Raw genomic sequence first — 144179 nt, 5'->3', positions numbered from 1 at the left:
CATTTTCATATTATTCTGTAATCATTCTTTGTATTTCTGTGGTGTGCATCATGATTTTTCCTTTCTTATTTCTGATTCTATTTATGTGTGTAGACTCTCTTTTTTTCATGATAAGTCTGGCTCTTGCTTTCATTGATTCTTCCTATTGTTTTATTCTCCATTTTATCAGAACCTGCGTTTTGACAAAATCCCAGGTGATTCAAGTGCACATAAAAGTTTGAAAATCTCTGCTCTAAGGAGTGTCAGTTTGTGCAAAGTTTTTTCTGGAAGCAGGGAGGGACCACATGGTTGACCACTCCTTGCCAAAAATGAGGCAGGTCACTCTGAATATCACTCAGGCCCAGTTGACCTTCCCAGGAGCCACAGCACCTTATCCCTGGCACATAAGCTCCGCTGCTTGGCCGTACCCATCCTCCCCACTGAAATCACTGAGCCCATGTCAGAAATAGCAATCTTTCCTCCCAGCCCACCGTGGGCAACCACTATAGTACTTTTAGAAATGCTGGCATCCAGTGTGTTTCTGTGGGCCGTCTTAAGAGCATAGTTAGAAGATGGGTGAGGACCTTACTAAATCCACTCTGATAGTAGTCCTACCTCCTTGGGTGTATGCTTCTTTTAAACATATCTAAGAATTTCTGGCATCTTCATTTAAATTCGTGCAAGATACCTACATTTCAGTCAACTGAACAAGCAAACAGAATCACCCCCAGAGATTTAAGAACCCAAAATCTTGAATAAGTATACCCATATTGATAATTTCCACTACAAAGTAATCTCAGAGGAACTGTGATGCTGAGGTCCCAGAACTTTTTTAAAAAGAGTTCTAGTCAATCCACTCACCAAAGTCCTACTTGATTCATTTAACTAAAAAAGAAAAAAATCCAGAAATGGTAACCAAAAACCAAAAATAAACAAGCCACCAAAACATCTTGGCCAGATTAGACTGACTCTTGCATGATATATTGGGGCTTGAGACACCCTTGTGGAGTCATAGCTCTCAGCATCCACAGGGGCCGTGCAGAGATACAAAGTGAGGGGAGCAGCCCCTTTGAAGGCAACACCTCCACAAGAGCAGGGTGTTCATCTTCTCTTTGGCCATCATCAAAAGGGGCCTCTGGTCATTAGGAAGGTGGCTATCCCATCATTGGATCTTGGGTCTAAGCACTGTGAATGCCTCGCTGCTGAGAATGCCCCTGTGTACCAGACTGGGGTGGGGGTGGAGCTTAAAAAGCTTTCACTTGATATAAATTTTCAGATCAAGTGTGTTCCACTGCACAGGAAATGCATTCTTAAAGTTATTTGTGCTCATCATCCTAATCCCTGAACTACATATTTGGAATACACATACTTGGGAATCTCCACATTGTCTCCCTGGCCTGTGAAGTGAGGGCTATTGCAGTAGGAGGATCTAAGTGGGAGCCTATGGAATTACCCCTCCCAGCTAAAATAATCAAAGACGATATATCATCCAAGGGAAAATTTCAAAGAAGATTACCACTTTAAGGATGCAGGAGTTAGGATTCCCATCATACCACCTTCGGACTCACCTGTGACCTGTGTAGAAGTCAGGTATAGGTCTTGCAGAACAATAGTGGACCTTTATAAAATCAACCAAATGTGGACTCTGATAACAGATGCTATTCCAGATACATACTGTTTGCTGGAGCAGATCAATATAACCGCTAGAACCTGGTGTATAGCTATTGAACCAGAAAACATTTCTTCCTTTATCATAAGCAGTAAATAAAAAAAACATTTTAATTTCACCTGTCAGGGATGGCAATACATTTTCACCACATTCCTCAAGACTGCATCAGTCCTATGCCTCTGTGTCATATGGAGTCTGCAGAACATTTCACCACCAAACCACTGCCTTGATTATGTAATGCTGATAAGACTCATGAGCAGGAAATAGCAGGTACCTAGATAAGTTGATATGATATGTGTGTGTCAGAGATAAGCTCCATAAAAATATTAGTGTGTTAGTTTAGCCAGGTTCTGCTGTACGGCAGAGCAGTCTGGGGCATGATGGGGTACCTATTGAAATTAAATACAGTTCTGTGCCTTGCACCCCTACCATTAATAAAGAGGTGCAAAATTTGGTAAGTATCTTTGTATTATGGAGTTAACTTATTCCAAACCGGTTGTGCTGATCCAAGTCAATTACTGGGTAACCACAGTGTAGCCAGTTTTCTGGCTGCAGTCTTCTCCAGCTGGTTCAGGCCACAGTACAACGCAGCTTTGTCACTTGGGGCTTAGGACACAGATAGTGCCTGAAGTGTCTGTGACGGAGCGCAGTGCTGTATGGAGCCTATAGGAAGCTATGGCAGAGAAAGCAGCTCAGGTCCCCAGGGTTTGGAATAAATCCATGTCTGTACCTTTAAGGAATGGCACTTGGCTTGCTGCTTGTACCTTTTAGAGTCTGACTGCCCATTATGAACTTGGTATTTTGACCTACCAATCCACCAGCAATTTACGTCCAAAAGTACTCCATCATCAGTAAGAGTGAAATATCCAAACTGAACCCGAGGAACTCCTTAAAATATAAGCAATTTGCATTCATCAATGGCTTCTACTCCTATGGCATCTAGTCCTACAATGTCATTACCTCTCTTTCAACCTTCACCTATGGCCTCGTGTTCTGTTCCGTAAGGACAGATGGCTGATGAAGAAAATATTCAATATTACTCTGCAGATAGTTCTGCATGATACCTGAATTCCAGTCAGAGGAGGGCCAGTATAGCATTCTATGCCCATTAGAGATGGCCCTGAAGCACAGTGGGGAAGAGAAGTTGTCTCAAGGGCAGAAATTTGAGTGCTACTTCTAATTGTCCATTCTATCTACAAGGTAAGGTGGTTGGATGTATGTATGGATCTATACTGATTTGCAAGCAGTGTCTGAATATTTAGCTAGATGGTCAAGGACATGAAAAGCTCAAAACAAGAGGAATACTGACAAGAATGTTTGGGAAAAGTGCTTGTGGATGGACCTTTCAGAAGGGTGGCAGAGCATGGAGACTTTTGTGTGTCATGTGATATTCACCAAAAGGCTCCTGAGAGCAGAGGTAGATAGTACAGCCAGTCTGTGGATGACCTTCAGCCTGTTTCTGCAGTCACCTGTTCCTGGGAGGACCGACTGGTCACCTGGCAACAGGTTGATAACACTGGGTCCCTCTCATCCCTCTGCTCACAAGAACAGATACTTTGAAGGTATGGATTTGCTTTTCCAGCCTTTCTCTACTTTCTCCAAAGACACTATCAATGAGCTTATTAAATTGTTTCATCTAATATTCCACTCAACAATGCTTCATTTTGCACCAAGAGAAGAGTTTATGGCTTTGCCTGTAGTGCTCACTGGCCTAACAATGTTTCTCATCACCCAGAAGCAGCCAGTTTTAAAAATGTAGAAAGACTCACAACACCAGCTGAGAGGCAGCACTGTGAGGTTGTGCTGTTGCCCCAAGGGAGGTAGGATGTGCCTTGACTCACAGACAAGTGGAGCTAGGATACAGGAAGTAGGGCAGCAAATCTCGCTATTACTCTTAAGACCATTTTCAACAGAGTCATATAGAACCACCAGCCCTCAGACCCCTAACATTAAGGATTCTATCACCCCGTAAAGAATCCCAACAAACTGAGGCTCTGATTGAGGGCAAAAGAAACATAGGATGAGTAGGAGAGGAAAGGGATTTGTACACACCAGCTGTGGCCTTCTGGCCCATTATGAAGATTAATATTGTAATGACTACTCATATATTTTATTCCTTTCTCTGTTAGGCATGTACTTACACATACCAACTTCCCTTTTCCCCTCACCTTTTCTCTGCTGTTTTATATAGAGTGTATTATTTGTTGTTAACTGTACATTTTGATGTTCAGTTTTCAGGGAATCAAAATTGGATTAGGGCTGAACTGGAGGAGGAGAGAGTATCAACAGACACTGAGGACACCAGGAGAGGAGTTGGGTGTCCTCTTGTGAGAAAAGGATGAGCATGTTTGAACATGGGTAATTCATTTTGTCAGGGAAGCATGTCACTGTCGTTGGCGAGAAGTTCACCACAGAAGGGCTGATGCATGTGGATGTTGAGTGCCCAGGGATGGGCTGCAGTGGGCACCAGGGACCGGCTCTCTGCACATCCATTCTGGCCCCCTGGTGGTGTGCCACCCCATCCTGAAAAGGCCAGAAAGGTAAAAGTTGCATTTTCTGGACTGTAGTGCCACTGGGACCTGTTGATCTGATGCCCTCCGGCCAGATTTCAATTGGAAACTGGGAATAATAGAGAGGCAGGCATGAATCATCATTTGGGACATGGATCTTGGTCGAGGCCATTACTGATGACCTGTGTGGGCAGCTCCCTTTAGTTCGCATGGTGCTGCAGGGCCAGCACTCTGCTCCTGTTTCCAGTGGCAAAGCTGCCCCTCACAGCAGAAGCTATAAATGTGAGTCTGGAGGCCAAGTGCTGTTGGGACGTCACATCGAGCCCTAACAACTGTGTGAACATCGAAGTCCTGGTATCAAATCCCTTTCTGCGTAGGCTAGCTAGAGCAGCTTTCATTCTTTGCCATGAGCCTTGGCTGATATTGTGGGAGGGATCAATGTTTACAGTAGAAGCTCCAGAAACATAAGCACTGATTTCATTCATTTAGGCCCTACGGGCCTTTTATGGGCACTTACAATATGAAATAAAAATAACATACCAATCATGTTAAACTCCTCTGTAAAGGGCAATTTTCAAAAAACTTTGGAAGATACATTGGTCTAGCAAGTCACTATGACCCTTCGCATCTGAAAGTAATTGTATGTTAGGGCTCAGAATACACATTGTATTTGCATTTAACAATGTGAAATCACTACAAATATAAATGTGCCCTGTGGCTGAGAGGCAGCACGTCCGGTGGATTGGGTACTGGGCAGCCTGTGTTTGAACAGTGGGCCTACTGCTAGCTGACCATGAGACATTAAGCACTCACTTACCCTCCATGGGCTCTATTTTCTTCTCCAAATTGATGATAATTATAATGCCTTCATCACAGTGTTGTTGTGAAGCTGAGCCTCATTCACGTATATAAAATACTTGGAACAGTGTCTATGGCTTAGTAAACATTCCACAAGTTTGCTGTTCTTTTTTATTTTTAGATAAATCATGGCGATAGAGGTAGTCGTGGGCAGTTGGCACGTGTGTCAGCTGGGAGAACAAAGTCCCTTCCCGCTTGTTTGTCACCTTCCTCTCCTGTGAGAATGGTGACCACTAGCAGCTTATGCTGGGAAGCTGTGCTCTGACAGGGTCTCTGAGACTGGCCCGGGCGGCTGTGCAGGATGCTCTGCGCAGCTGCTGTGGTTCTGGCAGGTCTCAGGCTGCTGCTCCCCTATGGCGGGTGTGAGCTGGAAGGGGAACATATGGGAAGCTGTTTATCACCGTGAGGGGCCTCAGAGCTGCGCTGCTGCCCAGAGGGTTTGGGCACCTGGAGATCCCCAGGATTCCCAGCTGCTGGGCTGAGTGTGCTGGGATGCTTCCATCCAGCTGTGATGCTCCTGTCCCTTTAAGACTTTCAAAGGGCACTCGCTTTTCTTTTGTCCCAGTGGCTTCAGCTGTGGGTACCCGCTCGCAGGTTTTGCTGTTCTGTTTCCCTAGTATCCAGCACACCATGCACTGTGTGTCTGCACTCCCAGTGCGGATGGCTAGGGCTCGGTGTTTAGCAGTCCTGGGCTCCCTCTCCCTCCCCGCTCTGACTCCTCTCCTCCTGATGGGGAGCTGGGGTCAGGGGTGTGCTTGTATCTTACCCCTTTCATGAGGCGCTGGGTTCTCACAGGTGTAGATGTAGCCTGGCTGTTGTTCTGTATCTTCTGGTCTCTCTTTTAGGAATAGTTGTATTTGTTGTATTTTCAAAAATATACATGGTTTGGGGAGGATATTTCTGCTTCCCTACTCACACCACCATCTTGGCTCCTCCCCCAGATGACAGTCTGTTGAAAGGACACCGGTGACAAATGGAAAAATTTGAGCAGCAAAATAACTAATAACAGTACTGGATTATTATCCATAAATTAAAATAGATCTCCATGAATCCAAACTGATACAAATAAATAATGAGAAGCTTTTCTTAACAGAAGAATTTCAAATAATAAATAAAGAAGAAATGAAGAAAATACAAAATTGCTACTGGAACACCACAGTAATCATTACTGTAGACAAGTCTACAAATGGATGCTAAACTTCATGGGGAAAAGTTTCAGGGAAAACAGCATACTTACCTTGTCTCAAAGTATCTTCCCCAATATTTGTATTAATTTCATTAGGGAAAATAGTTACTTTAGAGTAGAGAAATCTATCATGCACAAACTTAATCAATAAAATAATACCAATAATGATCACCAACAATAGGACATATTGACACCATGTAACCCCTAATATGATACCCTGAGAAGGGCATTTCACTTCTATGATATTCTTGCCAAAAGTGAAATTCAATCTAGTCATGAGAAAACACTTGAAAACCCAAATGAAAGAAATTCTACAAAATAACTGACAAGTATTCTTCAAAAGTATCAAGGTCATGAAAGACAAAGGAAGACTAAAAGACATTCAGAGATTGAAAGATACTAAGGAGACATGTCCACTCAATAAAGGGTTGGATCTTGGAATGAATCTTAAAACTGAAAAAGAGCATTAGTGGAAAGAGTAGTGAAGTACAAATAAAGTCTATGAGTCAGTAAATAGTATTATATCAATGTTAATATAATAGTTTTGACAAACATACCATCATATACAAGATGATAACATTTGGAGAAGCTATGAAAAGCTGATATGAGATTTCTCTGTACTATTTTCCTTTTTTTTTATAAATCCAAAATTATTTCAAGATAAAAAGGGTTTTTAAAGCAAATGTTAAATTATCATTTAAAAATGGGAAAAATATATGAATTCTGATAAGCATTTGAAATAATGCTCAACATTTTTAGTCATAGTCATAATGCAAATTGATACTATAGTGAAATTCCACTACAAACCCAATAGAATGGTTAAAATCCAAAACCCTAACAATACTAAGTGTTGTCAAGGATGTGGATTAAATGGAATTCTTATACATTATTGGTGGGAATGTAAAACAGCACAGCCACTTTTGGAAAGGAAGTGTGGCAATTTCCTGAAAAGTTAAATATATACTTCACATACAACTCAACAATCCCATTCCTAGATATTTACCCAAAAGAAATAAAACCATGTTCACACAAAAACTGGCACATGAATATCATACCATTATTTTTAATAGCCCAAACCTGGAAATAACCCAAATGTTTGTCAGTTGGAAATGGATAAACAAAATGTAATATATCCATGCAACAGAGAATATTAGTCAATAAAAAGAAATGAATGATACATGCTACATCATAAATGAACTTTAGAAACATTACACTCAATGAAAGAAACCACACGTAAGAACACACATAGAAATAATCCCATTATATGAAATGTCCATAAAAGGCATATCTATAGAGATACAAAGCTGATGAGTGGTTGCCAGGGAATCACACTGGCTCTACCATCAATATATTGTCTACATTCTGCCATTTCTCACCTTCTCCACTGTCACTTTTTGGGCCCAAGTGCCCATCATCTCCCAAATGAATTTCCACAATAGCCTCCTGATGGAGCTTCTGCTTCCAGATTATTCCCCCATCATCCACTCTCAATGGTGCTAAAATCCAAGTCAGATTGTCCCACTATTCTCTTAGAATTCCCCAGTGGCTCCCTATTTCACTCAGAGAGAAGTCAAAGGCTTTAAGTGGCCCACCTCTCTGCTCCCCTCTCTTACCAATCTCCTGTTGCTCATGATGCTCCACTTGCTCTGGCCTCCCTGTGAGCTTTTCCCTCAACCACAGCAGACACATTCAAATACTAGGATCTTTGCTCCAGCACTTTGTTCCACCTACCACCTGGACTGCTCTTCCTGGACTCCCGTCTTCTCAGTGAGGCCTTAGCCTGACCTCTCTGTTTAATACTACAGACTGCTTCCCCCATTCCAGAACTCCTGACTCAAATCACCTATCCTCCTCTTTCTTTGTTCCCTAACACTTACCACCTTCCAACATACAAGAAAATTTACCCTTTATGTTTATTGTTTATTATCTTAACTCCCCTGTGAGAATGTAATCCACATGAGGGCAGAACTCTTAGTCTACTTTGTTCACTGATGTTTCACAAACACGCAAAACAGTGGTTGGCACTTAGTAAGAACTCAATAAATATTTGTTGGATGTATGAATGGATGAATGAATAGTGAATTTGAGACCAGTAACTGGAATGCAGTTGTGTTACATTTCCAGTTAAAAGCCATTTATGTTGATAGTCATGTGAGATGATTGAGATCCTTTGAGCAGAGGACTAGGACTCTAGAATTCTAGCCCCAAAACAACTGCATTCACTCAGAGCCCCGTCTAGCTCATGAAGTACCTTTGTGTGAATTAGAAAGGATGTCCCTTCCTCCTAGCAGCTGCAGCCCCGCACCAGAGTTAGGGCTTGGCAAATGACATGTGACCTGAGTTTTGTCCCACTCACACCCTTGCAGTACATGATCTGCTCAGCTGTCCATGGCAGTCCTGCATCCACATGGACTTCCAGAATCAGTGTGTACCTGTAGATCTTCACTTCCCACATCCCACACCCCACAACACCCCACACCAGCCAGACCATCCTATAAACAGTTGCTGCCCCTTGTGAACAGCTCCTGTGAGCTCACCCTCACCTTCTCCTGAGTCTACCCACTCAGAATTGCCTGGGCACTGCAGCAAATTCCTTGCCCCAGATTTGATTCTTCTCACTGTTCACCTCTTTGATTTCCAGATCCTTGCCTGGGACACTGTCTCTGGACCCCATATTCTCTATGACTCACAATAGTGACCCATCTTTCCTCTCCCAGCCAAATCTTTGCTTCCCCAAAATAATCTAAGGTCAGTACTAAATTCTTCCCAATCTAGACTGCACTAAGTACCCAACCACCCTCTTTCCCTGTGGTCCCCAAGCTGTGCTTCAGAACCCTCAGAGCTGCTGCCCTGAGCTGTACAGAGCTGGAAGGAGGAGGAAGGCAGACCCAGGGTGAGGGCAGTGGGCTCCTCAGTCCTGCTTCAATGAATGCACTTCTATGGACTGTATTTATGACTTTCGAGTATGATTTCTGCCTGGAAAAAAGTTTTATGCTTAAACAACATAAGATATGGACAATCTATGTCTTTAAGATGGATAACATCATTTTAACTTGGAAAAAGCTTTAAGGCACGCTCATCTCCCTCTTAAAAGCATTTTAATAGGGCACCTACAGAATGCCTGGCTTTTAGTAATGGAACTACTTGGTGAGTGAAAAGCTGCAATATGCATGACTTGGTGACTTCCTTTCTAGTATTAAAAAACCAGATTAAAGTTAAGGTAAAAGTACCATAGAAAATCACTCTTAATTTTATATGTTTGATCCGTAGCTATTCTTTCTGAAACTATATGGCAGGGCATAGAATATTCTTTTTTTTTTTAATTTTCTTTTGTGCTTGGCTCTTCATTATTTTTCTTTTTTTTATTGAAGGGTAGTTGACACACAGTATTACATTAGTTTCAGGTGTACAACACAGTGATTCAACATTTATATACATGATAATTCTAGGTACCAGCTATCACCATACCAAGTTGTTACAATATTTTGACTATATTCCTTATGCTATACATTACATCCCGGTTACTTATTTATTTTACAATTGGAAGTGCATGTATATATATATATATATATATTTTTTGTGTGTGTGTGTGAGGGCATTTCTCATATTTATTGATCAAATGGTTGTTGACAACAATAAAACTCTGTATAGGGGGGGTCAATGCTCAATGCACAATCATTAATCCACCCCAAGCCTAATTTTCGTCAGTCTCCAATCTTTTGAAGCTTAACGAACAAGTTCTTACATGGAGTACAACTTCTTACCTAGTGAATAAGTTACATGGTGAACATTACAGGGGCAGTCATCACAGAAGCTTTTGGTTTTGCTCATGCATTATGAACTATAAACAGTTCAAATATGAATACTCATTTGATTTTTATACTTGATTTATATGTGGATACCACATTTCTCTATTATTATTATTTTTAATAAAATGCTGAAGTGGTAGGTAGATATAAGATAAAGGTAGAAAACATAGTTTAGTGTTGTAAGAGAGCAAATGTAGATGATCAGGTGTGTGCCTGTAGACTATGTGTTAATCCAAGCTAGACCAGGGCAATAAAACATCCACATATGCAGAAGATTTCTCTCAGAACAGGGGGGGTGAGGTTCTAAGCCTCACCTCTGTTGATCCCCAATTTCTCCCCTGATGGCCCCCCTGCAACTGTGCCTGTCTTAGGTTGTTCCTCCCTTGAGGAATCTTACCCGTCCCTGGCTAACCAGTCATCTTCCGGGGCCATACAGGGAAATGTAAAGTTGGTAAGTGAGAGAGAAGCCTTGTTGTTTGAAAAGGTTGGCTTTTTACTTCTTTGCATATTTATGCCCTGTGGCTTCTATGCCCAGCATTTGTCTTGAGGTATCTTTACCACTTGGAAGAATTATGATACTCGATAAATTTGATACGAGGCACGAATTCTATTTAAGGGTTGTAATTAGGAAGGAAGAAGAAAAGCTGTAGAAGTAGCAGGTGGAAGAAAACATGGGAAGATTGATTATTTCTTTGAAATATCTTCTTGTAGAGTAACTTCAGCATGTATAGTTTTTAAACTACTAAGTAAATTGTGCGCACACATTAACATAATAGGAGTACAGTTACGTAACCAAAGCATACCTGTAATTACCAGCCATCTCCAGTGAAACCAAGAAAACCAGTTAGGCACCTTAGGCATTTGTGAAAACTTATCTATGATATGGTGGCTATTGTCCAACTGAATTTGAACAGTCTGAGAGAATTCAGATAAATTAAAACAACCCATTCGTGGGGAATGTTCACATCCCATATGTTCTTTTAACAGTAAATAGTCTGTAGTTGTAAGATTTTGGAGTGCTACAATTTGCACTTCTCCTAATTCTTGGTTGAGTTCCAACCGTATAGATCCAGTCCAATTTGTTGTTTTACTGTATGCACAGGCCAGCTTAGATATCTCCTTCTTCATTCCGATGGCAAGCCCAGGAATTGGTGGGATGAGTGCATCTACCCCTGTAGCAGTGCGCGCATCTTTGTTGGGGTTTATTTGATGATCATCTTCTGGCATGAGTCCTCCCGAGAGTGCTGATGTTGAAAGTTCTTTTTCATATCGTATCTTAGTTCATTTTCGGGGTAGCCCAATTAGGCTTTGATCCTCTTTATAAACAAAAACAGACCCTTCGCCTACACTTTTATATGCCCTTTATATCTTTGTGTAGAGCTCATTGGAGGTCATCACACAGGAACTGCCTTTATTTTTTTAAACATTAATCTACACTTACGTGACGAATACTTTCTTTACTAGGCTCACCCCTATACCAGGTCCCCCCTGTATACCCCTTTACAGTAACTGTCCATCAGCATAGCAAAATGTTGTAGAATCACTACTTGTCTTCTCTGTGTTGTACAGCCCTCCCCTTTCTCCCACCCCCCTATGGATGCCAATCTTATTACCCCCTTTTTCTCCCCCCCTTATCCTTCCCTACCCACCCATCCTCCCCAGTCCCTTTCCCTTTGGTACCTGTTAGTCCATTCTTGAGTTCTGTGATTCTGGTGCTATTTTGTTCCTTCAGTTTTTCCTTTGATCTTATACTCCACAGATGAGTGAGATCATTTGGTATTTCTCTTTCTCTGCTTGGCTTGTTTCACTGAGCATAATACCCTCCAGCTCTGTCCATGTTGCTGCAAATGGTAGGATTTGCCCTTTTCTTATGGCTGAGTAGTATTCCATTGTGTATATGTACCACATCTTCTTTATCCATTCATCTATCGATAGGCATTTAGGTTGCTTCCAGTTCTTGGCTATTGTAAATAGTGCTGCGATAAACATAGGGGTGCACTGGTCTTTCTCATACTTGATTGCTGCATTCTTAGGGTAAAGTCCTGGGAGTGCAATTCCTGGGTCAAATGGTATGTTTGTTTTGAGCATTTTGATGTACCTCCATACTGCTTTCCACAATGGTTGAACTAACTTACATTCCCACCAGCAGTGTAGGAGGGTTCCCCTTTCTCCACAGCCTCGCCAACATTTATTGTTGTTTGTCTTTTGGATGGCAGCCATCCTTACTGGTGTGAGGTGATACCTCATTGTAGTTTTAATTTGCATTTCTCTGATAATTAGCGATGTGGAGCATCTTTTCATGTGTCTGTTGGCCACCTGTATTTCTTTTTTTAGAACTGTCTGTTCAGTTCCTCTGCCAATTTTTTAATTGGGTTATTTGTTTTTTGTTTGTTGAGGTGTGTGAGCTCTTTATATATTCTGGACGTCAAGCCTTTATTGGATGTGTCATTTTCAAATATATTCTCCCATACTGTAGGGATACTTTTTGTTCTATTGATGGTGTCTTTTGCTGTACAGAAGCTTTTCAGCTTAATATAGTCCCACTTGTTCATTTTTGCTGTTGTTTTCCTTGCCCGGGGAGATATGTTCAAGAAGAGGTCACTCATGTTTATGTCTAAGAGGTTTGTGCCTATGTTTTCTTCCAAGAGTTTAATGGTTTCGTGACTTACATTCAGGTCTTTGATCCATTTTGAGTTTACTTTTGTATGTGGGGTTAGACAAGGGTCCACTTTCATTCTCCTACATGTAGCTGTCCAGTTTTGCCAGCAACATCTGTTGAAGAGACTGTCATTTCGCCATTGTATGTCCATGGCTCCTTTGTCAAATATTAATTGTCCATATATGTCTGGGTTAATGTCTGGATTGTCTAGTCTATTCCATTGGTCTGTGGCTCTGTTCTTGTGCCAGTACCAAATTGTCTTGATTACTATGGCTTTATAATATAGCTTGGAGTTGGGGAGTGAGATCCCCCTACTTTATTCTTCTTTCTCAGGATTGCTTTGGCTATTTGGGGTCTTTGGTGTTTCCATATGAATTTTTGAATTATTTGTTCCAGTTCATTGAAGAATGTTGCTGGTAGTTTCATAGGGATTGCATCAAATCTGTATATTGCTTTGGGCAGGATGGCCATTTTGACGATATTAATTCTTCCTAGCCACGAGCATGGGATGAGTTTCCATCTGTTAGTGTCCCCTTTAATTTCTCTTAAGAGTGACTTGTAGTTTTCAGAGTATAAGTCTTTCACTTCTTTGGTTAGGTTTATTCCTAAGTATTTTATTTTTTTTTATGCAATTGTGAATGGAGTTGTTTTCCTGATTTCTCTTTCTGTTGGTTCATTGTTAGTGTATAGGAAAGCCACAGATTTCTGTGTGTTGATTTTGTATCCTGCAACTTTGCTGTATTCCGATATCAGTTCTAGTAGTTTTGGGGTGGAGTCTTTAGGGTTTTTTATGTACGGTATCATGTCATCTGCAAATAGTGACAGTTTAACTTCTTCTTTACCAATCTGGATTCCTTGTGTTTGTTTGTTTTGTCTGATTGCCGTGGCTAGGAACTCCAGTACTATGTTGAATAACAGTATGGAGGGTGGGCATCCCTGTCTAGTTCCCGATCTCAGAGGAAAAGCTTTCAGCTTCTCTCTGTTCAATATAATGTTGGCTGTGGGTTTATCATAGATGGCCTTTATTATGTTGAGGTACTTACCCTCTATTCCCATTTTGCTGAGAGTTTTTATCATGAATGGATGTTGAACTTTGTCAAATGCTTTTTCAGCATCTATGGAGATGATCATGTGGTTTTTGTCTTTCTTTTTGTTGATGTGGTGGATGATGTTGTTGGACTTTCGAATGTTTTGCCATCTTTGCATCCCTGGGATGAATCCCACTTGGTCATGGTGTACAATCTTTTTGATGTATTTTTGAATTCTGTTTGCTAAAATTTTGTTGAGTATTTTTGCATCTATGTTCATCAGGGATATTGGTGTGTAGTTTTCTTTTTTGGTGGGGTTTTTGCCTGGTTTTTATTATTAGGGTGATGTTAGCTTCATAGAATGAGTTTTTGAGTATCCCCTCCTCTTCTATTTTTTGGAAAACTTTAAGGAGTATGGGTATTATGTCTTCACTGTATGTCTGATAAAATTCCAAGGTAAATCCATCTGGCCCAGGGGTTTTGTTCTTTGGTAGTTTTTGATTACCGCTTCAATTTCTTTGCTGGTAATTATTCTGTTTAGATTTTCTGTTTCTTTCTGGGTCAGTCTTGGAAGGTTGTATTTTTCTAGGAAGTTGTCCATTTCTCCTAGGTTTCCCAGCTTGTTAGCATGTAGGTTTTCATAGTATTCTCTAATAATTCTTTGTATTTCTGTGGGGTCCGTCGTGATTTTTCCTTTCTTGTTTCTTATACTGTTGTTTTGTGTTGACTCTCTTTTCCTCTTAATAAGTCTGGCTAGAGGCTTATCTATTTTGTTTATTTTCTCGAACAACCAGCTCTTGGTTTCATTGATTTTTGCTATTGTTTTATTCTTCTCAATTTTATTTATTTCTTCTCTGATCTTTATTATGTCCCTCCTTCTGCTGACCTTAGGTCTCATTTGTTCTTCTTTTTCCAATTTCGATATTTGTGACATTAGACCATTCATTTGGGCTTGTTCTTCCTTTTTAAAATATGCTTGGATTGCTATATACTTTCCTCTTAAGACTGCTTTTGCTGTGTCCCACGGAAGTTGGGGCCTAGTGTTGTTGTTGTCATTTGTTTCCATATATTGTTGGATCTCCATTTTGATTTGGTCATTGATCCATTGATTATTTAGGAGCATGTTGTTTAGCCTCCATGTTTGTGAGCCTTTTTGCTTTCTTTGTACAGTTTATTTCTAATTTTATGCCTTTGTGGTCTGAAAAGTTGGTTGGTAGGATTTCAATCTTTTGGAGTTTACTGAGGCTCTTTTTGTGGCCTAGTATGTGGTCTATTTTGGAGAGTGTTCCATGTGCACTTGAGAAGAATGTGTATCCTGTTGCTTTTGGATGTAGAGTTCTGTAGATGTCTATTAGGTCCATCTGTTCTAATGTGTTGTTCAGTGCCTGTGTGTCCTTACTTATTTTCTGTCTGGTGGATCTGTCCTTTGGAGTGAATGGTGTGTTGAAGTCTCCTAGAATGAATGCATTGCATTCTATTTCCTCCTTTAGTTCTGTTAGTATTTGTTTCAGGTATGTTGGTGCTCCTGTATTGGGTACATATATATTAGTAATGGTTATATCCTCTTGATGGACTGAGCCCTTTATCATTATGTAATGTCCTTCTTTGTCTTTTGTTACTTTCTTTATTTTGAAGTCTGTTTTGTCTGATACCAGAATTGCAACACCTGCTTTCTTCTCTTTGTTGTTTGCATGAAATATCTTTCTCCATCCCTTGACTTTAAGTCTGTGCATGTCTTTGGGTTTGAGGTGAGTCTCTTGTAAGCAGCATATGGATGGATCTTGCTTTTTTATCCATTCTCTTTCTCTGTGTCTTTTGATTGGTGCATTCAGTCCATTTACATTTAGGGTGATTATTGGAAGGTATGAATTTATTGCCATTGCAGGCTTTAAGTTTGTGGTTACCAAAGGTTCAGAGTTAACTTCTTTACTATCTTACTGTCTAACTTAACTCGCTTGTTGAGCTATTATAAACCCGGTCTGATGATTCTTTATTTCTCTCCCTTCTTATTCCTCCTCCTCCCTTCTTCATATGTTGGGTGCTTTGTTCTGTGCTCTTTTTAGGAGTGCTCCCATCTAGAGCAGTCCGTGTAGGATGCCCTGTAGAGGTGGTTTGTGGGAGGCAAATTCCCTCAATTTTTGTATGTCTGGGAATTGTTTAATCCCTCCTTCATATTTAAATGATATTCGTGCTGGATACAGTAGTCTTGGTTCGAGGCCCTTCTGTTTCATTGCATTAAGTATATCATGCCATTCTCTTCTGGCCTGTAGGGTTTCTGTTGAGAAGTCTGATGATAGCCTGATGGGTTTTCCTTTGTTGGTAACTTTTTTTTTCTCTCTGGCTGCCTTTAATATCTTTTCCTTGTCTTTGATCTTTGCCATTTTAATTATTAAGTGTCTTGGTGTTGCCCTCCTTGGATCCCTTGTCATGGGAGTTTTGTGTACCTCTGTAGTCTGAGAGGCCATTTCTTCCCCTAGTTTGGGGAAGTTTTCTGCAATTATTTCTTCAAAGACATTTTCTATCTCTTTTTCTGTCTCTTCTCCTTCTGCTATTCCAATGATGCATATATTATTCCTTTTCAATTGGTCACTCAGCTCTCTTAAAATTCCTTTATTCCTGGAGATCCTTTTATCTTTCTCTGCATCAGCTTCTCTGTGTTCCTGTTCTCTGTTTTCTAGTCCATTAATGGTCTCTTGCATCTCGTCCATTCTGTTTTGAAGTCCTTCCAGAGCTTTTTTTATTTCTGTATTCTCCTTCCTTATTTCTTGCATATTTCTCTGCAAGTCCATCACCATGGTTATGACTTTTGTTTGGAATTCTTTTTCAGGAAGACTGGCTAAATCTATCTCCCCAGGTTCCTTCTCAGGGGAAGATGTAGCAGCTGCCGAAGCTGTCTGGGTTAGTCTTGTCTGGATCATATTTTTTTGCCTTTTCATGTTGACAGGTGCTATTGACTGTCAGCTGGGAGGGCCAAACTTTTCACTTGCTACTGGCCTTTCTTTACTGGGATAACTGCGACCTGTAGTGGCTTATGTTGGGTTATTGCGGGTAGGCTGGGTCTTTATGTCTTGCCTGGCCGATATGGATGGATCTCCCTTACTGTGGGCGTGGTTTGCCTTAGGCTGTTTCTCTGCTTTCGCAGCGCCCGGAGGGGTAATGGACAGGGGGTGAGGGCTGTTTGGTTGTTTACCTCCGTGAGGGGTCTCAGAGCTGTTGCCCAGGGGTTAGTGCATCCGGTTTTCCCTGTAATTTCCTGCCACTGGGCTGTGACCTATGCTGTTTCCATCCACCTGTTAAATCCCTGTCCCTTTAAGACTTTCAAAACGCCTCCGCTTTTCTTTGTCACAGGGGCATCAGCTTCAGCACCCGCTCAGAGGTCTTGCTGCCCTATTTCATTAGTTAGTTAGCAGCCCTCAACGCATGCACTGTGCCTGCGTTCTGGTGCGGGTGGCTGGGGCTAGGTGTTTAGCAGTCCTGGGCTCTGTCTCCCTCCCGCTCTGCCTACTCTTCTCCCGCCGGGAACTGGGGGGAGGTGTGCTTGGGTCCTGGCTTGTATCTTACCCCTTTTACCAGGCGCTGGGTTCTTGCTGGTGTAGTTGTATTCTGTCTGTTGTCCTGTGTCTTCTGGCCTCTTTTTTAGGATTAGTTGTATTTGTTGTATTTTCAAAAATATATATGTTTTTGGGAGGAGATTCCCACTGTCCTACTCATGCCGCCATGTTGGCTCCACCCTTGTAGAATATTCTTGTAATCTAAGTATTCACTCCGTAATTTACCTGTTCTGCAAGTTCCCATCTGTGTGGGACCCACAATATAAATGATAAACATAACTTGTGCTGAGTCATATTCCTACACATCTGCTTAAATTAGCCATAGGAGCACAGGCAGACCCTCCATGAGGACAGGATGACCAGCTTGCCAGACCCTGAGGAAGTGGCAGGGTGAGAGGGCATAGAGTAGGAATTAAAAGGGCTGACTTACAGGGTCATTTTTTACTTGAAAAGTAAACAACCCAATTCAAAATGGGCAAAGGACTTGAATAGACATATCTGTAAGAAGATATAAAAATGGCCAAGTACATGAACAGATACTCAACATTGCTAATCATTAAGGAAATGCAATTTAAACCACAATGAAATACCACCTCATATGCATTAGGATGGCATTAAAAAAATAAAAATAACAAATGTTGGCAAGCATGTGGAAAAATTGGAACACTTGTACATTTTTGGTGAGAATGTAAAATGGTACAACCACTATAGAAAAAGTATTTCAGGTGCTCAAAAAATTAAAAATAGAATTATCATATGATACAGCAATTCCTATTCTGGATATATACCCAATGGAACTGAAAGCAGGGCCTTGAATAGATACTTGTATACCCGTGTTCATAGCAGCATTATTGACCATAGCCAAAATGTGGAAGCAACCTAAGTGTCCACAGAGGGATGAATGTAAAAACAAAAGTGATATGTCCATACACTGGAATATTATTTAGCCATAAAAATGAAGGAAATTCTGACATACACTACAACATGGATGAGTATTAAAGACAATTTGTTCAGTGAAATAAGTCAATTGCGAAAGACAAATACTGTATTTTTCCACTTATATGGTATGTAGAGTATGTAAATTCATAGAGACAGCAGTGGAGTGGTGGTGTCCAGGGGCTGGGGGAAGGGTATGGGGAGTTATTGTTAATGGGTACAAAGTTTCAGTTTGGGAAGGTGAAAAATTTCTGGAGATGGATGGTGGGGATGGTTGCACAACAACATGAATTATGTAGTATTGCTGATTAATACATTTAAAAATGGTTAAGATGGTAAATTTTATGTTATGCATATTTTACCACAGTAAAAAATATTGGGGGAAAAATGACCTTCTGAACTTAAAGGGGAAGGCAGCTATGGTCTGGGAGAAAAGGTAGGTGAATGCACCCTGTTTTGACCCAAGTTTCAATGAGAAGAAGATATTTTCAAACTCCGATCTCCAGTGTTACATTGTCACTGTGCACTTAATAACAACTATATTGTCAAAGACTATACAGTGGCATGGGAAAATGTTCTCAATATATCACTAGATGTTAAAAACAGCAAGTCCACTATGCATATAGTTTTACTAAAAAATTTACGTAAATGTATCAAAGAGAGAGTTACAATATAGGTCATTTTATCTTCAGCTTTCTACTTTTCTATAGTTTCCAAGTGTTCCATACTGAACATGTATTATTAATGTGATCAGAAATAAAAATACTGTATAAATATTTTTAAGTTAAATTGGAAGTCTTTAGTATCTAATTGAAGAAGACTGGGCCTAGGCTGGGTTTAAATTTTCCTTTGTCAGATGCAAAAAGGGCAAAAAACAAAAAAAAGCAACCTTTTTTTTTTTGGCTTAAGTCAGTTTTTTGTGTCAAAAACCAAAATGTAGAAGAGGATTTATAATGTTTAAGAGAATAATTTTTCAATCACTTCAAAAGCAACTATTTGAACGCAAGTCATTGATATGTTAATTTCCCATCATTTCCATCTTATTCATTAAAACCAGTCACCCTAGGTTTTCTCTAATCAATAATTGAGGGTGGAGATGGGGAGGGTTAGGAAGGATGGGAACAGCTGCCAGAGCCTGGAACTAGAGCTGCATTTTCCTTCGATGTCTGTTCTGCGTTTCAGATTCCCCTCTCCCCGGCTGTCACCCACGCATGTCCGGGCTGTAGCTCATATCCTCCGAGTTCATCTGTGTGCGTCGGTTCCTCACCCGCACTCCTGCGGGAACTCTTATCGGTCACAACAGTGGTGTGGGGTGGATGTGGGAAGTACGTTCTGGAGCACCGTATCCAACTCTAACTGAAGTGTTCATATTGCAATCCTTGAAGAGGGGAAAGCAGCACAGTGGTGCCGGCGCTGCGGCTGGTTCCCAAGGGCACGCTGCGGCTCCTGCGGTCCTCAGAGCAGACCTGGAACGCCGTAGTTCACACCATTCTTTCCTCAACTGTAAAGACAGGACCAAAAGTGCCGGCACCGATGCAGGGGACTCAGGAAGGCCCTGTTCCAAGGAGACAGAGGCCAGCACAGCCGTAGGAGAAAGCTCAGCCTTGCGCGGTCCAGAAAGAGCCATCCTTGAAGCCCACTGGGGCCTGGGGCCAGCAAAGCTGCTTCAGGGGCGTGGAGGCACTCCGGAGCGCTGTGCCGTCTCATCGCGTTCACCTCAGAAATGAGCCCCACGTGGCCATATGCAAGGCTAGAAACGTGTGAAACAGTCGGTGAGGAGAAAGAAGAGGAACAGTTATTCACAGACAAAAAGATGAGTCCTGCTGACCAGCCCAGGAAGCCTGACTGGCATTTCTTAAAGGGCAGTCGGCCTAATGCGAATGTCCTCGCAAAGACCAGCGTCCTTGGCGAGTCTGGCTGGCTCCACCTGCCCAGGGCTCCACCTTCCTGGGGAGCTTCTCGTGCTGGGCGTCCTCCTGTCAGGGCTCCACCTGCCCCAGGGGGCTCCTTCTGCCTGGGGGGTCCTCCTGCAGGGTGGGCTCCTTTTGCCTGGGGGTTCCTCCTGCAGGGATTCCTTCTGCCTGGGGGGTCCTCCTGCAGGGATTCCTTCTGCCTGGGGGTCCTCCTGCCGGGGGCTCCACCCACCTGGGCAGCACTGTGTCCCAAGTATCCCTCGGACCTCCCATGGCTCCTGGCCCAGGCGCTATCTGCAAGGCATCTAAGGCACATTTCTAGCCATCCCCTGCACTGAAGTCCTCTATGACTCCTCATATCCTTCAGAATAACAGCTATTCTCCTTTGAATGTATGTCGGGCCCTTTCCTGACCCACCCAGGCCCTCGGGGCTGGACTTCTGGCAGAGCGGCCGGCCTTGCCAGCAGCCGCCTGCCTCTGCCTGCGAGGTCCCCGCCGCCTGGGCTGCACTGGTCTCCTGTATCTGCCTGGGGTACGGCGATGCCAGTGTGAAGAACAGGTAAACATCAGCTCTTCCAGACTCTTCAGACACCTCCTCTGCCCAGGGAGGCAAAGAGGCAAACAGAGTGTGAACCCACAAACCAGAACTCTCCGAGTTTGAATGCTGGCTCCAGGACCTTCCAGCTGTGGTCTGGGGGCAGCAGCCTTGCAAAGCCTAGTCTCTCCCATGACAAATGCGGGTAGTAAAATCTGCTCCACAGAACTCTTTTGGGAATTAAATGAGGACACTGCCTTCACTCCTCCCACAAAGAGCATCTTACGTGTATTCCCAGGAGTTTACAAGGCTTTTGCCCCTGGAGAGGCCCCCAAACTCTCTTGCGAATGAACAGTAGTGAGGGAGGGAGAGATCTGTTGATAGGATTTTCCTTGGTGGGCCGGAGTTCTGGCACCGTTGTGCCGTGGGTTTAGTGTGGTGGTTCTCCATGGAGTGATGCCTTGGGGAGGTTTTAAAAATGCTGCAGCTGCCCCCACCAGCAGATACTCTGTTTATGGGGGAGAAACCTAGCGGGGCGCAGGGCCCTCTGATAGCCCTCCTACACCCAGGGTATTGCAAGTTACAGCTGGGCTGGACTGCAGACCTTTGCCAGCTCTTCTCCTCCTTCCCACCTCCTTCTCCATCCTTGTCTCCCCCGCCCTCCTGCCTCCCCCCCAGCTCACACAGACTCAGCAGGCAGTGGGAAGAGGGGTGAATGAGCTTTTGACATCAAGCATAGCAGCTCACGGTGACATGAGATCTACCCCAATTACAGGAACTGAAGAACATACATGTCAATGAAACAAGCAGATGTGTACTGCAGTCCTGGATTTTGGCAACTGTATGAGTGAATTCCTGTGAAATCAATTGACAAAAACAGTGGAGCCAGGGACACTGTCCAGGCAATGACATACCAACTATTACATGGACATAAATAGCCCACACACAGCAGCCACCAGCTCAGCCCTTTCCAGGTCCCTGAAAGGTCAGCCTGGCCCTCCCAAGCTGGAAGCATGGCAGAGGCCCCCAAAGGTGCCACTTTGAGGTTCAGCCCTGCTGGCTCAGTTTACTTCTGCCACTCACACCCCTGCCTTCTGCTGAAGTCCCAGCCAGCAATGTTCTCACTTGCTTGTACTTGGGCCGTGGGTGGGGGCCGGGGAGAGGGTGGCGCGGGGGCATTCAACTCATCTGGCCACGCCCAGGAGGAAAACCACAGAATTTGGCTGACACATTCTTCTTTTGTCAGTCGTTGGGGACAAGGTGCCAGCCATCTACTCCCAATAAACTGAGAAGGATCCTTTAAATGTGGGAGAGGAGGCAGGGCTTTGGGAAGAGTCTGGGGAGACAGCGAAGGAGCTGGCATTGCCCAGCCCTGGCAACTGGCAGTGCTGGCCACACAAAGCCATGTCCCTGCACCTCCCTCTCTCCTTTCCTCTAGGCTCAGGTTCATCCCTTCGCCCAGGCACCGGGGTAGGAAGACTGGTGCTGCTCACCCCGCCCCCTCCTGGGGAACAGCTGCCACCACGGCTCCACACGCCCCCTCTCCTCCCATCCCTCCTCCCTTGGCACTGGCAGGAGTGATTTCCCTGGCCCGTCTGCAGGGAGATATAGTTGGTACACCCAGGATTCAGCAACTTCTGGCTCTGAGTGAATAATCGCCCATCTTGAGACTCCAGGAGCCTGGATTTCTTTCCCTTTCAGTTCTGGGCTGTCCCAGACACAAGCATCGCCTTTATCTGCCTCCCAATGACACCACCGCCTGTCCTGAGGGGGTTTCTCCTATTGTTAGACTACAGCTGAGCTCTCCCTTCTCACAATGCCACCGTTGGGCAGCATCCATGGAGTCTTGAAAATAGAACAGGGAAGTCTTTTGCACCAAGAAAATGAAGATGTTGGAAAATAGGTAAGAAAAGCAGCCCCGTGGAATTAGGTAAGGCTTTGGCTAGTTTAATTATCATTGACCCAGTTTCGTTGCTCAAAGTGCAGTTCACAGAGTAAGGGAGCGTGACCTCCCATATCCAAAAGGTTTCCTACTGTTCTGCAAATGTGTCCTCTCTGCTACCAAGCCATGGACGTCTAGGTGCACATGAGTGGGTTACAAAGAGAAAGTAGCAGCTGAGTCTCCTAGTTTCTCAGGACAAGTGGTTTTTATATGTAGATATAATGGGAAAAAATCACTCCACCTTATTCTTATTAGAGAATTTAATGGGGGGAAGAAGAGGCTCAATTGGGTGGTAGATGGAGCCAATCACACATGCATTTGATTTCCATGAATCTGCTGCATGAACACGCGCCCCTGAGTGAGCAGAAGCGGGACATGAGGTATGCGTCATCTGTTTCTCAGTGGACCTCAGTTCCCATGAACAGTCCACACACACCGGTGAATCTGTGGGAAGAATGTCTGGATAATTTTAAGAGTTTGAGGCTGACTAATAAAGCCATGAAACTCATTTTGTAGGAAGTGAAAGATGATGACTGTGCCAGCATCCCCAGGAGGAGACTAATGCGTCGTCAAGGGCCCCTGAAAAACACTGACTCAGGAAAGGTTAGACGAACTGACTGTATCATCCACATAAGACCAAGGTGAGGATGGAAGGAAAGGACCAGAAAGTCAGATCCTTGAGATGCTTCCAGAAGCATTACAAGTAGTGAAACATTTGAGCAATGATTTTTTAATAAGACACCTCTGCATTATAAGAATTGTTCTGTCTCCCCAAATCTTTAGTAAAGTCTGCTACCTGTGCAAAGACCTTGGTGACTTTTTTCTATCTGAGAGCATAGGGAGTTGTGAAAATTAGTAAAAAGGCTGAATTTCCCATTGGGGTCAAGGCTTTAGAGAGCTCAGGGTGATGGATGTGGGAGTAAGTCCTAAGAGCCTCTGGTGGCTATGGGTTGCTAAGTCTCCAAAACCTTGCATAAATCTTGAGGAAGGCTTTAGACTTCCCATAATTTGTAGAATAAAAGGGCAATCTCATTTAGGTCTAGGGGTCAGGGTAACCCTAGTAACATCTGGGTTATGTATGCAATGTGAATTGAATTTGCATTGCATTTATGTTGATACTTCTGACTTTTACACAGGGATAGAGAAGAAAACATGGCTATCGACATGCTCAGCTCTGGTGTTTATCAATCTCCTCACACCACCTAAGCACCTGAGATGTGCAAGGTCTCATCCTAGATGCTCAGGGTGGTGCTTCTCTCTCTGGGGTAAAGGCCCAGCCAGCATCATCCCCAGCCCATGCAGACTGATGATTAGCCTACTGCTCAAGGCTTGCATGCACTTTGTACAACATGAGCCTCAATGCAAGACCTCAACAGAACCTCATCTGCTCTATTCCCTGTTGACCCAACAAACCCATGACTCATGCTTGGATATGGATGTCATGGCAATGGCACACTGCATGAAAACTAAGATCTTACACTCACTTGCTGTACTTACCTCATTCCAGATCCATAGGAGTTTGCCGATGGACAGAGATCTTCACTCTACTGTTTGCATGGCACTAGTCTAAGGCATACACATAAATATAAAATTACTGCTCCCATACAAATAAAACAAAATTCCTGCTTTTTTGTAAAAAAAAAAAAAAGAGCTTATGACCTTTCCATTAAAATAATACACATGGAAACATGCTCAGTATAAGAAAAGGCAACAATACAGGGCTGGTTAATTCCAAAATAGATTGGTAAATATATAAATTACAAGTTTTTAAAAAGAAGCAGTTTGGGAAAACCAGAAGATTGGGAAAGAAAGAAAGAAATCTACATTGCAGGGATAAAGGAGAACAGAGGTTTGTGAAGGGAGAAACCTTCAGTGGGGTCTTAAAGGCTGTTCAAGATGAGGAGAGCTGTAGAGAAATCAGGAACATATAAACAAGGCCTGGAGGTTTGAACTTTCCATGTGAGTTTAAGGAAGAGTAAGCAGATCCATTGGGCAGAAAAGTTGGTGCAGAAATGTAATGGGAAAGCAAGAAGCAAGGACAGGTTAGGGCCAGAATATGGAAGACATTAAATGCCATAAATAGATCTTAGTCTTCATCCTGCACATTTACAGACAACAGAAAACCAGAAAGAAATAAGGGCCGCATTTCATGATGACTCATTTAGTCCATAAATGACTCAATAAACACTGAAGGTAGAAGAGACTGTGCTGGACTCTAAGGGGCAGGCAGGATGCAGCGGAAGGAGGGACGTGAGTCCAGAGGCTGTAGCCCAAGGTTAAGGCATGATCCTCAGCCTGAACTAGGACAGTCATGAATAAGAAAAAAATGGAATAAACCCAAGGTATGAGCCCCCCAAAAAAGGGAGACATCTTTAATTACTATTTGCAACTGCAAATGAGAAGTACCTTCCTCAACACTCCACCAAATTTGCCAAATTTTCTGTCATCCTTCAGACCCAGCTCGGATGTCACCGCAAAACCTCCCACAAGAGGGATTAGTAACTTTCTTCTCTATACCCGCAGTGCCACTCTTCCCAACATAGTTTGAACTTCTCACTAACAAAATGACTGGATGAGAAGCAGATGACTCTGAAGGTTTCCAGGAAAGGTAACCTGACAAATGGAAACGTTGCTGCCATTTCTGGTCCAAGTTCTTATCAGACAGAACAGCTTCCTGGACCCATGTGTTTAGTGATCCTACTCGCCAGAACAGTAAAGCACATGCTAAATGAATGTCAGGCAATGAAAATGTATCCTTATATGCACATTTAACCTCGATTTATGTAAAAATATTTTTAATGTCCTCTATCTATTGCGACATTAGTCCATTTCCTCAGTGGAGAAATACCAGGAAAAGAGGAGTGACAAATTCAGTAGTTAAATAATGTGAATGAAGTACATTCATTCACAGACACTAGGTAAAGATGCTGTAGGTACTAAGAGTCAGAAGAGAACTAGAAGTGTAAATCATACCAAAACCATGGCCAATAAGGCGGATTTTCTTTGTAGATCATATTTTTCTATTTTCATTTGAGATAATAAATATGTAAAAGAGATAAACATGATTTGCATAAATTAAATGTTTTACTTAAATATACATAATGGCCCTAATTTTAAAGAATGCATATATGTATATATATGTGCATCTATAAACACATGTTATCATTAGTAACCATTATGTACCAGATAAGTTATCATTAGTAAATCTTAAGCTAACTCATTGGTTTTTTTAGATTAAGCATTAAATTACATTTAAGTCTTAAAGTTTTATATTAACATATAGCTGTATATTAACATAAAAAGAAATCTTTTTTTCCTGCAAAACGTAGTGATTCTCCCAGCCCTGGTGGGTGTGGAGGAGGGGTGTGCTGCAGGCTAGGGAAGCAGAGATGATGTCTCTCAGAGAGAATGGGGAGATGCCAAAATCCAAGGAGGCCAGCAGAGCTGGGAGCCCACTTTAGAAGTCAAGAATGGAATTCATATAGGTTAACCCAACCAAAGGGGACAAGGCTGGGATGAGCACAGGGGAACACTTTAGAAAGGGCCCCAAACCGAGTACCATTATGTACCAGATAAGTTATCATTAGTAAATCTTAAGCTAACTCATTGGTTTTTTTAGATTAAGCATTAAATTACATTTAAGTCTTAAAGTTTTATATTAACATATAGCTGTATATTAACATAAAAAGAAATCTTTTTTTCCTGCAAAACGTAGTGATTCTCCCAGCCCTGGTGGGTGTGGAGGAGGGGTGTGCTGCAGGCTAGGGAAGCAGAGATGATGTCTCTCAGAGAGAATGGGGAGATGCCAAAATCCAAGGAGGCCAGCAGAGCTGGGAGCCCACTTTAGAAGTCAAGAATGGAATTCATATAGGTTAACCCAACCAAAGGGGACAAGGCTGGGATGAGCACAGGGGAACACTTTAGAAAGGGCCCCAAACCGAGTAGGGCAAGTCTGGGTCCACCTTCTGGAGTTGTTAATAAGCACATGGCATGGCATGGCATAGCCAGGCATGGTATGGTACAGTGGTACATTCTGGTGTTGCACAGGTGATACAGTTTGGAGTGATAGGGTCACATGTGTGCAAGAATAGAGCCAGGTGCTTTACGTGCGTTATCTCACTAACCCCCATAACAACCTTGTGTGATAGCACTCAAGAAAGTGAGGCTCAGAGAGGTGATGTAGTTTGTCCAACATCACACAGCTAATAAATGATGAAGGCATAAAGTTGACTTCATTCTAAACCTAGGTTTACTGTTTCCATTACTTCCAAGTAAGACTTCCTGCTGGAGAATTCCAAGTGTGACTCTGAATGGAGAGAACGGACGTTGGAGATCGAGATCTAACAAGATCTGCTACCTCTCTTCCATGACCCAATTACATAGAGCACTCTCATGCCCAGTGCCAGCTCATTCACAGAATCAACCCCAGGCATGGAAAGCCCAGCCTCTGACCAGAGAATTCCATACTTTAATCTAACAAATATTCACATGCAGTATGCATTTGATCAGAGAATGGAGACAATGGATTTTAGACCATCCTCACTGAGGGCCAGGAGAGTGGGAAGTGTAAGAACCACAGCAGTGTTGTGCTATCACTATGACAGGATCAGGACCCAGCTTTGAACAATGTGGGCCCTTGTGCCCACTAGTGTACCCAGATTAATGGATTTAGGTTCTGAAAGGAATAATCCTTGATAAGGCAGTATTCTTAAGAGGGCATTGCTTATCTGCTCGGCATGGATCCTGGCAGACTCCTGGCAGAAACTGTCACTTGAGTGAAGGCTGACCAGATAGCCACCCTTAACAGTATCTGGAAATGTCCTGTTATGGATTGAATTATGTTCCCCCAAATTCATGTGTTGAAGTCCTAACCCCCAGAACCTCAGAATGTAATTGCATTTGGACACAGGGCCTTTAAAGGAGTAATTACATTAGAACAAGGTCATTGGAGTGGGTCCTAATCCAATCTAATTGGCTTTCTCATAAGAACTGGAGATGAGGACAGAGACACACACAGAGGGAAGACCTCATGAAGACACAGGGAGAAGGCAGCATCTACATGCCAAGGAGAGGGGCCTCAAGGGACCATCCCCCCTACAGCCTGATCATGGACTTCCAGCCCCCAGAGCTATGCGAAATAAATGTCTATTGTTTAAGCCGTCCAGTCTGTGGTATTCGTTACAGCAGTTATAACAAACTAATACAGGTTCTTTCACAAGAGAAATTACTACAAATGATTAAACCTATACAAGAAAGAATGAGAAAAACATTCAGTTGACTAAAGGGTTAACTGAAGCATAATTCTTCACATATGGAGGTACACTTTATAACCACTGGAGCTCTGTTGCTAATTTTTAAGTCTCCTCACTGGAGAGGACCTGGCTGGGGCAAATGCCTCTGTCTTGGTTTGGCTTGGATGCCCCAATCCTTTCCTTATGTCTGGCCCTTCTTTGATTCTGGATTTTTAATGCCCATCACAGAGACCCTTTTTCTCATTGTCTGCCATTCTTCAGAGCTCCGTTTCTAAGTGCAGAGCTTCCATCAATGCATTTCTAGACTCTGGTGAAGGCGGGTGCTGTACAGTGTTGAAATGCACAATGCTTTTCCTCTCTTTGAGACACTCGCTCCTTGGTGTTCCAAAAGCAGCTGCTCATTAGCTGGAAAATGGCTTCTTTCACTATTCCTGCTCTTTGCTTTGTCCTGTGATTTGGGGGGGTAGGGGTGGAGTATTGATATATGACCCAGGGTTTGGGAAGAAAGAAAGAAACTTGTTATTTGGACACTGTTGCCAACAAAACAACTTTCTGCCATTCCTCAGGTTTCCTTGACTCAATGCTTGTTGTTATGTGACAACATCACACCCCACCTCCTGTCCTTCCTCATCTTTGGTACCTAACTATTTTCTACCCGCTATGTGTAGGTTGTGGGAGCTTTGCCAGTCCTCATTGCTGGTTATTTCTGTATCACCACATTTGTCTGAGGGAAGAAAGAGAATTTAGTGAAAGAGGGCCAGAGGGACATGACACAGCCCAGTAACACCCAGAGTCCCTCAAGCCTCCCTGCAGAGCGTCAGCTCCTCAGCAGCCAGGGCAGCCCTACCCCAACCCGCAAAGCCTACACCTCTTTGCTCATCATTTAGGGGGAAAACTGGTTAAATAATTGGCTTAAAATTTGCAAAAAGAATAAGTTAGAAAGATAAATTTACTATAAAATAATGGAAATCAGGATGACATACATAATTACAGATAAAATCTAGGAAGTTTTAAAGGTAACAAAGCGTTATATGCTAAAGAACCACGTTAAAAGAGTGAAACGGGATGATTTCTTTCAGATACAATGTTTACTAAAAGAGCGCCCTAAAAGAGGAAAAGCCAGCCAATACAAGAGGGAGCGGTGGGAGCAACAGGGCCTGGGGCCAGAAGAACAGGTCCTGGGGCACCCTGAGTGGCTACCTGGGGTGACACAGGCCTAGGCTCAGGACCACTTCCCACAGGGCAGAAGGTGTCCACATGGTGCAGCTGCCCTGCAGGCCAGGAAGTCTGGTGAGCCCCATAGCTATGCCAGATGATTTCCCTGCAGCCCAGCTGGCATGTAAATCCAGCTCCCAGTTGGCAGCAGGCAGAGTAATTCCTCCTCAAACAGACAGGCCACCTGAAAGAAAGGGGTGGGGTGCTCAGGGCTGCTAACCAAGGAGAACAGAAGTCTGCTAATGAGGCCATTTCAAAACACACAAACCATCTTGGAGAGGGCTTAAAGGGGACTGTAATTCAAGGAACAAATCAGACTTCAGGGGGAAGGATATATAAAAATGGAGCTGGACGGGGTTCTGCTCCCAGCTCTGTCCCTTACCAGCCATGGTACTGTGGGCAGTTATTTACTGTGTGTCCTCGTGTCCCCAAAAGGAAATGAGGAGGATAAGCCATAAGAGCTCTACTGTCACTCTCAGCTCCTATGCTTCTCTTTGGGCCAAGTCCTCTCGCTTTCTCCACACTGGTTTGGGTAGGTGGACTGCTACCTTTGACTGCCCCACCCATGCACAGAACCGCCCTGCTTCCTACCCTTGGGCCAGATTCCAGCACAGAGCCAGGAGCCCAGGGTCAGACCCATCTTCTCAGAAAGGCAGGTTCACCACAAGCTGCCAGTACCAAGGAGTGAGGCCAGAAACTGGAAGCAACCGAGGTAAGATGTCTGGAAGGATGCAGCAGAAATGCCCATGCTCGCACTGTGAGGGCAAAGCAGAGCAGAACTTGGGTAGGATTCGGGAAGGAGCCGGCAGGGGCCCAAGTATGAGCAGGATGGGCCCAAGAATGGAGGCTCCAGGCAAAGCTGAGCTCTAGCACAGACAGTAACCAGGTGAGGGACAGTATGTTCTAGGTGGTTCTCTGAAGACAAAAACAGGCTGTCAGGGGCTCCTGCAGAAAGCATCAACCCCACCCTTGTGGCTGGGTGGCCACGCTCTGGCTTAGGTACACTTGGGTGTGCTTGTCCCCAAGATGCACCGCCCATGTCTCCCTTTGAGGAAGACTAGCTGCCTAGATGTGGGGATGTGTCAGCAGGGAACCCCCACCTGTCAGCTCTTTCAGGGTCTATCCCGAGACTGGATCAGGCTGGGTTCTAAGGCCCAGCTGCCTCAGCCCCGCACAGGACACTTCTGAGGGTTTTGTCACAGTCTGGCTGCTGCTTCTCCCTAATGCTGCTTCCTCCCCAGTCGCCATCTCTGAGCCTGCTTCCAGGGAACCCACTCTGCAACTCTGAATGGCTCCACTATGACCCACAGTCTCTAGCTTGGGGGCTGTATCTCCTGGGGCCTCCTCAAATAAGAGGTTTTAGATACAGTCGTACTTGAACCAGCTCATACCAGCTGGCGAGACTATGCATCTCCTTCCAGCTCCGTGTCAGTGATGGAGATTGGCATCTTGAAATCATCCATGGTGGAAATTGGCAAACACTGCAAATCAAGGCTTTCTTCCCCCCTGGAGAGCTGGTTGTTAATCACTTGCAAGCATACCACTCCTTACGGATACTGATAGGATAAGGGAATTCATAGACACCCACTTTGCTCTCTGGCATATCATGCAGACAATAGAAGTCAGGGGAAAAGAAGGAAAATTGAAGGAAATGCAGAATAAAATAGCAGATGAATTATTCCAAGAGCAGACATTCTGAAGGGAATCTTGGGCACCAAGGTTTCATGGGGGATCAAGTTGAGCTGGTTTAGCAGCACATGGAAACCCCAAACCTGGCATCTCCTATTACCTGGAAGGAGTCTGTTCAGGTTCCTGGTACCATGAATGCCACTGAGGAAGACTGCCTCTCTAATTCAGAGGACTGAAAACTTCAACACACACCTCAAAGGTAGTTCGTGGAATCACTTCCTTAGGAGCAGGCAAAGCTTCCGCCACCATTCTAAACACCCCATCTGCTGCCCTGGTCAATTGCTATGTGGCACCCCCATTCTGATAGTAAGAGGAACACTATCTCCTCCCCCTTTTCCCATCCCCAACAATATCAAGAGTCATCATGTGAGAACTTCCGCATACCTAAGAAGGTAGAGTCTCCAACTTGGCATCTCGTTTTTGAAATGTTGCTGACCTATAGTCCAAGATGAGAGCTGTGGAAGGTGCTAAATGCACTTTTTAGAAAGAAAGTAAAGTCTTCTAAAGCCTTATTGGTGGGGAATACACACTTATTTGACAAATGCGTAGTCGGTGCTCACTGCAAGACATTCTGCTGTCATATACAGTGAAGGGTAATGACACCTGCCCTATGAAGGGGTCTGTCTGGTTGGTCCAGAGGCATAGAAGACAAAAAATCTATGGGTCTTGGCAAAGAGTCAGGCTATATTTGTTGTCCTTCAAATAAGTATAGTGAGAAATTTTCCATTAGATGGGTACATTCACCTCTAAAAGAATGGCTTGTTGGGAAGTAATTCATCCATTTTCTAATAATGTTCAGATGTTGCTTGTAGTGGAAACACCATAGAAATTTATTAAGTGAATAAATGAGCCAATTTTGACTTTCAGATAACCAGAGATGATTAATTCTGCCTTAAGATATTGAAAGTAAACAAACAGTTAAAAGACAGCCAAAGGAGACCATATGTATGGGCTGAGAGCATGCACGTTGACTGAGAGAATGCACAAGTCAGGAAAAACAGGGAAGCTTGCCAGGGAACCAAATCAAAACTGGACAGGTGCTCCTGTCAGCTCAGCTGGGTCACTACAGGTGACAAATGTGGAAGTGTACTGATCCTGTTTCCAATTATGTTTCCTTAATAATGGGAAGGATAAGGGATCGAAACCTCCTTGAAAATGGCAAGATGCAAGTTCTAAACTAAGGTCTCCTGTAATGACATACTATAAAATTTTTCATAAAAACCTAAACAACAGCATCCTTACTTTTAGCTCTTCATACATCCAAGAAAGAACTCTTTAATCATTGAGTGAGGGGTAGACTTAGGAAGCCAAAAGGAAGCCATGGTGGGGAAAGCTGAGTAAGGAAGATGGTATTGTCAGTAAGGCCAAGGCTCCAAAAGTTGGCCACATTTTATTTCAGGGACTCTAACCTCTTCAGAAGAGTGTCCTCTTCCTGCGGACAAAAAGGCAGGGAAATTTTCTTGTGCTTTGAGAATTCTGCCAAGGGGCCCCACTGAAGGGGTGAATCCAGCCTCTCAGTCCTATCAGTTCTGATTTGGCTGCTCCACTTGGGTCTTGCCAAATGGTGAGTCATTCTACCCAGCAGGATGGCAGCCATCCTGATGTTTAAACCCTTATCAGAAAAACCTTTGCCCTACCCAAATTCTTCCTGAACTCCCTAATAGATGAGAAAACAAAAAAGAATCATATATCAACAAAACATTTTCTATATTCCCACTGAGAGGCAGGTCAGTTTGGAAATAAAGTGTAAGAGTGAGTGATGCAGCCTAAGAGAGACTACTGTGACTCACAGAATGCAAAACCACTCACCTCCCTCCTGGCTCAGGCCAAGGCCTCCAGGCATGACCGCCTGCTTTTCATCCGGTCCCTGCAGCCTCGTGGCACGTTGGTGGTAAAGAAGCGCCACAGTACAAAGGTTATACTGAGGAAGAAAAATTGTTCCAGTAAATCAAGTACTTCATCTCCACAGAGAAAACTGTAGAGCAGAGTCCCCGGAGTGGACACCGAGCCTTAGTGCGCTCTGAGATCCATCAGCAGGAGCCAAAGTGGAGCCTGGTGTTTGGAAGGAGGGAAGGGTACCCACAACCCTGAGTGTCCTCCATGCCAGCACTTTGACACCAGGCAACCAAGGCTGGCTCTTATTCTAAAAATTAGGGTGAAGAAGAAAAATACTTAGGTAAAATTATACATGATTAAGAAATAATACAAGGTAGAAGTTTAGAGAAGATTTTTCAAAGGGTAGAGAAAAAAAGTTTGAAAGGACTAAAACTTTTAAGTGGGGTAATTATTTTAAAAGATTGAGTGTGAAATAATGAGGTAAGATGGATGTTTAAGAGGGAAGATTAGAAGTCAGTGAGATTTAGATGTTCAAAAAAAATAAGCACTCAAAGTAAAAAATCATTGAGACCGTAAGTTTACAATGTAAAGGCAGACAGTATTGAGAATAAAAAAAGAATAAAAATAAAAAAGCTACAAAAGTAAAGATTTCTGGAAAATGTTCTTAAGCGCAATAAAAGCAAAAGGATTGCAAAATAGAAAAATGGCAGAAGGGGGAAAGGAAAATATACAAGAGGAACTATTTAGACATAAATCAAGGTAATAAAACAAGCTGGTACATTAGCAAGTTAACAAGCTAATTGGAATAAGTAGCGAGCCACAATTGTTCCCTTGATTATTTCTACCTTGATTTCCCTTTAATCTAACAGCTGTTTTTATGGTTTACAAATACATGAGTTTATCTTTTGTCATATCCACTTTTTTACTATAGATTTCTAATTTAATTGTTTGATAGAGAATATGATTGTGTTATTAATAGAGTCAATTTTTATAAGTGTTCACAGTTGTGCTTGAAGATATGTATAATTTCTCTGTTAGTTATAGGAACCCTGGACCTATTATTTAATTAAACCATTTTTTTTATTGTGCTGTTGAAAACTTTTCCATCTTTATTTCTATCAGTTTAATCTTTAAATTTCCTTATGAGTTTTCCTTGTAATTCTGTTGGTTTTGCTTTATATTGAGGGTGTATTGTTAATGACATATAAAGTTATGATTGTTACTTCTTATCGCAGAATTGTTCATTTCTTATTATGAATGTTCCTTTTTATCCCTATTAATGTATCTTGGCCCTAAAATTTGTATGCTAATTTGATTTTTCCAATTAACTTTTCCAATTTAGCTTTTTACTCTTCTGTGTCATTTCTTAAATATGTTCCTTGTGAATAGCACAAAGCTGTCTTTTTAAAGGCCTTCAGCTTCTTATATTTAATGTGCTTCTGATTCATTTGGACATATTTCTATCATCTTATTCTTGAGGTTTTGGTTTACTATGTTTTTTCCTTTATTTCTTCTTTTCTCCTTTCCTAACTTCTGTTAAATATCTAAGTTTTCTTTATTTCTTCTTATTGCCTTTGCTGATTTGGAAGGATATTTTGTGTTCTATTCTTTTAATTTTACTCTTCAATTTTTAACAATTACAATTAACCATAAAAAGAAAGTTAAATTTATTCAGTCTGTTTATTCTCCTTTCTTCTCCTGACAAGAAACTCAGCATTCTTCAATTACCCTCTGAACATCCCCTGATTGAGAATATTGTTAAGAACTTGAGTTGTGCTTCTTTTTAAACATACACACAAAAATTAGATTTTTTATTGATTTTTTTCTGTTTCTCAGGTCCTCCTTCTTCCCTCTTAGTTCACTTTTCCTCTGTTTGAAATACATCTTTGTTAGTTCTTTCAAGTAATAATCTGTAGGTGGTGAACTCACTTTATTTATTTGCTTTTCCCTCTTTCATAAGTAATAGTTTAGACAGGTAGAGAATTCTAGGTTATCAACTACTTTCCATCAGTGCTCTGAAGATATTACTCCAGTGTCTCCTGACATCTATTATTGTTAAGTAGGTGTCTGATGTAATTATTTTTTATAGGTTTTATTTTTATAGGTTTACTGTTTATTTTTCCAGATAGCCTTTACTATCTTAACCTTATTCTTGATATTCAGTGTTTCACTACAATGCATCTAGGTGTGGAATTACTGTTATTGATTCAGTACATACTTTTAATCTGAGAAGAAATGGCTTTCCCAATTCTGAAAAAGTTATCAATATGCTTTCAAGTTTTACTTTCCACCATTAGCCAATTCTTTTCTTCTCTAACTCCATTTATATAATTATTAGAACCCCATTGAGCACCCTTCTGTGACTCTTAATTTCTTTTTAATATTTTGTTTCTTTTTCCCTATAGACTACATTTGGTGATATTTCCAATTCATCAGTTTTCTTTTCTCACCTGTGTATGGTGTAGAATTTACTCCAGCTATTGAATTTTTTATAAAGTTACCATTGATATACAATCTTATGAAAGTTTCACATGAGCAACATTGTGGTTGCTGCATTCACTGATATTATCAAGTCCCTCACACACACCATTGCAGTCATTGTCCATCAGCGTACTATGATGCTAGAGTCACTACTTATCTCCTGTGCTATACTGCCTCCCTCATGACCTCCCTACATTATCTATGTTAATCATAATGTCCCTTAATCCCCTTCTCCCTCCCTCCCCACCCAATCTCCCCACTCCCTTCCCTTTGGTAACCACTGGTCCCTTCTTGGACTCTGTGAGTCTGCTGCTGTTTTGTTCATTCAGTTTTGCTTTGCTGTTATACTCCACAAATGAGTGAAATTATTTGGTACTTGTATTTCTCCACCTGGCTTATTTCACTGAGCATAATACCCTCTAGCTCCATCCATGTTGCTGCAAATGGTAGGATTTGTTTTCTTCTTATGGCTGAATAATATTCCATTGTGTATATGTACTACATTTTCTTTATCCATCACCTACTGATGAACACTTAAGTTGCTTCCATATCTTGACTTTTGTAAACAGTGTTGTGATAAACATAGGGGTGCATATGTCTTTTTGAATCTGGAATCTTGTTTTCTTTGGGTAAATTCCTCAGAGTGGAATTCCTGGGTCAAATGGTATTTCTATTTTTAGTTTTTTGAGGAACCCCCATATAGCTTTCCACAATGGTTGAACTAATTTACATTCCCACCAACAGTGTAGGAGGGTTCCCCTTTCTCTGTATCCTCTCCAGCATTTGTTGTTCCTTGTCTTTTTGATGTTGGCCATCCTAACTGCTGTGAGGTGATATCTCATTGTGGTTTTAATTTGCATTTCCCTGATGATTAGCAATGTGGAGCATCTTTTCATGTGTCTGTTGCCCACCTGAAATTTCTTCTTTGGAGAATTGTCTCTTCATATCCTCCACCCACTTTTTAATCAGGTATTTGCTTTTTGGGTGTTAAGGAATGTGAGTTCTTTATATATTTTGGATGTTAACCCCTTATCAGTTATGTCATTTATGAATATATTCTCCCATACTCTATGATGCCTTTTTGTTCTACTGATGGTATCCTTTGCTGTACAGAAGCTTTTTAGTTTGATGTAGTCCCATTTGTTCATTTTTGCTCTTGTTTCCCTTGCCCAAGGAGATGTGTTCAGGAAAAAGTTGTGCATGTGTATATGCAAGAGAGTTTGGCCTATGTTTACTCCTAAGAGTTTTATGGTTTCATGACTTACATTCAGGTCTTTGATTCATTTCAAGTTTACTTTTGTGTATGGAGTTAGACAATAATCCAGTTTCATTCTCTCACATGTAGCCATTCAATTTTGCTAACACCAGTTGTTGAAGAGGCTGTTGTTTCCCCATTGTACATCCATGGCTCCTTATCATATATTAATTGGCCTTATATGTGTGGGTACTCCAGCTATTGAGTTTTTAATTTTCATTTATTATTGTTTTCATTTCTAGGTTTTTTTATTGGTTTATTTTTTCAAATTACCTACTGATGCTTTGTTTCTACCTGATTTTCATTATGTCTTATTCATCTTTTAAATAAGTTTTCTTTCTTTGATCTCTTTGAGGATCCAAAGATGTAATGGCTCAATACCTATAACAGTCTTCTGTGGGTGAACAGGCTGGCAAGCCATCTCCCCTCCAAAAGGTCATTGAAGGACCCAGGTTCATGGAGGCTCTGACCTTTTCCACATGTGCTTTCAAGGTTACAATGAATGTCTCTACCTCAGTCAGCTTGTAAATGGAGAAAAAATTAGGAGAGTGAATGTAGGAAGTCTTTTTTTTTGGTATCATTAATCTACAATTACATGAAGAACATTATGTTTACTAGACTCCCCCCTTCACCAAGTCCCCCCCACAAACCCCATTACAGTCACTGTCCATCAGCATAGAAAGATGCTGTAAAATCACTACTTACGAGGAGGCAGAGCCAACATGGCGGCGTGAGTAGGATAGTGGGAATCTCCTCCCAAAAACATATATACTTTTGAAAATACAACAAACACAACTAGCCCTAAAAGAGAGACCAGAAGACGCAGGACAGTGGCCAGACTGCAGCTACACCAGCGAGAACCCAGCAACTGGTGAAAGGGGTAAGATACAAGCCCCGGCCTGGCGGGACCCGAGCACACCTCCCACCAGCTCCCGGTGGGAGAAAAATAGGCAGAGCGGGAGGGAGACGCAGCCCAGGACTGCCGAACACCCAGCCCCAGCCACCTGCACCAGAGCACAGACACAGTGCGTGGGCGGGAGGCCCTGGATACTGGGGGAACAGGGCAGCAAGACCTCTGAGCGGGTGCTGAAGCTGATGCCCCTGTGACAAAGAAAAGCGGGGGCTTTTTGAAAGTCTTAAAGGGACAGGGACTTAACAGCTTGACGGAAACAACCCAGGTCACAGTACAGCAGCTGGAAATTACAGGGAAAACCGGGTGCACTAACCCCCTGGGCAACAGCTCTGAGACCCCTCACGGAGGCAAACAGTCAAGCACCCCCCCCGTCATTTACCCCTCCGGGCGCTGCGAAAGCAGAGAAGCAGCCTGAGACAAACTCCACCCACAGAAAGGGAAATTCCTCCCTCCCGACCAGGCAAGACACAAAAACCCAGTCTACACGCAATTACACAACACAAGCCACTAGGGGTCGCAGTTGTCCCAGTAAAGAAAGGCCATTAGCAAGTGAAAATTTTGGCCCTCCCAGCTGACAGTCAATAGCACCTGTCAACATGAAAAGGCAAAAAAATATGATCCAGACAAGACTAACCCAGACAGCTTCGGCAGCTGCTACATCTTCCCCTGAGAAGGAACCTGGGGAGATAGATTTAACCAGTCTTCCTGAAAAAGAATTCCAAACAAAAGTCATAACCATGCTGATGGACTTGCAGAGAAATATGCAAGAACTAAGGAAGGAGAATACAGAAATAAAACAAGCTCTGGAAGGACTTCAAAACAGAATGGACAAGATTCAAGAGACCATTAATGGACTAGAAAACAGAGAACAGGAATGCAGAGAAGCTGATGCAGAGAGAGATAAAAGGATCTCCAGGAATGAAAGAATTTTAAGAGAGCTAAGTGACCAATCTAAAAGGAACAATATACGAATTATAGGTATACCAGAAGAAGCAGAGAGAGAAAAAGGGATAGAAAATGTCTTTGAAGAAATAATTGCCGAAAACTTCCCCAAAGTAGGGGAAGAAATGGCCTCTCAGACCACAGAGGTACACAGAACTCCCATGACAAGGGATCCAAGGGGGACAACACCAAGACACATAATAATTAGAATGGCAAAGATCAAAGACAAGGACAAAGTATTGAAGGCAGCCAGAGAGAAAAAAAAGGTTACCTACAAAGGAAAACCCATCAGGCTATCATCAGACTTGTCAACAGAAACCCTACAGGCCAGAAGAGAATGGCATGATATACGTAATGCAATGAAACAGAAGAGCCTCGAACCAAGACTACTGTATCCAGCACGAATATCCTTTAAATATGAAGGAGGGATTAAACAATTCCCAGACAAGCAAAAGTTGAGGGAATTTGCCTCCCATAAACCACCTCTACAGGGCATCCTACAGGGACTGCTCTAGATGGGAGCACTCCTAAAAAGAGCACAGAACAAAGCACCCAACATATGAAGAAGGGAGGAGGAGGAATAAGAAGGGAGAGAAATAAAGAATCATCAGACTGCATTTATAATAGCTCAACAAGCAAGTTAAGTTAGACACTAAGATAGTAAAGAAGCTAACCCTAAACCTTTGGTAACCACAAACTTAAAGCCTGCAATGGTAATAAATTCATACCTTTCAATAATCACCCTAAATGTAAATGGACTGAATGCACCAATCAAAAGACACAGAGTAATAGAATGGATAAAAAAAGCAAGATCCATCCATATGCTGCTTACAAGAGACTCACCTCAAACCGAAAGACACGCACAGACTTAAAGTCAAGAGATGGAAAAAGATATTTCAAGCAAACAACAGAGAGAAGAAAGCATGTGTTGCAATTCTGGTATCAGACAAAATAGACTTTTAAATAAAGAAAGCAACAAAAGACAAAGAAGGACATTACATAATGATAAAGGGCTCAGTCCATCAAGAGGATATAACCATTATAAATATATATGCACCCAATACAAGAGCACCAACATACCTGAAACAAATATTAACAGAACTAAAGGAGAAAATAGAATGCAATGCATTCATTCTAGGAGAATTCAACACACCACTCACTCCAAAGGACAGATCCACCAGACAGAAAATAAGTAAGGACACAGAGGCACTGAACAACACACTAGAACAGATGGACCTAATAGACATATACAGAACTCTACATCCAAAAGCAACAGGATACACATTCTTCTCAAGTGCACATGGAACAATCTCCAGAATAGACCACATACTAGCCCACAAAAAGAACCTCAGTAAATTCCAAAAGATTGAAATCCTACCAACCAACTTTTCAGACCACAAAGGCATAAAACTAGAAATAAACTGTTCAAAGAAAGCAAAAAGGCTCACAAACACATGGAGGCTAAACAACACGCTTCTAAATTATCAATGGATCAATGACCAAATCAAAATGGAGATCCAGCAATATATGGAAACAAACGACAACATCAACACAAAGCCCCAACTTCTGTGGGAATCAGCAAAAGCAGTCTTAAGAGGAAAGTATATAGCAATCCAAGCATATTTAAAAAAGGAAGAACAAGCCCAAATGAACGGTCTAATGTCACAATTATCAAAATTGGAAAAAGAAGAAGAAATGAGGCCTAAGGTCAGCAGAAGGAGGGACATAATAAAGAGAAGAGAAGAAATAAATAAAATTGAGAAGAATAAAACAATAGCAAAAATCAATGAAACCAAGAGCTGGTTCTTCGAGAAAATAAACAAAATAGATCAGCCTCTAGCCAGACTTATTAAGAGGAAAGGAGAGTCAACACAAATCAACAGTATCAGAAACGAGAAAGTAAAAATCACGACAGACCCTGCAGAAATACAAAGAATTATTAGAGAATACTATGAAAACCTATATGCTAACAAGCTGGGAAACCTAGGAGGAATGGACAACTTCCTAGAAAAATACAAACTTCCAAGACTGACCCAAAAAGAAACAGAAAATCTAAACAGACCAATAACCAGCAACGAAATTGAAGCAGTAATCAAAAAACTACCAAAGAACAAAACCCCCGGGAGAGATGGATTTACCTCGGAATTTTATCAGACATACAGGGAAGACATAATACCCATTCTCCTTAAAGTTTTCCAAAAAATAGAGGAGGAGGGGATACTCCCAAACTCATTCTATGAAGCTAACATCACCCTAATACCAAAACCAGGCAAAGACACCACCAAAAAAGAAAACTACAGAACAATATCCCTGATGAATGTAGATGCAAAAATACTCAACAAAATATTAGCAAACCGAATTCAAAAATAGATCAAAAGGATCGTACACCATGACCAAGTGGGATTCATCCCAGGGATGTAAGGATGGCACAACATTCGAAAGTCGATCAACATCATCCAGCACATCAACAAAAAGAAAGACAAAAATCACATGATCATCTCCATAGATGATGAAAAGCATTTGAAAAAGTTCAACATCCATTCATGATAAAAACTCTCAGCAAAATGGGAATAGAGGTCAAGTACCTCAACAAAATAAAGGCCATCTATGAAAAACCAACAGCCAACATTATATTGAACAGCGAGAAGCTGAAAGCATTTCCTCTGAGATCGGGAACTAGACAGGGATGCCCACTCTCTCCACTGTTATTTAACATAGTACTGGAGGACCTAGCCACGGCAATCAGACAAAATAAAGAAATACAAGGAATCCAGATTGGCAAAGAAGAAGTTAAACTGTCACTATTTGCAGATGACATGATACTGTACATAAAAAACCCTAAAGACTCCACCCCAAAACTACTAGAACTGATATCGGAATACAGCAAAGTTGCAGGATACAAAATCAACACACAGAAATCTGTAGCTTTCCTATACACTAACAATGAACCAACAGAAAGAGAAATCAGGAAAACAACTCCATTCACAATTGCATCAAAAAAAATAAAATACTTAGGAAAAAACCTAACAAAACAAGTGAAAGACTTATACTCTGAAAACTACAAGTCACTGTTAAAAGAAATTAAAGGGGACACTAACAGATGAAAACGCATCGTATGCTCATGGCTAGGAAGAATTAATATCGTCAAAATGGCCATCCTGCCCAAAGCAATATACAGATTTGATGCAATCCCTATGAAACTAACAGCAACATTCTTCAATGAACTGGAACAAATGATTCAAAAATTCATATGGAAACACCAAAGACCCCGAATAGCCAAAGCAATCCTGAGAAAGAAGAATAAAGTAGGGGGGATCTCACTCCCCAACTTCAAGCTCTATTATAAAGCCATAGTAATCAAGACCATTTGGTACTGGCACAAGAACAGAGCCACAGACCAATGGAACAGACTAGACAATCCAGACATTAACCCAGACATATATGGTCAATTAATATTTGATAAAGGAGCCATGGACATACAATGGCGAAATGACAGTCTCTTCAACAGATGGTGTTGGCAAAACTGGACAGCTACATGTAGGAGAATGAAACTGGACCATTGTCTAACCCCATATATAAAAGTAAACTCAAAATGGATCAAAGACCTGAATGTAAGTCACGAAACCATTAAACTCTTGGAAAAAAACATAGGCACAAACCTCTTAGACATAAACATGAGTGACTTCTTCTTGAACATATCTCCCCGGGCAAGGAAAAAAACAGCAAAAATGAACAAGTGTGACTATATTAAGCTGAAAAGCTTCTGTACAGCAAAAGACACCATCAATAGAACAAAAAGGAACCCTACAGTATGGGAGAATATCTTTGAAAATGACACATCCGATAAAGGCTTAACGTCCAGAATATATAAAGAGCTCACACACCTGAACAAACAAAAAACAAATAACCCAATTAATAAATGGGCAGAGCAACTGAACAGACGGTTCTCCAAAAAAGAAATACAGATGGCCAACAGACACATGAAAAGATGCTCCACATCGCTAATTATCAGAGAAATGCAAATTAAAACTACAATGAGGTATCACCTCACACCAGTAAGGATGGCTGCCATCCAAAAGACAAACAACAACAAATGTTGGCGAGGCTGTGGAGAAAGGGGAACCCACCTACACTGCTGGTGGGAATGTAAGTTAGTTCAACCATTGTGGAAAGCAGTATGGAGGTACATCAAAATGATCAAAACAGACATACCATTTGACCCAGGAGTTGCACTCCTAGGAATTTACCCTAAGAATGCAGCAATCAAGTATGAGAAAGATCAGTGCACCCCTATGTTTATCGCAGCACTATTTACAATAGCCAAGAATTGGAAGCAACCTAAATGTCCATCGATAGATGAATGGATAAAGAAGATGTGGTACATATACACAATGGAATACTACTCAGCCATAAGAAAAGGGCAAATCCTACCATTTGCAGAAAATGGATGGAGCTGGAGAGTATTATGCTCAGTGAAACAAGCCAAGCAGAGAAAGAGAAATACCAAATGATCTCACTCATCTGTGGAGTATAAGAACAAAGGAAAAACTGAAGGAACAAAACAGCAGCAGAATCACAGAACTCAAGAATGGAATAACAGGTACCAAAGGGAAAGGGACTGGGGAGGATGGGTGGGTAGGGAGGGATAAGGGGGGGAGAAAAAGGGGGGGTATTAAGATTAGCATCCATAGGGGGGTGGGAGAAAGGAGAGGGCTGTACAACACAGAGAAGACAAGTAGTGATTCTACAACATTTTGCTACGCTGATGGACAGTGACTGTAAAGGAGTATATAGGGGGGTCCTGGTATAGGGGAGAGCCTAGTAAAGAAAGTATTCGTCATGTAAGTGTAGATTAATGATAAAAAAGAAAGCAGTTCCTGTGTGGTGACCTCCAATGAGTTCTACACAATGATATAAAGGGCATATAAAAGTGTAGGCAAAGGGTCTGTTTGTGTTTATACAGAGGATCAAAGCCTAATTTGGGTACCCCGAAAATGAACTAAGATACGATATGAAAAAGAACTTCCAACATCAGCACTCTCTGGAAGACTCATGCCAGAAGATGATCATCAAAAAACCCCAACAAAGATCCACGCACTGCTACAGCTGTAGATGCACTCATCCCACCAGTTCCTGGACTTGCCATGGGAATGAGGAAGGAGATATCTAAGCTGGCCTGTGCATACAGTAAAACAACAAATTTGACTGTATTTACACTGTTGGAACTCAACCAAGAATTAGGAGAAGTACAAATTGTAGCACTCCAAAATCTTACAACCACAGACTATTTACTGTTAAAAGAACATATGAGATGTGAACAGTCGCCAAGAATGGGTTGTTTTAAATTATCTGAATTCTCTCAGAGTGTTCAAGTTCAGTTGGACAATGTCCACCATATCATAGATAAGTTTTCACAAATGCCTAAGGTGCCTAACTGGTTTTCTTGTTTTCACTGGAGATGGCTGGTAATTACAGGTATGCTTTGGTTACATAACTGTACTCCTATTATGTTAATGTGTGCACACAATTTAATTAGTAGTTTAAAACCTATCCATGCTGAAGTTACTCTACAAGAAGATATGTCAAAGAAATAATCAATCTTCCCACGTTTTCTTCCGCTTGCTACTTCTATAGCTTTTCTTCTTCCTACCTAATTACAACCCTTAAATAGAATTCATGCCACATGTCGAATTTACTGAGTATCATAATTCTTCCAAGTGGTAAAGACACCTCAAGAAAAATGCTGGGCATAGAAGCCACAGTGCATTAATATGCAAAGAAGTAAAAAGCTAACCTTTTCAAACAATAAGGCTTCTCTCTCACCTACCAACTTAACATTTCCTTGTATGGCCCCGGAAGATGACTGGTTAGCCAGAGACGGGTAAGATTCCTCAAGGGAGAAACAACCTAAGACAGGCACAGTCGCACAGGGGCCATCAGGTGAGAAAATGGGGATCAGCAGAGGTGAGGCTTAGAACCTCACCCCCCTGTTCTGAGAGAAATCTTCTGCATACGTGGATGTTTTATTGCCCTTGTCTAGCTCGGATTAACCTATAGTTTACAGGCACACACCTGATCATCTACATTTGCTCTCTTACAACACTAAACTATGTTTTCTACCTTTATCTCATATCTACCTATCACTTCAGCATTTTATTAAAAATAATAATAATAAAGAGTGAAATGTGGTATCCACATATAAATCAAGTATAAAAATCAAATGAATATTCATATTTGAAATGACTGTTTATAGTTCATAATGCATGAACAAAACCGAAAGCTTCTGTGATGACTGCCCTTGTAATGTTCACCATGTAACTTATTCACTATGTAAGAATTTGTACTCCATGTAAGAACTTGTTCGTTATGCATCAGAAGATTGGAGACTGATGAAAATTAGGCTTGGGGTGGATTAATGATTGTGCATTGAGCATTGACCCCCCTATACAGAATTTTATTGTTAACCATTTGATCAATAAAGATGAGAGATGCCCTCACACACACACACACACAGACACACACTATATATATATATATATATATGTATATATATATATATATATATATATATAAACACTTCCAATTGTAAAATAAATAAGTAACCGGGATATAATGTATAGTATAAGGAATATAGTCAAAATATTGTAACAACTTGGTATGGTGATAGCTGGTACCTAGAATTATCATGTATATAAATGTTGAATCACTGTGTTGTACACCTGAAACTAATGTAATACTGTGTGTCAACTACCCTTCAATAAAAAATAATTATCCAGGAAAAAAAAAATCACTACTTACTACTTGTCTTTTCTGTGTTGCACAGCCTTCCCTGTGCTCCCTGCCCCACACACTACACATGCTAATCATAATGCCCCCTTTCTTTTTCCCTGCCCTTATCCCTCCCTTCCCACCCATCCTCTCCAGTCCCTTTCCCTTTGGTAACTGTTAGTCCATTCTTGGGTTCTGTGATTCTGCTGCTGTTTTGTTCCTTCAGTTTTTCTTTGTTCTTATACTCCACATATGAGTGAAATCATTTGGTACTTGTCTTTCTTTGCCTGGCTTATTTCACTGAGCATAAAACCCTCTAGCTCCATCCAAGTTGTTGCAAATGGTAGGATTTGTTTTTGTCTTATGGCTGAATAATATTCCATTGTGCATATGTACCACATCTTCTTTATCCATTCATCTACTTATGGACACTTAGGTTGCTTCCATTTCTTGGCTATTGTAAATAGTGCTGTGATAAACATAGGGGTGCATCTGTCTTTTTCAAACTGGGCTGCTGCATTCTTAGTGTAAATTCCTAGAAGTGGAATTCCTGGGTCAAAGTGTATTTCTATTTTGAGCTTTTTGAGGAACCTCCATATTGCTTTCCACAATGGCTGAACTAATTTACATTCCCACCAGCAGTGTAGGAGGGTTCCCCTTTCTCCTGAATGTAGGAAGTTTTTGTGTGCCAGCTATGCAAATAGCATACCTAATTCCTACTCACATTTTATTGGTTAGGATTCAAACATATAGTCATACCTAATTGCAAGGAAAGCTAAGAAATGTAGTCTAGTTGCATGATCAATAATAAAAGGAAATGGGAAATAGAAGTCAGTAAAGATGGCAGTAAAAGAAGACTCTGAACTCACCTCCTCCCATGATACACTGAATCTACAGCTTAAATGGAGCAAGTCCTCCCACTGAAGAAGAACTGAGGGTTGAATGAACAGATTCTGTACAACAAAGGATAGAAAGAACACATAGAGAAGGAGAGTTGTGGTTACAGTAAGGATGGGAACCACACCCAGAATACAGCAACCCGCAGAAGAGAGGGATATCACTGAAGGGCCTGTGTGCAGACTCACCAGCCCTGAAGAAGAGCAAAAAAAATTGGTTTAAAGGGTAAGTGGACTGTAAATGAAGGAAATCTATTTACTAACCCTAGGGCGTCCATCAAATGATGGGGAAACAGCTGAACTTCTCTCTGGTGTCAGAGACACCAAGTACCATGGTTTACATCATCCCCTCCACCTTAACAGCATGGATAGGAACAGTGTCCATGTTCTAGCCACCCCGATAGGGCCATCCCAGAAAGTCCCTGGTGCCAGCCCACACGAGTTCCAGCCATCCCCACAAGGTATTCCAAGCACCAAGTGCCTCAGGAACACTTGCTGCACATCCATTCCAGCTCCTGCCATCTTACCATGGTACCCCCTTCACAAAGCACCCTGGCCAACATACCTGTTCCAGCTGCTGCCAGATTGGCCTGACATGGAGTGCCCTAGGAACCCCTAGCCCATGCCCACTCCAGCTCCAGCCATCACACTAAGGCATTCCTAGCATGGAGCCCCCAAGCACTCCCTTTGCTTGCACCTTTCCAGCTCCACCAGCCCACCAAGGCAGCCCCAGCAAGGAGTCCCCCAGAATCCCCCAGCCCATGCAGCTCTAGCCGCCACTGGGCACACACAGTCTACACAGGGATTATTCTTACACAAGGCCACTCCTTCAAAACTGGGTAGGATAGTTTTTCTGTTTAACTCATAGAAACAAACATAGAAAGTCATACAAAATGAAGAGACAGAGGAATCTGTTCCAAATGAGAGAATAAGATAAAATCCCAGTTTTTTTTAAACCTAGTGAAATGGAGATAAGTAATTTACCAGATAAAGAGATTAAATAATAGTCATAAAAATGCTCACTGAACTTAGGCAAAAAGTAGAGGAACACAGTGAGAACTTTAACAGAGCTAGAAAATATAATAAAGTACAAAACAGAAGTCACAGAGCTGAAGAGTAGAATAACTGAACTGAAAATACACTAGAGGGAATAAACAAAAGATTAGAGATATAGAAGAACAGATGAGTGATCTAGAAGATGGGATAGTGGAAACCACCCAATCAGAAGAGCAAAAAGAAAAAGTGGATTAAAAAATGAGAATAGTTTAAGGAACTTCTGAGACAACATCAAGCATAATAACATTCACAATATAGGGGTTCCAGGAGGATAGGAGAGAGAAAGGGGCAGAAAATGTATTTGAATAATTAATGGCTGAAAACTTCTCTAACCTGGAGAAAAGAAAACAGGAAAGGAAATAGACATTCAGGTCCAGGAAGCACAGAGTTCCAAACAGGATGAACCTAAAGAGATCCATACCAAGACATGGCAAATTTTAAAGATAAAGAGAAAAATATTACAGAGAGAAAGAGAAAAAGAGTCACATAGGGAAATCTCATTAGTTTATCAACTCATTTTTCAGCAGAAACTTTTCAGGTCAAAAAGTAGTGGAAGGACTTATTTAAAGTGCTGAAAGGGAAATACTTAACAACTAGGAATACTCTACCCAGCAAGGTTATCATTGAGAATTGAAGGAGAGATAAAGAGTTTCCCAGACAAACAAAAACCAAAGGAGTTTGTCACCCCTAAACTGGACTTACAAGAAATGTTATGGGGTCTTCTTTAACCAGAAAAGAAAAGGCAATAACTAGAAATAAGAAAACATATGAAAGAAAAAAATCACACTGGTAAAGATAAATATGTAGTATAGGCAGTAAATCAGCTACTTTAAAAGTTAACTTGAAGATTGAAAGACAAAAATAGTAAATTCAGCTACACAGTAAGTAGTTAAGGGATGCACAGAATAAAAAGATGTCAAATAAGATGTCAAAAACATAAAATGTGGTGGGGAGAGTAAAAATGTAGTGATTTTAGAATGTGTTCAAACATAAACAACTATCAGTTTAAAATAGATTGCTATATATGAACCTCATGACAACCACCAATGAGAAACTTACAATAGGAACACAAAAAAATAAGGAGAAAGGGAGCCAAACACAACACTAAAGAAAGCCATCTATATGCTGCCTACAAGAGGCTCCCTTCAAATCTGAAAACATACACAGACTAGAAGTGAAGGGATGAAAAAAGATATTCCATGAGCAGCAATAAGTATTCCATGAGTAAATATAAGTATCAAACAAAATAGACTATAAAACAAAGACTGAAACAAAAGAAAAAGTGCATTACATAATGATGAAAGGGTCAATCTAAGAAAAGGATATAACATTTGTAAATATTTATGCATTCAACATATGAGCACCTAAATTATAAAGTAAACATTAGCAGACATAAAAGGAGAAATTGACAGGAACACAATAATAGAAGGGGACTTGACTACCCAACCCCACTTATATCAGTGGATAGATCATTCAGACAGAAAATCAATAAGGAAGTATTGACCTTAAATAACACATTAGACCAGATGGACTTATCAGATATATATAGAACATTCCATCCAAAAACTACAGAATAAATTTTCTTTTCAAGTTCACTTGGAGCATTCTCTGGCCACATTTCAGGTCACAAAATGAGGCTCAATAAATTAAAAAACATTAAAATAATATCAAACATATTTTTCTGACCTCAACAGCATGAAACTAGAAGTCAATTACAAGAAGAAAGCTGAAAAAACACAAACACACGGAAACTAAACATGTCACTTAGCAACCAATAGGTCAATGAAGAAATCAAAGAGGAAATTTAAAAATGCCTTGAGATAAGTGAGTATGGAAATACAACTTCCCAAAATCTGTAGGACACAGCAAAAGCAGTTCTAAGAGGGAAGTTCACAGTGATACAGGCCTACCTCAAGAAATATGAGAAATCCCAAATAATCTAAAGAGAGCTCCAAATAAAATAAAACTTGAAATGAAAGAAAAGGTACAACTGATACCACAAATATACAAAGGGTCATAAGAGATTACTATAAACAAGTATATGCCAACAAATTGGAAAACCTAGGATAAATGGGTAGATTCCTACAAACACAAAGCCTTTCAAGACTGAATCAAAAAGAAAAGTAAAATCTGAATAGACTGATTACAAGTAATGAAATTGAAGCAGTAACTTAACAACTTCCCCAAAACATAAGTCTAGGACCACATGGCCTAACAGATCAATTCTACAAAGTATTAAAGAGTTAGTAGTACTTATCCTTCTTAAAATAGTCCAAAAAATTGGCAAGAAAGTTTTCCAAACTCATTTTATGAGACCAGTATTATTACCTTGATACCAAACCCAGACAAAGACACCACCAAAAAAATAAAATTACAGGCCAACATCCCTGATGAATATAGATGCAGTCTCAGCAAAATATTAGCAAACTGAATTCAACAATACATTAGAAGGATCATTAACCATGACCAAGTGGGATTTACTCCAAGGGTGCAAGGATGGTTCAACATCTACAAACCAATCAACATGATAAACCACATTTTAAAAATGAACAATAAAAATTATATAATCATTTCAACAAATGCAGAAAAAGCATTTGACAAAATTCAGTATCATTTACAAATAAAAATTCTCAAGAAAATGGGTATAGAAGAAATATACCTCAACAGAGTAAAGCTATATATGACAAATCCACAGCTAACATCACACTCAAGATGTTAAGCAAGAAATGAAAAAACCATCAGAATTGGAAAGGAAGAAATAAAACTGTCCCTGTTTGCAGATGACCTGATGCTATATATAGAAAACTCTAAAGACTCCACCAAAAAACTATTAAAACTAATAAATGAGTTCAGTAGAATTACAGAATATAATATTTCCAGAAATTGGTATCAGCTATCAGAAAGAGAAATTAAGAAAACAATCCTATTTACAATTGCATCAAAAAGAATAAAATACCTAAGAATCAATTTAACCAAGGGGGTGAAAGAGCTGTACTCTGTAAGACTTTGATGAAACAAATTGAAAAAGACACAATTAAATAGGAAGTTCTTCCATTCTCGTGGACTAGAAGAATTAATATTGTTTAAATGTCCATACTATCTAAAGCAATCTACAGATTCAATGAAATCTTTATAAAATATCCAATGCCATTTTGTAAAACTACAACCAAGAATTCTAAAAATTGTATGAAATCACAAAAACTCCAAACAGCCAAAGCAATATTGAGAAAGAAGAACAAAGCTAGAGGTACAATGTACCCTGATTTTAAACTACATTACAAAGCCATAGCAATTAAAACAGTATGGTACTGGCATGAAAATAAACACATAGATCAATGGACTAGAATAGAGAGCCTGAAAAAAACTCATACATGTATGGTCAATTAATCTATCTCAAAAGGGTCAGGAATATACAATAGGGAAAGGACAGTCTCTTGAATAAATGTTGAGAAATTGGATAGCTTTTCACAAAAGAATAGAACTGGACCACTATCTTACACCATATACAAAAATAAATTCAAAATGGGTTAAAGATTTTAATGTAACTATAAAACTCCTAGAAAAAAAGCATAGGCAATAAGCTCTTTGACATTGGTCCCAGCAATATTTTTTTGAACGAGTGTCCTCAGGCAAGGGCAACAAAAGATAAACAGATGGGATTACATCAAACTAGAAAGGTTTTGCACAGTGAAGGAAACCATCAACAAAATAAAAAGACAACCTACTGAATGGGAGAAGATACTTACAAATCACATATCAAATAAGGGGTTAATATCCAAAACATATACAGAACTTATACAACTTAATATTTAAAAAAAACTTGGTTAAAAAATGGGCAGAGGACTTGAACAGACATTTTTCCAAAGAAGACATACACATAGCCAACAGGCACACGAATAGAGGATCAACATCACTAATTATCAGAAAATACAAATCAAAACCACAAGGAGATATCACCTCACACCTGTCAGGTTGGTTGGCTATTGTCATAAAAAAATAACAAGTATTGGGAAGAATGTGGAGAAAAGGGAACCCTAGTATACTGTTAGTGGGAATGTACATTGGGACAACCACTATGGAAAGCAGCATGAAGGTTCCTAAAAATTAAAAATATCACTACCATAGAATCTTGCAATTCCACTTCTAGGTATTTATCCAAAAAAAAACAAAAGAACCAATCCAAAGATGTATATGCGCCCCTATGTTTATTGCAGCATTATTTATAATAGCCACGATATGGAAGTAGCCTAAGTGTCCACTGATAGATGAATGGATAAAAAATCGTGGTACATATTATACAATGGAATATTACTTAACCATAAAAAAGAGTGGAATCTTGCCATTTGTAACAATATTATGCTAAGTGAAATAAGTCAGACAGAGGAAGACCACTACTGTATTATTTCACTTATATATGGAATCTAAAAACAAAATAAGTGTACAAACAAAAGAAAACAGAAACAGACCCATAGATACAGAAAATAAACTGTTCGTTACCAAAGTGGGGAGGTGTTGGGGGGCAGGTTAAAGAGGTGAAAGGGAATAAGAGTACAAAATTCCATTTATAAAATAAGTCATGGGGATGTAATATACAGCATAAGGAATATAATCAACAACACTATAATAACTTTGTATGGTGACAGATGGTAACTAGACTTATCATGGAGATTATTTTACAATGTATAAAAATACTGAATCCCTATGATGTACACCTGAAGCTAATAGGATATTTTATGTCAATTATAAATGAATTTTTAAAAAAAGAAAGAAAAGGAAGTGCAATTTGACTAGCTAATTGGTCTTCTATTACTATCATTTTGTCAAGAGTGAATTAATCTCCCAAAAGTTTCTTCTGTTGATAGTCTTTCTTTGCATTCATTTCAAACATGTTTAGGAATTTTAGTTTGCAGGCTCATCTTGAAGAAGACTTCATCTGTGCCACCCTACCTGCTCTGTCTGTCTTTCTCTCTTTCCCTTTGCCTCCCTCCTCTTCCTATGCCTATCACTCCCTGCCCAGCAGTTTGGTAGTCACCTACTTGTCCAGGCCCTTTCCCAATCTTGAACCAAATAATACAGATCTTCTCAAGATCTCCATGTCACAGTGAATGGGATATCACATTGAAACAGCAGAGGGCATGATCCAGGTCCTGGTTATAGGGATGGGTCTGCTTCCTCCCACCTCCCTGATATTTGTATAACCCGGGGCCCCCAAACAGAATAAAAAATCAGTAGTAAGTTCTTCCAGCTTCTATCACTTCAGTGGTGGGGGGTGGGGGGCATCCTAGCACCTTGTTTCATGTTCTGAGCCTGGCTCAAAGCCACCACCCATGTAAAGTGCTTTTAGTGCCCATGGCTTTGCAGAACATAAACTCCCATCCATTGTAGTTATTTCAGGACCTAAGCCCAGAAGGCCAATGACTTCAGCACATCCCTCTGAGTTATGCTTCTGTTACATTTTTGGACTGTGAAAATTTTGTCTTGTTTTCAAATGTGCCATGACCTATTAATGTCTTCTTTTTGTGTGTTGTCTGTCACTGACACATGATGTCTGTGGAGATGATTTATTGTGGGAATGGTAAATTTACAATATCATCTGTACAAAACTAAAGTCACTGAGGGGAAGAGTAGAAAAAGTGCTTGGAAATCAACTGAAAGTGAACCAGCTGTGCCAGTCAGCCCAGTGGCCCTCCCTGTAAGTCACCTTTTGTCATTTCAATGTCCTGCATCATGGAGAAGTAAGAGGCACCAATAACATAACATGGTACCTCTACTCAAAAACCAGAGGATGCTATGCAACTCAGATGTCTCAATTTTACCTGTAAGGGCAGGGAGTACACAAACATACCTGGAGTCCCAGACAGAACAAGGGGGAGTTATTCTTGCTCCTATAAACTTCCTAGAAATACATTGACAATCACCATCCAGTGTAAAGTGGTAGTGTGGCATAGTGGAGTGGGTTAGAACATGGACTTTGGGACCAGATAGCCTGTTTTCAAATCCTGTGTGTGCCACTATGACCTTGTCAGATTGAGGGACTTCTCTAGCCTCAATTCTCTCATCCACAAAGTAGAGAATAATAATATCTTCCTCAAAGTTTTGCATTAAATGAGTAAATATTTGCAAAGTGCCTAGTCCATAGCAAGTGCTACATATATGTAAATTAAAGTGCATATATAAGATACAGGACTTCCCTTCATTACTTCATCATCTCATTCACTGTCAACTTTGACCACTGAGTGACAGGAATCTGTATCTTCTATCTGAATTTTCTCCATAATCCCAGCTGGTTATTTCCAGCTGTCTATTGGTGGTCTTTATTTGGTTGTCCCACTGCCGCATAAAACACAGAGATTCTGAAACTAATTACCTTGCCCTACGTATCTGCCTCTCCCCCACATTCTCTTCTTGGTCATCAGCATCATCATACACACCAAAAGAAACCTTGGGGTACCCCTAGATCCCACTCTTCACTTCACTCCCACACCCCCCAGCCTCCTCGCTCCACTGACACACAAACTGCCCCTTCCAATAAGAATGAAATTTGACAAGTTTTCCCCTTTCATACCCACCCTCTGCTTTCCATGCCCTCTACTACTTACCGCCTGGTCCCAGGCCTCTTCCAGTCTGTTAGGTAGGAAGAAGAAAGAATGCATGCTAAGGTAGCAACAACAATTCCCCACTAAGGAGTGAGACAAACACATTCCTGTTACTGAAAACAAACAGCTCTCATTCCAGCAACCATGTCAAACTGAAGGCATTTCTCTGGAATCATCTTTCCAAGGAGGTGAAGCACAGCTCCTTGGTGCTGGAGCCAAGGGGCAATGTTGTCTGACTGCTGAGAAAAGACCAGTAATGTAAACAACCACCAGGAATGGAAATTATGTGAGCAAGGATTTTGGAGTAGAACCCAGTCAGGGCAGAATAAATGTATTCTGAAAAAACAGTCTATCTCAGTTCTCCTCCCTTTCCTCTTCCCTGTATAGTTATTTGAACTAAAGAGTATGTGAATTTAAAATCTCAAAATGTTGACAAATTTCTCTATCAAAATGTTGGACAAAGTTTTGCTTCCACTGAAGTGTTGATAGATGCATGCTTCTCCAAACCTGTGTCACTTGGGCCAACAATGGCTATTATTGGACTTAAAATTTTTGCCAATCTTATAGGGAAAATTGGTGTGCTTTATTGTTTTTATTTGCATTTCTTTAATTATGAAAAATGTTGAGCATCTTTTCATATGCTTGAAAGTGATTTTCATTTTTTTCTGAATGCCTGTCTAATTTTTCTTATTGAATGATCTTTGTCTTACTGATTTGTAAGAGCTCTTTGTATATTAAGACAGTTAACTCTTTGTGGTATGAATTGCAAATATTTTTCCACACTTTGTCTTTTCTTTCCCCTTTTTGTGATAGGTTTTTTGAGACAATATTGTTTTGCTTCTATATTGTAGCATTACATTTTTCCTTTATGATGTGTTGACTTCATGTGTTGCTTGCTTAGGGCTTCGATGACTTGAAGAATTAAAGTCTATATGAATTATGTTACTGGTACCCACTGCCCTCCCCTTTCATCACCCATCCCAAGGAGTCTGGCTTCTATTTCCATGATCTGAGCACTTCCTCCAGCAGGACTGACACTCAGTTGAGGCCTTTCATGATCATTCCTTTGTTTTAAACCACGAGCCCATCACATGCCAGGTACTGTTTTGGCTCTGGGGATGGAAAGATTCAAAGGTGAATAAGATCTAGCCCCTTCCCTCCAGGAAGCTCAGAGACTAGTCATGTAAACAAATATGTTGCGTAAAGTATGTGATAAGAGTCTGTACAGAGTAGAGTGGGGCTAAAATAAAACAAAAACATACAAGAAAATGTTATAAATGTGGTGACCTTTGGTTTGAGTCGAAGGCAGAACAGGTTTCTACCAGGTAAACCAGGTGTAGAGTGAGAAAGAGCATTGGAGCAGAGGGAATGGCCGGCCCAGCAGGTGACTGCAGCGATGGGAAACTGATCGCAGTGAGGGAACTAGTCAAACAAACAAGTATGAGAATTGTGGGAGCCGAGTTCTCACTGTTGGAGTAGGAAGTTATAAATGTGGAGAGGGAGAAACTAGTTAGAACTCTGTGGTGTTGTTTTGGAATTGGAGACATTGGTATCAACTTATGGACATAGGTATAGAAATATATAAAAATACACATCTTTATAGAGAGGATGTATCTCAATGTAGAAGTAAAGACAGAGGTAAATGCAAGTATATTTCTAAAATACATTCCCTCTCCCTATCTTCTGAGAGGATCTAGAAACAATGACACCCAGTAACAGTAAGAACACTTCATTATCCAAATTCTGGCTTCTAAATATCATTCTGCACTGAACGGAGCCAGGGCTTGTTAGAGAAATGGCTGAGTTGATGATTCCAGCAGGGAAATGACAAGATGAGCCTGTAACATCTTGTTCCATCAGAAAGCAAAGAAGTGACCAAGAAAGTAGGGAACATTTCAAAAGGACACAGAATTCAGCTTAAAGAGGCTCCCACCAATCAATTCGATCACAAAAATATAGTTACAGATTATAGACCATTGAACAAAATAGGAATTCATGATGTAAATATATAGATAAGTAAATGTACTGAAAGTTTGATGAGGAAGTATATGTTCACTTTGTCTCAAAATACTTATTTTTTCTACAAAATATTTTTCCTACAAAATATTTTGTCTACAAAATACTTATTATGAAAGAAAATGGAGTAACTCTACAGTGGAGAAATATGCAGACACAACTTTAATCAAGTGATCAAAATAAGCATGTCCAGTGATGAAACAAACTGGAGTCATGTGCCAGGTGACAGGATGCAAGAACACAAGCACAGCATCACTCTTGGGCTATTCCTGCCAAGGATGCAAAACCTGAACACAACCATGAGAAAACATCAGATAAACCCAAAGTGAGTGACTTTCTATAAAATAACTGGGCTATACTCATAAAATGTCAAAGTCATGGAAGTCAGGGATTATATAAAGACACTACTGGGATGAGTAGCTAAACTCAAATGGAGTCTGTCGAAGAGAATTGTAAGAGAATGTCTTTGTTCATGGGACATATGCACAGAGTTATTCTGGTGGATGGAACATCAGGTTGGCAAATCACACTCAAATACTTGAGAAAAAAAAAGATTTTGTACTGTTTGAAGCTTTTTTGTAAATTTAAGATTGTTTGAGAGACAAAAAAAAAACGAAAAAAAAGGAAAAATTTTTTCTAAGATACAAGGAGACCACTGCAGGAAACTTCTAGAAAAGTTCTACCACTTCCTGAGGAGATGCTAGAAGAAACTCTTCTTTCTCTCCTGGGTGATGTCAGGAATTGCAGGGAGATTCAGAGTGGCGTAATCATCTCACTACAAACTTGAGAGGAAAGCAGAGCCAAAAAGATCCAGACGAATGGGTCCAGAGCCACTGGATTAAGTCAGCCCAGAACCCAGCCCTCTTCTGGACTTCCAGGCACAGGAATCATTAAAATTCCTTAGCATTTAAGCTGGTTGTGTTGGGTTTTCAATTATTTGCCACCAAAAGCTTCCTGACTTATTCATATTCATTGAAAAAAAGGCTGCCAGGGTCCTTTAATAATAATGAAACCCACTCCCATTATAACTAATGTCCATTTCTTAAATTCTTAGTAGAACTTTTGCTCTTCAGTAGGTAAAATGGATCCTTTTCACCAACATGGAGAGTGGGGACATACATGCACTGGTTGTCTTCTAGAGCCCATTCCCTGTGACTTTCCAGATTCCAAGCAAAAGGGAGGCCAGAGGGTGAAGGAGTATGTATGCTTCGTTTATCACTGTGGGGCACCTCGGCAGGACAGGGCTGAATACTGAGTGGAGGAATCATGTAACTAAGCTGAACATAGTCCAAGAGAATTGTTACAAGTCGGCAAAAAATTTTCCGCAGTCTTTCCTTTTCTACCTATAGAACTTATTTAATTCTATTTATTTCTATTAATTTTCTATTAATCTTTCAATTGAATCTTATTATTCTTTCCTCAGAAACCTTGACTAACTCACCAATACTTAAAAGATAGTCTTTTCTTTTCATGACACTTAAGGTCCAAGCAGACCCCAAACCACCTCTCACTAAATATATCTTATCTCTCTAAATATACATTATATTCTCCAGCCATGCTGTTCACATGGGGCTATAACATATATTGAATGTTGTGTCCCCCCCAAATTCATATGTTAAAACCTAATTCCCAATGTGATGGTGTTAGGAGGTGGGGCCTTTGAGAGGTGATTAGATCATGAAGGTGGAGCCCCCATGTAGGGATCAGTGTCCTTATAAATTAGATTCCAGAGAGCTCCTTTGTCCTTTCCACATGTGAGGACACAGGGAGAAGACAGCTGCCTGTGAACCAGGAAGCAAGCTCTCACCAGACACTAAATGTGCCGACACCTTGATCTGGGACTTCCCAGACCCCAGAACTGTAAGAAATAAATTTCTTTTGTTTATGAGCAACCCAGTCTATGGTATTTTTGTTACAGCAGCCTGAATAGACTAAGACAGGCTACATTCCACTGCTAAAAAAAGGAGGTACAAATATCAACAGGGGAAAAAAACTAAACCAAACCCTGACGTGTTGTTTGGAATTGAAGACATTAGTGTGAACTCAAAGATTTCAGTATGGATGGATGAATATAGAAATAACAGCAGACATAGTGGAGGTGTACATCAGGATCTATCTCCCATGCACTGAGAGGCATTAACACCCTAGTAATCAATGAGAACACCTACTCACAGGAAATAACATGAATTTTTAATGATTTATGCTAATTATGCCTAACCCTAGTTGCCTACATTAAACACCTTTGTCATGGTCTGCCTATCAAAATTTCACTGAAATGAAATTACAAAATGTAAAGTACCAAATGTATGTCATCGATTGCTGTTTATCCCTGCCTCTCCACCACGGTCTGGCTCAAATGTCATCTCCCTTGTGAAGCCTCCTTTGGAATATGCAGGTAGGATCAACATCTCCTGCCTCCACACACAGATGATTTCCCAATCCTTTATGTAACATCAGTTCATCCCTCACTCTGCTGGTGATAGTTGTTTACAGGTCCATCTCTTCCCTAGACTGTAAATTTTTGTGGGTCTGACTCTGTTTTTCTTGGTTCCCCCAGCCCCAAGCACAAGGCCTTACAAATATTATATTAGGTGCTCAGTAAAAGTATTTTGAATGAACAGATTGAAGCTAACTGGCCAGCCTACAGAGCTAGTGCCTGGTGCTGGCCTCATTAGCACTGGGCCCTACACTAGGCAGCCACCCATTCACAGGGAATCCAGGCAAAACTGCCAGAGCCCTTTGTTCCAGCCCTATTTCTGCAGATGGATATTTCACTTTGCTGAATAAGAGGCAGTCTTCAGAGAGGTGACTCGCCTGCTTAACAGGCCTTTCTTAGAAACATTTGAGATGCTACCTATGCTTTCGCTGCAAAGTAAAAATATTGCAGCTGGAGGTGGCAGATGCATGGAACAAATGTTCACATTTTTGGGGGTACTTTTCTGAAAGTGATATATTTTAGTATAAAAACAAGAGATTAATATTAAGTAAGAGAAGAGGACAAAGAATACATAGTATCTGATAATGTATATGCATATTTATATAAATTCAAACATACCTAGACTATTGTTCATGGATGCACATCTGCATGGTGTCTTATATGAAGCAATGGTTCTCAAATTTGAGCAGGCATCAGAATCATCTGGAAGGTTTGTTAAAACCACAGATGGCTAGGACCCATTCCAGGGTTTCCACTTAAGTACGGTTGGGGTAGGACCTGGGAATTTTCATTTTTAACAAACTCCTAGTTGATGCTGATATGGCAGATCCAGGGACCTCACTTTCAGACCCACTGTTCTAAAGGCAAAGAAATGTTTGCCATAAATGTCAGGGACTGGTTAATTCTAGAGAGTGGGAAGGGTTTGTGAATGATAAAAGAGTAAGGGGGAGTTTCTGGGATGTAGCAACTCTCAACTTCAGTAGTTACATAATAGTCACATTTCAATAATTTATTAAATTGAACATTATGTTTTGTGCACTGCTTATATATTATGATTCACAATTTTTAAGATTTTTAAAGTTTAAAAAGAAAAGGTGACTTAGAACCTGATGGTGCACCACAACCCACACAAGCATCAGATCTGCCCACCTTGGATTACTTATTGCATGAGATACATTAACCTTTGTCAGTTTAAGCCACTACAGAAGGATATTCAGTTATTTTCTGCCAAAGGCAATCATAATTTTATGTGATAAGTATAATCTTGGAGCTCATGCCATAACAGCACAGCTTTATTCTTTTTAAGGGTTGCATAGTACTCCATTTCATAGCTGTGTCTTTCTTAAACCAAAGTTTTCACAGCCTTGCTTCACAGCCCCAGCCTTCTTCACAGCCTTTGTAAAATGGGAGTGCTGACACCATGTACCCCATAGACTTGTAGGGTGAGTGCACATACAGTGTTCCTGGCACGTGGTTGTTGTTATTATATTACTATTATCAACAGAGAAGAAACTGGTATTAAGAACCCAGACTGTAATCTGAAAACTCACTTAGTCCTCACAACAGCCCCCCAGAATAGATACTGTTAGCTCATTTTACAGAAATGGGGGAAGGGGGATCTCTAATCTCATCTCCACCAGGGTTCAGCCAGCTGACAGTGAGGGTGAGTGTGTTTCCTCACCTGTAAATTGTATCAATAATCCGTTCCTCACTGGAGCATGGGGTGGATTACCAGGAACCATGCAGAGGTCCTTAACAGACAGGGAATGTTCACATTTTTATGATGGCTTTCTTGAAGTCTGGCTGGACTGGGCAAGCTCCCTGTCCCTGGCCAGGTGATGAAATGACAACATTCTGCTCACCAGGAAGACTGTGGAACTCCAGGTATATTGTGCTGAGGAAAACTTCTAGCCAGGAAGAAAGCTGTTGTGAGACAAGATGAAAATCCCCTGCTCTTGCCTGACAGGGTTTTCTGCACCAACCATGGACAAGGATGAGCTTCAGAGAGATGCTTTGCAGCCTGAGAATCTTGGATGCTACAGGAAATGGCATATCTTCCCAAAGGCTATGAACTCAACAAAGGCCCGTATTAGGTTTCTACTGTTGGCAGAACAAATCACCACAAATTTAGTAGCTTAAAACAACACCATTTATTATCTCCCAATTCCACAGCTCAGAAGTCTGGGTGCAGGCTATCTTGGCTGGGGAGTACAGAATGGCTTGTCTGAGGGGTACAGTATGGCTTGGATGGGTGGGTATAGTGTGACTTGGCTGGGTCCTCTTTTTAGAGTCTCACAGGGGTAAAATCAAGCTATCAGTAGGGATGAATTCCTAACTGAGATTTCTGGAGAAGAGTCTGCTTCCAAAATCACTCAGATTGCTGGTCAAATTCAGTTCTTTGTGGTTAAAGAAGGCAGATCCCTCTTTCCTTGCTTGTAATCAGCTGGGGGCCACCCTTAGTTCCAGAGACCTCTATCGGGTTTTTACGCTTGGCCCCTACATCTCAGAACAAGCAAAGACACACTAAATCCCTTTCATGAATCTCGCTGCCTTTCCCTTCTGCTGCGTCACTCTGACTCTGTCCAGAAAAAGTTCTCTGCTTTTTAGGGGCTCAGATTATTAGATCGGATAATCTCATTATTTTAAGGTCAGTAACCTAAATTACATTGGCAAGCTTTTTGCCATGTAAGGTATGCCCAGGTTCTAAGTATTAGAGTTGTGACATCTTTAGGGACTCAGATTGGATCTCTATTTGACAGACCCCTACATTTACAGAACAGAAGTAGGACCCCACCTGGTATGGACACAATGGGCTTTTTCTTGGTAAAGTACAGCAGGTCTTTGATTTGCAATATGTGGGGAAAAACTGTATCTCCAAATAAAGAAAGTCTAGCCCTATGAGCATGTTTCTGAGCCACATTATTGTTCATCCCTAGGCTTATGGAATTGCACCTACCACCCATCCCCAACATTGGGGAACTGCTAGGAAGCACAGGAAGATCCAGGAAAGCCAGGATCTGGAGTCCAAGAGGTCTCTCAGAGAAATGGGAGAGCCCAGTGCTAGACTATGCAGCAAGAGCAGGGATCAGCTATTAAAGGAAATGCACTTAAAGTTAGGTCCAAAATAGGTTAAGAAGGGAATGCAAGGCAAAATTTCCATTTGGTGATGGCTTAGATGTAGCCTAGGATCTAGGGTCATATCTTTGCCAAGTGCTGCAAACAGGTGATGCACAGTTTCAGTGGAGCCAACCGACCTTAACTACCATCAGAACTGGGGACACTTAGTTGCAGGTGTCTGATATAGTCAAGGGAAACTGAGGCCCAAAGAAAGGAAATCCACTCTCTGGAAGAACTGGGGTAGCAGACAGTGGCTATATAGTAAGGAATAAATGCAGGAAGTAGGTTTCTGTGATCAAAGCAGACCAAACAATGGGATCATCTGGATAAGAATAAATAAGCTCTGTAGTGCCCCTGCTTTGGGACTGAATCAGATCCAAAGGAGTCTGGGGCAAGGCCAAACTTCAGGGAGACTAAAAGTGAGCTGCTTATACTGTGCCAGGGCCTGTTCCAAGCACTGGAGATATAACTACACACAAGTCACACCTCCTTCCCTCAATGGTCTAGGATCATATGGTCTAGGAGGCAACAATTCTATTACTGAGAAGAGCTGCAAGGAGTAAGCAGCAGGGCTGTGAGGGCACAAAGGAGGAACAAGAAGGGGTTCTGGAAGTGAATGGGTCTCTCATGGAGAGAATAAATGTTTAAGGACCTTAGGTAGTCTTCAGCAAAGAGACGGAAAGATTCAGAATGAGGAGAGATCATGGCCTTTTAGGAGCTTAGCAAGTAATTTGGTAAGGCCAGAGCATATGTCATAGGAGGTTCACTTTTCTCCCACTAAAGCCTCAGTGCCTAGTGTGTTATTTTCACTCCTGGCATTTGAACAGTGTTTTAAGGCTGTGTTTTTACAATGAAAATGTTTGAAATCAACTTCTCTGTTTTTGCTAGAAATTTATCGCTGCCCCTTCCCCCCACCATGGAATAACATCAGGATTTAAGACTAAACTAATTAGGCCAACATTTTCTTTTAGCACTAAGAGTTGGAGCTAAGACTAGTTCTTCCCACCCCTCTTTAACTGGCTGAAGGTCAGTTCTCCTTGGCCTCCTGTGGCTAGGGTATAATCATGGCTGATACTGTTCTTGGATTCATGGGCATCTGTTTAACAATGATTGTCAGAACATCTGGCACAGCTCTTGTTTCTCTGAAATTACTTCTGGCCAGAAAGACCTGTGCTCTATTTTCTCCACTGAACAGCTTCAGCAGCCTACTCTGCACAAGTATGTCAGCCATGATTGCTGCTCACCTGGACTGTGAGGAAAACCATTCACTTCAACAAACATGGTCCAAATCATAAAGCTATGCCTTGCATTGTACCAAGTCAAGGATGTTAATCAACTGAAACTTGGTTGAATCAGAATACTAAGATAGACTAGTATACTTGGAGGTAACCATCTACTTCAGAATAAACTTCATTATTGAAGAAAAATGTTTTCCTAATATTGTGCCCTCTGTTCCATGTCAGTTTTCTAATGTTGAGTCAAGGGAATCCTATTTGGCAAGTAGTCATCATGCCTTCTTTTATCTTGATAAGGAAAATATTCAACACAGCCATCAAGGTCAGCAAACCACTTTTTTCCTCCAGTTGGCAAAGCACTCCCAGCTCACCCCTCCCCTCCTCCGGGCTCCTCTTTTGCCCTGTGCATGCTGAAATGCCACATATCAAAATAATATAAATTGCTTCCCTTGCTTGTGCTCAGGGCTCAGACTTTTGGGAGATTACTCCCCTCTGAGCCCACCGGTGTAAAATAAAGCCTCAACACTCCAAGACCTCCGAGTGCTCCTTGGTTCTTCCATCAGTGAACCAGTCCAGGCTTTCCAGTATTTTCTGTAACAATCTAAATAACATCTAGACATCCCATAATAAATGTAGCAAAGACTTTTCTCAGAACTTTCAGCCTCCTCAGCATGCTATACTAAAGACAAGGCATATAGGCCTATTTTTTCTGTAAGATTTTGTTACTAATCATGTCTAGAAACAAACAAGATATAATAAAAACTACAAATGTGGAGATTCCAGGCATGGGAAATCATGCTGTGCTCGTCCTGTCCCTGACCCAATTCTTGGTCCCCTTTCTGAGGTGGTAAAAGGAAATGTCAGGTCTCTGTTTTCTATATATGTCCTTGAAGGTAGATCTTATCAAACCACAGGTATCTAAACACCTCAAGGTCCAGCAAAGCAAAATATAACCGAATGCAAAGGTTTAATCTGAAGATGATTGTTTGTATTTCTGAGGAAATTTTCAACCCCCTGCTGGCCCTGTGCCGCAAGCAGGAATATTCCCTTATGGCATGTTCTCCCCTGGGGGCCTGTCCCCAGAGAGGAATTTATAAAATCCTTGGAACACTATATATAACCATTTCAAAACACCTAAGTATCAAGGCTTTAAAATGGTCAGAAAATAAAAAGTTACTCACCTTTCTCCTCTTCTATGTCTCACTCCATACCAGTAAAGTCCAGAATTTCCACCATTTGCGAAGATGAGAATGCCGTGATCACTGTGCTGAGGTGCTCAGCACTTCCCCCTGGCCCAGCCCTCTCACCCTCTCCCTGGCCCAGACCACACCTCGCCCACCCATCCCTGTCCACCTCCTGTCCAAAGCCAGGGTAGATGGGCAAAACAGTGGGAAGTTGTAGCTTTTCCCCTACTCTTCTTAGCTGTTTAGAGTCTTTTGGCAATTTTACTTTTATTATTATGGATGGTGAAAAATAGGCAGAAACTGGAAGCAGAGGTCACAGGATGAAAATGTTTGTGGTCACTTGTCAGTTCATCTCCTGGCTACACCTTCTTTTCTATCTCACCCCCACTGATAACAGATGAGTCTAAAGTCTCACCACTGGATGCCTCCCTGACCCTGGTTGCTTCTTCATTGGCTTCTATTCCATCCGCTCTCTAAAAACTCTGCCCCTCAGCCCATTCTCCATAAAGGCCTCCGGTTACTCTTTCTTAAACACCCCCTGCAGAGAGATAATATCCCCATTCAAAACTTTCAATGAGTCCCCAGTTCCTATCCCGGATCTTCTACGATCTAACTATAACCTACTTTTCCCAGGATGTCCACCCACTGTCTCATTCATTCATCCATTTAGTCCCTTAATAAATATATATATTAAGCACCTACTATATGCCAATCCCTAGAGATACAGTCACGGGTGAGCTAGGTTAAACACTCTCTGCTCTCAGAGATCCCTGAAGATGAAAGAGAGGTGTCCAGAGCCTGTGATGGGACAGGCCAGGCTGACTGTGATCAGAGGGAGAGTCACGGACTCAGATCCTAGTCCTGTCCCTGCCATATTACAGGAGCTGCCAATTACTGCTGATGTGTCAGGTACTGAGCTAAACTCTTCTCATGCTCCATCTCATTTAATCCTCCAGTCACTAGAGGCAGGGGGAAAGCAAAGGAGGTGGCTTTTGCAGTGACATCTGTTTCACTGGGGGCCACGTACAAGCTTTCTTGACTTCTCTGCAGAGCCCTTGGGTCAGGCTGTGCATTTGAGGCTATTGGGGGCCCATCGGACCACAGATACAGAGTTAAGAAAAGTCACTGAAGGTGAAGACCTGTCCAGGTGAGAAGGGATTCCAAGCCACAAAAGGAAGTCTCCCTCCATTTCCTAAAAATATACACACACCACCACCAATGCTCCTTCCTTCAGCCTCCACCAGCTCCTACAGCTTCTTACCTGGGCCCACATTGCTCTGTTATTCTCCCAGGCCCTGGAGAATATGGCATTTTCACCTCTACACATACACAGGGAACTGCCCCACATATGAGCGTGCACACACACACACACACACACACACACACACACACACACATTCTTACTCTTAGGATTGCAGAATGGAACCACTGGAGGGATCCTTAAAGATAATCTAATGTGGCAACAACAGAGACATCCTTCTATATCATTAAGTGTTTCTCTACATTAATCCATTCATAAAAATAAAATTGGGAGTTTGTCATTTTTAAGGCTGTGTCTCTCCCCATCCTTCTGAGCCTACCTCCCCAAGGTTCCCTGAAGGCAAGACAGAAGTTTGTGCTTCTTGGTGATGCTTCATAATTCACTTTTCACCTTCATCAATTCAACAGAATGCTAGCCACCCCAGGAGGCCAACTCACAAGCTGGAGGTAGGCTGGGGAAGGAGGCCACACCAACTCCCACCTGCCTCCCACTAACTCTGGATTCAGGATTGGTTTAAAATTTTTCCCAGCTTAATTGAGGTAAAATTGACAAATAAAATTGTATATATTTAAAGTGCACAACAGTGATGATTGATATGTATAAACATTGTGAAATGAATTCCACAGTTTAGTTAATGAATACATCTATCACCTCACAATTTAGTTACCATTCTGTGTGTGGAGGGTGGGGGGCAGTGAGATCTACCCTCTTAGCAACTTCTAAGTACACAGTAGAGTGGTTAAATATAGTCACCATGCTGTACATTAGATCCCCAGAACTTATTCATCTTATATCTAAAAGACTGTGCTGATTGACCAACATTTCCCTATTTCCACCCCTTGGTCCCTCACAAACAACATGCTACTCTGTTTCTATCCGTTGACTTTCATTTTTAATTCCACATATAAGTGAGATCATATGGTGTTTGCCTTTCTCAGGCATAGATTTATTTTTAGCATATGTTTTCCAGGTTCATCCATGTTGTTGCAAATGCCAAGACATCCTTTTTATGGCTGAATAATATTCCACTGTATATCTATAGCACATTTTCTTTATCCATTCATCTGTTGATGGACAGTGAAGTTTTTTCCTTATCTTAGCTGTTGTGAAAGGTGCTGCAATGAATGTGAGAGTACAGATATCTCTTTGAGGTACTGATTTCATTTCCTTCAGATATATATCCAGAAGTGGAATTGTTGGATCATATGGTAGTGCTATTTTTAATTTTTTGAGGAAACTTTATATTATTTTCCACAGTAGCTGTACTGATTTACATTCCTTACAGCAGTGTACAAGTGTTTCCTTTTCTCCACCTCCTAACATTTACCTCTTGTCTTTTTGAAATAGCATTCTAACACATGTGAGATGGTATCTCATTGTGTTTCTTATTTCATTTCTCTGATGATTCACAATGTTGAGCACCTTTTCATGTGCTTGTTGGCAATTTGTATGTCTTCTTTGCAAAAATTTCTATCAAAGTCCTTTGCCCATTTTTTGATAAAGGTGTCTGCTTTTTTGCAATTGAGTTGTGTAAGTTTGTTATATATTTTAAATATATCAGATATATGGTTTGCAAATGTTTTCTCCTATTCCATAGGTTACCTTTTCATTTTGTTAATTGTTTTTTGCTTTTTGTTTTTTGTTTTTGCTGTGCAGAAGTGTTTAGTTTAAGGTAGTTCCACTTGTCTATTTTTGCTTTTCTTTCCTGTGCTTTGGTACTATGTCCAAAAAAATCACTGCCAACACCAAATGTTAAGGAGCTTTTTCTCTACATTTTCTTCTAGGAATTTTATGATTTAAGGTCTTACATTCAAGTTCTTAATACATTTTGAGTTAATTTCTGTGAGCGGTCTAAGATAGGGATCCAGTTTTATTATTTTACATGAGAATATCTAGTTTTCCCAGCACCATTTGTTTTTGTTTTGTTTTGTTTTGTTTTTTGAAAGGGCATCTCTCACATTTATTGATCAAATGGTTGCCAACAGCACCATTTGTTTAAGAAATTAACCTTTCCCTATTGTGTGTTCTTGGCAGCCTTGTCAAAGATGTGTTGATAGTTTATTTCTGTGCTCTCCACTCTGTTTCATTGGTTGATGTGTCTGTTTTTATTCTAGTGCTACACTGTTTTGATGACTATAACATTGTAATATGGTTGAAATCAGAAAGTGTAATGTCTCTAGCTTTGTTCTTCTTTCTCAAGATTGCTATGGCCATTCAGAGTATTTTGGTGTTCCCTATGAATTTTAGGATTTCTTTTTTCTACTTCTGTGAAAAATACCATTGGAATTTGGTAGGAATGGCACTGAATCTATAGATTACTTTGGATAGTATAAACTTTTTAACAATACTAATTCCCCAGTGAACATTAATTCCCCAATTAATAATATTAATTCCATGAACATGGAATATTTTTCCTTTGGTTTCTTCTTCAGTTTCTTTCATTAAAGTCTTATAATTTTCAGTACAGGCCTTTCACCTCCTTGGTTAAATTTAGTCCTAAGTGTTGTAAATGGCATTGTTTCCTTAATTTCTTTTTCAGATATTTTGTTGTAGTATATAGAAATGGAACTGATTTTTGTATGTTGATTTTGTATCCAGCAATTTTACTGAACTAATTTATTAGTTCTAACAGTGTTTTGGTGGAGTCTTTAGGATTTTCTATATATAAGATCATGTCATCTGCAGGAACAATTTGACTTCTTCCTCACCCATGTAGATGCCTTATTCCTTTTCCTGTTTGCCATGGCTAGGACTCCAGTAGTATGTTGAATAAAAGTGGCAAGAGTTGGCATCTTTGTCTTGTTCCTGATCTTAAAAGAAAAGATTTCAGCTTTTCATAATTGAGTATGATTAGCTATAGGCTTTTCATATATGGCCTTTATTATGTTGAGGTACATTGCTCTATACCTAATTGCTGAATGTTTTTACCATGAAAAGATGTTGAATTTTGTCCAATGCTTTTTCTGCATCTATTTTGATGATCATATGATTTTTATCCTTCAGTCTGTTAAGGTTATGCATTGGTTTGCATTTGTCAAGCCATCCTTGCTTCCCAGGGATGCATCTCACTTGGTCATGGGGAACAATCCTCTTAATGTGTTCTTGAATTCAGTTTGCCAGTATTTTGTTGAGGATTTTTGCTTCTATGTTCATCATGGATATTAGCTTTAAAGTTTCTTTGCTTTTAATGTTCTTGTCTGGCTTTGGTACCAGTGCAGTGCTGGCCTCTTAAAATGAGTTTTGACATGCGTCCTGTTCTTTCATTTTTTGAAACAGTTTGAAAATTATTATTAATTCTTCTTTAAATGTTTGGTAAAATTCACCCATGAAGCCACCTGGTCCTAGATTTATCTTTACTGAGAGATTTTTGATTACTGATTCAATCTCCTAACTTGTTATCAGCCTGTTCCAATTTTCTACTGCATAATTCAGCCTTGATAGTATGTATGTTTCTAGGAATTTTTCTACTTCTAGGTTCTCCAATTTCTTGGCATGTAATTGTTCTTTGTAGTATCTTATGATCCTTTGTAATTCTATGATATCACTTATAATATCTCCTCTTCCATTTCTGATATTATTTTATTTATTTTTTAATTTTTTATTAAGGTATTATTGATATACACTCTTATGAAAGTTTCACATGAAAAAACAATGTGGTTACTACATTTACCCATATTATCAAGTTGCCACACATACCCCAATGCAGGCACTGTCCATCAGTGCGGCAAGATGCCACAGATTCACTACGTGCCTTCTCTGTGCTACACTGGTTTCCCATGATCCCCCACACCATGTGCACTAAACATAATACCCCTCAGTCCCCTTCTCCCTCCCTCCCCACCCGCCCTCCCACACCCCTCCCCTTTGGTAACCACTAGTTCCTTCTTGGAGTCTCTGAGTCTGCTGCATTTGAGTTTTCTTTTCTTTCCTTAGCCTAGCTAAAGGTTTGATAATTTTGTTTATCTTTTCAAAAAGCCAGTTCTTAGTTTCATTGATACTGTCTTGTTTTTCTTATATCTACTTTATTTCTTTTCTGACCTTTGTTATTTCCTTCCTTCTGCTAACTCTGGGCTTGGTTTGTTCTTTCTCTAGTTCCTTGAGGTATAAAAGTTAGGTTGCTTATTTGAGAAATGTGTTTTTTCTTAATGTAGGCATTTATCTCTGTAAACCCTCTTAGAATTGCTTTTGCTGTATCCCTTCAGTTTTTGGTATGTTGTTTTTCCATTTCTGTTTCAATGTATTTTTTAATTTACCTTTTGACTTCATCTTTGACCCATTGGTAGTTCAGGGTTGTAGTTTTTAATTTCCCCATATTTGTGAATTTTCCAGCTTTCTTTCTGTTATTGTTTTTTAGTTTCATACCATTGTGGCCAGAAAAGGTATTTGATGTGATTTCAATCTTTTTAAATTTCTTGAGACGTTTGTGGCTTAACACATGATCTATCCTGGATAATGTCCTGTGTGCACTTGAGAATAATGTGTATTCTGCTGCTGTTACACTGAATGTTCTGTTAAGTCCATTTGGTCTAAACTATAGTCCAAGTCCAGCACTTCTTACTGATTTTCTGTCTGGACGACATATCTGTTGTTGAAAGTAGGATACTGAACTACCCTACTATTATTGCATTGCTGTCTATTTCTCCCTTGGATTTTTAAATATTTGCCTATATATTAGGAGCTCAAATTTTAGGTGTATATATTAACAATTACTATGTCCCTTGACAAACTGACTCGTTTATCATTACATAATGAACTTCTTTGTATACACTTTCAGCCTATGTGTGTCCTTAATGCTAAAATGAGTCTCTTATAGGCATCATATAGTTGGGTCTTGTTTTTTATTCATTCAGCCACTCTATGCCTTTTGATAAGAGAATTTAATTGCTTACATTTAAAGTAATTATCAATTATTTTGCCATCTTGTTATTGTTTTCTGGCTGTTTTGTAGTTCTTTTGTTTCTTTCTTCCTCTTTTGATGTCTTCTTTTATGATTTGGTGATTTTCCACAATGTATGCTTAGGTTGTTTCCTCTTTATCTTTTGCACATCTGCTATAGGTTTTTGCTTTGTCATTACCATGAGACTTACATAAAAGATGTTATAGTTACAACAGCTATGTTAAGCTAACAATTTAAACTCCATTACATACAAAAACTCTACCCTTTACTCTCCTCCACATTTTATGTTTTTGATGTCACAAGTTACATCTTTTTATATTGTATATGCATTAACAAATTATTGTATCTAGAGTTTTTAAATATATTTGTCTTTTAACCTTTATATTAGAGTTAAGTGATTTACACACCACCATTACAGTGTCAGAATATTCTGAATTTGACTATACTACCTTTCACCAGTAAGTTTTATACTTTCATGTTTTCATCTTACAATTTAGTGTCCTTTCATTTCTACTTGAAGAACTGCCTTTAACATTTCTTCAAGGCAGGTCTAGAAGTGATGAACTCACTTAGCTTTTGTTCGTTTGGGAGTCTTTATCTCTCTTTCATTTCTGAAAGACAGCTTTGCCAGGTAAAGTATTCTTGTTGGGCAGATTTTTCTTTCAGCTCTTCAAATATATCATCCCACTCTTTCCTGGCACGCACGGTTTCAGCTGAGAAATCCACTGACAGCCTTATGGGGGTGCCCTTGGATGCTATATGTTCCTTTTCTCTGGTTGCTCTCAAGATTTTCTTTGTCCTTGATTCTTGAGTTTTATTGTAATGGGTTTCAGTGAAATCCTCTTTTGGTTGAATATATTTGGGGACTTAAGAACTAGAAGCCCATCTATCTTCCCAGATTTGGGAAGTTTTCAGCCATTATCCTTTAAATAAGCTATCGTCCCCTTTCTCTTTCTCCCTCAGTCTCTATCTATCTATCTATCTATCTATCTATCTATCTATCTATCTATCTACCATCTATATCTATATCCCTATCATCTCGTCCTTTTCACCTTGTGGGGCTCTCATAATTCATGTTATTTTGGCTTGATGGTATCCCATAATTCACATAGGCTTTCTTTGCTGTTTTTCATTCTTTTTTTTCTTTTTCTTCTCTGACTGAATGATAATTTCAAAAAATCTTTCTTGGAATTCACAGATCCTTTCCTCTGCTTGATCAAGTGGATACTGATGCCCTCTCTATTGCATTTTTCATTTCATTCATATTCTTAAGTTCCAAATCATCAGTTTGGCTTTCTTTTATGGTTTCTGTCTGTCTTTTGAGCCCCACATTTTATTCACATATTGTTTTCCTGATTTCATTGAGCTGTTTATCTGTTCTCTCTTGTAGTTCTTTCAGCTTTCCTTAAATAATTATTTTGAATTCTTTGGCAATTCATAGATCTACATTTGTTTGGGGTGGGTTACTGGAAATTTATTGTGTTCCTTTGGTGTTATCACATTTCTTTGAATATTTTGTGTTCCTTGGAGTCCTGCACTGCTGTCTTTGCATTTAAAAAAGCTGTCACCTCCTTTAGTCTATATGTATTAGCTCAAAGAGAAATGCTTTCACCAGTCTGTTCAGTTAGGGATTCTGAGGCTTTCTCAGAATTTTTCTATGCATGCACCCACCTCGCACTTTTTGCTCCCTCGTGGAGGGGGATTCTCAAGATTGTATGCTTTCTCTCAATCACACAAGACCAAGCCAGGTGCTAAGAGCATCGCAGTTGTTTTCCCTAGAGCAGTGCCATGAAATGCTCATTTGTGAGCTTTCTCCCAATTCTGCAATCATCTGGAAAGGCTTTCACTCACCACCGAGATGAGCATTCACCAGGAGCTGGCCACATGGTGGGTGTAGGGGGCAGGACAGGAGGTTGAAGTGCACACAACATTGGAGGTGCCCACGGGCCAGTGAGGTGGACTGTAGGTGAGGCATCCCAAGTGGCTTATGGGAGGCTTCCTGAGGGAGTCTGTGAAGCATTTCTTAGCCTTAGTTGCTATGATCCCAGCCTCTCTCAACCCTTCAGCTATACAAATCACCTCAGGGTTCTGGGTGGGGCTGAAGAGAAGTGGATTTCTTGGACAGCCTCCCACACAGCGGAGGAAGTGGGGTGCTCACTCACACACTGCCCCTTTCCCCCATGGGAGAAGTGCAGGTGAGGGGGATTTCTCTGGCACTGTGTCACCTTGGAGGAGAGGTGATGAAGGTTTAAAGGGAAGCTGTTCTTCTCACCCTCTTCACTGCATCCAATCTTAGAGATTTTTTGCTCTTTCAGTCTGCTGGAACTTCTCCACTAGACCCCTGGACTCCGTCAAAAGTGCTTTCATCCATGGGACATTGTCAAAACCAGTATTCTGTGGGGTGCCAGTAGTAAACTCCTATTCTGCCATCTTGCTGACATCACTCTCCTTAGACTTCACTTTGAATTTCATGATTCTCAAGTACTTTGTAAGTCTTATCAGAGATGGCTCTGTCTGTCTGTAAGTGGGGAGAATGGGTCAGACCACCATTATTTTTCCTATAATGCCCAGGACTTAAAGAACTTCCACTAGTTTTATAGACTTGGGAAACTCTCCTCCTGTCAGTTCTAGGCTTCATTGGTAATTAACATTTTCAATTCATCTTCTTGAAAGCTCTCTCACTTTCATCTTTCTTACATCCACACTTTCATTCCTGCTTCTTTTCTTTCTCTCTCAAGATAATGTAGTAGTTAAAAGCTAGGGCTTTGGGGTTAGCTTATTTGGATTCCAACCTTTTGCTACTTTAGCTTTGTGAGTTTACTTGCTCTGAGCATCAGTTTCCTTTCTATTAGATGGGAAGGTGTTAGTATCTGGTCAAGTGGATTAAAGATGAAGTCAGATAATGCTTGTAAAATGAATGACTGATACATACTAAGTAAGAGCTTTGTATTAATTCTCATTGTTCTTTCTTAAGTGGAGTTATAGCCATTCATCAGTCTGCTAAGGTTTAAGCACCCCACCCCCATCTGTTACAGGTATTAGATACAACCTGCAACAAAGACAAATGGTGTAGCAGAAGACTGTTCCACAAGTAAGTCAACTTCCTGGAACGACTTAAAATCACCATGATGGGTTTCCTCGCAGAACCCAAGACTGGCCCAATCCTGAACTGAGGCATAAATGCCTCCGGCTATGGGGATTTTAGGGCTGAGTTGACACAGCTAAGTGCCAAATAATTTCTTCATCTACAAAATGACAAAAATTTATATTGTCCTTTGATTTTGGCTCTTGACATCTCTTTAATCCCTCTTTACTAAAATATTCGCCTTCACTAAATCCTGTCTTCTCTTGCTCCACACTCTTCCCTCTGAAGCCAAGCCACATCTAGGGCTCACTTCTGGGACCTGGTCTCTCAAGTTTGTTGCTCTAGCCCCAAATTTTTTCCAGGCCTCCAATTCTAAATGTCTAGCTGTGCAATGTTTCCACCTAGGTGGTCTGCCAGCCCCTCAAACCCAGGAAGTGGAAAACAACTCACTTACCTGCCCACACATACCAAGGGCCTTTTCCATTCATGGTTCCTTCATACTCCTTGTTACTGGGTCTTAAAAACCTCAGCCATCTCTGTCCTTACCTGCACCCCTCAAACCATTTGGACACTAATTCCCTTTTTTCCTTTCTCTGAGCATCATTTACTCCTAACTTTCCATTTGCTTTTCCAGCCCTGTCTGTCCGACCCTTCTCACCTACTGCCTAGACCTCCTGTAACAGTCCCCTAACTCATTCCCTTGTCTCCAGCCAGTCATTTCTCTAATCTAGCCTATATACTGTCACCAGATGGACCTTGACCCAGGCACACCTCCGTTTCAAATCGTTCATCTTCCCTTTGCCCATGAAGCAAAGTGCACTGTCTCTGGTTCCAGCATAAACTTCCTCAACTCCACTTCCAGTTAACTCTCTCATTCTGATTTTCCACAAACTCAATCAGACATAACCCCAATATCCAACCATGCATGTTCTCTGTTGCCCTGTGCCTTTGTAACCTCCTCAAATCCAACCTCATCCCTGACCTATTTATTTTTCAAGGCTTAGCACAACTTCCTTCCTTTTCAAGAAGTCTTCTCCCATTTCCTAGTCATAATTGATCCCTTAGAAAACCTTATTCCTCTTAATCCTCAGAGTTCTTTGATGTCCATTTAGATGCTTTCAAGAATTTAATTCGACAAACACGTACTGAATGCAAATGAAATTAGAGTTGTCCTTGGATGCTGGGGGAAGGGAGCAGAAAGAGAGTGCCTCTTCCTCTAGCATCTCAGTCATCAGACCCATGAGTCAACAGCCTCAAAATAAAACAAAGCCATCATGGAATAATGAAGAATGAGTTACTAGAGTAGGGCATTTGTCAGCACCCCTTTCTCCTCCTACACTCCCAACATTGCATCTTTCATTCCAAAAACAGGGTTTCAAACTCCATCTCAAGAAACTGAGGTTTCTGTGGGAGCTTGCCAGGTCCTATGGAATCATTTTGGATATACAGGTAGGCCTGAGATATTTTTGTTTATGAATATTTTGTGAGACTGTGTCTCATGATTAAGCTTTATATATTGTGATAAGATTATTTCTGAATATAGTTCCTTTCTTTGCCTTTATCCATATTATACCTGCAAAATACCCATAAAATGCTCAGTGTCTCCCAAATACAAGGACTGAACCAGAGAAGGAACTCAAAAGAACTGTCACCAAGAAGAGAAAAATGCACTAGACTTGTCATACTGTGGTTTAGGTAATAAACAATGTAAAATGAAAAAGAGAATATTATTATAATTCCTCAGAACTTCTATTCTCAACCTGAACGTATCATCATTTCATTTCTACCATGTTTTTCTCAGATGCCCCTCTCATCTCCTCCACCCAGCTTCACAGGTATTTCCAGGCTAACCACTGCCCCCTGCTCCCTTGTAAGACATGCCACAATGTGCATTCGGCTGGGTGACAAAGAAGCTACTAACTGGCACACCCACGTACTTCTTTTCTCATTTTTAGTATGAATCATTGTATTGAAATGTACATAGATTTACATGGATAAAACATACACATAGAGCTTAATGAATAATCAGGCGAACTCCCCTGTAAACCTCCTTGAGGGTTCATTGCCAGTACCCAGAAACCCCCTTGTGCCCCTCAACTCAACCCAACCCGGTATCAGTCTGTCTGGGTTGCTATAACAAAATATCATAAACTAGGTGGCTTAAACAACAGATATTTATTTCTCACAGTTCTGGAGACTGGAAGAAGCCTGAGATTAGAGTGCTTAGGATCTGATAAGAACCCCCTGCCTAACTTGCAGACAGCCACCTTGTCTTCACCGAGTCTACCCATGGCAGAGGGAGGAAGAGGAGGCAAGCCGTTCGGTGCCTCTCTTATAAGCCCATCGTGAAGTCTCCAGCCTCATGACCACATCAAAACCTAATCACTTCCCAAATTCCCCACCTCCTAATGCCATCACATTGGAGGTTGGAGCTTCGACGTGAATTGGATGGGGGTGAACAAATATTCAGCTCATAACATCCCCAGAGGCAGTCACCTATGTATATATACATCATCAAATGATATACCAGAGTTTAGTTTTTGCCTGCTTTTTGACCTAAAATAAATGTGGGCACACTGTATTCATTGTCTCATTTCTGTTGCTCAAAATTATGCTGAAGACTTATTCCTATTGTTTTATGTATCTGTAAGTTTGTCCATTTTCATTCTTATATAGTTTTCATTGTTTGATCATATTAAAATTTGTGTATGATTCTGTAGGTGGTAAGTTTTTGGATTGTTTCCCAATGCAGCTGAGGTGAAACAGGCTGCAATGAGCATTTTTGCACATATGTATACCTAACCTCCCATTTCCCTAAGTTTCTCTGGGTATGTCCCCAAGAGTGGAATTGCTGGACCATAGATATCTGTATCTTCTGCATCTTCAGTCTCCTAGATCATGCAAGCTGTTTTCCAAAAAGGTATTCGAAGCTTACAACTTTCACCAGATTTCCTGCTGCTCCAAATCCTAGCTGACAATATTTTCAAATTTTTAGTTTTTGCCTGTCTCATAAATAATGGTATCTCGCTATGGTTTTAGTTTGCATTTCCTTAATAACTAATGAAATGAGCCTCTTCATGTTTACTGGCCATTTGGATTTCCTCTTTGGTTTTATGCCTGTTGAAGTGTTAAAAACATTTTTCTATTGGGTTACTTTTTTCTTATTGATTTGGTTAAATTCTTTATATATTTAACAACCCAGCCCATTGTCAGTTTATATGTTCTAAATATCTTCTCCCACTTTATGGCCTATCTTTTCCCTCATTTTATGATGCACTGCGTGCTGCTGCTCCCTCTAACTGAGTTCTATGCTTACAACTGGGAATTGTTGGTCCCGTGCCTGTTTAGGCTGGTTGTAACTGTCATTTTATTTTCACAACAGAACATGTTGAATGTTTTGGAAAAACTTTATGAAGATTAGTTGTTTAAATATATTTATGTAGACATTTATATAGAGATATGGAGTTGGGTTGGGATTGCAATTATAAAAGAACTGGGAACAAAGAAGAGTTATAAAAATCTAGAAGAATTCTGCATTCATCTGTATTCACAAGTGTCTCTAAGATCTCATGCTATGTTAAAATCCCTGAAATTGGAATTTGTAAATGTTATTCCTTGGGTGCAATTTATCAAGGGAGGCCATACTGAATTCTATGCAGCAAACCTATACACAAAAGAAAAGACCAAAAGTTTGATAAATAAATGTACATTTAAATATTTTGAGTTAAATCAAAATGTAATACAGAAACATCATTTTTAGAAATTCCCCACTCTAATTAATTTTTTTGTTAATTATTCAATGAATGGTTTCATTCACATCAGTAAGAGGTCTATAAGCCAGCATAAATTCAAATTATGCTTTATTACCATTATTTTGTATGCCAAATTAAAGATGTTAACACATATAAGTAGCCCAATCTTTGTTTTTCTATTGTGATAAAATATGCATAACATAAAAATAAACATTTTTTAGCATACAGATCAGTGACATTAAGAACGTTCACCGTGTTGTGCAAGCTTCACCACCCTCCATCTCCAGAACTTTTTCATAATCTCAACTGAAATGCTGTATCCTGTATATTAAATGTTGTACATTAAACAATAATTCCCCATTTCCTTCTTTTCCAGCTCCTGGTAGCCACCATTCTACTTTCTGTCTCTATGAATTTGCCTATTTTAGGTGCCTCATATAAATGTAACCATATAGTATTTGTTCTTCTGTGTCTGTCTTATTTCACTCAGTATAATGTCCTCAAGGTTGTAGAATGTGTCAGAATTTCCTTCCTTTTTCAAGCTGAATAATATCCTATCACATGTATATATCCCATTTGGTTTCCAGTCATTCGTCAATGGTCACCTTCAATGGTTGTTTCCACATTTTGACTCTTGTGAACCATGCTGCTGTGCACACTGGGATGCAATTGTGTGAGTCTCTGCTGTCAATTCCCTTGGGTATATACCCAGAAGTGGAGTTTCTGGATCATCTGGTAACTCTTCTTTTTTTGTGTTTTTCAGGCATGCTATGCTCCAGTGTTTGCTTTTAATGTAAAGATTCTTTAATTTCAGAAAATCTGTAAAATCCCATCTCACAGGCTCCGGCCATATCTGCCATATTTTTTTCCTTAAGTTCCTTGGAAACTAGCCTTGGATCATAGCACAAGCTGATGCCAAGCTGGAAGAGATCCTAGAGGTCATCTTGGCCAATCTCCTCACCTTATAGAAACAAGCAGGGCAGCCCAGGGGGGTGATGTGACTTGCCTACAGCCCCAGGGAAGAGAATCAGGGCAAAACCTGGGCCTGTACCTTGGACTTCAGAAGGAGCACCTGTGGAAGCAGGTACCCAAATCTGCTGACCACACGGGAAACATGGCCCCCAGAGAAGGAAGTGCTTTGGGTGGAGCTTGCCCTCACCCAGCATGGGTGCAAAGTTAAGATCCTGCCCCATTGCACAAGTCAAGTTTCCCAAGACCTGGGTGCTGCACCAGGTGGATGGTCTACTGGCCCCATCAGCCACCACACCCAGTGTCCACCTATGTTGCCTGGTGCCATTCAGTCAGTCCACCCCAAGGAGGCCAGGCCTAGATGGGCCTGTTTCCTCTCTTTCCATTAGGGTGTCTCCTGCCCTGCCTGCTGGTCTGCTGCCTTCTAGGTAGGTGGCCCATCCTCCTACTGAGTCTGAAATGTGCTCACAGGAGCCTGCAGAGGGTTTGCTGTTTCTTCTCCTACCTCAGAGGTGGGATGAGCTGCCATCTGACCAAATGTGAATAAGGGAAGTTGTGCTGCATTTCCCACTGAATTTTCTCTCCTCCCCTCTGAGTCTATCTTCTCTGGATTCCCAAGACTCTGGGGTCATGCCCAGGGTATCTGGAGCTTGTCACTGCAGCCACCGACCTAAGTGAGACCTTCACAGACAGCAGTTTTTCCTCCAAACTTACTCCTTCGAAACTTTCATGCTCCTTTTCTCCCTTGCTCTCTGTGAAGCATATTGGGAAGCAAACCAATACATTTTTTTCCCCAGAAACAGTAATGAAACTATCCTCCATGTTGTCAAATGGGCTTCTCTGTAGAAAAATCAATTTCTTGTCTATTATCCAGTGATCCCAACCAATGTCCTATAGAAGTATGTGAGGAAAAGACAAAAACCTTCATTTCATGACAAGCACACTGATCTTCAAGAACATAAGTGATTTAACGCACAACTAAGATTCCAGACCTCAGAGTAGTTTCATGCTGTATCACAGAGCTCTAGAAGGAGTAATGTCAGGCAACAGATAAATGGATAAACCTTCAGAGGACATAAACATTTCAACACAGGGCTCTTGGAAGCATATGGCTTGGTGAAGAAATGGAATTTCAGCTGGGAACGTCAGGGGCTTGGGAAGACTAGTGGGACACAATAGGAAGGTCCCTTACACAAGGCTTTTCAAATCCCAACATGATGGCAGCTTAGGAAGTCAGAACCTTACCACAGGGCAATGGCCTCCTGGGGAAGTGCCTGGACCTTGAGCAGGCTGGCTTGCAGGCCCCCTGTAATGACCTAGGTGAAGGGTCCAGGTTGAGGAAGATAAGACTGTGGATGCAGAGCAAACACTCTTAGTCCACGTGTGTTCCTGCGCGCTGCAGGCCTGTGTGCCTGCCTGCCTGCCAGAAGGTCCCCCCCGCAATCCTTACCTTGAATGTGTAAAGCGGTGGAGGTCAGCAGTGGCCATAAGAAGGTACCAAAGGGACAGAAGTCACATATATCCTCTCCCAACTCCAGGAATTGTCTCCTAATGCAGCCAAATGCAGAAATGTAGGTGAGGCTGCAGCAAGAGCTGCAGGGCCCCTGTTCAGTCCCACTTTTCAGCAGAAGGGGTCTGTGACACTCTGGGAGAGTCGGCCTGGATGACTTCAGCTTAAACCACCACTTTCCCTCCATTATGAGGCAGCAGGCAAATTAATGGAACCAGCAGGGACTCAGCTTTCTCGGCGGAAACTGAGGATAACTCCCAAAGAATAAAGAACATCACGAGGGTTGATGGAAGCAATGTGTCTGGGCCTGAACTGAGGTGTGCAGGGGAACATTCAAGAAACACTTCTTTCAGAAAGCTAATAAGAAGGGTGCCAGGGTTGAAACAGAAGCTTTTAACCCCAGATGGCTCTCTTGGGCAGCCAGCCACGAGGCCCTCCACCGTGAGTGAGCTGCCTGCAGGATGGTTTGTTGGGAAGAACAGAGAAAAGGGCAGCAGAGGTCACTTTTGCACTTTTGGGGCCACACAGGTCATTGGGTGCCTTGAGGGAAAGGGACAGGAAAAGAAATCCTGGACCTTGCTGACCTACTTCCCTGCAGCCTGGCTGGGAACCACAGCGTCTTTCTGGGCACTGGATGGGGGTTCTGGGGTTTGGGTGTCCATGAGGGATTAAGATAAAAGAGGCCAGTTTTCTTTTTATAATACAAGATAAGGTTATCAGCTTACACCCATCTTAATGTTGCCACAAGAAATTAAAGAATCATTCTATGTTTCATATTCACACAGCAATTTTGTAGTTCACAAAATGCTTTTACGTCGGTTATCTCAAGCAAACCTCCCGCAGCCTTGAGAGGGAGACCAGACACAGCCCAGGCTCCCCATTGTCACCGAGGAGGAAACAGCTGCAGAGGATGCCAACTTCCATGCCTGCTCAGAGGCAGAGCCACCTGGAATTCAGCCTTACTGCACTCGGGCTGTTGTGCTTTCACTAGGCCAAAGTGCCCCTGGGCGTCGTGTCCCACGGAAATGCTGTCTTGGTGACTTCTACCGAGACTCTGGGCCTTACTGTGCCCGTGCTCCTCCATGCAGCTCAGAGACTTGGGCCAGTTTGCCTGGACTCCTCAGTCTCTGCTAGGAAAGAATATATTTAACTATTCAGTATATTTGAACACACACAAAAAGGAATGTGTGTTTTCTGTAAATTATTCAGATACTCTGATGCATATACAGAGTCTTCAAAATGCACCCTGATAATCTAGACAAATCTTTCCTTGGTAATATGACCTATTAATGATCAATACAGAGTGACAATAATTCTAGATAATCATATAAGATAACTTGTAAACATGTTCATTTCATTTTTACATTTTTCCCTAACTGGATACTTCATTTGCAAATAAAATGTTTTATAAGGTCTGTGTTCAGCTTACTTATTGATTCTTTGTAAAAATGGAAAGAATCTACTAGTATTTATCTCTCAGTTAAACCCTTCTATGGAAGCTGGGTTGTTTGGGTCCTGGGGACCATGTCAGGGGACAGAGGTTCTTAACTTTTCTGGGCCATGGTCACCTTTGGCTGTCTGGGAAAGCCTACGGTCTCCTTTTTGAAACAGTGTTTTAAAATGAATAAACAAAAGCATAAAGGATTACAAAGAAAACTAATGATTTGGAAATACACTTATCGAAATATTAAGACAGATTTGCATTACAATAGTATACGTGTTCCCTTATTAACACATTAAATAACAAGATCTACTGCCACTGTGATTTTGAAATGGTGATGAGTATAAATGATATCCCAAGATGTCTGCAATAATTGCAGTGTGAGAAGAAAATACCTGATTTCTACTGGTGATAAAGTCACCAGTACCTCTGATAGTACTGTGATTTGTCTCCTGAACTCATTAATGAAGGAAATGCTAAATTTTAATTACAGATAGTACAAAGACATAATTTTTTTCTCATCTTAGGACACATACCCATTGATACCACATTAAGAACTCCTCAGCGGAGCTAAGATAGCGGCGTGAGTAGAGCAGTGGAAATCTCCTCCCAAAACCACATATATCTATGAAAATATAACAAAGACAACTCTTCCTAGAATAAAGACCAGAGGACACAGGACAACATCCAGACCACATCCGCACCTGAGAGAACCCAGCGCCTCGCAAAAGGGCAGCCCGAGCCAGGCCACGCCCACAGCAACAGCGGAGATTAACTCCATAGAAACCAGGCAGGAAGCAGAAACCCTGTCTGAGCGCAGCTGCCCAGCACGGGCCACTAGAGGCCGCTGTTCTCCCAGGAGAGGAGGGCCACAAACCAACAAGAAAGGAAGTCCTTCCAGCTGTCACTCGTCCCAGCTCTGCAGACTATTCCTATCACCATGAAAAGACAAAATTACAGGCAAACCAAGATCACAGAGGCAACACCAGAGAAGGAGACATACCTAACCAGTCTTCCTGACAAAGAATTCAAAATAAAAATCATAAACATGCTGATGGAGATGCAGAGAAATATGCAAGAGAAATGGAATGAAGTCCGGAGGGAGATCACAGATGCCAGGAAGCAGATTACAGAAATGAAACAATCTCTGGAAGGGTTAATAAGCAGAATGGATAGGATGCAAGAGGCCATTGATGGAATTGAAATCAGAGAACAGGAACGCATAGAAGCTGACATAGAGAGAGATAAAATGAACTCCAGGAATGAAACAATATTAAGAGAACTGTGTGACCAATCGAAAAGAAACAATATCCATATTATAGGGGTACCAGAAGAAGAAGAGAGAGGAAAAGGGATGGAAAGTATCTTGGAAGAAATAATTGCTGAAAACTTCCCCAAACTGGGGGAAGAAATAATCGAACAGACCACAGAAATACACAGAACCCCCAACAGAAAGGATCCAAGGAGGACAACACCAAGACGCATAATAATTAAAATGGCAAAGATCAAGGACAAGGAAAGAGTTTTAAAGGCAGCTAGAGAGAAAAAGGTCACCTATAAAGGAAAACCCATCAGGCTAACATCAGACCTCTCGACAGAAAACTTACAGGCCAGAAGAGAATGGCATAATATATTTAATACAATGAAACAGAAGGGCCTTGAACCAAGGATACTGTATCCAGCACGACTATCATTTAAATATGAAGGAGGGATTAAACAATTCCCAGACAAGCAAAAGTTGATGGAATTTGCCTCCCACAAACCACCTTTACAGGGCATCCTACAGGGACTGTTCTAGATGGGAGCACTCTTAAAAAGAACACACACCAAAACACCCAACATATGAAGAATGGAGGAGGAGGAATAAGAAGGGAGAGAAGAAAAGAATCTCCAGTGTATATAACAGCTCAATAAGCGAGCTAAGTTAGGCAGTAAGATACTAAAGAGGCTAACCTTGAACCATTGGTAACCATGAATTTAAAGCCTGCAATGGCAATAAGTACATATCGTTCACTAGTCACCCTAAATGTAAATGGACTTAATGCATCATTCAAAAGACACAGAGTAATAGAATGGATAAAAAAGCAAGACCCATCTATATGCTGCTTACAAGAAACTCACCTCAAACCCAAAGACATGTACAGACTAAAAGTCAAGGGATGGAAAAACATATTTCACGCAAACAACAGCAAGAAGAAAGCAGGGGTTGCAGTACTAATATCAGACAAAATAGATTTCAAAACAAAGAAAGTAACAAGAGATAAAGAAGGACACTACATAATGATAAAGGGCTCAGTCCAACAAGAGGATATAACCATTCTAAATATATATGTACCCAACACAGGAGCACCAGCATATGTGAAACAAATACTAACAGAACTAAAGGGGGATATAGACTGCAATGCATTCATTCTAGGAGACTTCAACACACCACTCACCCCAAAGGATAGATCCACCAGACAGAAAATAAGTAAGGACATGGAAGCACTGAACAACACAGTAGAACAGATGGACCTAATAGACATCTATAGAACCCTACATCCAAAAGCAACAGGATGTACATTCTTCTCAAGTGCACATGGAACATTCTCCAGAATAGACCACATACTAGCCCACAAAAAGAGCCTCAGTAAAATCCAAAATATTGAAATTCTACCAACCAATTTTTCACACCACAAAGGTATAAAACAAGAAATAAATTATACAAAGAAAACAAAAAGGCTCACAAACACATGGAGGCTTAACAACATGCTCCTAAATAATCAATGGATCAACGAACAAATTAAAATAGAGATCAAGTAATATATAGAAACAAATGACAACAACAACACAAAGCCCCAACTTCTGTGGGATGCAGCGAAAGCAGTCTTAAGAGGAAAGTGTTTAGCGATCCAGGCACACTTAAAGATGGAAGAACAATCCCAAATGAATAGTCTAAGATCACAATTATGGAAATTGGAAAAAGAAGAACAAAAGAGGCCTAAAGTCAGCAGAAGGAGGGACATAATAAAGATCAGAAAAGAAATAAACAAAATTGAGAAGAATAAAACAATAACAAAAATCAATGAAACCAAGAGCTGGTTCTTTGAGAATATAAACAAAATAGATAAGCTTCTAGCCAAACTTATTAAGAGAAAAAGAGAATCAACACAAATCAACAGAATCACAAATGAGAACGGAAAAATCACGACAGACTCCACAGAAATACAAAGAATTATTAAAAACTACTATGAAAACCTATATGGTAATGAGGTGGAAAACCTAGAAGAAATGGACAACTTCCTAGAAAAATACAACCTTCCAAGACTGACCAAGGAAGAAAAACAAAATCTAAAGAAACCAATTACCAGCAAAGAAATTGAAACGGTAATCAAAAAACTACTCAAGAACAAAACCCCCGAGCCAGATGGATTTACCTCAGAATTTTATCAGACATAAAGAGAAGATATAATACCCATTCTTCTTAAAGTTTTCCAAAAAATAGAAGAGAAGGGAATACTCCCAAACTCATTCTATGAAGCCAACATCACCCTAATAACAAAACCAGGCAAAGACCCCAACAAAAAAGAAAATTACAGACCAATATCCCTGAAGAACGTAGATGCAAAAATACTCAATAAAATATTAGCAAACTGAATTAAAAAATACATCAAAAGGATCATACACCATGACCAAGTGGGATTCATCCCAGGGATGCAAGGATGGTACAAAATTCAAAAATCCATCAACATCATCCACCACTTAAACAAAAAGAAGGACAAAAACCACATGACCATCTCCAGAGATGCTGAAAAAGCATTCGACAAAATTCAACGTCCATTCATGATAAAAACTCTCAACAAAGTGGGTATAGAGGGCAAGTACCTCAACATAATAAAGGCCATATATGATAAACCCACAGCCAACATCATACTGAACAGTGAGAAGCTGAAAGCTTTTCCTCTGAGATCGGAAACAAGACAGGGATGCCCACTCTCCCCACTGTTATTCAACATAGTACTGGAGGTCCTAGCCACAGCAATTAGACAAAACAAAGAAATACAAGGAATCCAAACTGGTAAAGAAGTTAAACCATCACTATTTGCAGATGACATGATATTGTACATAAAAAACCCTAAAGACTCCACTCCAAAACTACTAGAACTGATATCGGAATACACCAAAGTTGCAGAATACAAAATTAACACACAGAAATCTGTGGCTTTCCTATACTATAACAATGAACTAATAGAAATAGAAATCAGGAAAACAGTTCCATTCACAATTGCATCAAAAAGAATAAAATACTTAGGAATAAACCTAACCAAGGAAGTGAACGACCTATACCCTGAAAAGTATAAGACATGCTTAAGAAAAATTAAAGAGAACACTAACAAATGGAAACTCATCCCATGCTCTTGGCTAGGAAGAATTAATATCATCAAAATGGCCATCCTGCCCAAAACAATATACAGATTTGATGCAATCCCTATCAAATTACCAACAGCATTCTTCAATGAACTGGAACAAATAGTTCAAAAATTCAGATGGAAACACCAAAAACTCCAAATAGCCAAAGCAATCCTGAGAAGGAAGAATAAAGTGGGGGGGGGGGGATCTTGCTCCCAAACTTCAAGCTCTACTACAAAGCCACAGTAATCAAGACAATTTCATACTGGCACAAGAACAGAGCCACAGACCAGTGGAACAGAATAGAGACTCCAGACATTAACCCAAACATATATGGTCAATTAATATATGATAAAGGAGCCATGGACATACAATGGGGAAATGACAGTCTCTTCAACAGATGGTGCTGGCAAAACTGGACAGCTACATGTAAAAGAATGAAACTGGATCACTGTCTAACCTCATACACAAAAGTAAACTTCAAATGGATCAAAGACCTGAATGTAAGTCATGAAACCATAAAACTCTTAGAAAAAACACAGGCAAAAATCTCTTGGACATAAACATGAGTGACCTCTTCATGAACATATCCCCCAGGCAAGGGAAACAAAAGCAAAAATGATCAAGTGGGACTATATCAAGCTGAAAAGCTTCTGTACAGCAGAGGACACCATCAATAGAACGAAAAGGTACCCTACAATATGGGAGAATATATTCATAAATGACAGATCCGATAAAGGGTTGACATCCAAAATATATAAAGAGCTCACACACCTCAACAAACAAAAAGCAAATAATTCAATTAAAAAGTAGGCAGAGGAGCTGAACAGACAGTTCTCCAAAGGAGAAATTCAAATGGTCAACAGACACATGAAAAGATGCTCCACATCACTAGTCATCAGAGAAATGCAAATTAAAACCACATGAGATATCACCTCACAGCAGTATGGATCGCCACCATCAAAAAGACAAACAACAACAAATGTTGGTGAGGTTGTGGAGACAGGGGAGCCCTCCTACATTGCTGGTGGGAATGTAAATTAGTTCAACCATTATGGAAAGCAGTAAGGTGGTTCCTCAAAAAGCTCAGAATAGAAATACCATTTGACCCAAGAATTCCACTTCTAGGAATTTACCCTAAGAATGCAGCACTCCAGTTTTAAAAAGACAGATGCACCCCTGTTTATCTCAGCACTATTTACAATAGCCAAGAAATGGAAGCAACCTAAGTATCCATCAGTAGATGAATGGATAAAGAAGATGTGGTACATATACACAATGGAATATTATTCAGCCATAAGACAAAAACAAATCCTACCATTTGCAACAACATGGATGGAGCTAGAGGGTATTATGCTCAGTGAAATAAGCCAGGTGGAGAAAGACAAGTACCAAATGATTTCATTCATATGTGGAGTATAAGAACAAAAAAAAAACTGAAGGAACAACACAGCAGCAGAATCACAGAACCCAAAAATGGACTAACAGTTACCAAAGGGAAAGGGACTGGGGAGGCAGTTTGGAAAGGGAGGGATAAGGGTGGGGAAAAGAAAGGGGGCCTTACAGTTAGCATGTATAATGTCGGGGGGGGGGCATTGGGAGGGATGTGCAACACACAGAAGACAAGTAGTGATTTTACAGCGTCTTACTAAGGTGATGGACAGTGACTGTAATGGGGTTTGTGGTGGGGACTTGGTGAAGGGGGGAGTCTAGTAAACATAGTGTTCTTCATGTAATTGTAGATTAATGATAATAAAATGAATTTTAAAAATTAAAAAAAAGATATATTCACTTTTTCTACATACCCAAAAGTCTTAACACATTTCAGCATTAACTCTAAGTCCAAAGTCTCAACTAATTAATATCATCTTAATTAGTTATGGGTGAGACTTGGAGTATGATTCACCATGGGGCAAAATTACTCTCCAACTGTGAACCTGTGAAACCAAACAAAGTATCTGCTTCCAAAATACAATGGTGTGACAAGCCTAGGATAGACATTTCCATTCCAAAAGGGAGAAATTGGGAGGAAAAAAGACTCATTGGTCCCCCAAGAAACTCTAAAATCTAATAAGATAAATTGCATAATATATTACAGCTTGAGAATAATCCCCTTTGGTTCAAAGCTCTGTGGTTGATCCTGATTTTTGCAAGTTCATTTCCCTTCATGAATGCATTCGATACAGTACTAAAAGGGAACCTTGCCAGGCCTCCCAAATGTAGATGTACAGTCCATTGATTCTACACTCAACACAATTCTCATTCTTTCAGCAATCCGTAGCCTGGGTCTGTGACTCTAACACTCCACAGAAGCAATATTCAGTGTTTGCATTCAGCTAGTCCACTGTTGACTATTACTATCCTCTGTAAAACCTATCAGGAAAATCAAGGATTTCCCAAGCATTCATAGATCTATCACTGGCCACGCTGCAGGATCTCAGTGTACCACCAACACTTGCAGTGCTCTTCCAGAGAACTCCTTCTTTCGCCTCTGAATCAGAATGAGAAACACTGTCCCTCTGAAGAAGCAGATTGCTATTTTAAGTGGTGTGAAGCAGATCTTTGCTCTGCCTCTGAAATCCATATTGAAAGATTTCAGGGCCTCTTCAGGATGAAATGGGTGCATTGCCTCTTACCACACAGATAAGATGGAAGCATCCTGCTCTGCTCGGATGAGCAAGCCCAATAATCCTGATCCAGGGGCAGCTGAAGAAGAGGTCTATAGTCACCACTTAAGCAGGATGGTCTAGTACAGGGTTTCTCAGAGTGTGTTCTACAAAGCACCTAAGCACCTACAGCAGAACCACCTGGGTTATGTGTAAAAAATTACATATTCCCAGGCCCTCATCCAGGTCTATGGACAGGATTGCTGGAGTTAGTGCCCATTTTAAACTGGCTCCCAGTGGTTAATGATCCTTATGTGTGATTATGTTTGAGAATCAGTGGCCTTTTGAGAGCCCAGTCTTTGGAATCAAACCAACAGAGGGCCTGAGAACTAGCTCTACCTATAATTAACTATGTGCTTTTTTGAAAACTATGTAACATCTCTGAGCTTCAGTTGTTTGAGGCTGAAAAACAGCAATAATAATATACTGAACAGAGTCCTTGAGACAGCTAAGTGAGATCATACATAGGAAAGATTAAAAAATAGATGTCAACAGCATGTGGCATTCATGAGATATGGCTTTATAGAATCTATTTCATTGGGTTGTTCTTAATAAAGCAGATACAGCATGTAAAACATTTAGGTTGAAAGGATGTACTTTTGTAGAACCTATCTCAGAGGGCTCTTCTGAGAAGTAAATGAGACAGGGCATGCAAAGCTCTTGGAACAATACCTGGCACACATTGAGGAGTCAATAGTGTAAGCCGTTATTACTCTGACCACCAGCAAAGTAATGCTGGGAAACCAGCAAGTGTCCAGTCAGGTAGGGCCAGTCCTGAGTATGTAGTGGGAGATAAAGGCAGAAAAGGCAGGTGGCACTGGACCAGACCCAGAGAAAGCCTGGGCTGCCAAGCTAGGAGATCGGGCAACCATCATGTGAGTGTTAGGTATCCACGGAAGTTTTCTGAGCATGGGAATGATGACAGCAACCTCGGAGAATCTGGGTGAAAGATTATATGGAGGAAAACTCAGAGACAGAAAGAAAGGCAGGAGATCCTGCCACATGCTACAACATGGATGACGTTTGAGGACATTAAGTTGAGTGAAAGAAGCCAAACACAAAAGGACAAATGGTGTCTGACTTCACTGTATACAAACTAGGTCTGGATAAGCCAGACAAAAAGTTATACAGAGTGGAACTAAGCAAGAGTCAGTCCAGACTGACTGTATACAAACTAGGTCTGGATAAGCCAGACAAAAAGTTATACAGAGTGGAACTAAGCAAGAGTCAGTCCAGACACAGCCAGCCCACAAGATGCCATGTATGAATTAGAAAGATGTGCCCCTGCCAGGTGACATGGCCCATGCTGGGGCACATGGCCTGGAGAGCAAAACAAAGAGAAGAGGTCAGCCCCACTTGTCCACTGGCCAGGGCCCTAGAACAGTGATCAACAAACACCACTATCCTCAGTAATTTCAGTGTCAGTAGGAACAGAAAGAAGGATAAAACATCTCCTTTCATGTTAATGCATAAACTGTTACCTCCTATATTACCTGAGAATATTTCTGCCCCAACCCCTCACAGTGCTATCAAATTGTCTTACATTCTGATCTTTGGTTCCAGCACATTGACATACAAACCCCCGACCGTCTATTACAAGACATTCAGTTGAGAACTTCTCATTGTAGAGAATGCCATAGATTAAAATAACCAATGAACATTTTAAATGGCTGGACACTGTCCACTAGGTAAACATGTGTGAACCAGTCCTTTCCCAGGGTACTTGGTGCCACAGGGACACTCACATGAAGGCAGCCAGTCAGCAAATACTGTATTTCCCTTATTTTAAGCAGTCATCAATTACATCACTCACGAGGAAAAATAGTGTATGTGAACTCCTTACTATGTGTTTGATGTGCCAACTGTCCATTGAGGGTAGGAGAGGACAGCCCCTGCCTTCAAGGCTTACAGTCTAAGAGGGAAGACAATGAGCAAACACATCAATAACTACAAAAATGCAAGACACAGGCAGGCATACCTTGGAGTGAGTCATCGATTGGTTGTGACAGGACTGTCTGGCCCACAGAGCCAAGGATATTGACTATCTGGCCCTTAACAGAAGCTTGCCCACCCTGATTTAGAGGGCCAGTTTCCTTGAAGAAAATGGTTAGCCAGTTTGCCATCTCTCCTCTACATCCTTTCTAGGTAGAGAAGCCCAGAAGGAACTTCACCAGAGGAATAAATATTTTGGAAAGTCAAGTTCATAAAATGAGTTTGTGAAAGCAAAATGTGGTAGATACACACAACAAAATATTTCCAGCCTGAAGAAGGCAGGAAATCCTGTCACAGAGCCCAGTGAACGAGGTTTGAGGGCACTAAGCTAAGTGAAATTAGCCAGTCACTAAAGGACAAATGTCACCTGACTACACTTACATGTAAAGTTGTCAAATTCACAGAAAGTATAATTGTGAGGGGAGTGGGAGAATTGGAAGTTGTTTAATGGGAATAATTTCAGTTTTGCAAGATGAAAAGTCTTTGGGGATCTATTGTACAATAATGTGAATGTATGTAACACAACTGAACTATACACTTAAAAATAGTAAAGATGGTAAATTAAAAAATTTTTTCACCACAATTAAAAAATTTTTTAATTAAAAAAAATGAATATATGGAATCTGGAGATATGGTACAAACACACTTAGGGTTGTGTAGGGTTTCATATAAAGCATCAAATTAAGTTTGATGATTTCTGGATAAGTTATCATGAAAATTGGATTGAGAGATAATAATTAGATCTCCTTGTGCTCTTGCCAGAGATGTGGATTTTTATGAAGTTGCATTAGCACTAATAATCAATGTTAGCAAACAATCCCTTGGTTTGACAAGCACATTCGAGTCATCATTGACCAGGCTGGCCCACACATGGCACCAGAGGACACTGTGTGAGGTCAGTACTACTCACCCCTCCCTCCACCTAAAGTGCTCACCGGCTCCTCTTGGACCCCCTGACACTGCTCCTTGCTGGGCTTCCATCTCCTGCTTTAGCAGAGCCAGTTTCCTTTACTTGATCTTCCTCAGACCCAGTGACTCAAAGAAGCTGTATCCCAAACCACTCCTCCTCTCATTCCCTAACCTCTGCCTCTAGACAATCTCACTGAGGTCCAGGTTCATACACCCAAATGCCTACTTGACGTCCCCTCTTGGATATTGCGTGATTAAGATACAAATAGACCCCCAAATGCAAAGGAGGTAGAAGTGTATTTCCTCCTCGCACCACAGTCCAGCGTTAAGCAGGCCCAAGCTGATAGAGAGGTTCTGCTGTCCTCCCTATGACATCCCTGGCTCTGGATCCAAGACGGTTGTTCCAATCCCATCACAACTGCTTCCCAGCCAGCAGGAAGAGGACAAGGGCAAGGGAAGCCACGTGACTTCCTCCTAAGAGCATGACCCACATCACTTCCACTCACATTCCATGGCCAGAAGTTAGTTTTATGGAAACACCTAGATGCAAGAAAGGTTGGGAAAAGTCATCTCTAACTGGGCAACCTTTCTTACTGAAAGAGTAAGGGAGAATGGCTATTGGTAGGGTATTAACATTCTCTACTGCAGGTATCTCAAAAGCACTTGAAGTTTGATATGTCCAAAACCAAAGTCATGATCACCTGCCTCCCAAGTCTGGACTTCTGGCAGTGTTCCATCCGGGTGCGTGGCACCAGCTGTCAATCCTGCTGTGCTCCTCGGAGATCTTGGCATCTGTACGCCCTCCTCTTTTCCTGGCCCCAGGTCCAGTTCCTCACGAAGCCCTGACAATTCTTAACTATGAAGCTTTGTTCTCTCCATCTTCCCTGTCACCCCAGGAGAGGTGACAGGATTATTACATGTGCTCAGCATTGCTACAGCACTGCAGACCAGGAGGGGAACAGAAAGGACATAGACATGGTCTCTGCCCCCTGCCAGCATTCAATGACAATTCATTGAGTATATGCCACATGCTAAAGCAGAAAGAAGAGAACAAAAACTTACAAAACTGTAATTTCCAAAAGATGATTCAAAGCCCAGGTAAATGTTAACCAGATTCTAGTAAAGTCAGGTGAAAGGCAGATCATCACAGACCAGTAGACCTGGAGAAGTCTGTGAACAAGGACACACCTGAATTGGACCGTGGAGGGCAGGGAGATGGGGGTCATGTACAAGGAGCAGAAGGACCCAGTGGGCGTGGCCAGGAACGCTATGAGGAGGAGGACAGCCCTATCCGGCAGGGCACAGTGAGAGCTCCTTCGGGGACCAGGTTTTAAGTTTCTTGAAGTTCTTTATCCAGTAAAAAGTGGGAAACTGCTAACATTTTGGAAGGGATTGGTGAAAAAGAGGAGTTGTAGGATGACTGGCTTGGAATGGTGGGCCAAATGGACTGGCAGCTGTCTCCTAGGAGCTCTTAGCTGCAACTGTCACCCCTGCCTGGAGACATCATGCCAGGCTGGCCTCACTCACAGGGCTGTTTATCAGGAAGGCAGGGGAATCACACTAGTGATGCAGGCTGCTGGCTGACAGGCAGAGGGGTGCTGTCTTCTTCATGGCCATAGGTGTGGAGGGAAGGGCGATTTATCCTCTATTGTCCAGCTTTCAAGGACTGGACTTAAGGCAACTGAGCCTGGGTACCAGACATAAGGCTTTCTGGGCAAATAATCAATGGGCAGGGAGAGACCTCTCTTCATTTCACAGTGAGAGGATTATATTTCTTAATCTTGTGTTGTTTTAATGCACTAAACAGTCCAAACTCAGTGCTTCCTTTTCCAGTCTTGGAATGCATCTGCATCCCATTGGATTTTTATGGATGGACAATTCTTGGAAAAGAAATTGCCAGGTTCTCTAACAAGCTGGAATACTTTTGTGAGGAAATTACCCTCATCAACAAAGTTTCAGGGCTCTACCAATCCACCAATTAAAATATGGAAGAGGATTAACTGGGGTCTAGAGTTGTGGGAGCACAAGAAATATTCAGTCTAAATCATTGAGACTTTATTCCATTATTAATTAATAGAATTTTCTCCTAGTCACAGGGAAGTGACACTGATCTAGTATTGGTATCATGTGAAAATGTCCTTTGAGTTTATTATTTCTGAAAGAAACCAATACACTACTTTTAAGTATCTATATTAATGAATATAGCATTTGATTTTTATAACCTTGCTTGTATATTTTCATTTTTGGGTGAAGGAATATCTGAATCATCAGAAATGTATGTAAAGTCAGAAAGTGAGAACTTCTTTTCTGATAACTCTTAACAGTTTATAAATTTCCCATAAGGCTTTACTTCTACAGGGTGCTAGGCCTTACAGGTTATTTCAGAGAAATTCATTCAATGACTACACTGTGTCCATTAAATAATTAGATAGGTGAGTGGCAACAAAAATAATTTTCTAATAACAAAATAGGCATTACAAAAAATGCCCTGCTAAGATATTGGTAGGAAAATGGAACTTTTAAAGAAGAAAAATAACCCCATAGAGAATTTGGCAAATGATATGAAAAGGTGATTGATGAAAGATAAAATCCAAGTATCCTCAAAGAACAAGAAAAGGATGGTCAACACATCTGGTATCAAGAGAAATGCAAATTAGAGTGAGATTATTTTCCACCAAATGCATGGCAAAAAAAGTTATAATATACAGGCATAGCTTGTTGTATTGTGCTTCATTTTACTGCTCTTTGCCAACATTGAAATTTTTACAAACTGAAGATTTGTGACAACCCTGTGGTGAGCAAGTCTATGGGTGACATTTTTCCACCAGTATTTGCTCACTTTGCATCTGTGTCACATTATGGTACTTCTCATAATATTTCAAAAATTTTATGATTATGGTTGTTATGGTGATCTGTGATCATTGATCTTTGAAGTTACTATTATAATTGTTTTGGAGAACCACAAACCATACCCATATAAGAGTGAACTTAATAAATGTGTATAGACGGGCTGCTCCACAGACTGGCTATTACCCACCTCTTTCCTTCTCCTCAGGCTGCCCTGTTCCCTGAGAGAACAGTATTGAAATTAGGGCAGGCAATAACGCCACAACAGCCTCTATGTGTTCAAGTGAAAGAAAAAGTCACTAATATCTCACTTTAAATTGAAAGCTAGACATAATTAAGCTTCTGTCAAAACCCAAGAAAGGCCTAAAGCTAGGCTTCTTGTGCCAGTTAGCCAAGTTGTGAAAGCAAAGGGAAAGTCCTTGAAGGAAATTAAAAGTGCTACTCCATCCTTCCTAATTACAACCCTTAAATAGAATTCGTGCCTCATATCAAATTTACCGAGTATTATAATTCTTCCAAGTGGTAAAGATACCTCAAGACAAATGCTGGGCATAGAAGCCATAGGGCATAAATATGCAAAGAAGTAAAAAGCTAACCTTTTCAAACAATAAGGCTTCCCTCTCACTTACCAACTTTACATTTCCCTGTATGGCCCCGGAAGATTCCTCAAGGGAGGAACAACCTAAGATAGGTACAGTCGCAGGGGGGCCATCAGGTGAGAAATTGGGGATCAACAGAGGTGAGGCTTAGAACCTCATCCCCCCTGTTCTGAGAGAAATCTTCTGCATACGTGGAAGTTTTATTGCCCTGGTCTAGCTTGGATTAACACATAGTCTACAGGCACACACCTGATCATCTACATTTGCTCTCTTACAACACTAAACTATGTTTTCTACCTTTATCTTGTATCTACCTACCACTTCAGCATTTTATTTAAAATGATAATAATAAGGAGAGAAATGTGGTGTCCACATATAAATCAAGTATAAAAATCAAATGAGTATTCATATTTGAACTGACTGTTTATAGTTCATAATGCATGAGCAAAACCGAAAGTTTCTGTGATGACTGCCCTTGTACTGTTCACCATGTAAGAACTTACTCACTATGTAAGAATTTGTTCTCCATGTAAGAACTTGTTCGTTATGCTTCAGAAGATTGGAGACTGATGAAAATTAGGCTTGGGGTGGATTAATGATTGTGCATTGAGCATTGACTCCCCTATACAGAGTTTTATTGTTGTCAACAACCCTTTGATCAATAAATATGAGAGATGCCCTCACACACACACAAAAAAAAGTACACACTTCCAATTGTAAAATGAATAAGTAACAGGATGTAATGTATAGCATAAGGAATATAGTCAAGATATTGTAACAACTTGGTATGGTGATAGCTGGTACCTAGAATTATCATGTATATAAATGTTGAATCACTGTGTTGTACACCTGAAACTAATGTAATACTGTGTGTCAACTACCCTTCAATAAAAAATAATTATCTACCAAAAAAAAAAAGTGCTACTCCAGTGAACACGTGAATGATAAGAGAACAGAACAGTCTCGTTGCTGATACAGAGAAAGTTGTAGTGTTCTGGATAGAAAATCAAACCCGCCACAAAATTCCTTGAAGCCGAGCCTCATCCAGAGCAAGGCCCTAACTCTCTCCAATTCTTTGAAGGCTGAGAGAGGTGGGGAGACTGCAGAAGAAAGGTTTGAAGCTAGCAGAGGTTGGTTCATGAGGTTTAAGGGAAAAAGCCATTTCCACAGGTGAAGCAGCAAACATTGATGTAGAAGCTGCAGCAAATTTTTCAGAAGGTTTAGCTGGGATGATTCATGAAGGTGGCTACACCATACAACAGATATTCAATATCAGCAAAACAGCTTTCCACTGGCAGGAGATGCCACTGAGGACTTGCATAGCTGGAGAGGAGAAGTCAATGGCTGGCTTCTAAGTTTCAAAGGATAGGCTGGTTCTCTTATTAGGGGCTAATGCAGCTGGTGACTTTAAGCTGAAGCCAATGCTCATTTACCATTCTGAAAATCCTAAAGACCCTAAGACTATGCTTAATCTACCCTGCCTGTGCTCTGTAAATGGAACAACAAAGCCTGGATAGCACATCTGTTTACAACATAGTTTACAACATGACTTATTTTAAGCACACTGTTGAGACCTACTGCTCAGAGAAAAAGATTCATTTCAGAATATCACTGCTCAGTGATCATGTACCTGGTCTCCCCAGAGGGAGATGTGGACAATGTGATCAGTATTTTTTCAGATCTGCTAACACAACATCTATTCTGCAGCCCATGGATCAAGGAGTAATTTTGACTTTCAAATCTTATTATTGAAGAAATATATTTTGTAAAGCTATAGCCTCCATAGACAGTGATTCCTCTGACAGATCTGGGCAAAGTCAATTGAAAACCTTCTGGAATACATTCGCCATTCTAGATGAATGTATTAAGAGCATTGATGACTCATGGGAAGAATTCAAAATATCAGCACTGACAGGAGTTTGGAAGAAGCTGATTCCAACCCTCATGATGACTTTGAGGTGTTCAAGACTTCAGTAGAGGAAGTAACTGCAGATATGGGGGAAACTGCAAGAGAACTAGAATTAGAAACGGAATCTGAAGACATGACCGAATAGCTGCAATCTCATGATAAAACTTGAATGGGTGAGGATTTGCTTCTTATGTATGACCAAAGAAAGTAGTTTCTTGAGATAGAATCTATTCCTGGTGAAGATGTTATGAAGATTGTTGAAATGACAACAAAGGATTTAGCCTATTAGATTACCTAAGCTTAGTTGATTAAGCAGCAGCAGGGTTTGAAAAGAACTTCCAATTTTGAAAGTTCTGTGGGTAAAATGCTATCATACAGCAGTGCATACTACAGAGAAATCAGTCAAGGAAGGAAGAGTCAGTGTCACAAACTTCATTACGTCTTATTTTAAGAAATTGCCACAGCCACCGCAACCTTCAGCAGCCACCGCCCTGAGTGGTCAGCAGCCATCAACACAGAGGCAAGACCCTCCACCAGCAAGAGGATCATGACTGGCTGAAAGCTCAGATGTTGTTAGCACTTTTTTGCAAAAAAGTATTTTTTTATTTAAGGTATGTACATTTTTATGTAGATATAATGCCATGGTACAGTTACAGACTATAGTATAATATAAAATTTATTTGCATTGGGAAACCAAAAAATTCATTTGAATCACTTTCTTGCTATTCCACTTTATGGCAATGGTCTGGAATCAAACCCACAAAATCTCTGAAGTGTGCTTTGTACAAGGCTGTTGATGATGCAGGAAACAAGTGTTCTCACATTGTTGAAGAAAGTGTCTTTCCTTTATAAAAAGTACTTGACATTATCTATTAAAATGTAAAATGTCCATAACCCTTTGAACCAGCAGTGCAAACTCTGAAAATCCACCCTTTCAAAAATAAAAGCCCTACTATATAAAAATGGACATAAAAAGATGTTTATAGCAGCCATGTCATCAAAATGAAAAAAGGAAACATTTTAATTGTCTATCAAAAAGAACTTGTCCATTGTCCATACCATGAAATTTTATGCAATTATTAAAAAGAATGGACTAGGTTTCAGGATGTTGACAGAGAGCATTGTCCACAATGCACTGATAAGCAAAGAGAGCAGAATAATATGTACAGCACTCTCTTGTTATCACACACACACATTCTATTGAGTTGTAATTGACAAACAATAAAATATACACATAAAGTGTATCAGTCAATAAGTTTTAAAACATACCTCCATTCACCATCACCTCAATCAGGCTATTCAAAAATCCATCATGCAGAATGCTCCTTTGTGCTCCTTTGCAGTGAATCTTCCAGTCCCAGGCAACCATGAGATTGTTTTCTGTTCCTATATTTTTGCCTGTTTGGGATACTTATAGGAATGGTGTACTCTTGTGTATGTGGCTTTCTTTGCTCAGCATAGTATTTTGAGAGTCATCCTTATTGTTGCCTGCATCAGTAATTCACTCCTTTCTAATTCTGTGCATGGTTCTATCATAGGGACATACCACAATCACCTGTTGATAGATGTTAGGGTTGTTTCCGGTTTTTTCCTGTTATATAAACTGCAATGAACATTTGTATGCAAATCTTTGTGCAAACATGTCTTCATTTTTCTTGGGTAACTATTTACAAGGAAAATTCCTGGGTCACATTGTATCTGTTTCACTTTATAAAGAAACACTGAACAATTTTCCCAGCAGCAATATATGAGATTTCCAGTTGTTCCATATCCTTATCAACATTTGGTATTGTCAGTCTGTTCATTTTAACCATTCAGTTGGATGATAACGGTATTTCGTTATGCCTTTAATTTGCATTTCCATGAAAACTAATGATGAGCATCTATTCATGTGTTTATTGTCTATTTGTACATCTTTGTATATTTTTTATGAACTGTTTTTCCAAGTCTTTTACCTGTTTTTTAATTAGGTTGTCTTGTTGAATTGACAGCTATTTCTATATCTGGACACCAATTATGTATATGTATATATAGATATTTATTATATATATATATATATAGTAAAATATTTTCTTAAAGTCAGTGGTTTGAGTTATTGTTTTCTTAATGGTGTTTTTTGAAGAATAGAAAATTTTAACTTTGCTAATAAAACCACACTTTCCAATTGTTTATTTTATGAGTAGTGTTTTGGTGTTCTATTCAAGCTATCTTTACCTATTCCAAGATTTTTTCCTGTTTTTATTTAGAAGTTTCAGGTCTATCATCTATTTCATTTCAATTATTGCATATGGTGCAAGATAAGGGTAGAGGTCCATTTTCCCTACATAATATCCAGTTGTTCCAGCCCCATTTCTTGAAAGAACTATCTTTTCTCCATTGAATTACATGTACTGTATGACCTTTTTTTAAAGCTATATGTATATATAAAAATAGAAAAAAATGTAGAAAGGTACATATCAAATTGTTAATGCTGATTGCCTTTAAGAAAGTGGGGTTGAAGGGGAATTGAAGGGAAATTAGTATCTTTTCCTTGTACATCTCCTTTGTGACTGCTTGACTTTGATATTTAAAAAAGAAGCAAACAAACAAAAGGTAATGTATTATCATGTGAGATGTAAAAGGTTTCTGCTAAAGAGAGTAAGATCATTCTAGTAGTGCAGAAGTGAGTGATGGGCCTTAGGCTTAGAGGAGGGCATAGGCAGAGGAGGTAACAGAGACGAGAGATGCTTTGAAGGTAGGAATGATGGACTTGGTGACTTACCAAATATGGAGGAGAGAAAAGAGGAAGAGGAAGCAAAAACATCTCCAAGCTTTGAGCCTGGAAACATGATGGTGCCTAGGGGGGAAAAATTAGGAAACTGGGCTGGGGAGCTGATTTTATAGAATAAAAGGATGCAGTTAGCTAATTTGAGGAGACCACAGGATATGTGAGTAGGACTCTTCAATGAGCAATTAAAGATAAATTAATCACTTAATTTAGAAAAACCAAGTATCTCCAAGGAAAAGTTCTTGGGACATATTTATTATTTCCACAAACATCTTTTCATTCCCCACCCTTCACAGTCACCTGCTTCTGGGCCAGGCACACCACACTGGGCACAGTGGGTGTGGAGAAGGGCAGAGCACAACCTGTCCTTATGAATGTACTGAGTCAAGGAGAAAGATCGGTACCTCTCTCAGACTGCTCAAGCTGCGGTAACAAAGTGCCACAGACTGGGTGGCTTTAAACACAAACACTTTTTTCTCATAGTTCTGGAGGCTGGAAAGTCCAACACCAAGTCGCTGGCCAATTAAATTCTTGCTGAAGTCCTGCTTCCTGGCTTGCAGATGGCCCCCTTCTTGCTGGGGGCCCACATGGCAAGGTGAGAGAGAGAGAGAGAGAAAGCACTCTGGTGTCTCTTCCTAACGAGGGCACTAATGCCATCACAGGACCCTATCCTCATGACCTTGTGTAACCCTAATTTCCTCCAAAGGATGGCCTCCTATGCCATCACACCAGGGATTAGGGCTTCAACATGTGAATTAGGGAGTGCAAATATTCAATCCATAACAGTACACAAGTAACAGCAATCACTAGTCAATAAATACATATGAGTGCTTCAGGAATCTCAGATAAATGCTACTTCTCAAGTATTTAAGCATGTTTGGAAAGAGTTTCCTTAATTATTTTCAGCACTCTTTCCAAATCCTATTTACACTATAAGTTTATTACAGAAACCCTTCTTAGCAAATAATGCAGACAGATCCAGTGGGACTTAGCAAGAGCAAGTGGAGACTAAATTAAAGTAAGCTTCTTGCATGGTTTTTATTTCTGTTTTTTCAGATAAGACAACAGAGAGTCATCAGGTATGAAAGAGTGTATCCATAAATACAGAATAACTGGAGAACTAACTATCCCTGATTTTCTTGAAGAAAGACAACAGGAAAATCCCCATTTGGGGGGAAATAAATTTAGGACCTTCAAAAAATAATCAATGAGAAAACTATTAACATTGATTGAGTGTTTACTATGTGCCAGACACTGTGCTCAGATGAGCTTCAAATAGTATCTCATTTAGTCATCACAAAACGCTGAGGGTTCTATTTTATCACAGTACCCACTTTACATACAAGGCCACCAAGGCTCAGAGCAGTTGAGTAACTTGCCCAAGGTCACCCACAAATAAATGGAAGAGTGGGGATTAGAACTCAGCTCTGTCTTGCTTCAAAACTCATGCTCTTAATCAAATGAATAGGAGCATAAATAATACCTATCACTTGCTGAGTGCATACTCCTGCCAAGAGCTGTGCTAAGACTCTTTCAATATACAAGCTATTATCTTTCCCAAGGTGCTCTGACATTAAGTCATCTCTGCTTCTTGATTAGATCTGAGAAAGACAGCATAAGAGAGTACAAAGAAAAAGAAAAATATGTAAAATTGAGTAATTTTTGTCTTAGTTATTTTAATTAAGTTGTTATTTTTCCATTAAGCAATATTTTGTTATAGAAAAGAGTAGGAGGCTGTTTGGGACCGAGTATCCGTACTGTTAGACACTACCAGACCAGTGATCCTGGGCAACAAGCCCCTGACCTCTCGGCATCAGCTTCCTGATCTGTAAAGTGGGACAACAGAAGCCCTGATACCACCTCCCTCATGGAAGTGTAAAACTCAAGTGAAATGATGCCTGCAAAAGCACTTTCTCCATATTTTTAAAACTATATTTTTAGGCCTAAGGCCAAAAATGGCTTGATCAAACTGTGGTATTTACATGAGTTTGACCACTCAAATGCTATAAACACCATGTAAAAGAGTAGGCACTAGTAATTAAAACAGCCTGGTGTTGGCATATGAATACACAGATGGAGAAATAGAGAGACTAGAAACAGATCACCCACATATAGGAATATGGTATATGATCAAGTGAATTTCAATCATTGGGGGAATGAGATACCACAATGAATAAACTGGGCAACCAAATGGAAAAATAATGAGTTTTATGCCTACTTCATCACTTAGTCTAACATAATTTCCAGATGTTCCAAAGATTTAAACATAGAACAATCTGATTGTAAATTATTTGGAGATAGCACAAGAGAATTATTATTTTTAGAAAAGGTTATCTTTCCAAATAAGACACAGAGGTACAGAAGCCATAAAAGAAAAAATTTCTAAATTTGACTCTATAAAAATAAAAAACTCCTACAAAGGAAAAAAATACTTTAAGTCAAACAAAGTCAAAAGGCAAATGACGAACTGGGAGAGAATATGGCAACATCCCTTCGTAATTAATTAATTAACAAATACTTAATGAGTAACTGTTATGTGCCAGGCACCATTCTAAGCTTTTGGGAATTCAAAATAATTAAAACTCCTTGCCTTCTGGAGCTCATACTCTGTTGGGAGGGTCATAAAGAAATCTTGGATATTAGTAGAACCATTTTCATCCATGAGATTTTCCCAAATCAAAAAGTGTGATAATATACCATTTGGCAAATGTATAAAGCAAAAGGCACTGTCTTGCATGTTAGTGGGGAGTATAGGTATTCCGCTCAACTTCTTTGAAAAGCAATTTGTCAATATCTACCACAATTACAAATACATGCGTTCTTTAGCCCAACAACTCTGTTTCTAAGAATGTATGCTACAGATATATTTGTATATGTGGCAATGGAATGTATACAAGAATGTTCATTGTAGCATGGCTTCTAAACATGAAAGACATAACTGGTATAGATACCCATCAGTAGGAGAGTGGTTAAACAAATGTGAACATATCTAAAATAGTATAAGTTGTTTAAAAAAATATGGTTGCTGAAAAAGCATGAGGCAGATCTATTTAGATCTTCAAAATATATTGTGAACAAAACTATTGCAATGGTTTTATGCAACACTGAGCTGGTAAATGTTTAAAATGTAAACAAATTATAATGTATATATGCACATAAGATAATTATAAATGTTACTAATGTAAAGGATATATAGTGCACAATATACAAATAATAAAATATACAACACTCCTTGTAAATTCCATTCTATAACATCAATGTGATTGATATTTCTTATAAAATCCATTGTCAGATTTATAATTCTGTGACTGACAATCATGTCACAGAATCAGACCATGAGAAGAGCTTAAATACTATTCAATCAGGAAAAAAACTCAGTTATATCATTGACTTCTGAGTGTGATTCAAACATGAAGATTGATTGATATTTCATTTTTATTCATGAATAAAACAATGTGTGTTGGAACTTCACTTGTTAATCAATTATGAGAGCAGCTTTGCTGGATCAGATGATAGTCTTTGACTCCCGGAAGAATGTTACTTCAACTTTTTGTGCTCTTCACGACATGAAGGAGTTAGACACAACACTTTTACATTTAATCTGCATTATTTCCCCATCACTTACTTAAGTCTAGAACAGGAGTCAGCAAACAACAGCCCTCAAGCAAAGTTTAGCCTGCTGTCTAGTTTTGTAAATAAACTTTGGAACAAAGCCATGTTCATTTGCTTACCTATCATCACTGGCTGCTTTCCTGCTACAACAGTGGAGTTGAGCAGGTGCAACAGAGACTGTAGGCTGCAAAGCCTAAGATATCTACTGTCTGGTCCTTCACAGAAAAAATTTGTGGACCCCTAGTCTAAAGCATCAACAAAACAATAAACCAAGCTTTGATTTATAGTGTGTGTTGATATCCAAGATGTAAATATTTCCACCATAACCATTTCCAAGCCACCAGCATGTCCTCACTTAACACAGAGATGGGAAGAGATGCAAATAGCACTCGCCTATATTATAAATAGTATTTCCACACTACAGATGCAATAGACATAACCTCAAGGCCATACATAAGAGTAAAATATACTAAAACAAGTGGGAAGCCAGGAGTTTTGAATGTTTTATATAATGTATTTAAATGTAAGGTCATATAATTTCATCTTTAATAATGCCGAGTGTAACAACCAGCTCACAAAAGTCCTGACAGTTTAACAGTGGGCTCCTATGAGCCGATAGGCAGGCTCCAGCACACACTGGATGTGGTGAAATATCTAGGGTGTGAAAACAGGTAAGGGAAGGTGTGGCTACCGATCCATATAATCTGCATGCACAAAGTAGCTCTGGAAGATGCATAAGAAACTGACAACAGTCCTTGGCTCTAGGTAGGCAACTAGAACAGTCCTTGCTTCCAGGGTTCAGAGTGGACTAGAGATTTATTCTTTACTGTGTATTCTTTTGTATAGTTTGAACTTTTTGTCATATTCCTGTTTTACACTTAAAATTTTATTTAATTTTTTTAAGTAGGTTGTCAAATAATTGTTTTCCTGTTTCTCTTTCTCACTGGAGAGTCCAGGCCATGATGGTAGAGTGCTCTGACACAGCCCAACTTCTGGCTGGGTCCAGGTGGATGTGCCTCCTGAGGTTAAAGTTCATCAGGGCAAGGCGCTCTGGAGGCTGAGTGACAGACCAGTGAATCAGCGCTCCTCCCAGGTGGAAACACTGGCCTGCAAACAACCTCAAGAGCTTTGGCCACATGGCAAGGCCTTGACTTCCCTTCTTCCTCTATTTTTGTTTGTTAATCTTTCCTAGAAAAATTAAGTATGCTTCTCCCCTTAACCAATTTTTCTGGCATTTTGAAAGGCAGGCTACAGCACTCCACCTGCCAACTACTTCCCACATGCCAAGTCTTCCAGACTGTATTTCCCTGGCTCTCCAATGCCCAGGCTGCATTTGTGCTCACAGATCAGCTAATAAAGTTGCTGCCAGCCCAGGTCCACACACTTCCTCCTGGCTGGTGACCCTAGGCATCGACTCAGTGTGGACAGCCTGGCTATGGTAGGGGCAGCTTCCACAGGAACCACCTAGAAGACTTTAGCCAAAAAGAGGAAATATCACCTCATCTAACAAGGTCTCCGAGGGTCACAGGGGCCCCATGTGCATGTCTGCTCTGTGTCAGCTCCAACCAGTGACATCAGACTTCTGACCATCCTCTAGTAGTAGCTGTTTTTTTGTTGTTCTTGGGATGTGAGCCTTTGTATGGCCTCCCATGATCCTGTTACATGACCTTGTATTTCCCAGCATGGTCCTCACCTGGGCACTGGCCTCATGGTAGCTCTTGCCCACATGTCCCATCCAGGTACCAGCTCGGCTTTTGCAGGTCACGTGCCCTGCCTCCAACCTTCTCAGTCCCAGATTCTCTCCCTTTGAATCTATAACCAGATATGCTCACATCCTCACCAACAAATTCATGTCCAGGTTCCCACAGCCAAAAACACACCCAGGTGTTTCTTTTCTAGGTAAGAGTCCCTTGGTGATGACAGGCAGTAACAGGTGTGTCTGTGCTCTTCCTCCAGGCTCCTCATGGCTCATTTTCCCAGCCCCAACTTCCGGACTAGATGAGCTTGGGAGGTGTCCTTGGTAAGGTTACTCTGAGACACAAATTAGTATGAAAGCGATTTGTTGGGATGTGTTCCAATGGCAGGAGGCTAGGAAAGGAGGACAGGGAAAGGAAAGAAGCCACACAAAAATGTAATATTATGTTCCAGTTTTCTACTCCTGCATGGCAAACCATCCCAACTTAGGTGTAGATTAACTGCTATTTTTTATTATGTCCACAGATTCTGTGGGTCAGGAATTTGAATAGGGCAAATTGGACAGATTTTTCTGTTCCATCATATCTGGGGCTGAGCTGGGAACACTCAGAGGCTAGATGGTTCAACAAATAAGGGCTAGAGCCAACTAGAAGCTTCTTTATTTACATGTGTGGCTCTTAAGGTGGGATGACTTGAAGCTGGGACTGTCGAGCAGTGGGCCTACATGTGGCTTTGGGCTCCACAAAGCATGGCTGTTGGGTTTTGAGAGTAAACTTCCCAACAATGTTATTGGAGAAGAAGTGTTCCAAGAGACCATTACAGAAGCTGCAAGACTTTTTCTGACCTAGTTAAGAGGTCAATGGGGAAGTTCTATTGATTCAGCTACATCCTATTGGTTACAAGTAATCAGACTGCCCCCATGCAAGGGGAGGAGAACTGGGTTCCAAACCCTGATGGGCCTAGGCAAGATTCCATTGCAGAAGAGCATGTGGGTGGGAAAGCCCGCTGTGGCCATCTTTGAAAATACCAACAAAGGCCCAGGGAGGGTACCATTGGGCTGTTCCCTCATGAGGAGCTTTAAAGAGAGCATTGGTCATACTTCAAAGTTGTCCCAGTCAGGAGCAAAGGAGTTGTACTGTTTATACCCACATGCTCATTTATCATTGGCCACAGGCTGCTCTAGGAGAACATAAATTTCCAGACACTTCTGTCTATGAGTGTACATAAAGCAGGCTCTGGCAGCCTGGGGACAGCCCTGTGACAATGTGTGTGACAGAGACACATGCAGGCCCTTGGAACTGAAAGCAATGTGGGAACCGATGTGTATGAAACTGAAAAGCGATCTTAGGTGATACGGGTTGCCTTAGTCCCTTTGGGCTGCTGCAACAAAATACCAAAGACTGGGTGGCTTATGAACAACAGAAGTTTATTTCTCAAATTTCTGGAGACTAGAAGTGCAAGATTAGGGTGATAGCATTGTCAAGTTCTGGTGAAAATTCTCTTTCAAGTTTCAGGATGTTATCTCCTGGTTGCCCTCACATGGTGGAGGGCAAAGAAGGGAAGCAGCCTATCTGGTGACTCATATAATGGCACCAATCCCATTCTAAGGGCTCTGCCCTCATGACCTCATCTAATCTTAATCATCTCCCCAAGGCCCCACCTTCAAATATCATCACCTTGAAAGGTAGAGTTTCAACACAGGAATTTGCGATAGACACAAAAATCTAGTCCATTACACGGGCAAAGAGCACCAACCTGGTCTGCTACAGGAGAACAGAGACTTGTGACCAACAGAATATCTCACCTCATTGCCCATCACTCATTCATTCATTCATTTGGTTGAACAGGTGGCAGGACACAAAATTGAGTTACGACAGGTATGAACCATCTTGTAGCTCATAGTATAGCTCAAAAACATAAAGTTAACATTGCCATCAATTATAACATGAGCTGGGATCTCTGACTACCTGTCAGTGGAGTGGTGGTTATGCCCTGATATCTTAGAGTTAAACAACTCCTGGCCCCACTATGACTACTGTGTAATCTCTTTTCTGAAATAGAGATAATAAGAATATTTACTGCACAGGATGGTGGTAAAAATGAAAAGTAGTTATGTATAAGAACCATTAACCCAGGGATTCTGGAACACGGTAAGTATTAACAATCATCAGTGTTGTTATTTTGGTAAAGGCACAAGAAAAGGAATCATCTGCCAACCTGGGGGTGGAGGGAGAGACAGACCATGGGAACTTCATGGAAGATCTGACACTTGGACTGAGGTATAATGGCAAGGGCAACACTTTGCTCCTCAGGGTTCTTTATGAGGTGTGTTCTTGATGCTTAATCTGGGACACTGGGCATGGATGGCAGGAAGCCACCAGCCTAACAGGTGGCTGCCCACGCCACATCCATGGTGTGCCAGATGCTCAGTGCTGGCTGGCAAGCCTCCTGTGTTCTTCTAGTCAGCCCTACTTCTTAAGCACCATTACCCACTCTCTGTGTCTTCATTCATTTCTAAGCTGTCATGAAACAACTTTCGGATTTCTTTCTATTTCTCTGGCCACAGTTTTTCTGTTAATAAAATAGCTCCCATATACAAAAGACATGTAACATTTATGTGTACATGACACAGATCTATACAGTTTTTTTTAATAATAAAATGAATACAATGTGTGCTTGCTACCTAAACTAAAAATAAAGTATTACCAATATCTTAGAGGTATCTTTGTTCCCCTGCCTAATTGTATCTCCTTCCCTCCACCCAAGAGGTTCCCATTATCCTGACATTTATGTTTAAATTCATTCTGTATGATATACTGTATTAGCTATCTATTGCTGTGTAACAAATTATCCCAAAATTTTGCAGCTTAAAACAATAAACATTTATTATTTTGCAGGTTCTGTGGTCATAAATTGGAATAGCTTTGTTGGGCATATCTGGATCCAGATGTTTCATGAGGTTGCAATCAAGATGTCACCCAGTCATCTGAAGGCTGGACTGGATCTGGAGACACATTTGCAAGATGGCATACTCACATGGTTGTTGGCAAGAGGCATTAGGTCCTTGCCACATGGATCCCTTCATTAGGCTAAATGAGTGTCCTCAGAACATGACACCTGGTTTCCTCCAGAGCAAGTGATTTAAGAGAGGACAAGTCACTGCCCTTCATGACCTAGTATCAGAAGTCACACACTGTCACTTATGCTTTATTCTGTTCATTACAAGTGAGTCATTAAGTCCAGCCTACATTCAAAGGGAGGGTAATACAGCTTCATCACTTGAAAAGTGTCAAAATGTAAGAGTTTATTATAATATGTCTGTGTGTGAAGTTATACATAAAGTCCCAAATTATAAATCTTTTCTTTTTAATCTTTACCTAAATGGAACCACACTATAAGTGTTCTGTGACTTGCAATTTCATCGAACCTTATATTTTTGACACTGATTCATATTGACACACTGTATTAGTTTGCTAGGGCTGCCATAACAAAACACTATAGACCGGGTGGCTTAAATAAAAGAAATTTATTTTCTCACATTTCTGAAGGCTAGAAACCAGAGGGCAAGATGTCAGCAGGGTTGGTTTCTTCTGAGGCCACTCTCCTGGGCTTGCAGATGGCTGTCTTCTCCCTGGGCCTTCACAGGATCTTCCTTCTTTATGTGTCTGGGTCCCAACTTCCTATTCTTATAAAGACTATATCCAAGTACAGTCACATTTTTAGGTACTAAGCATTAGGACTTCAACATAGGAATTTTACAAGAGCCCAGTTGGATCCACAACACACGGAATTTCAGTTTGTTAATTTTCACTGCCCTATAGTGCCCAATAGTATAGTATTCTGTGAATAGACAGGAATAAATTTTTCTTTTCTATCATCAACAATTATTTTGGTTATTTCCAGTTTTCTGTTATTGTAAACAATACTGCCACATACCTCCTGGCACCCTGGAACATGTAAGATATATGCATCTTCATATTTACTAAGTTAATGCCAATTTTTTTCCAAACTGGTTGTGTTAATTTACACTCCCATCTGTAGCATATCAGAGTTCCCATTGTTCCATATTCTTCCCAATATTTGGTATTGTCAGCCTTTCTAAATTTGCTAATCTCATAGGTGAGAACTATCCTTTGTGGCTCTAATTAGCATTTCCCAGATTACCAACAAGGTTAAGTTTCTTTCATTTGTTTTAAAATGCTTTTTCATTTCTTTTGTCCATTTATCCCTTGGGTTATTCACTTTTTTCTTATTGATTTGCCAAGGTTCTTTACATATTGATATTGCAAATACATTCTACCAGCTATGGCTTGGCCCTTTACTTTCTCTTGCCAGCTCCTATAAGTCTTGGTTCCTATCATCTGGCCATTTCTTGTTTGTGTTTCTTTTCTCTTCTTGTTCTATATACTATTCTTGGTAGATCAGCCCAATGAATGAACTTTTCAACTACTGTGCTCCTGAATCCTTAATCTATATCTTCAAAATAACTCTGCTGACCATCTTAAAATTCACTGACTTGAGAACTTCAGTACATACACAGTGGAATACCATCCCACCCCACCCCACCTCACCACCACTCCTGCATATGCTTCTTATCACTAATTTCTAACTACCTTCAGGTCTCAGGTCTCAGCTGAGGGACTTCTCACTATGCTCCCACAGAGCTGTATACCTGTCCTGCTATAGCACTTAGCTCACTATATTGGAATTACCCTTTTACTTGGCTGTCTCCTGGACTAGACTATGAATCCCATGTCATTGTACATAGTACCAAGTCTATACATAGTTGGCATGTGATAAATACTTGTTGAATTAATTTTCATGGGTTAAAAATTATGCTAATACAAATGACACCTAAGTGTGCAGATCATTTCTATTATTAAAACATGTACATAAGTTCTATACATTCATCATCAGAATAAAGTTAAAATATCCTCTGAACCTGGTCCCCCCAAATAAATGTATTATAAACATGCAAAACAATAGTTACCGCTCATCAACAGCCTCTGTTCAACTAAGGCCACAACCCTATGAAGGGAAAATCCAGACAGAGGCTTTCAGGTCCCCTCAGGATTTCACTGTAGACTCCTGCCTTCCCCAGCCTTCACCACACACATGGCATTTCCTCCAGAGAAAAATGAGAACTAGGAAGAACTGTCTAACCCAGTCATACTTGGGAAAGTGGGAGCTCTTGACACACCCAAGAGGAAACTAAACAAATTAAAAAGCTGACAGCACTGCATTAGCAATGATACAGTGTATGCCCTCCCCGAAGCCATTTGTTTGGCATTGCTATGTGTAGGTCAGTCAGAAATGTCAGCTTTGCACTGAATGCATGGCTGTAAAGGCAAAGAACAGTTGGCAATGGGCGTTCTAATGAATAAACTGGACTCTTCATTGGACTGGTCAAAATGCTGTAGGCTGAACAGATTTACTATTTTGTTTTCCTTTTTTTCTGAGATATAACTTTCCAAGCAACCTTCTCTGAGCTGGGAGTCAATCAGTAACTTCTAAGATTCCTTGGTGCAAACTTCCTCAGCACTGTTAACATTTTCATCCAGATAATTCTTTGTGACAGACAGACTGTCCTGTGCATCGCAGGGTGCTTAGCTGCATCCCTGGCCACCACCCACAAGATGCTGGTAGCAACTGCTCCACCCTCGCAAGCTGCGACACTTCCAGACATCATCTCTGGGATCCAGAGTGTAGAAAGATCTTTTGAGTTCTTGTCATGACTAAGGTTGCTTTGTCTTTATCCCTTTTCTCACAGAGGGGGCTAATAAATAAATTATTCTAGCACCTTCTCAGATATCCTAAAGTAAATAATAAATAGGAGACATAAACCTGTTATGTGGAATGTTATGTGGAAATGATTCTCTTCTCACAAATTCAGGCCTTGGTTCACACCTACCATTTTACAACCCTACTCAGAAGGAGTGATTCCATTAACAGAAAGCTCATATTCGAAGCCCAACATTCAAGGACTTCCATTTGTAAACCTTTGGAGAATTATGCTAAGTGAAGAAGGGGGATGGATGCTCTGAGTGGGGGGAATGGCATTTGGCAAACATGTGGTACTGGAAAGGGGAAAGCAGGCTCCCCCAGGTGCACAGACCCTGTGGCTGGGGAGGGGAGAGATGCTGCAGAGTGGTATCCAAACGTATGGCTTTACCCAGACCCGCACAGGGCTCTGGGGAGGCCTATGTGATTATGCCTGCCTCCGAATTCCTGCTAACTTGTGTTTCCACCTCCTTTTGTCAGTTAATTTACACTGCTTCATGATGCTAATCATTTTCATTTCTGTATCTTATGCACAATGCATTGTCCCAATTTAATGGTGAATTCCTGATGGACAGTGACAGTATCCAATGCAAAAGTATACACAGAGCAGTTGCTTGGAAAGTATAAATGAAACTAATCATTCTTTGGAAAGCAGGAAGAGTGTGTCCAGATTAAATAGTTGGATTATGATCACCTCTGGAATGAAAAAGTCTGGTTACACTTAGTTTTAATTCATTTACACTGATTAACAGAGGAGGAAAAAGCACAAAGCTTCACTCAAAATTTAACTTGAAAACTGTTCCATCAATCCCATTATTTTAATACAGTCTGGTAATATTGGAGTATTTTTCACACTAAATGAAAAAAAAATTATTTTTCCTACAGAGAAAGTAAAACCAACAAATGCCTGCAGCTAGTCACATTATGTATTTCTGTCTTAACCTAGACCCAGCTCCAGACTGAAGCCAATGTCATTTCGTCCAGACCCGTATCAGTCAGCTTCCCAAATGGAACAGCACATGTGTCAGACTGGTTATTTTGTAATCTTGCAATGACCTTTGGAATTGTCTCTTTTTATTCTATGAAGGCTGCTGTAAAGCAAGGAGCGCTGATTGTAAGTTCTGTGTCGAGCCACCTAGGCCAAGTTCATTGTCACAGAAGTCCCATCACCTTGTTAACAAGCATGAAATAATTGCTGCATGCTGACTCACTGTGAGCCAGGAATGCATCTGAACCGACATTAGTGGAACCAAGTGGGAGGTCCACGAAATGAGACAAACCCTGCCCTCTGTCCCGCACCTCTGCGTCTGCACTCACTCCAGTGCCTTCCTGTGGACTCATCACGGCCCTCTCCTCACGATCCCGGGGCTGAGCTCCTCCCCCGAGAGCAGTCTCTCTTCACGTCACAGTGCCTCAAGACACTTTGTAGGGAAGGAAGCCAGATTAGAGGCATTTTACAAGAAGTGACATGGGAATAATAAAATTATTAACAGAAGGTAAATTAAAGAACAAAAGATGAGGCATGAAAAAGGAGCAAAATTTCTATCAGAAAATCTTGGTAAAAGGAGTTATCCCAGTCCATTTAGGCTGCCAAAACAGAACACCATAGACCTGTGGCTTGTAAACAACTTTTTCTCACAGTTCTGAATGCTGGGAAGTCCCAGATCGAGGTGCCTGCGGATTCCATGTCTGCTGAGAGCCCACTTCTTGGTTCATTGGAGGCCGTCTCACTGTGTCCTCACATGATGGAGGGGTGAGAGCGCTCTGTGGGGTCTCTTTTATAAGGACACTGGTCCCATTCATCCACCCTCATGATCTAATCGCCTCCTACAGCCCCCTCCTCCTAGTACTATCACATCTGACTTAGCATTCAACATACGGATTTTGAGGGACACTAACATTCAGTTAAGAGCAGTGAGCTATCTCTGAGCACAGATCTTAGCTCCATGATGCCAAACAACCAGGGCCCACAGGGAAAGCTGGCGAGCCCCATTAGGGGCTCCTAACCCTGGCTGTGCCTGATTCACAGAGGGACTGAGCATTTTTTAAAGGCAGTTATCCAACCCTGCCCAAATCTACTGAATTAGAGTCTCTAGGCATTAAGCCCAGTTATCTGTCTAATAAAAGAAAACATCAAGAGATACAACCTCTTTCTTAGCTCTGAAAGAAATTCATGACATATGGTTTCTATAAAGGCTGCTGGGCAATGAAATGCACTGTATTCAATAACAGTGTTTATCGCATGGCTATTGCTCGCATTGACTTTCAAGAAAGGTTGAGGACATAAAGCTACATCATAGCCTGTGAAAGAATTTTCCGCTCTGGAGGCAGCCTTGTGCTCATCTCACCCGACCTTCTACGGGAACTACCGTAGAGGAATGGGTGGATCGCATGTGCTGTGGGCTTCTCCTCCTAGGTTGTGGTGAGGAGCAAATGAGTAAGACCGTGCCCATGGTAAGTGCACCGAACAAATATCAGCAATTCTCATGGTCATTATTCTCAAAGATCAATGTTCTCATTGAACTTTGACAGGAGCTGAGCATTTAAGATAACTAACAAAAACTGCCCCGCATTCCCTCAGCCTCTCTGGTTGTGGTACCACCCACTAGCACAGAGCAAGATCTCCAGTGCTCAACACACCCTATTTCACTCATCTTCACAGCCACCCTGTGGGTCAGTACTATTATTGTGCCCAGATTATAGAAGGAAAGACTGAAGGACAAGCATGTTAAGTGTTCTCAGTGGCATGTGGCAGAACTGAATGTCTGACTCTAGGCTGACTCCAAATCATATGCTCTGAACCACCAAGTTTTATACCTCTGCCCAAGGGTAAAGACTCACATTGCTGGTTGAAAGGGGAACCATAAGCTCCAGGTACTCAGAGGGAGGTGTCCAAGTTGCAGTTTTGTTTTAAAAATTAAAGCCTGAGCCACGTCCTATCTTATCACAAGAGTCTCTCTATATATGGTCACACTTCTCAAAAAGCAACTTTGAATGGGGTCATTGCCAAACATACACACCAATTTTACTCTGATCTTGGTTTTGAAGACTCTGAGGACAGGTCTTGTCAGCCGTCCACACCTCTGACGGGCGACCTACCAGGAACGCTCGGCCCACTCCCCAGAGCCTGAGCCATCGGACAAGCCCGTCAGCTTTCTCCTTCACGACCTGTGACAGCCTTTTTAAAACTTGCCTCAATTCTTTCAAAAGGGGAGTCATCCCAGATGTAATTTCTTTTAAAGTCTCATATTCAAGTGAGAACATTGATGCAGTTGCCGTGAACTTGAGTCCGGACAACAAGTGTTCATGAGCTCACGTGGGGGTGGCGCAGGGCCTCCTGGGTGGCTCCACACGCCGCTACCAGAACAGCAGCCAGCTCCTGCTCCTTCCAGGAATCGAAGCTCAGCAGCGGCACGAGGGGAAAGGTTTTGCTGATGTTAGAGCACACTGCCTTGAGAGGAGTAGTGCCTGGACTGCGCTTGCTCGCATCCACAGGACCAGTCAGTAACGGGAGCACCTGGACAGAACTAACGTTCTCCAGTCTTCCTCCTTTGTAGAAAAGTTGTCAGCTTGGAGAATGATGCCATCTTTAAGACAGTGATAAGGTGAGATCTGAAAGCATTTGAAACTCTAGGACTTTCCTGGAAGCTGCTGGACACCCAATTCCAAGAGCCCTTGGAAGAAGCGAGACTGCCTGGGGACGCAGGGAGCCAAGCCGCTCCCACAGCTGTTGAAGCTGAAGCCAGCCTCTCCCCCGCCTCCCAGCTCCCGGAAGAAGCCTCAGCTCCAGAGAGAAGGGGCAAAGGGAAAACGTGGGGAGACGGAATTGAGGAAAGGAGCTTTGGATAGACCCCCAACTGGTCCAGAAAGGGAGACAAAGGTTAAAATCCAGTGTAGCATTAGTTTTAGAAATAACTAGGAATAATTGAAAAGAAAAGCTTTAATGCCATCTTGGGGTATGAGGTAACAGCCAACTCTCTTCTTAATCTCTGTTTATAAATATTTTAATTAAAATGGTTTTGACAGCAATAGTGTCCTTAGCAAATCATATTCATGGCTGGAAAGCCTAGCAGTGATATTTCTCCTTTCAGATGAGCAAATTTTCTCTGATCCAAAAATGTTCTGATTACCAGACCTAGAGACAACCAAAGAACACAGCTCCTATATGGAAACCAGATGCAAATTCTGGGACACAGATGCAAATTCTAGCTTCCAGAAATTCTAGAAATAGGAACATTAGCTTATGTCAACCATGAGGAAGACTTCAGCATTTAGGAAGCAGTGATCAGTAGGAACCAGCATGAAGCAAATCATGACAAACATTTTGATAAAAGAGACGCTTATTTCATATAATTGTTTTTAAATCATATTTTTTTCAGATAATAGATGTAGTATGTGTTCATTATTTTTTAAAAAGTACTAAAAATGTAAATGGGTCAATGCCCACGACCATGATCCCAACCCTTACAGATGACCACCATTATTAACTGTTTGATATATATTTATCCATATTTTTCTCTGCATTTATACCACTTTACAAAAGTAGGATTTATTCAGATGTAGCCTGATTTCTAGTGATTCATGTACTGTAAAGGTGATCTCCAAAAGTAAATTAATTTTTAAAGTAGTTTCAGTTTAACTTTGATGTTTATATATGCATGCTTCGTTTTTTTTTATCTGAGCATTTCACTCAAAAAACTTAATATCATTTTTATAATGAGGCAATATTGTTATTCTCTTATGTAAAAAATAGAAAGCATGAATCATTAGATATATATATAGAGAGAGAGAGAGTATATAACTCCTTTATACTTAACAAAAGTGATAAATCTATGAAGCAATTATTGAGTCCATACTAACCTCCTGGTACTGTAATAAGCATTTTATATATATTAACTCTTAAGAATATCCCTATGAAAAAGGTAATAATACTGTTTCAGTTGGAGAAAATATGGCTCAGATAAATGGTGTGATATCCCCAAGGTCGTGCAGCAAGCTACTGTAGTACAGTTTATACCCAAACCTGTTCAACCAAGGTCAGTATATATTCCATCCTGCTACCTACCATTCAAGTAGTCAGATTAGTTTTGAAGACATGCAGATAAATATATCAACATGTTTGAAATTGTTTGATGGTATGACCATGTATATGGAAATACTAGTGGAAGTAATGAGATTGGAGTCCTCCTTCTGGCATTTATCACCTGTGTGACCTTGAGCAAACCTTCTAAACTACATTCAGCTACAAAGTGAAGATACTATCTATAAATACTGGACTTGCAGGACTAACCTGAGGATTAAATAAAGCAACTCACATGAAAATTATAAACTATAAAGAACTATCTAATATTACTATTTATGGAGATATGTATGTGGCAATCATAAGTTTGGCCACAATAGGCTTTATAATTTTACCTTTATGATAATTTCATTCGAATAAAAGCAAATGCAGAATTTTCTTAACTAAATGAAAAATAAAGGCATCTTTTAGCAATATTCAAAGTCAGAGGCATTCGCCTTGAGACCTGGTCCGCACTCTCTCCCAGGACTCTTAACTGCCTCTCTAGACTTATTACTCTTTTTCTCTCTTTACCTGGGATGCAAGCATCAAGAGCAGCTGCCCCTCCAAACTTGTTGTTTCCTAGGTGTGCTTTCTCCTACACTGAGACATTGAACATTAAAATGAAATGTTAAATTGATTTTTACTTTATCAATATATATTACATCCATGTATTTTAAAAATCAATACAAAAACACCTTATAGTAAGAAATGACAGCCTCCTACATAACTTCCTAGTTTCATCTCCTAAATACTACCATTTTCAATTCCTTTAGCTCTTTTGAGTATCTACCTCACATTTCAAAATGATATGCCTATTTGTTGATTAATCCATTGACTTTCTATTATGAGGATTAAAATAAGATTTTCATAAACTATCTTCCCTCCTCCATTTTTCTCAGCCTTCAAATAGAGTTACATAATAATTTTTAATTGTGTGTTTTTGAGTCAGTATTAACATAAATAGGAATATTTAGTATTGTTCACTGTTGAGGCAAAGGACAAACTATGACTACAATTTTCTCTCTTGTAAAAAGAAACAGAAAGTGGCAAACAATAGAGAAAAACCAATGAAACCAAAAGCTTGTTCTTTGAGAAGATTGATGAAATGGATGAGTATGACTAGGTTAACCAAGAAGACACAAAGTACCAATATCAGGAATGAAAGGGGGAACATCATAGTTCCTACAAATATTAAAAGAATAATAAGGTAAGAGTAGAAACAACTATATGCCAATAAATTTGACAGATTAGATAAATCGTCATATTCATTAAAAGGTGCAGATTATCAAAAATGGCACAAGAAGAAAAGCTATGAATAAAACTATATCTACCAAAGAAATGGAATGATAATTAAAAACCTTTACACAAATAAATTTCCAGGTCTAGAAACCTTCTCTGACAAATTCTATCAAATACTTAGGGAAGAAATAATATCAATTCTACACAAATACTTTCAGAAAATAGGAGACAAGGAACATTTCCATCTTATTTTATGAGGCCAGCATTACCCTCATACTAAAGAAAAAAGGCATTATAAGAAAATAAAACTATGGCTAATCTTCATGATTATAGAGTCAAGATCCTTAACAAAATACTATCAAAGAAAACAAACTATATTTTAAAAGGATAATACATCATCTTTAAGTGAGGTTTATCTAGGAATTGAAGGATAATTTGACATTTTAAATCAGTGTAATTCACCATTTTAAAAGAATAAAAGAGATAAACCATGATCATCTCAAAGTATGCAGAAAAAACATTTGACAAAATCTAACACTTATTCATGATAAAAACTCTCAGCAAAGGGGGAAATTCTTCAGTCTGACAAAGGGCAACTACAAAAACTTAGAGTTAACATAAAATGGTGAAAAACTCTTTTCCCACTATGATCAGGAACAGAGTAAGAATGTTCACTCTCCCACTCCCATCCACACTGAACTGGAAGTCATAGCCAATGCAATATGGAAATAAAAAGAATTATAAGTCACACAGATTAGAAAGAAGAAGAAAAACTATTAATTTGCAGACATGATTATCTACATAGAAAATCCTAAGGAAAATATTAAAGCTACTGGAATTACTCGAACTAATAAGTACATTTAGCAAAGTTTCAAGATACAAGGTCAATATTTAAAAATCAATAGCATTACTAACAATGTTCCAACTGGAAAAGAAATAAAACAATACCATTTACAATAGAATCAAAACCAATAAAATACATAGGGATAAATGTAACCAAAGAAGTGAAAGATCTGTACACTAGAATCTATAAGACATTGAGGAAGGAAATAGAAGAAGACACAAATAAATGGAAAGATATCCCATGTGCAAGGATTGGAAGACTTAATATTATTAAAATGTCCATACCACTCAAGGCCACCTGTAGATTCAATGCAATTCCTATCAAAATTCCAATGGCATTTTTTCACAGAAATAGAAAAATAAATCCCAAAATTTATATGGAACCACAAAAAAACCCAAATGCCCAGAGCAATCTTGAGAAAGAACAAAGCGGCAGGCAGGCTTCCTGGTTTCAAACTATATTGCAAAGCTATAGTAATCAAAACAGTATGGTATTAACATAAAAACTGACTTACAGACTAATGGAACAGAATAGACAGCCCAGAAATAAACACATATAGGGTCTAATACTTGACATGGGAGACAAGAATATCAACAGGGAAGGGATAGTCTGTTCAACAAATGGTGCTGGGGAGGCTAGATATCCACATGCAGAGGAATAAAATTGGGTCCCCTCTAACACTATTCACAAAAAATTAATTCAAATAGATAAAGGACTTAAATATAAAACCCAAAGCCATTACACTCCTAGAGGAAAATATAGGAAAGAATCTGCTTGACGAGGATTTTGGCAATGACTTTTTTGAATATGACACCAGAAACAAAGGAAGCAAAAGCAAATATCAACAAGTGGTACTATATCAAACTAAAAGTCTTCTTCACAGCAAAAGAAGCAATCAACAAAATGAAAAGGCAACCTAGAAAATGGGAAAAATATTTGCAAGCCATATATCTGATAAGAGGTTAGGACCAAAAGTATATAAAGAATTCATGCAACTCAAAAGTAAAAAAAAAAAAACCCTATTAAAAAATGGGCAGAGGATTTGAATAGACATTTTTCCAAAGAAGACATACAAATGACCAACAGGTACATGAAGAAACTCACTAATAATCAGATAAATTCAAATCAAAATCACCATGAAATATCACTTCACACCTTTCAGGATGGCTATTTCCAAAAGACAAGAGATAAATATTGGCATGGATGTGGGGAAAAGGTAACCCTAATACACTCTTTATGGGACTGCAAATTGATATAGCAACTAAGTAAAACAGTATGGAGTTTTCTCTAAAAATTAAAAATAGATCTACCATGTGATCCAACAATCCTTTTTATGGGTATATATCTGAAGAAGATGAAATCACTGCCTCAAAGAGATATCTATACTTCCATGTTCATTGAAGTATTATTCATAATAGCCAAGACATGGAAACAACCTAAGTGTCCATTGACAGATAAAAGGATAAAGATATGGTATATATATATACAATGGAATATTACTCAGCCATTAAATAGGATATCCTGCCATTTGCAACAACATGAATGGAACTGAGGGAATTATGTTAAATGAAGTAAAGTCAGACAAAAAAAGACAAATACTGTATGATCTCACTTATATGTGAAATCTAAAAACATCAAACTCATAGAAACAAAGAGCATAATGGTGGGTTGTCAGGAACTGAGGGGTGGGGGAAATGAGGTAACATTGTCAAAGAGTACAAACTTCCAGTTATAAGATTAATTGCTTCCAGGGATCTAATGTACAGCGTGGTTGACCATAATTAATAATACTGTATTATATATAGTATAAGTGGCTATGAGAGTAGAGCTTTAATGTTCTCACCATAACAACAAGAACAAAATGGCAATTATGTAAAAGATGTGTTAAATAACCTTACTGTGGTAAACATTTCACAGTATATATGTCTATCAAATCATCACATTGTACACCTTAAACTTAGTATTAATGTTAATTAATGTCAGTTAATGTCAATTAATGTCGATTTTATCAATATTGGAAGACTCCATAGTATTGCTACATACCAATAATAAACAATTGAAAAGTGAATTTTTAAAAAACTTTATCATTTGCAATGCAAAAAATATGAAATACCTATGGTAAAGATGTATACACTGAGAACTGAAATGTAGCAGAGAGAAATAAAGAGACTTAAATAAATAAATGGAGAAATATGCCTATTCATGAATATGAAGCCTTAATATTGCTAAAATATCACTGTCCCCAAATTTATCTATAGACTTAACAAGGCAATGTTTTGTAGAAATTTACAAGTTGATTTTAAAATGTCAAAGTTTATATGGAAACTCAAAGAGCCTGGGATAGTCCAAAAAATTTAGAAGAAAAGGTTTGATTATTTAGCACTGAGATTAAATCTTACTAAATAGCTATTGAAATTAAGATAGTGAAGTACTAGCATAAGGATAGGAACATAAATCAATGGAACAGATAGAGAATCTAAAAATAAACTCACATATAAAAATGTTCAACTGATTTTCAACAAAAGTAACAAGGTAATTCAATGACAAAAGGACAGTCTTTTCAAACAAATGATGCTAGAACAACCAGCTATCCATGTGACCCTTATTTCAAACCAGAGAAATGTTAACTCATAGATTTAATTGTCAAAGATAAAACTTCCAGGAGAAAATACACACAATCTTAAAGTAGCAAAGATCTCATTCGTAGGACACAACAAACACTAATCATAAAAGAAAAAAATAAATGGAACTTTATCAAAATTAAAATCACCTTTTTCACTGAAGATGTTAATAAAATAAGGCAAGCCAGAATGTGGGAGAAAATATTTTCAAATATTAAGGCTTCTTTAAATTTCTTTGAGAAAAAATTTGTATCCAGAATATATAAAGAATTGTTACAATTCAGTAACATAAATATAAACAACCTAATTTTTTATAATGCTTAAAAGATTTGTGCCAGTACCAAATTGTCTTGATTACTATGGCTTTGTAGTAGAGCTTGAAGTTGGGGAGTGAGATCCCCCTCCACTTTATTCTTCTTTCTCAGGATTGCTTTGGCTATTCGGGGTCTTTGGTGTTTCCATATGAATTTTTGAACTATTTGTTCCAGTTTGTTGAAGAATGTTGCTGGTAATTTGATAGGGATTGCATCAAATCTGTATATTGCTTTGGGCAGGATGGCCATTTTGACGATATTAATTCTTCCAAGCCAGGAGCATGGGATGAGTTTCCATTTGTTAGTGTTCTCTTTAATTTCTCTTAAGAGTGTCTTGTAGTTTTAAGGGTATAGGTCTTTCACTTCCATGGTTAGGTTTATTCCTAGGTATTTTATTCTTTTTGATGCAATTGTGAATGGAGTTGTTTTCCTGATTCCTCTTTCTATTAGTTCATTGTAGTGTACAGGAAAGCCACAGATTTCTGTGTGTTAATTTTGTATCCTGCAATTTTGCTGTATTCTGATATCAGTTCTAGTAGTTTTGGAGTGGAGTCTTTTGGGTTTTTTATATACAATATCATGTCATCTGCAAATAGTGACAGTTTAACTTCTTCTTTACCAATCTGGATTCCTTGTATTTCTTTGTTTTGTCTAATTGCCATGACTAGGACCTCCAGTACTATGTTAAACAACAGTGGGGAGAGTGGGCATCCCTGTCTTGTTCCTGATCTCAGAGGAAAAGCTTTCAGCTTCTCGCTGTTCAGTATGATGGTGGCTGTGGGTTTATCATAGATGGCCTTTATTATGTTGAGGTACTTGCCCTCTATATCCATTTTGTTGAAAGTTTTTATCATGAATGGATGTTGAGTTTTGTCAAATGCTTTTTCAGCATCTATGGAGATGATCATGTGGTTTTTGTCCTTCTTTTTGTTGATGTGGTGGATGATGTTGATAGATTTTCAAATGTTGCAACATCCTTGCATCCCTGGGATGAATCCCACTTGGTCATGGTGTATGATCCTTTTTATATTTTTGAATTCAGTTTGCTAATATTTTATTGAATATTTTTGCATTTAAATTCATCAGGGTTATTGGTCTGTAATTTTCTTTTTTGTTGGGGTCTTTTCCTGGTTTTGGTATTAGAGTGATGTTGGCTTCATAGAATGAGTTTGGGAGTATTCCCTCCTCTTCTATTTTTTGGAAAACTTTAAGGAGAATGGGTATTATATCTTCTCTGTGTGTCTGATAAAATTCTGAGGTAAATCAGTCTGGCCCGGGGGTTCTGTTCTTGGGTAGTTTTTAAATTACCGTTTCAATTTCTTTGCTCATAATTGGTTTGTTTAACTTTTGTGTTTCTTCCTTGGTCAGTCTTGGAAGGTTGTATTTTTCTAGGAAGTTGTCCATTTCTTCTAGGTTTTCCAGCTTGTTAGCATATAGGTTTTCATAGTAGTCTTTAATAATTCTTTGTATTTCTGTGGAGTCTGTCGTGATTTTTCCATTCTTATTTCTGATTCTGTTGATGTGTGTTGATTCTCTTTTTCTCTTAATAAGTTTGGTTAGAGGCTTATCTATTTTGTTTATTTTCTCAAAGAACCAGCTCTTGGTTTCATTGATTTTGTCTATTGTTTTATTCTTCTCAATTTTTTAAATTTCTTCTCTGATTTTTATTATGTCCCTCCTTCTGCTGACTTTAGGCCTCATTTGTTCTTCTTCCAGTTTCGATAATTGTGATGTTAGACTATTCATTTGGGATTGTTCTTCCTTCTTTAAGTGTGCCTGGATCGCTATATACTTTTCTCAAGACTGCTTTCACTGTGTCCCACAGAAGTTGGGGCTTTGTGTTGTTGTTGTCATTTGTTTCCATATATTCCTTGATCTCTATTTTAATTTGTTCATTGATCCATTGATTATTTAGGAGCATGTTGTTAAGCCTCCATGTGTTTGTGAGCCTTTTTGGTTTTTTTTTGGAGATTTTATTTCTAGTTTTATACCTTTGTGGTCTGAAAAGTTGGTTGGTAGAATTTCAATCTTTTGGAATTTACTGAGGCTCTTTTTGTGGCCTAGTATGTGGTCTATTCTGGGGAATGTTCCATGTGCACTTGAGAAGAATGTGTATCCTGCTGCTTTTGGATGTAGAATTCTATAGATGTCTATTAGGTCCATCTGTTCTATTGTGTTGCTCAGTGCCTCCGTGTCCTTACTTATTTTCTGCCCAATGGATCTATCCTTTGGAGTGAGTGGTGTGTTGAAGTCTCCTAAAATGAATGCATTGCATTCTATTTCCCCCTTTAGTTCTGTTAGTATTTGTTTCACATATGCTGGTGCTCCTGTGTTGGGTGCATATATATTTAGAAAGGTTATATCCTCTTGTTGGACTGAGCCCTTTATCATTATGTAATGTCCTTCTTTCTTTCTTGTTATTTTCTTTGTTTTGAAGTATATTTTGTCTGATACTAGTACTGCAACCCCTGCTTTCTTCTCTCTGTTGTTTGCCTGAAATATGTTTTTCCATCCCTTGACTTTTAGTCTGTGCATGTCTTTGGGTTTGAGGTGAGTTTCTTGTAAGCAGCATATAGATGGGTCTTGCTTTTTTATCCATTCTATTACTCTGTGTCTTTTGATTGGTGCATTCAGTCCATTTAAATTTAGGGTGACTATTGAAAGATATGTACTTATTGCCATTGCAGGCTTTAGATTCATGGTTACCAAAGGCTCAAGGTTGGCTTCTTTAGTATCTTACTGCTTAAATTAGCTCACTTATCGAGCTATTATATACACTGTCCGGAGATTCTTTTCTTCTCTCCCTTCTTATTCCTCCTCCTCCATTCTTTATATGTTGATTGTTTTATTCTGTGCTCTTTCATGTTTCCTTTAACTGCTTTTAGTGGGTAGTTGATTTTATTTTTTGCCTTTAGTTAGTATTTGTTTCATCTGCTTTCATTGCTGTGATTTTATTTTCTCTGGTGACATCTGTTTAGTCTTAGAAGTGCTCCCATCTAGAATAGTCCCTCTAGAATACCCTGTAGAGGTGGTTTGTGGGAGGCAAATTCCCTCAACTTTTGCTTGTCTGGGAATTGTTTAATCCCTCCTTCATATTTAAATGATAATCATGCTGGATACAGTATCCTTGGTTCAAGGCCCTTCTGTTTCATTGCATTAAATATATCATGCCATTCTCTTCTGGCCTGTAAGGTTTCTGTTGAGAAGTCTGGTGATAGCCTGATGGGTTTTCCTTTATAGGTGACCTTTTTCCTCCCTCTAGCTGCCTTTAAAACTCTGTCCTTGTCCTTGATCTTTGCCGTTTTAATTATTATGTGTCTTGGTGTTGTCCTTCTTGGGTCCTTTCTGTTGGGAGTTCTGTGTATTTCCGTGGTGTGTTCAATTATTTCCTCCCCCAGTTTGGGGAAGTTTTCAGCAATTATTTCTTCAAAGACACTTTCTGTCCCTTTTTCTCTCTCTTCTTCTTCTGGTTCCCCTATAATGCAGATATTGTTCCTTTTGGATTGGTCACACAGTTCTCTTAGTATTGTTTCATTCCTGGAGATCCTTTTATCTCTCTGTGTGTCAGCTTCTATGCGTTCCTGTTCTCTGGTTTCTATTCTATCAATGGCCTCTTGCATCTTATCCATTCTGCTTATAAATCCTTCCAGAGTTTGTTTCACTTCTGTAATCTCCTTCCTGACATCTGTAATCTCCCTCCAGACTTTATCCCTTAGCTCTTGTATATTTCTCTGCATCTCTGTCACCATGTTTATGATTTTTATTTTGAATTCTTTTTCAGGAGGACTGGTTAGGTCTGTCTCCTTCTCAGGTGTTGTCTCTGTAATCTTTGTCTGCCTCAAATTTTGCCTTTTCATGGCGATACAGATAGTTTGCAGAGTTGGCACGAGTGACGGCTGGAAAAACTTCCCTTCTTATTGGTTTGTGGCCTTCCTCTCCTAGGAGAACAGCAACCTCTAGTGGCTTGTGCTGGGCAGCTTCATGCAGACGGGGCTTCTGATTCTTGCCCAGCCACTATGGAGTTTATCTCTGCTGTTGCTCTGGGTGTGGCCTGCCTCTGGCTGCTGCTCCAATATGGCGGAGCCACATCAGAGGGGGAACAGGTGGGAGGCTGTTTATCTCAATGAGTGGCCTCTGAGCTGCCCTGCTATCCAGGGGTTTAGGGTGCCCAGAGTTCCCTGCTGCTGGACTAAGTGACCCGGGATGCTTCCGTATGGCTATGGGGTCCCTGTCCCTTTAAGACTTCCAAAATGCACTCGCTTTTCTTTGTCACCAGGGCGCTGGCTGCAGGGACCCGCTCACAGGTCTTACTTTCCTGTTTCCCTAGTATCCAGGACCCCACGCATGCACTGTGTCTGCACTCCGGTGTGGATGTCTGGGGCTGGGTGATTAGCAGTCCTGGGCTCCCTCTCCCTCCCCATGCCGACTCCTCTCATCCCACCAGGAGTTGGAGTGAGGGGCACTTGGGTCCTGCCGGGCTGCAACTTGTATCTTACCCCCTTCATGAGGCACTGGGTTCTCGCAGGTTTGGATGTAGTCTGGTTGTTGTCCTGTGTCTTCTGGTCTCTCTTTTAGAAAGAGTTGACTTTGTTGTATTTTCAAAAATATATGTGGTTTTGGGAGGGGAGTTCCACTGCTCTACTCACGCCACCATCTTGGCTACACCCCAATCATGTGGTTTTTGTCCTTCTTTTTGTTGATGTGTTGGATGATGTTGATGGATTTTCGAATGTTGTACCATCCTTGCATCCCTGGAATGAATCCCACTTGGTCATGGTGTATTGTCCTTTTGATGTATTTTTGAATTCAGTTTGCTAATATTTTGTTGATCTTTGCATAGATTTTTGCATCTACGTTCATCAGGGATATTCGTCTGTTCTTTTCTTTTATGGTGGGGTCTTTGCCTGGTTTTGTTGTTAGGGTGATGTTGGCTTCACAGAATGAGTTTGGGAGTATTCCCTCCTCTTCTATTTTTTGGAAAAATTTAAGGAGAATGGGTATTATGTCTTTTCTATATGTCTGATAAAATTCTGAGGTAAATCCAACTGGCCCAGGGGTTTTGTTCTTGGGTAATTTTTTGATTACCGCTTCAATTTCTTTGCTCGTAATAGGTTTGTTTAAATTTTGTATTTCTTCCTTGGTCAGTCTTGGAAGGTTGTATTTTTCTAGGAAGTTGTCCATTTCTTCTAGGTTTTCCAGCTTGTTAGCATATAGGTTTTCATAGTATTCTCTAGTTTTTCTTTGTATTTCTGTGGGTTCTGCCATGATTTTTCTTTTCTCATTTCTGATTCTGTTGATGTGTGTTGATTCTCTTTTTCTCTTAATAAGTCTGGCTAGAGGCTTATCTATTTTGTTTATTTCTCAAAGAACCAGCTCTTTGTTTCATTAATTTTTTTCTATGTTTATTCTTCTCAATTTTATTTATTTCTTCCCTGATGTTTATTATGTCCCTCCTTCTGCTGACTTTAGGCCTCATTTGTTCTTCTTTTTCCAATTTTGATAATTGTGATGTTAGACTATTCATTTGGGTTTGTTCTTCCTTCTTTAAATATGCCTGGATCGCTATATACTTTTCTCAAGACTGCTTTCACTGTGTCCCACAAAAATTGGGGATTTCTGTTGTTGTTGTCATTTGTTTCCATATATTGCTTGGTCACTATTTTAAATTGGTCATTGATCTGTTGATTATTTAGGAGCATGTTGTTAAGCCTCCATGAGTTTGTGAGCCTTTTTCCTTTCTTTTTACAATTTAGTTCTAAATTCCTAGAAGTGGGATTCCTGGGTCAAATGGTATTTCTATTTTGAGCTTTTTGAGGAACCTCCATACTGCTTTCCACAATGGTTAAACTAAGTTACATTCCCACCAGCAGTGTACGAGGGTTCCCCTTTCTCCCTTGCCAACATTTGTTGTTGTTTGTCTTTTGGATGGTGGCTCTGTCATTGTTTTTTTCTAGTTATAGCCCTATGCTTATTACCCAATGTGTTGGTTATAATTTTATTCACACAAATTAAAGAATCAACAGATTCTTCTGACGTTCTTACAAATAGAAGTATTTAATAGAATTACTTTCCAGGGATTTAGTTTTAGGCATTTCATTAGAATTTCCAGTGTCAAATGTAAGTTTCTACCTAAAGTTATTAGATATAGCAACACTGTTGAATCTTTATATAATTCAATTCAGCAATATTTATTGAGTATAGAAGAATATATTTTTTCTAATCTGGGTCCCCTCACTAGTAACTAAAGATAACTATGGAAGAAAACCAAAAGAACTGACTTTGTCTCTTAACATTAAATAAGCTAACAGCTAAATTACTATTCATATAATTCATAATTTGACTGATTTTTGCTGGATATAAAATAATTGCACTTTCCCACTTAAGTGAATTATTTTTTACTAACATACACATTTTAAAATTAAGGAAGTCATAGCCATTATAAAAAATTAACTCACTTCGAAAAAAGTAAAAATTACCTAGAGTCTTTGTTAGATTACAAAAGCAGTAAGTTGTATCCATAATATTCAGTCTTACTTCTTTTCCCCTGACCTTGAATTGCAGGCATTCCCTATATCGTTAGACAGTCTCTGAAAATAGGATTTTTGACAGCTTGGTAGGACATTAGCGATCAGTCAGCTCAACCACACTTTACATGAGGAAATGAGCTCAGATGTGACAGACACGTCAACCTGTGAGTCTCGTCTCCTCACCTTCCCACTGCACTAGGCTTTCCACCTGCTTCTGATGTCAGACATTCACCCAGATGTGTACATTCACATTTTCTACCTTTCTATAAAGGGATTTTTTTCCTGACAGTTTCCTGAGTGTAATTGTCTCTGTGTGTTCACTTAGAGTTTACTACTCAACAAGCAGAAACCATTGTTTCTGCATTGGTCAAGACCGTGGAGGCCAACATGAACATCATGTACAAAGACATGGTCGCCAAGGTGCAGGAGGTCAGAGCATTGAGCAAATTTTAAATCTAAAGGCGGAATGCTATTTCTGATATAGTTTGCTTTTGAAAAACATGTAATTTTAACCATAGTTGGGAAGCAAATGGTTACAGTGGCATAAGAAATATTTATTCAAAGCTGTTTAGCCAACTATTGTAGAGTCCTTATGCTTGAAAACTTACTCGGCCTGGAAACTAAAAACACTAGTCAATCCTACTTAATGAAATAGAGGTGTGGCCAGGATTACAGCAGTGTGTTTTTGAGCTACTGGCCCTCAGACTGCCACCCTTTCAGCTGTGATCCACTGGACAGTGACACTGGACTTGAGATTTTATTCTTTTCCTTGGAAAAGAGGATGACCTTGCTGAACCTCTTTTCTCATGCCCACAGCCTTCTAATTTCTCATTAAGCTGATCGTAGGTAGGGGCAGTGGGAGGGGGCCCTCCTTGGCTGGACTAGGTCATACGTTTTGTTCTTTTTCTAGGAAATCACTCTTCAGCAAGTAATGTCTCAGATTGCTAATGTGTAAAAATACATGATTATTTTGGAGAAGAGTGAATTTTCAGCCCTTAGAGCAGAAAAATGAGGTAAAGAGCTGCTCATACTTATGAAATGCTTTCTATTAAGACATTGAGACATAATGTGCAGAAAGTGCACAAGTATTCATCTTGATGCATCTTGACACAATGTACCCTGCCAGTCAGATCAGGGAGGACATTGCTAGCACTCCAGGCCTGCCTTTGGCCCTTCTTGTAACCCCCTCCTCTGAGGAGACCAGTATCCTGGCTCACTTTAACATTGACTGGTTTTGAGTATTCCGGAGCTTCAGCTGATGAGATCGTACAGTGTGTCTTAGAGCAGCAGATCATTCTTTTCCTTTGTCTATCATATGTGAAATATGCCACATTATTCTAGTACGGTGCACATTAGAATTGTTTCCAGTTTTGGGTTATGAATAAATGAGGCTCTAAAATATCCCTTAGTTTCAAGTATGGCAGATGGGATCAGCATTTAAATAAGTATTATCTTCGCATCTTACTTTTTGTTTTCAGTCCTATTTTGTTGGATTTTTCCCAGAGGAGAGCGCCACCCCAAATCACTCACAGAAGGCGTCTCTTGATGCAATAAGCAAGAGGAATTTATTTAGAGACCAGCTAGCTGGGGTCCAAGTGTCAGCCCGACGCAGCGGGTCTCAACAAGGACCCCAAGCACTCAAAACCAAGGGTTTATATGGCATTTTCAAAACACTTAACTCTTAGTAATTTTCCACAGCTGCACATTATCTTTGCAAGACATACATCCTGGGGTTAAGCGAGAGCAAGATAAGACCGCTCTTCAATTGTTAGGGAGGTTCTGCACGATAAGCTTGGTATGTAGGATTAACTGACCAAGGTTAGCTGACCGAAGGCCACAGCTGCCCCCATCCTGGTGTTCATGATTAACTTGTTTTCCAAGGCCTTACTCAGTTCCAGTTTTGTTTTTTTTTTCTCTTTTAAGTCACAACTTCAGAAAACTGCTTCTAGGCCCTTAAGATGGCTACTCTTATGCTAACTTATTCTCATTCTTACATTCCCCACTTCTCTTTTTGGGGCATTCCAATCATGGAATGTTTGTTTCTTCTCGATGTGTGAGCGAGTGATACTGTTGTCTTAGCATTAGTACTTGAACAGCACTTACTCTCTCTCTAACAAAAGATATTAGCCGGTTCAAAACACAGGGACAAAAGTAAGAAGCAGAACAAGAATGAGCAAGGGTCCGGCTAAAGTGGATATCAGAGTTGTATTATTGAAACTACCTGACAGTCCCAACCCTTCATAATAAGGAGGTCTAGAAGAAAAACATAACCAACAGGATTCGGTAACTTTAGGGTTGGAGACATTCAGAACTAAGAACGCCCCCTCGACGAGGTTGAGGAGGCGCTGTCCGGTACCAATAAAAGGAACCACCTGGTTAGGAGGGGATACGGAGGGCTGGGGGTGAGTAGTCATAATGATGGGATACTGCTTTGGAGTAGGGGTTGGAAGACGCAGCTGATCTCGTAGGACAGTATTAGGTCCTATCGGAGCGGCTGGGAGGGCCTGGACGCTGAGTCGCACTCGTAGAAGGATACTACTCGGGGGTGTCTGGTGGAGATACAGTCCCCAAGTCAACCCTCCTGTTCCCCATCGGGGGTCTTTCTTTCCCTGTTCTGTAAATTTGAGTCTAAGTAAGTTACAATTGGGGCTGTACTTCACTCGAGTGCATGGTCTAACAAAGGAAAGGTGGATAAGCTGCGGGCTCACATCCCATTTTTTTTTCTCCGTCATTGGAAGTGACACAGCTCCACTGTGCACAGTAGAGGGACTCAATTCCTCTACACTTCTGCCTTTCTGCTCCCGTTCGAAACCCTGGGCATGCATAAAATCTATTCTTACTTACAGAGACTCGGCGTTGCTTTTTCCGCCAGTCTCCTCTTTCCATCCCGTCTATGTCAGCTACTTTATCTAAATTAAAATATAAGTCCGGGAACCAAGTGCCCAAAGGGGCAATATGGGTGGTGTGATTATACTCTTCTTGGGTCTGCCCATTTCCTACTTTCCAGGTAAGCAGATAAGGGACATGAGGATTAAGGCTCTGGGGGGTTGGAAACAGCAGGAGCATTAGAATTACTAACAACATAGTTCCTTTTACACAAGCGAAGCTTAAGAGGATTATCAGTCCGAGTTACTCGCCAGTCCGAGTCCGACGGGGGTGCCTTCTTTAGATGTGAAGCGTGTATCCAGGAAGAGACGCCGTCTACTTTCACAGCTGTGGGAGTAGTCAGGAGGACGATGAAAGGTCCCTTCCACCGTGGCTCGAGGTTTCCTGTCCGGTGCCTTCTCACGTAGACGGGGTCTCCCACCTGGAACTGGTGAGGCACTGAGAGGTCCTCTGGCCGATAGGCTTCCTTGATGGAGGCCCACACCTCTTTCTGCACAGCCTCCAAGGCTCGTAAACTTTCAAGCAAAAACTTATTAGTTGCACACTCAGGGAATGTATGAAGATGTGCTGACTGAAGCGGGGCCGGGGCCCCAAACATTATTTCACAAGGCGTTAGTCCAAAGCAGCCGGGAGTGTTCTTGACTCTAAACAGGGCAAAGGGAAGGAGGACTAACCAATCACATAAGCCAGTCTCTATGGACAATTTAGTCAAGGTCTTTTTTAGAGTTCTGTTCATCCTTTCTACCTGTCCTGAGCTCTGGGGCCTGTATGCACAATGCAATTTCCAATCCGTCCCCAGGATCTTGGCCAATCCCTGACTTACCTGGGCAACAAAGGCAGGGCCGTTGTTGGAGCCGATTACCTTTGGGATCCCAAATCTGGGAAATATCTCTTCAAGGATCTTTTTAGACACCGTCTGGGCTGTCTCAGTTTTTGTGGGGAACGCCTCTGTCCATCCTGAAAATGTGTCTATGAAAACTAGAAGGTACTTATATCCATACTTAGCAGGCTTAATTTCAGTGAAGTCAACTTCCCAATAAGCTCCTGGGCGATCTCCTCGAAGTCTTTTTCCAGATATTGCTTGATTTTTGCTCACGTTTACTAATTGACAGGGTACACAATTTTTTACAACCTCGTCAGCCAATTTTCCTAATCCAATAACATGATAAGGGGAATCTCGAACCAAGGTTTTTAGATTTTTTGCTCCCAGATGTGTCAATTGATGTAATTGCCTTAAGTATTCCTCTGCCTCTCTCTGGGGCAGGACAACTTTCCCTTCTTCAGACTTGTATATCTCTTGGGGCGAGAAATTTTTGAACCCTAATTTGTTTATACAAACGAGATCTTCAGGTGTATACTGGAAGCTCTTAATGTGGGTGGCTTCCGGACACACTTGGAGGGGCAAAATGTTCATTCCCTGAGCCGCTTGCTTTGCGGCTTGGTCTGCCCTCTGGTTTCCTCGAGCTATTGGAGAGTCATCTTTCTGATGTCCAGGGCAATGTATTATTGCTACTTCCTTAGGCCTATGGATGGCTTCTAGCAAATCTAAAATCTCTTGTTTGTTTTTAACATTTTTCCCGGCAGAATTTAACAGCCCTCTCTGTCTATAAATAGCCCTGTGTATATGAGCAGTGGCAAAGGCGTATCTGCTGTCAGTGTAGACGTTAAGTCTCTTACCTTCTGCCATCCTTAGGGCGATGAGTTCTGCTCGCTGTGCAGAGGTGCCCGTTGGGAGTCCACTGGCCCATATAATCCGGTCATCATCTACTACTGCAGCTCCAGCCATTCTCTTACCATCCATGATGTAACTGCTCCCGTCCGTATACCAAGTCAGGAGTCCCGGTCCTCCTAAGGGCTGATCTTGCAAGTCCTGGCGGGTGCCTGTCTCCTCAGCCAGGATTTCCTGGCAGGTATGAAGCACTTCCTTCCCTGAATCGGGAAGCAGAGTGGCCGGGTTTAGAATGGCAGGGGGGGCAAACTCCACACGATCACGATTCAGGAGTAAGGTTTGGTAGTGAGTCATTCTGGCATTCGACATCCATCTCTCGGGTGGCTGCCGAATTACACTCTCCAACGCATGCGGAGCAACCACAGTAAGTTTCTGTCCCAGTGTCAGTTTGTCAGAATCTTTAACTAGGAGGGCCACGGCCACCACTACTCTCAAACAGGCAGGCCATCCGCTACTTACTGGGTCTAATTTTTTTGACAAATAGGCGACAGGTCTCTTCCAAGGTCCCCATTGCTGGGTCAACACTCCCTGAGCCACTCCACTCCGTTCATCCACAAAAAGGACGAACGGCTTAGTCACGTCTGGCAAGGCCAGAGCGGGTGCCGACAGGAGGGCCTTCTTGATCTCATCAAAGGCCTGTTGCTGTTCAGGTCCCCAAACAAACGGGGCTGCCCCTTTGGTTAGGGGGTACAGGGGGGCGGCTAAGGTGGCATATCCGGGTATCCATAATCTACAGAAACCTGCTGTTCCCAGAAATTCGCGGACTTGGCGCGGAGTAGTAGGGACCGGGATCTGCGTCACAGTCTGCTTCCGGGCTTCAGTAAGCCACCTTTGATTAACTCGGGAGGGTTCTGGTTCCTTAAAAAGGCGGTACTTGTCTTCTAATCTTATGGACAGAATACTTAGGCCCAAAGGTTTCTTCTCTCTATCAGTCACTCGGGTATCTTCAGCCCGAAAGGATATTTGGGCCCTGACTTTGGTCAAGATGTCTCTTCCTAACAAGGGTGTAGGGCATTCCGGTATAACAAGGAATGAGTGGTTTACTTGTCCCACTCCTAAGTCCACTGTTCTTTGGGTAGTCCATGCATATTGTCTCTGACCCATGGCCCCGAACACCCAAGACTTTTTGCTAGAAAGGGGGCCTCTAGCTTGTGTCAGTACTGAATGTTGAGCACCGGTATCTACCAGAAACTCAACGGGTTGCCCCTCCACCTTCAGAGTTATCCTAGGCTCGGGGAGGGGCTCCGAGCCCCGTCTTCCCTAATCCTCATCTTCTAGCAGAGACAACACCTTCTTCGGAGGTCCCCGCGGTGGTTTCTTAGGGCATTCTTTCACCCAATGCCCCTTCTCCTTGCAGTACGCACACTGATCTTTATCCAAAGGAGGTCAGTTGCCCAGGGACCCTGCCTTACTAGTTCTACCACTAGAGGGCGGGCGTCCCTTACTTTCTACTACTGCGGCCAAAATCTTTGTTAAATTTCTCTCATACTTCCTATCCCTCTTTTCTTCTTTACTTTCCCTTTCCTTTTCCTTCCTTAACTCCTTCTCTTCCTCAGTCTCTCTCTTATGATAAACTTTCTCTGCTTCTTTCACCAAATCCCTCAGCGACAAATCCTGTAAGCCTTCCAATCTCTGAAGTTTTTTTCTAATGTCGGGTGCCGACTGTCCGATAAAAGCAAGGGCCACTGAAGCACTATGCCCCTCAGAAGTGGGATCAAAGGGAGTATACCGCCTGAAGGCTTCTATCAGGCGCTCTAAGAATACTGCGGGTGCTTCAGTGGCTCCCTGGCTGACCTCTCTTACCTTGGCCAAATTGGTGGGGCGTCTTGCAGCCCCACGGAGACCTGCCACCAGAGCCTGACGATAGATGGTTAGTCGCTCCCTACCTTCTGGAGAATTAAAGTCCCAGTTGGGTCTAGTCAACGGGAACCCCCTCTCTATGTCATGAGGGAGTTGCGAAGGTCGCCCGTCGGTTCCAGGCACATTCCTTCGTGCCTCCAGGAGAATCCTCTCTCTCTCTTCCGTGGTGAAGAGCACCTGCAAAAGCTGCTGACAGTCATCCCAGGTGGGCTGGTGGGAAAACATCAGGGACTCTACCAGACCAGTTAGTTTCTGCGGTTTCCAATTATACAAATCAGCAGAGGAGAAGGGCCAATATTGCAGAGGTTGGAAAGGCGGGTCCCCTTCTTCCCCAAGGATGGGAACTCCATAAGACCGGAGAGGAAAAATACCCGGTGGGTCCAAGGTGGCCCCTCGGCGGCGCCAAGTTCCCTGGGCAGGTCCTGGAGCCGGCCCCACTGCCTCAGCATCAGGGACTGAGGGTGCCGGGGCTGGCGGTGCTGGGAGTGCCGGGGCTGGGGGCACCGGGGGTGCTGTAGGGGCGGGAGGGTAAGGAGGGGGAGGGGGATCATCAACCATAAGCAAATCTTGAGTATCGGGGTAAACTTTGGTAGTTTCTTTTTCCTTTTTCTGAGGTTGAGTCTGGGCAGTTAAAACTCGAGGGCCCATTTTCTTTTGTACCCAGGGCTTTACCCAGGGTGGGGGGTTCTCCACCAACTCTTGCCAGACTACAATGTAGGGTTGCTGATCCGGGTGTCCTTGAGACGAATCCTGGAAGACAACAGCTTTTACTGCTAATAAAGTGGGGAGATCAAAAGTCCCCTCCAAGGGCCACCCAACATTGAAGGTGGGCCATTCGGAGGTACAGAAAGTCTGCCAAGGTCTCTTTTTCACTTCTACTGACAAGTTATGTGCCCTCGCTCTGACTTCCGTCCAATGATCTAACATCAGGCTAAGGGGGGTCGTCACTGCCTGTCCCATTGTCAGTATAACAATAATTAGACACGTAAAAGACACAAAAAACAAAGACACACACAAATTAGACACACAGCGGCCGCGTTTAGTTCTCCTCAGAGTCTCAAACAGAAACCGAAAGGAATCAGAGGGCTGATACTCTCGGCGCCCAAAAATCAATCCTATCTCATCAGGTTCACTTCGCCGGAAAAACAGACGGGAGGCTACCAGGCGTCCCTGGCCCCCCAACCTCCCCGAGGCGTCCCCCAGGGTTGCAGCCTGCGGTGCTCCTAGAACGTCTACCGACCGCAGTCGCGACCCCTTACGGGACCGGGACGGCTGCCAGACCACGGGTACCCTTTCAGAATTCTGACCGGTCTCACTGAAAAACAGAAAACAGAACACAGACAACCCAAGGTGCCACTAATCTTACCTCTTCCTCCAAGAGCGACTTCGGGAGTGAAGCGGGGTGAGCGCAGATCCCGGAAGAGCCCCCAAATGTTGGATTCTCCCAGAGGAGGACGCCACCCCAAATCACTCACGAAAGGCGTCTCTTGATGCAACAAGCAAGAGGAATTTATTCAGGAACCAGCTAGCTGGGGTCCAAGTTAGCCCGACGCAGCGGGTCTCAACAAGGACCCCGAGCACTCAAAACCAAGGGTTTATATGGCATTTTCAAAACACTTAACTCTTAGTAATTTTCCACAGCTGCACATTATCTTTGCAAGACATACATCCTGGGGTTAAGCGAGAGCAAGATAAGACCACTCTTCAATTGTTAGGGAGGTTCTGCACGATAAGCTTGGTATGTAGGATTAACTGACCAAGGTTAGCTGACCGAAGGCCACAGCTGCCCCCATCCCGGTGTTCATGATTAACTTGTTTTCCAAGGCCTTACTCAGTTCCAGTTTTTTTTTCTCTTTTAAGTCACAACTTCAGAAAACTGCTTCTAGGCCCTTAAGATGGCTACTCTTATGCTAACTTATTCTCATTCTTACAACTGCAATAGGCTATGTGGAGGGACTTGATAATATGGGTTAATGTAGTAACCACAACGTTGCTCATGTGAAACCTTCATAAGATTGTATATCAATGATACCTTTAAAAAAGGGAGATGAGTTGGGTTGCCTCTAGTGATGTTTAACCCATCTACATGTTCAAGCTTTATTTGGGTTTGATAACACTAATTAGATACCTTTTTTATTCTTGACATAATGAGAAATAGAGCAGATAAAAGCATTTTTCACTAACAGAACTGGATATACAGTTGACGTTTGTTGTTCACAACCATTATTATGCCCATATTATCTATCCTTTTATTCACAAAACACTTTTCAACAGTGAAGATTAAACCACCTACTAGCACTAAAATAATCACTTGCATGTGACATCTAGAAACACTTTCAGCTACCTTTGTCCTTATAGGTGTATATTTAGCAAAAATTCTGAATTCACTTGATTTAGGAAGATGCCTGTAGCTAACCAAGCTGGTGAGACAGGGACCGTGGATGTAGTCAGGGTAGGGTGAGGGCCTCGGGAGGGGGCAGGGTGGGATATTTGCAGTCAGAGCAATGTAACTACATGCAAGGAAACCCCCCTACTAAAACTCTATGTTAAACATTGAGCTCTAGAATCATTCTTCAGTGAAATCAGTTAATGTTCCCCAGGTAAAGAAGAGGAGCACATGTTTTATTATGCTAACCATTTATAATCATGTGTAACGTTCTCTTTAGCATGCTAAAAGGCCCAGGCTTATGTGCAGTCTTTCTCCTTCAGATCTGATGAAGTGATTTTGCAAACTGGGCAACTAATTCAGCAAGTAAGCCCAGGCATAAACAACACAGTAAAAGGCAGGAAGGATTCCACCTTAAAGATAAGATTGCATTTTAATACCCAAGAAGTTAAGACGTTAGAAATTCTTAACTTACTCTTTAGCAAACAATACCTCAGCCCACCTTGGGGGCTGAGCAGGTGGCCTTGTTTCATATGCTCCCAGACCAAGATGCTGGTATCTCAGGGAGAAATCATCAGAGGAAGTTACTTGTGTTAAATTAATTCTAAATATTCAGGGACAATTTAACAAGTCCACACCCCTAAGTTTTTCATGTTCTCGAAAAATCCTCAGCTACCAATAAAACCCCCTAGACAACGCACCACTACGGACTCTCCTGTCCCCTCCTGGCATGAGCCAGGAGCTCTGCCTTTTCACTGTATCTCTAAATAAAAGCCTGTACATTGCTCTCCTACCTTGACTGTTTGTGAAGCTCATTCTTTGGCTTTGTGAACAAGAACCTTGGGAATGTGAACATGGATTAAAGCCAATGAATTACCAGCTGAGAAGTTGCTCTTGGTAATAGTAAACTTGAATTATTTTGAAGTGCAGGACAGTATAGTATACTGTTATGCAGCTAGCATGTATTAAACATGCATTGATAAAGATAAGTTATTTGACCCTCTCATTCCCTTATATAATAAACTTATAATATTGTTTCAATTAAATGAACTGTGGTAATATTTACCACCAGTTTGAAAAGCAGGATGCCCTGTAAACTGCTGTGGGGTGCAAGGAGATGGAGCACATAGATGTGATGTTAAAAATCATGGTAGTGTTAAAATTTAGGCCTTTCTTTTCTCTTGGGACTGAATCAACATTGATGATGTAACGACTGGAGTTTGAAGGCATACAGAAAATGCAGTTGCATCCTACCCTCTTGTGGTGATATGATGCATAGCTCTCTGCTCATCTGAAACCCTGACATTTATAAAGAGAAAGATGAACATACTTTGGTCCTAATACTAGTCCTTAGTTTGAGGTTTTGAGGTTTTTCCATCCTTTCTGTTCTAAACAATGCTTAGAAGTAATAATAACCTACTCCCCTGGTAGTTCCAGGGGAAAATTTTATAACCAGGTAGTGTCTAGATAGTTCAAAAGCATTAATTTTCCCCCTAGTCCAATGTTAGTGAAGAATTTTAAATTATTCACTTAAATTACAAATTTGAATCTTCTCAGTTAAAAGCTAATACCCACCACTGAAGAGATATGCCTGATTTTGGTTTCAATGTCAACCAAATTGCCTAAATATTTGCATAGACATTAATAGCCAAAGGCAGGACACCAATTTAATTCTGGGTAGAACTAGTCAGTTCCTTTAGTAACACTGCATTGTGACTAAGTCCAAGTGTTTTGTTTTCTTTTGTTTTTCAAATTAAAGCCAACTTGTGATGGTTTAGTGTAATTGTAGCTACTGATTTCCATTGTGTTTTATAATCACAAGGCAATATCTGTGTCACAGAATAGTATTGCCTTGAAACTATTTTTTTCCCAATTTTACCTTTCCCATCTTTTGTCTAAGCCTCAAGTAATGACCAGTTTTGTTTGTAGTTACAGTGGAATAACTCCTAAATTAAACTGTTTCCTACTTTTCTCAGCCTTCTCAAATCCAAAAAGCACATGACTCAGCCTCCATCTAAATTGGCCCCAGGGAATGAATGCTATTTTAACAGTGAGAGGAACCTAGACTTCCCAGAGAGGAGATGCGGAGATAAACATGTAGCACAAAGGTGAAGGCTGACAAAAGGGAATCCAGATGCTGGAGCAGTGAGTGAACATACAGAAGAAACCTCAAGAAGCAGATCCAAGGGAGAGGGGTGAGTTGGCTACTTTATGCCAAGGGGTGGGATTTCTAGTATTACATATTCTTGGAAGTACTGAGACAGAATATTTATGGCACCAGAGAAGAAGAGAGAGAGAGAAAAGAATAAATCAGAATCTGACCTACATTACTTGTTTGTTTCAGTATTCATTGAATGAAAGGAAGCTGCTGGAAATAAAGACAGAAATGGTGGCATTGGTAAGAAATGAGACTTAGTAGTTTTATTCATCTTTGCTTCATCTTATGTGATTACTGCTGTGTGTAGTAATGTGTTAATAGATGTATGCAAGTTTAATGTCACAGGTTTTTCTTAAATTGTGAAATACATAAAAATTACCATCTTAGCCATTTTTAAGTGTACAGGTCAGTGGCCTTCGGTACATTCACGTTATTATGCAGCCATCACCACCATCCATCCACAGGACTCTTCTCATCTTACAGGACTGAAACTCACCTATGAAACACCAACTGCCCGTTCCACCCTGCCCAGCCCCTGGCAGCCACCCTTCTACTTTCTGTCTCTATGGTTTGACTACTCTAGGGACCTCATACAGGTGGAATCATACAGTATTTGTCCTTTTGTGGCTGCTTATTTCACTGAGCACAATGTCCTCCAGGGCATCTGTGTTGTAGTTTGTGTCATAATTTCCTTCCTTTTTTCCATTGTGTGAACATAACCACATTTTGATTATCCTGTCAATGGACACTTGGGTTGCTTCCTTCTTGTGGCCATTGTAAATAATGCTGCTGTGAACATGGGCTTCCAAATAGCTGTTAGAGACCGTTTTCTATTTTGGGGGGTATATACCCAGAAGTGCAGTATCCTAAGTTTTTTTGCATCTAACAAAATATTTGATTATCTTAATGAGAGTTTAAATCTCAGTGATTGAGAATAATAAGGAATGGAGACTTCTGTGTTTTTGAGTCATGGCATGCATTACTTCTCTATCTTGTTTTACCTGGGATCTCTGAAACCTAAAAGAGCTTCTGTGAGAGAATACTGGAATATTCCTCTTGGGAAGGACCTCTGGGACTGGCAGAGCAGAGGGAACGCATCCAAAGTGGTTTAACACTAATGAATCTCTGTTTTAAAAGCTTGCCCAGCAAGATCGTGGTGTCACCCAGACTGACAGAAAGATAGACACGGAGGTCGCTGGCCTTAAAACTATTGCTCGAGTCACACAAGCTTGACAAGATTAAATATGTAGCAGGTGAGCTTTTTTGTATCTAGGTAGTTAAAAACAGGTGAAAAATAAAGTAAATAAGATTTGCAAAACAAGTCAAAGACAAATTTGCACTTCGTTGATTCTAACATAACTTTTCTCATCCTTTAACATCTCCAAAATTAGAAAGATCTTAACAATTTCCCACCAATGGAGTATCATACTATGATTGGCATTTTTCCTTTCTTAGTGGTAACTTAAAAATTAAATACTTTATAATTGATGGAATTGATAAGGCATTATCTTTGAGCTATAGCTATTTGGAATTTTTTTTAGTGAAAGTCAAGACGGAATATTTCACAGATAGCATGAACAAGCTTTTGAGTTGTGATATTTCTGCTTCAATTGATGACCCTCCTTCTAAGGAGTTATTTTGCTTTTGCGGTTTTTGAGCCATAAGAGGGAATGAAGATTCATGTACCAAAAAAATAGTCTTTGTATTTTAACTCACATTTAACATTTTGGATTAATCGATATTTTTAAATTAAATAGAAGTGAAATTTTGCTCATAAAGTTTCCTCATAAAGGGTGTGTTCCTGTGTAGTACATATACATATATTTTATGACCACAGAATTTTTGTGATTCAAAACTTTTTTGCATATTGGACACATTTGTGCTTTGAAAATGATTTCAAGGTGTGGGGATTTTTTGATAGGCAGGTAGTTCATGGACTATGGTACATTAGTGAGCAATCTAAGGTTTTTGGGTTTTTTTCACTTTGCTATATAATTGTCTGTATGTTTTCTTAATAAAAAGATGTTCCCTCAAGTAACTTAATAAAACTAATGTCGTGTTCAATTGTTTTTTTCTTACAGGGTCTGTATTTACATGCCTAACAGTAGCTCTGGGATTTTATCGCCTAAGGATGTAATAAACTCTCTATTTAAAGAGCTCTCTTAATTGTTTTGCCTTAAAAATACCAGGTTGTTGTGCTTTTTGTTTTTCTCATTTCAAATTTTAATGCTGATTTTGATTTAATTTACATTATTTATTTTATGCAATTTATGGACATATAACCAAGGCAAAGAAGTCAGGAATTTCATAATTGCCCCTTTCACCTCTTCTATTTAATTGACTTCATAACACTGAGTGGTTTTGGACAAAGCATTGAAGACTCCACGCAGCTGGACCAGTGAGCTTGGTCTAACCTGTGGGATATACCAGCAGTAAATATTGTATAACTCTCTTTAATTTTAAATCTTTTGTCACATGGAGAATTTGGGGTCTCCACTTAAAGGCACAATGGCTTTACTAAGTGCCAAAGAATCATCGAAACTAAACCAAGAGCAGCAATTCCTCCTCACCTAACGGCCCATCCCTGAGGGCAGCCAGTCTCTGTCTGAAGAGGATCGTGTTTAGTGTTTGGTATGTTAATGATACAGCTGTACTGTACACTGAAAGGAGTATTTTTCTTTAAATTTCTACTGTCTTAGTAAATTATTGTTACAGCTATTTTTTACGTGTCTTCCAGTAGAAAATCTTGTTGCTTAATCAAGTGTTGTAATTGTAATGGGAACTCTCTTTACCTCTTAGAGGGCTAGGCTTCTCTCTCCCTCCCTGTCACTGGTCCTTCTCCTCTGCCTCTGAACTTGAGCGCTATAATGATCCTCCACTTGTGGCATTGCCTGCCTAGAGAGTCTCGGCATGGATGCCTACTTCAGTTTGTGGGACAGCCTCTACTTCCCTGCTGGTCTTCACTTGCTTCTTATACAGGGGCCGGCACTCCATCCCTGTGTAGCAGTGTGCGGATAGTTAATGTGCACGCTTCTTAGAAATGTCTTTAATCAATACGCTCTTGCCCACTACATACTCAGATCATAGGCTTTCAAAATTAGAGAACTGTCATGCCAGGTATCATCCTAGTGTAGGTCGATTTCTTTGGTGGTTCAAGACATTCGCATACCTGCCTGCCTTCTATATCTAATACAAATTCCTAGATGCACCTGGGGTTCTTTTGGAGCAGTGCCATCTTATTTAACAACTGGCACCTGGGAGAGAGTAAGCATTTGGAATCGATGGCATTAATAGCAGCTTTTCTGCCTTTCTCCACATGGATGCATGTGCCTATCATCTGTGTGGTGGAGAAACCACATAGAGACTTCTGACCAATCTGGTGGGATAAATTACCCATCATCACGGTTCCAACCACATAAAAAGCTACCTCTTATCCTTTGGATGTCCCTTCTAAGCTTTGGCAAGTGTAAGTTGGTGCCTTTTCTTAAAACATTTGTGTAGCACAAAAAATTCTGAACTTAAAATGTATGGAAATCAAGGGCCTAGAGTGTAGCTACTCCGAACTAATACCCAAGCACAGAAAGTAGTGAATGCAATTATGTTTCAAAGAAAACACTAACTTGTATAGTTTAAAAAGAGAGTGAAGTGACCTTCTGTCCTGATAAAATATTTTTTAAATAACATTGAGTGGGGTGACATTCTTTCATCTGCCAAAAGTATTCCAAATGGCATTCCTGGTGGTGACAGTGGGCTGCATCAGTCTGTACTTAATTTGGGCCATTGGTTTTGTTGAAACGTTCCTTGCAGTACAGAACAGCCTTCCTCCCCACCCACCTGGGGAACAATGAGCACTCCTCTCAGTGTTGTGGATTGCGTGCATACAGGGACATTATGAGGGCCCAGGACTGTGTTCCATTTATTTAGTTAAATGTACTGTCTTTGAAAAGCAAATGAGCCAGATATACCAGTGCACCCTTCCCCCTGCTGGCCCGGAAGTCTGAACTGTGCACAGTAAGCATGCTATATTGGGACACAGTGTGACAACTTCCTGAGCTAGTCTAGCTTAGAAGGATTCAGATCACTTTAGGAAATTGGGATCAGCCATCAGAAGCAGGAAGATGCATGGCAAGACTTAGATGACCTGTGTCTACCACGTTGCAAAAATAACCATAGCTGCATGTTGAAAGCCCACCCCTCTAGGCACAGCTTCCTTGGGCACAGAGACCTAAAGCACAACATCAAGTGGACAGAATCTTTGCATTTCCTTTCCCTGCCCTGATCACTCTGTGAGGAGTCCTCTGCTTTCCCACTCTTCTACCCCCCACCCCACCCCATCCCTTTTCCCCTTCCCCTGCCTTTTATCCTTTTTAAAGAGCCAGAACTCTCCATTATTAAGCAAAACCTGTTTGTGTGTACAGGAAACACGAGTTCAGTTTGTGTGCTGGTCTTACTCCTCAGCTGCTTTAATAGCTTAATATCTAATAAAGCTAAATCTGAGTGTATTCATTTTTTCCCTAAAGTATGCCAAGTACTTCATTCAGTTGAGAAGTCACAAGTTCAGGAAGAAAAGCTTGACTCAAACAAGACATCTTGCTGGACTTTGTCTCTGAACACTTTAAAAACAAATCCCAAGCCACAGTGAGCGTGAGTGTGTCATGCCTGGGTCGTCTCCAGCTCAGCTCGTGCTTTTCTCTCTGCAGCCACACTTGGTGACATGATCTTCCCTCTTAGGCCTGTCTCCTTTCAGCCTCTCTGCCTGTTAGATAGCCATGTCAGCACTGGCACGCATCACTCTACCCGTGCCTCGATACCCTATGTTGATGCTGATTTCTGAACCAATACAGTGTAAACAGTACTGCAGAACCCACAGCTCGAAAACTTTGGCTTTAACATATGTTTATCCTATTTGTTGTGGCTGTTCTGACACAAAAGCAAAAACATGTTAACCAGAAATAATTTTTTCTTTATGTAAAATGTTAGATAATATTTAACCTTTTATTGGCATTTTACTTGGGAAATATCTTTCCAGATTTACAGCTATACTCTGATTTAAACCAAATCATTTCTTAAAAATCCATTTATTAAGCAAATATTGTTATATTTTATTATATAACATAGTAGATATAACATTTTTATTGTCTAAAGTGAAATATTCTGTGACTAATATACTTTCCTATTCATTCTAATTGAATATGAAAAACTAGGACAACTTAAGCCTATGCTGCATTTCAACTGTATTCTCTCCAATTGTGTATGATAAGTCTAATACCTAAAAATCTGCATTTACATAGATAAATTTGAAAGTGATTTTTCAACTTAGAAAATAAATTTTTATTCAAAAGAATTATTTTAGCATGCTCATGTAAAATATTTTAACTACTTGTTTGAGGAGAAATGAGGTTTATACACAAGGTTTTAGAAATAACTGAGGACTACATCAGTAGATGAATGGATAAAGAAGATGTGGTACATATACACAATGGAATATTATTCAGCCATACAAAGAAAACAAATCCTACCATTTGCAACAACATGGATGGAGCTAGAGGGTATTATGCTCAGTGAAATAAGCCAGGTGGAGAAAGGCAAGTACCAAATGATTTCAATCATCTGTGGAGTATAAGAGCAAAGAAAAACTGAAGGAACAAAACAGCAGCAGAATCACAGAACCCACGAATGGACTAACAGTTACCAAAGGGAAAGGGACTGGGGAGGATGGGTGGGAAGGGAGGGATAAGGGCGGGAAAAAGAAAGGGGGCCTTACGATTAACATGTATAATGTGGAGGGGGTACGGGGCAGGCTCTACAACACAGAGAAGACAAGTAGTGATTTTACAGCATCTTACTACGCTGATGTACAGTGACTGTGAAGGGGTATGTGGGGGGGACTTGGTGAAGGGGGGAGCCTAGTAAACAATGTTCTTCATGTAATTGTAGATTAATGATACCAAAATAAAATAAAATAAATAACTGAGAACTCAGGTTGCAAGAGATAGAAATCCAGTTCAGATCAGCTTGAGCAAAAAGGAACATGCTTTTTTTTGGCTTGCATGATCAAAGCTCAGAAGGGGCAAAACTGAAATGCCATCAGAACTTACCTTTGTACCTCTTACCTCCACTTATTTGGATGGGCGTAATTCTCTCAGACCAACCCCCTGGAAGCACCCAGCTGTGCCCTGTGGCTAGTGGTTGGAGAGCTCCACTCGGGAAACGTCTGGGAGAAAGCATTCCAAACAAGGCCCTGAGCCCGGCCAGTGGAAGGGTCCTGAGGGCCGCTGTGGTTCGTTGGTGTGCACTTCTTCCTGTGGGCCTGTCGAGCACATGTCCCACCTCTGGAAACTGACTTCCATCCATCAGTCTGTCACTGTGAAATGTCTACTCAACAGGAAAGCAAAGGAACACCTTGGGAAAGCGGATAAATGGGATAAATGAACTAGAAAGATAGCCTGGAAATTAATTTTAGGTACATTTCATTTTCTCCAACCAGAAATCTTTTACTAAGGTTAGAGAGTCAAACCAGATTTGTGGGTGGGCCATAAAGTTCCTCAAAGGCCCTAAGTGATTTGCAACCAGCCTTCGTGTGCAACGTGTTAGATGTTGGTCGTCCATCCACAACTTCTCCCCTTGGTCCCACATTGACATCTGTGGTCTGCAAACAAGCTGAAAACTTTTTCTTTGTCTTGGGTCTGAATTCTTTAAAAATAAAACTGCTTTCTCTCTGGAATCCAAACCTCTGGCACCCCACAGCCGGGCCTGCTGTTCCCTGTGCTGCCGACCTTTCCAGCTTAAACCTGAAGCTTCCTCCCCAGGATCAGACTGCCGGGTGATGGCGAGGGGTCTGAGCATCAGCATCCTTAAGTAGAGCACAGTAAGCTTTTGGTTTTTGCATATTACAAATATGAAGATAATGCTTTTTAGGCCAATACTCTCAGGAATAAGAAGTTGAAATATGTGGGCATTTTACAAGGTACTAACTTCCTCTCAGTTTAATCTTTTTTTCCCTAAGTTT

General features: G+C 40.6%; 2 long non-coding RNA genes across 2 annotated transcripts; both read left to right on the top strand.

Moving 5' to 3' along the window:
* The first annotated feature begins 35349 nt into the window (after positions 1–35349).
* On the top strand, positions 35350–127483 carry LOC130681289 (uncharacterized). Its single transcript, XR_008994331.1, has 3 exons — positions 35350–35494; positions 126477–126580; positions 127062–127483. It is a non-coding gene; the product is annotated as an uncharacterized LOC130681289 (long non-coding RNA).
* Positions 127484–134564: 7081 nt separating this feature from the next.
* On the top strand, positions 134565–138424 carry LOC130681288 (uncharacterized). The gene is made up of 3 exons (XR_008994330.1): positions 134565–137207; positions 137357–137410; positions 138308–138424. It is a non-coding gene; the product is annotated as an uncharacterized LOC130681288 (long non-coding RNA).
* Positions 138425–144179: the final 5755 nt, after the last annotated feature.

This window comes from Manis pentadactyla, chromosome 16 (assembly GCF_030020395.1).
Source record: "Manis pentadactyla isolate mManPen7 chromosome 16, mManPen7.hap1, whole genome shotgun sequence".
Lineage (NCBI taxonomy): Eukaryota > Metazoa > Chordata > Mammalia > Pholidota > Manidae > Manis > Manis pentadactyla.
This window is presented reverse-complemented; position numbering and strand designations above follow the sequence as displayed.